Consider the following 140,115-nt stretch of genomic DNA (forward strand, 5'->3'; position numbering starts at 1 on the left):
TACAGTTACATACACAGAGTTTCACGTTTCATCAAAATATTTGGTTTAGGAGTTAAGATGGACACACATGCTCCAAACCACCCACACATATACAAAAGAGGGGAAAGAAATAGAGCAAAATAACTCAAATGTTTCATTGTGACATTTGCTTTGGGAAGTTTTTCGCTATTTATACAATGTGAAAAAGGAATAAACAGTATTTTTTCTGACTTATACACTAAATATTCTCCAGAAAGAATCCTGGTACTTTTATGGAGTTGGAGATCAGAATTTCAGAGAGAAGCTTCTCAGCTGTTTCAACCTCCTCCTCTCAGCAAGCCCTGAAGGCATCTTTCCTAGAGGGGTCCAGCTGGGGATCCAAACTCTACGTCTGGGGACCCCGAAACCTGTGAGCCAATGGGAGCAGAGTTTAGGGAGCGTAGCAGTGAGATGTGTCGCTTCTCTTTCTGCCACAGAAGTATGAAACCAAAAAGACTACTTTCACGGTTAATTCAAATCTCTCGAGAGGCCGACAGTCTGGAGGAGTAAACCTGGAAGAACACCACACGCAGGGTGTCGTGTTGAAGTGCTATCAGATGTTTTATCTTAAGGCTTTCATACGACAAACATTTGCAACTGATATTAGCATTTTAACATTAGCACGGTGTGTAAAAAAATCAAATGCTTCTAATCAGTTATGGATCTGTGAAAGATTATCTTGTTGTCTGTAAGGATTATGTGTCTGTTAATGAAGTAAACGTTGCCTTTTCATCCCACTTAATACAAAATAAAAACAGTCATTTGTGAGTTATTTTGGGGTACAATGTAAGGGAATTGTAATATAGTTTCATACCTAAACAACATAATAAATCTATAGGTGTTTCCGTCCTACTAAACGTTAAAATCTAGTGTATTTTACCGCCGTTTCTGTTCGTGAGTGCGGTCACAGTTCGGTTTGAGGAGTGGACACAAATGCAGACGAAACGGGTCTTAAGTAAATTTATTCAACAAGACAGGCTTCAAAAAACACCGGAGCAAGTGCAGGAGAAGGAATCAAAAAACCGCTATGGGAACGAACAGGGAACACACGGACTAACACGCGGTAACACACTATATCCTGGTGCAGGTGCATCGCTGAGGCCCCAAAGAAGCTCAGTGAAAAGTTGTGTGTTGCTCGGAGCGAAAAGTAGCACCGCGGGTCAAGCATTCAGTCTGATCTGAATTGAACAGGCAGTGCACAAGTAGCATAAATATTAACTTCCCCAACCTGGCTATTGCCACCGGCATGCTAAGTAGCCACCGGGTTGTACTTTTGAGTTGAGCGCAGCGTTAGCTTCCCAGCTCGTACTTTTTACCCGACAAAAAACTGCTAATGGAAGTCCCGCGCCTTCATTATGTGGGGACCCTTCTCTCGCCTCAGTGGCTCGTAGACCCGGGGTCCACAGACGTGAGGTTCACAGTTGGACCCTCTTGATCTTTCCTCCAGCAACTCCTTAGCTTCTCCTGGTTGTAAATGACTGCATGAATATGAATCAAGAGGGCTGGTTTAAAAAAAACTAAAAAAAAACCAGCATGCTCACGCGGTCTTGCTAGATTTCCTGGATAGAAGAGGTTTTAAAATGGAAGAATTGTAATGATACAAAATAAATAATGAATGCAAGTGCAAATATCTGCTTCTGTGTTGTTCAGATAGAGGCCTCATCTTTTTTTTCCCATCTGTGCAATGTGGGAAAGAAAAAGCATTCAGAAGTCGTCAGCAGAAAAAAATAAAATGAGATTTTGTGGAAAGTCACTCTGAGCTGGAGCTCTGTGTTCTCTCTTCCGTGAGAGATCAGACTATAAAAGCTCAAGGCAGCACAAGAAATCTTTAAGTTTTCACCCCACAACCTCGTACGTCTTTCACATTATAGTTCACAGCGAGCACAGTGCAACACTTGTTCTCGCTTTCTGTCACATCCAAGGCCGAGATCTCTGGTGAGACGTCGGAAGAGAGCCGACCAGTTTAGCGACTTATCAACTACACACCCGGTTTCAAGCCACGTTGCTCCAGACAACAAAACCCCGACCAGATGGGTTTAACAACGTTGGTTTATATGCAACTTGTGATGCTGGGATTCAAACAAAGTGTGTAGTAGACCGGTGAGTGAACAACTGTGCACGGCTGTTGGTTGACAAGCAAAATGAACACGACGCAGGAGGAGTTCAGTGACCAGTTTTTAGGTTCATTAAACACCAAATATCAAGAGGAGGGGAAAAAATACTTGATTTGTCATCATTACAAACATTGAGGCAGATGTGACCACGAATTGGGTTCAAATTAAACTTTGTACTGCACCTTTAACACGATCTCCAAACCACTAAAGAGCTCACAGTTTATAAGGACACATGTGGCAGTGGATGTCTTAATGAGACCACGGATTACCCCAAGATAACATTTATTACAAGAAACACTTTGACAAGGTATTTAAATACAGGACGTCCATCACATCTTAAAGGGTAAAACAAGTATATGATACAGATTCACAATTAAAAAGGGCAATTAATAACGTAAAACCATGCAAAACAAAGCTAAGCAAAGCCATAAATATAAGTGAATTAGTGACTTAAACCAAACTGGATGTGGCTCATATGTGGTGGCCCAAACTAATTGGGAACCAGGAAGTAGGCGTGGCTACTCAGCCCTACAGTAGCCCAGGAGGAACATTTCATTAGACGACTACACAGACAAATTTCTTCTTCTTTTATATATATTGGCAACGCAGTGATTTAGCCCTTCATCACTTTTTCACCCATATTCAAACTTTTACTACTTAGATTAAGAAGTTGCATCCTCAGTTTTTGGCAAAGCAAAAAGGGTATTTTCAGTAAATGCATAAAGAAAATTCCTCCACTGCAACGTGTTCAACGTGCTCTCTGCTCCTTTCTTCATCACGCTGCTTGTTCTACATCAAGAAAGGTCTTGACTTAAGACTGCTTTAACAGCGCTGGGAATGTGAATATTCTGTACTCTATCAAAAACCTGAACAGTGAGTGTGAGTTGAATTAACCTCTTGGAACACTTCTACATCAAAAGATGGCTTTGTGGAAAAATACAGAAAAATAAAGGAACATATAATGTGCAAAACTACAATGCAGTGTTTGCTGCTGGCGTTGCTCCGAGGAAACTATCGTGGCAGAGGCTAAAAAATATTGTTTAGAGTCAAAAGCACGAGAACAAATAGGCATGAATGTGTCATCAGAACCATTCATTCGCCGTAGTTGCTGTAATTGTACAACTTTTTGACATTTCAAGCAAAGCTGACGCACTGGAAGATGGTATATATCCACTAGTCCATCCATCTGCTAAATTTTGCAATGTCCCACGATTTCAAATATGAAATTTAGACAGCACAACCTGTTCATGTTCTGCATGAAAACAGAGCTACGCTAATGAAATAAATAAATGGCTACCCGGTGCATTCAAAGCTCTCTCTTGTGCAAAATCTTTTTTAAATGAGCGCGGAGCCGTCGGGGCCTCTCGCGAGTCGCTTTCATCAACATCGCGGGCCCACGCCGAGCGCGATTGGCTGGAACGACGTCGCGTAAGAAGAGATGTGCGAACACAGGTGTGGGATTTACCCGAGAATTAATCCAAACGAGGCGGCTGATCTCAGAGCCCAACTCGTGTGTAAACACAGATCCACAGAGCAGCTTGCAGGATGGCAGAAGACGCTCGCTGTGTTGTCTTCGGTCAGCGTGCTCAATTATTGAGTATTAGACGGTAAATGTTCAAAATGTGTGAAGATTTTATTCAAAAAGAAAAAAGGAAATGATGAACGCCTCACGTTAAGAGCAAGTAGTTAGCATTCATGAGCAGTATATCAACATGAAGCTAATGGTTTAACACACTGTGACTTTGTATGCAGACGCAGGTCATTATACATGTATATATAAAATATAATATGACACAGTTATAATAATGTAAAATGTGTTTTCATGGGAGATCTTTTAATTGATGATAGATAAACACTTTAGGCATATTAATAATCATTAAAAAAAAAACGTTCTAATGAAAGTGTTGCTGATGCGTGTTTTTTCTTTCAGAGAGGTTGAAATAATCATGTTATTTGTTAAGATGGCCTACATTAGGCTTTTCTCTTTGCACATGCAAACAACTCCAAACATTGGAGATTGAACGGTCCAACTGGATTGTTCTGACCCTCCCTTGATTTTCAAACGGTATTTCTTGTTTTCCCTGGGGACTTTTTTGAGGGGAGGGGGGTGTAACTGTAGTTTAATGCACCGTTAAAAAAGCTGCAGCTGGAAAAGTGAACAGGAACATTTTTTAACAGCCCCACAAAGCCCCTAAAGCCCGAACCCGGAGCTGTCTGCGACCACCTCACGCAGAAGAGGAAGCGGTCCCTCAAATCCGCAGACTCCAAAAAATGCTGAATGTCAATCATCCCCCCGTCGAGCAGATGCAGTGTCACTGACTCTCACCGGGCCTGGCAAGTATTGATTTTGAAAAAGAATCTCCCGACGGTTGAATTGTAATAAAAATAATTAAAAATTTGGACCGAGGTTTGTGAGATATGCTGGAGACCTTGAAGGCATTCAGGAGAAATGGGGAGGACAGGACTTAAGTTGTTTCCAGGAGGAGAGAAGGGGGGATCTGTCCTGGATGAACTGGACATGCATTTCCTGGAGGAGCAGCAAATCTTGAGGCAAAAGTCACCGTCCAAAAAAAAGATTAATTTCATCATAAAGCGGATATAGAGCCAGGCTGCGTCTTGGAGTTGTACAATTCGATAAAGTAGTCCCTATGTGTCTAGAAAAAAACAAGTCCTATTACTCGTCCTTGTGTGTGTGCGTGTGTGTGTGTGTGTGTGTGTGTGTGTGTGTGAGCTCGTTTAATCTGTCTCGGCCCCTCAAATTAAAGGACTGAGCAAGTGAATGAAACACGCACACACATGCACGCAACTTAATAAGAAAAAAAAAACTGTGCAAGTACGTGTGAGTCATGAAAGAAGACAACTACACAACAAGGGATGCCAGCGTTAATATTAGATCCGGGCCCTCGGGCATCGTTGTGCGTTATGAGTTCAACATTAATTGCGGCCGTTGGGAGCGTTTGTTCTTGACGTAATGACTTGTCAGAGGGAACCCTGACTCTCCATGAAGCACGAGCCGTGGAGAAGCGCGTTTTGTGACAAATATTTCAGATTTTTAACAAGACGGAGCTGATTCCCAACACTATAAAGAGCAAATATGTCCCTCTGTTACTGGTGCTTATACAGTAATTGCAGCCCCAGCAGCCTACAAGACACACCACACACACAAAAAATATTGCTTCATACAATTCTTTATTTTAAAGCTGAACGTAATATAGCTTCCTATGTGTGAGGCTTTCTATATTTTATGTAAATTGAACATATTTTAGACAATTTTAGACAAAACAAGACATCTGAAGATGACACTTTGGGATCGCAGTCATTTTTATTTCAGATATGTTACAGGCTTAAACAATGAAATGATGAATTAAAACAACAATCAGTCCAAAGATCATGTAAATAAGTTGAAGCCCCGCTGTAATTTCACATCGATGCTCAACGCACGACAAAAACTGACCTAAAATTCAACATAAACAACTTTTTGATGACAGATTTCAGTGTCACCTTTCACATTTATTGCTCCGCTTGACCGTTTGACATCCACCAACACTCTGGAACAGGCACTCACACATGCACACACACACACACACACACACACACACTCGCGCGTGCAGACACACACACACACTCAGGCACACACATGCCCCGTTGGACTTCGAAGCCTTGCGACCGTCATGTCCATCTTTTCAAACACTGTCCAGACAGGAGAAAAACCTTGGCCATCAGCTCTCCTCTCTGAACCTGTCCATCACTGTCACTCTGGATCAGCGGTGCAGAACTCATCCTTCCTCTCCCGCTGGCTGGTCCCCGCCGGACTGGACTTGCTCAGTCTAGCCCCTCATATCGCTGTCAGGAGTCCCAACTGACAGCCTGCTGCTGCAGCTGATTCCAGTTTGTTGGCTCCTGCGACGGGCCGACGCTAGCAATCTGCGCTTTGGCAGTGGGTGGCCATCTGGTGAAAGGAATAGCTTTGATAGGTACAATGATGGAGTCATTCATATGGGCATCTTAACACCCCCAAAAGCACAATCATGTGCATGAAATAGCAGCACGTTGGAATGGCAACTCCTTGACTTTGACGTGAGAATGCTCAAATCCCGCAGTTCACAGGGAGGAGGGATGTGACGGAGACATGTGTGAAGCACGCACACACGTCTCAACTGCTCGAGCAGACCGGATGTCACACCAGCCCCGCGTCTGTGCATGAGCTCAGGCCTTTTCTTTCTCTCTCTCTCTCTCTCTCGCTCTCTCTCTGTCTCTCTCTCTCTCTCTCCACACCACATGTGTGAATTCTATCGTAATGGCTGGGGTTTCCAGAGGAGTCTGGATCTTTCAAACAAACCACAACAGGCGGTAAACCCAGCTTCTCAACCTCCCACAGAGACGGGGACAGTCGGCGGAGAAGTGAGAGTGGGGATTGGAATTTAATTACAGCCTTAAAACCCTCAGAGTCCAATATGAGAGAGAGGGATGAGACATAAATCTACGGGGGTGCCTTTGTTTGTACGGTGGCTACAACAAGAAAATCATTCAAACCCCACTGCGGAGACACGAATGTCTGTCGAACAGCAGTTCAAAGTTTGACGGATGAACAACTGGGCTCTCGGAGACTGACATAGTCACTCATTCATTCCAGCTTTCTTTAATTAAAGTGTCCGTTCTTGTTCTATTGTGGAAAACTGTGCTCAAATAACAGACTGGAAGTAACAAAGACGAATATAGATTTGATTACACACCCTCGCCGGTATCGGCATATTTGACTGTATATTGGAATTATGGAAAAAATGTCAACAGCTGACCAAAAGAAAATGAGATTTTAACAGTTTTCCAGCCCAAAGGACGCGGGGGAATTTACTGATTAACCACTGAGACGGTTTACTAAACTATCTGTGTCTTGCATACATCACTTTGGGAGTTGAGATTCATGGCTAAAATCAATCTGTCTTTTTCCACATTGCTGACCATAAACGCAATTCCCCTGTGTCTAAGTGAAAGAACATGGATGTACTATTACAAGGGAACCTATGGCCTTATGATTGGATTCAAAGCTGCTTTGGCCGACACATCAAGGGAATTTTTTTCTGGGCCGCAGATTGGCCAGACTGGCGGCAGAGCGTAGAATCTGCAGAGTGAGTTAAAAGTCACAGGCCTGCTCCCAATCCATTGTATTTCAGCCAGGGTGGGGCACTGAGGATGAAAACCAGATTGGGTTGCTCCACATACTGTTCCACATTCAGCATGAAGGAGGAAAAAAAAAAGGCCCGAAGGACGGGGGTCTCTCTTTTTCTCCCTTTTCGCCTCACATTCGTAACAAAGATCCACTGAGGAAGTGTTGTTTTTTAGGGCTTGACTGGACTCTGGCTCTGATAGGTGTGACAGGGAACATTGGAGGGTTTGCGTTTTGCAGTGTGACTCGAAGAAAGACAGAAAAAACACAGTCTTGTGGCTCCTGCGAGAGGCTGACAGGAGGAGGGGGAGGGGGGAGTGGGGCACCCTCTAGCGCAGAAATCCAGATGTAGGTCACTGCCAAAAAATTCCAAACTCCTGATGTTCTGGCCAACGGGGGGAGGCTGCGAAAACCTTCTCCATGTAAATAACGTCAGCAAATCAGCCCTTACAATCCTTTTTTTTTCCATAAAGAATCTGGAGACATTTAAGCTGAGACAGCCATGAGAATACAAACCGCATGTCTTCTTCTGTTAGGGTTTCTTGAATCACCTCGGCTCTGCTAAAACAAAAATATCAGGGTGCAGTTCGACAGGGACACGTCAGGTAATGGATGTGGGGGTCTGACGTCCACAGCGCTCACGTATAGGAAAGAAGTTGGGACACTGCACGATAACTGTCAGCCATGATAGGTTTTGGCGTCAATATCATGCTAATGTACCTTTTCAAACTGACGTGGGTTTGCCCTACAAATTGCTCCAAAATATCGCTGTCATTTTCTTTGACCGGACCAACGTCTTCAGGCATCTATTTAATGGACTGATCAGAGCAATGTGCTGAACTTTCCCACTGGCCTTTCGCCTCAGGTCTCAATTCCTCTGCGTTTGAACTAAGAGGATGAGCCCGGTTCGAGAAACTGACATGCGCACAGTGGGGGAAAACGACATGGAGGCTGTGTGGCAACAAAAAAACAAAGCACATGTGAATTATTTGCGCCTCACAAAAAAACCCAGAAGAATTCTTTTCACAAAACGTTGTGAAACAGCCTGCAAAAAATTAGCGCGAGCGAAATTGAGCGTCTCGTGGGTGCACGCAGATTCCACCTGCTTTCTATTTATTTGTGTAATCGCAGCCATGCAAGTGTCATCGTTCCTTCAATTCAGCTCGAGGTTCATCCCACCATCTTCATATACATTGTTCCGACATGTGCGACCTCTTTCAACAAATGGGAGGACTTTTTTTTCTTCTTTTTCTTCTTCTTCGTTCCCCAGGAGCTGTGAGGTGTTATCCGCCAGATGTTTCACTCTCGGCCCGCTCATGGAGACGTTTTGAGGTTTTTGGAGACGCAGCTTTAATCTTGTAGCTGTGTGAGAAACATGGAAATGTTCCAAAACCGTAAGCGTGATCCACATAAATGTCTGTGTCGCACTGTGGACTTAATAGTTACTTTGGGCTGCCACCTCCTAGCTTGACATTTTCTCTCCATAAAATCACAGCAGAGCGACATCTGGACTTCATGCAGCAAACCACTGTAACACTTCAAACGTCAGGGTGGTTTTCACTACCTATCTGCAATAAAACTGCCCTGCAGAGTAATGCAATAATTCACTGGCTGGCCATCCGAGGAATAAAATGATCTCAATGAGACTGCAAACAACACGTATTTTCATTCACAAGTCATTTTCCAGTTCTATTATCAATTAATTGATAACGATTTTCAGAAAATAGGGAAAAACTATTTCCCAGAACCAAATACTGGCTTCTGCTTTCCTCTTGTGTTAGCTTTCTGTTAGCGTCTCTTCTATTATCTTTCTGTTAGCGTCTCTTCTATTAGCTTTCTGTTAGCGTCTCTTCTATTAGCTTTCTGTTAGCGTCTCTTGTGTTAACTTTCTGTTAGCATTTATTGTGTTAGCTTTCTGTTAGCGTCTCTTGTGTTAACTTTATGTTAGCGTCTCTTGTATTAGCTTTCTGTTAGCGTCTCTTGTGTTAACTTTCTGTTAGCATTTCTTGTGTTAGCTTTTTTGTTAGCATCTCTGGTGTTAACGGGTCGGTTTTGACCCTGTGTCTTAAATCAGCTGTAAAATACACTAAAAACATATAAATAAATAATTAAAAGGTTGTTGTGTTACGTGACTTATTGAGCGGTATTAGAAGACATCTCTTAAATACATTAGTTTTATTTATTGTTTCTTTTTAATATTATTAACTATAGTAACATATATGGTGTTACGGGTCAATGTCGACCCATATATATTTACTTCAAAGGCTAAAAAAACAAATGTTTCAGCAATAAAACTTTAATATAGTCATAACACAACATATAGATTTGTAAGGTCAAAAAACAACAACCAATCAAGCAAATCTTATTTTTATAACTGGGCCGAAAACAACCCTGACAACACAAAGGTCATCATTTACACCAGAGGATTTTATAATTTAATGGTTTTCATTTGTTGAAATAGAGGTTCCTGACAAAGTCAAATTGCCTTGATAATATATAATATAACATGAATAAACACATTTTATGTGGTTCTTTTATGCATTGAAAACCTAAAAAGGGTCGGTGCTGACCCGAACACAAGAGGAAGGTTGAGCCTTTTAAGTTTCTGAGCTTTTTATTTGTCGTTTGTGGTTATTCATTCTATGTTACCTTTTAAGTCTGGCTTTTAATTGAGCTTTATTTATTTAAAATCCTTCCGTTCTTTACTCGCCATAAATTGCTAATATTCTTGTCAGCGCTTTTTTCAGGGCTGTTATTATTGAATGTTTTATTATTTAGAAAGTAATTCATCGTTTGTGTGCGAGTATGGTTAAAGGGGTTTACTTTGTGAATGTGCTATATTTCATTTCTCTAAAAAATGCTATACAGTGTGATTGATGGGCGGAGGTTTTTCAGTTGGTTGCAACCTCACTGCTGCGTGCCACTAAATCTCACACACTGCTCCTTTTAAATGTCATGTTTTTCTGAGGCAAACAGTTCAAAAGTCAATTATAATTAGATTACTTACTGTCGAAATAATAGTAAATATTCATATTCAAGAAACTGGAGGAATAAATCTACATTGTTGGTGATGCATTTTCTGTTACAGCTTTGTTTTAAGATAACAAGGTTAAACAATATTCTCAAAACTATGTGAAGTAATGCATGTTTACTCCACCCAAACAAACCAAATTAAATCACACATTTTCTGACCTTTAGCGGCATCGAGACAATGGAGATACTTTTGGGAATTAAAAACTTTTCACAGCAAAGTCTGTGGATTATTTAGATAATTGGGACAGTGTTTCTGCAAAGAGATAAGTTGCTTTTAAATATTTTGAATGTTATTTATTAAAGATGTTAGAGTCACAAACAACTCTCATACTATTTATTATATTAATGTAGAGGCAGAAATCTCAAAACCTGGTGAAGATGTGGCTAGATAAAAGAAGATAACTGATTATTTGGTTGTGATTTGGGTAAACTGATCCTTTAAAGACATCATACACGTGTGATGATCATAATAAATGATTAAAAAAACCATAGTTTGTATCATCAGTCAATGTAAATACCATTTCACAGACCTCTTGAGTTAATTATGGGCAGGGAGACCTCTGGTATGTTTGCATAACTATGCGCCGTGATGAAAATACGCTGTGAACTCAGTTGTAAACAAAGAGTTGAGGCTGGTGGGACACACGTGACATGTATGTACTGTGACATGTCAGCATGACTGGTTGTATTTATCCTGTGCACAGTCTGCGACTGACCAGGCTCGCATGGCACGCCGTACCAGTCTCTAAGGTTAATTAACTATCTGGAAACTATTTTGGCCCCCGCCAAGTTTGTGTCACTTCAGGTATGTCTGCGTTTAACGTCTCCCACTCTTAAGTATAGGTGGCTGGCACGGGCTCTGAGTGCTTTTCCCGTAGTGTGGAATTATAATGACAGGATGGAAAAGGCAATAATATGGGCACAGGCTCAAAAAGGTCTCACTCACGGGTTCCCCGAAGAACGGCGTGTTTATGCCAAAGAATGTCAGGAAGAGCGTTAATGAGGAAGAGTTGTCTCTTTTGCATTAAAGTCTTAATCCAACATACTGGCACATCGAGGGAGAAGGCTGCGGTACCAAATAGGGTAGTCAAGAACTGTATTGACATCTGTTTCACAGACTATATTAAAAAAACACTTGTATTTTCTGTTTAAACAGCGACAAAACACAGATGAAGGGAGCTAACGCTAAATCAAGCTAGCCTGTGAGGTAGCCACAGCTAGCTCTTCTCTGTCGACTTACATAATTATATATATTGCTATGAACTGGGTGATGTCGTTAAGTTATTCCACATAACTAATCGAGTTTTCCACACATGTTAAATCAACGTTGGCCTCCTGTTCACTTCCATTCTCTGAGACCGAAAGGACAAAAAAACAACAACATTTGCCTCCGGCGGCGAAGGACGTTTGTGTCGTCGCGTTTGCGAGAAGTTCAATTTCAGTAAACTTTGAGTTTTGAGAATGTCGCCTCGGCAGTCTGCGTTTGTATGACCGATGCCTCAAAACCATGATCCAATTTCCAATTATTATGAAGAAAAACTAATCAAGGTAAACTCTTCGCTGAAGCGAGCGTAAATAGTTTAGCAGATGTCAGCGACAGTTTAGTTGAATTCATTTGGTTTAAATGACACATTCACGCTGGAAAAAAACATTGATACATTTATTGTCATCAACAGTAAATAATGAAAACTAAAGAAACCCATTTTGTTTGTTACCATCTGCGGTATCTCCCTTATTGAATTCTCATGAAAGATATGGCAATATTGTTTTAAGTGAAGCCTACGAAGACTTAAAATGAACACATCAACCTTTTCTGTGTCACTAATGAGCTTGAAAGCCCCCAAAAAACATTAAACCCTTTTTTTTCCTAAACTTTCCTGCTCTCTGCTTTTGAAGGACGAGTTCATACTGCAGCATGTGCTCTCCCATCAGGAGTTTCAAAACCAATTGGGGTATTATCATGTAAGGAATCTGGATATTAGTTCTCTTTTGTAAGGGAGAAATTACAAGAATAGTTATTGTAGCTTCTCTGGTCTCACAGAAGGAGAACAGACATATTAAACTGCCCTTTGGTGTCTATATTCATGCCTTGCCTTATTTGTTTGGGGCATTAGCATAATCAAATAATGCATGAAACACAGTTGTCATAATGTTACATTGCTTGTACCTGCGACGCGTTGATGTTATCTCCTCTGTTGAGACACAGTTATTGCGGCACAATTCATGGGGGGACATCAAAGCCTCCGTTCTCTATGTAAAAGGCTCTCGGCAGCTTCGTATCTGTAGCTCAGTCAATTGCCACTTCAAGACGGAGCTGGGCTTTCTGCCGCACAACAAAACGCATGAACATGCAATTTGGTCAAACTGATGTGCAGATTCTGCGAGGCCTTCGCGCACATTAATTTATCATAACTACTTTAAATGAAGATGAATGCATTTTTAAAAAAGGTTATTGTGAGAGAAGCGTGTGATTTGTCAGAATCTCTCTCTAAGTGTTTCCGTGTCGTGAAAAGGTAATTAGATATTGCACATATGATGTGAATGCGGGATGTTGATTTTTCACCTTGCTGTGAAATTATGAAATGAAATTAATTTACTATTCAGACATTTTTACGTCCAACATTACATGAAGCATTCAATAGTGTGTGTGCTCTGTGCATTCAACGTTCAGGATAATGCATGCTTTAAAGTGTACTGTAGTCATGCAGTGTGCAGTAAAAGTCCCTCAACTGAATGTTTTTGACATTCACACTAACATCCAGAAATAGCAGAGGCCACAGTGAGATTAAAATCAAGGAAACGGCATATCTTTTTTTACTTTCAGTGAAATAATTGTGTTTCTGTGTGTGTGTGTGTGTGTGTGTGTGTGTGTGTGTGTGTGTGTGTGTGTGTGTGTGTGTGTGTGTGTGTGAGACAGAGAGGGGCAGCTCATTTCTGGTGCATGGGTCAAAAAAAAGGATCATTCCCGAAGAGCTCAAATTGAAGACTATTTTTGCTTTGTTCACAGTGAGTGATTGCTGAGTGTGTGAGGCATTTGTTATGCTGTCTGCAGAGCCATAAATAATATTTTACCGTGGTGCGGATGTGTGTGTCTGTTAGCTTGACATCTGGGTTTTAATTCTTGGAGAAAAATCCCGTATCTGCATGATCCGACTAACGCAAGCCATCTGAAGAGAATACAGATGAGAGATGGGTGCCTCTATTCTCCCACAGCCTCCTCTCAACAACATTGCATGGCAGCATTCAGTGACCTTGGCTGATTAAATATTCCTCTGTGGTTTATATTCCGGAAACTCATCCTTCTGTATGTGTCTATAGTGTTGATGCACAGACCTACAAAGGTGCTGTACGGTAAAAAAAAAAAAAAAAAAGGTTTAATAGTCGAGTGGTTCATACCGCTTCTGCCGGGGCTTTTTTTAATTTTTTTTAGTGGATTGATGTGTGTGCATGATGGTGGGGATACGCGTGCGCGTGTTTGCAGATCAATACGATTTCATTGCGCGTGGCCTGCGGGATTTATTATCATCACTCATTTTAATGAGGTAGCAAGTTGATAGGACAACAAGATCACTAAGAGTAATGTTCCACCGGGAGAGTGCAAAGACCGCCACCAGATGGTTCAGCTGGGAACGACTGGAATACCAAACAGGCTTCACAAACAGAATCGTTTCCCCTTGCCAGGTTAGGTGGCATAATTTCTGCCATGTTTACAGAAATAGACTTGAAACATCCGATTTGAGAGTTTGAGCTCTTCCCCCCCCTCCATCATCATGTGGGCCAGACCGGACCCCGCTTTAATTTCATAGCAGATTGTCGGTCCTTTGAAACCTTCAGTTACCACATGGTGACACTCGAAATGGTCTCTTTAATACCTGTTATATTGTCACTAGTCCTCCAGCTGCCTCAAGGCCTCTGAGAGATTGGAAAGGAACAAAGGGAATATGAATTAAGTCCGTAACTGAGCTGGCCTCTGGCATACGAATCCTGAATTCAGCTGTGCTTTATGAGCCTTTCATCTGATTCCGGTCTGCTAATTCTCGGTTTTAATTACAACGGTGTAGCAGACAGACCTCTGCTACAAAGAGATGTTTAACATAAGGAAGCAGAGCCATCAGGAGATAAAAAAAAAAATAGTGAGATGAGCTGAGAATACCACTCCCACAATCTGGATGTATGACGGGAAAGTCGGAGTCCAACTGAATACTGAAAGATCAGACAGCACTCCTGGAATCGGAAATGTCTTGAGCAGTGTGTGAGAAGCCTGTGCGGACTCCTCAGGTCTGATTTGAAGGTATTTAACAACCTCATTCCCTGCTGAACACTGGTACTTAGAGCCAAAACTGTCTCTCATGTCCAAGGCAGAATGTTAGAGCTATTCGAAAACTGTAATAATGTGAGCGAAGTTTAAATCCAGACCCCCGTCACATCTTATTAAAGTAGACACAGGGCATAAACTGCAGGGCTGCGATGGCTAAATATTTAGAGCAGAGGCAGCGGTCGTTTTATCCGCTTGAAACACAACAACCGCAGTGGGCTGCGTTGATGCCAGAAGTGTCTCAGAAAACTATGCAGTGGGAAAGAAGAACAATACAAAAGTTATAAACCGAACTGTCACAAAAGCAGGAGATACCCATGAGGCTAATAGTTTAATTCAACAAGGCCATGCGAAAGACAAAAACAAGCAGCTGCAGAAATCAAATAGAAATTTAAGGGTAAAGATTAAACATCTTGAGATTAACCGGATAAGACTTTATCTTAGATACTTGTACACCAACTACTTAACCTGCAGCTGTGGTTGTTTGAATTGTAGAGATGCACGTGCATTATGATGCCGTAGCATTTAAGGCGACGTCATGAAGAGGAAAAACATGTCCAAGGACCCTTAGAACAGCAGAAATATTGCTCTCAATCCCTATTGCAAACCGTGCAATAGTGCATCCAAGAACTTCAAACGGATTGATGAAACATTATCAAAATGAGAGTGCAGCGCGCTCATCGCCGCTCTCGCAGACGTAGCTGCTCTGTGGAATCGACAAGCAGTGCCAGGTCGTCCGTTTGATCTTAGTCGTAATCATTACGATGCTTTTTAATTGACGCGGGGTCGGTTCCCCCCGGTGCTGCAGGTCCAGGTGAAGCATTTGATCCGCGCTCCCTGAGGTACACCGACTGTCCCTGGGAGATTCCCCTGTCTCCCTCTGTACTCGAGGGTGAAAATCAAACATCTGAGACCTCAGAGTCAGGAGATCTTTCTGTGTACCTGTGTGTGTGTTTTGCACATTGGCCCATTTGCTATAAATTGTGTACAAACATTTCTCAAAGGAGACCCCGGCTTTTTTAGATGAATCGGTTTGTTTCATTGCTTTCAAGGGAGACACTGTTTTTGAATATCAATTTGAAATTCCTTTGCAAAGATTTGAAACTCGTCTCGGAAAGAAAATATATATATTTTTTGCCGTTATTTATGAATTATTGAGTTAATGGTAACATTGTGAGGTGATACAACTGAAACCATATATTGCTTTGATGCCTACTCGAGGTTGTGCGTTCAAGCGCTGGTGGGAATTTCTGATGGAAACCAGGAAGATAAACATTTTGAAAACATAATCACACTCGGTCCTCGGTAATTCAGTCGGTTCCTGGGAGCTGTGGCTACCCACTGCTACTAAAGAGATATAATAACTCAATTACAGAGGACAAATTGCCCGAAGGAGATTGATAAATTGCAAATTTAATATTAGCTTTTTTGGTTTTACACTCATTTTTTTTGACACACCTGAGGCTCAGCATGTGCTATCAATACACCTTTTGAATTGCTGTGACACTGCCTGCCTACCTCATTCAATCAAATAGAAAGAGGAGTGTAACTTATCCTGAAATCATCACCATGGCACGCTTTTAAAATATAGTGACTCTATCAAAAGCACGTAAACAAAGGAGGTAAAAACTGACCACAAAAGAAACATCTGAGGTTTAAAGTTTTCACGCTGAGTGACTTTTGACCATCAGGGCGCAGAAGGAGTCTACGGCTCAAGGATTATACCGGCTGTCGACACATAGCAACAATACAGAGCTCACAAAAGTTAGTTTACTATTCATTCGCCTTTCAGCCATGCCTTTGTCCACCAGAAATACATATTCCTGTAGCTAAGGTGCTGGATTTTCTTTTCAAGTTTGTACCAAGTCGCTGCGATTTAATTATGTGTAATCACCGTACAATCCATTCATCAGTTTGTTTTTCTTTAACCAGCTGCTTATGCGCTCACACACAGGGGTCGAGGAGGGCAGTGAGACGCAAACTATTCAGTGGCGCTACCGTGGATGGAAAAAAAACGAAAACAATGAACTCAAAAATGTCCACGAGCTACGAGACGCAGAGTTGGGTCTTATTCAAATTCAGTCTTGAAACAAAACCGCAGCTTCAAAGCAATTTCTCTTCACTTCATTAAAACGTGAATTTGGTCGCGTAATGCATTCAGATGGTTGACATCTCGGCTTCCCGTCAGCAGTTAAAAAACCTTTTCAAAAAAACCTTTCAAGTGCATTACCGTGCAACTATTACCATAACCTTGACTAAGTGTAGAGATGACTAAACGTCCATTATGATGGATTACCTTCTGCGAGCAAGTTTCTGATGTCGATTTTCGTACCATTCAGATATGAACTGGAACCAGTAGCCGTCTGGGAGGTGGGAACAAAAAAAACCTGCATTCATCAATCTAAAAACATGTGGGCACAAGTCAAGCAGGGGGGAGTCAAAGGTCAAAGGCTGGAAGGTCTTCTGAGATGTATGGGGAGGTGTCATTGGATTTCTACACACTGCCTTTTAAAATCTATGTGAGAAAGTGGGTCAAAACTTTGACTCCGCTTTGAGCCCCGTGGTTACACCCTTTCAAGTAAAACCGAACATGAGTCATGACAAGTCGTTTGTCACGGGCGATCTTACGGAGCCTAAACCCTGCGCCGTAAATGATTACGACCAGTGTCATGTCTTATCAGCGCTGGCATTACGCAGGCTTTACAGCGCGGCGGCTCAGGTTTAATATTATCATAGGTCATTTACTGTGCTGTTTACATTGCTTTGAAGGATTTATGTCTGGCCTACTCACTGTCCAGTCTTCATGCGCGAGGGGGCTTATGTCGATCCCAGAAGTGGAAAGATTGCGGATGGAAACAGTTGAGTTGAGGGTAACACTCTTGCTGGGTTGGGGCGGGGGAAGGCGGACATTTAAAAGAGCTTACTGCTGTAGCTTTCACTCTGGCTTTGATTGTCTTTGCTTTGATCTGGTTTGGGGCGGCCATGTTGTGCAGTGTTATCCTCCCATAATCTCTGCCATCTTTGAAACACTGCAGTGGAAAAAAAAAAAAAAAAGACACTGACTGGGGGTCTCTCTGTCTCTGCACTGCCTCGGCCAATGTTTACATCCCCGCGGACAACATGAATAACCGCATCGAGGTATAAAGACTGGAGAAGAATCTTCTGAAGGAACTCCATACGCCGTACTTTCAAATAGATGATATATGTATGACTCTGGAAATGGAAGCCTGGTTTGCTTTCTGACCACACATTGCACTCAGAATCCTTGTGCACTTGTTTTGTTAATGAATCAACCTTCCACTTAATCAAATGCAACGTTACCTTCCCTTCAGCAACTTAAACAGTGCACTACAGAGAAGCTGTTTTCAAGAGGGGGGTTCTGAGCACTAGCACTAAAGCACAACTTCAAAGGGTTATTGTGCATCTATCCCAAATTAGCTGCCTGTGCAACTGTCTGGGCACTTTGAGACCATCCTCTGTTGGTAAGAATACATTATCTCGTGGTTGGGAAATTACAGGCATTTATGTTGTAGTGCAGCACTGAGCCTGCCAGCACACACAAAAAACTGACAGGAAATGTGAATATTCCCCCCCATGAAGTTGCAAAAAAAGTGGACCTGGTACAGTGAATAGAAACAAGCCCTTCTGGTTTTCAGATCAACATTCCCAGACAGACTTACTGTATGTACATATATGATACCCACTGATGCCCAGAGCTCACCCTGCTCGGAGCTGCCACAGGAAGGGGGCACCAAGCTGCAAATACAAGCATCAATACGTGCTATAAAAGAAGAAAAAAAAGGAAGTGAGGATAAGGTGTGTTCTGCATAGTTGCAGCTCATGTTTCCTCCACTTTATTTTCTTTTCTGTCTCAAGTTTTCAGCTTCTTATCAAAGCCGATACAAGATTTACTACACGCTAGTTACAAAAATCAGACTTAAGGCCTTTGCAACAGGTCACTTGAGCCTCTTGTCCAGGATCCAATGTACATATGCAACAGAAATATATTCACTGAGAGGGCTGTCATGCATGTTGACATACACTTGGAAAGCCTTCTGCAGTTTTGCACATGATTTGTATCACCTGCATGTCGTTAAACTATGAGCGCTCGCTCGCCGTACGAGCTCCAAACAAAGACGAGGCCTACATCACACTGAAATATCTGATCGGTCTGCAGATGAGGACAATGCAACACAGCCCTCGGTGCCTAATTACATAAACACATGCATGATTAAAAGTTGTTCTGAAGCTCTACGCCAGCTGTTTGAGGCAGGCTGACACAGCTGTATACATGTGTCTTCGCACACTAAATCAAATGTCCCATTGTGCTCATCTGGAGTGAATTAGACTGTGGGAGAGAGGGGGACTAAAGGCTTTGATATACAGAGAAGGAAATGGCTAATGTCCTGGAACCACATGCAACATCCTAATAGGAGCTGGTGACTGATAAGAAGGAGATAACTAGCTCATCTCTGCCTGTCTGCAAACCTGTGACCTTTCTTTCTTTAGCTCACAAACTTGAAATACTGCTGATTTTCGCACATTAAGACGTTTGCTCTTTTCTTAGTCGGCAAAGCTTTAATAAATCATATAGCAGTAAAAGTTCTCGCGGGCTGTGCCAACCCGACTCTGCACGCCACATCCCCCTAAAAAAAACTGAAAATTACAGATTTTTGTGCAGAATGAGTCAAATAATGGTCTCTGTATAATCTTAAAATGATAGAAGGACAGGCGGCCTTTGATATGTTGTTGGTTTGAATCCCAGCAAGAGGAAGGACATTTCGGGATCCAGTGACAACCAGATGCTGAAGAGCTGCAAATATCACACACCCTACTCTATAAATTTCGTTGACGTGCTGTGGAGGAAGGCACTCAAGGCCCAACCACTGGAGGAGAGTTGGTCGGTAGCCAACGGAGGAAATCTGTGGTCGTACTCGGCAGCTCCTGTGTGAATGTGAAGCAGGGCGTGTCTGAAATACAGCCTCTCGACACAATATTTCAATAGCCTGGACAAATAAAGGCTGAAAATAGATTGCAAAGTGTATGTTATAATACGCTTCACGCTGACCATCCTTGTAAACAAGTGGACCTCGATGTTTTGCTCCGGCAAAACAAAATCGTCATAATTATCATTTGTGTTGTTGAAACTAGACCAACGTGTCAGGCCGGAGAGAGAGAAAAAAACGCAGCACAGTCTGTAGCTACAGCTCCAAACAGACCGAATGTGAAATCTGGCTTTTCATTCATTCATTTAAGGGCATATATCATTCCCTTTGAAGCGCTGCCGAGCCTGTTTGCAAGGAACATAAGAAAGCCAATATGGAGAGCAGCCGGTCAGTTGGGATGAACATGACATGCTGTTTGTTTGGGAAAGAGAATAGAAAGGAAAGGGAGAAACGAGGACATGAAAGAGTGAAAGCAGATGAGCGTCACATTCAATAAGGAAAATATCTCTTCATAGCACGCATCTTCTGTGTGAAGACAAACCCTATTTGATGAGTGAAAAGCTCTTGGACAACAATGGAAACACACACACACACACACACACACAAAAAAACATATTTTTTTTTGTTAAAAACATCTGACATGCCCCAGCTCTGACGGGACATGTTGGTCACAGATGCTCACAAGAGAAAACCCTGTTTGTAAATCTTAAATCTCTAATTCGCACAGCAGACAAACCAGCAGACTTGCATTATAATTAGGGATACTGAACCGGGGAATGAAACGCTGACCACAATTAACTTAAGTGAAGAAATGAAACGCAGTCCCTGTGTCTGTGGTCAAAGCAAACACGTCACTGCACACAGAGCTTCGTCACAGATTATGTAACAGAGATCTGCTGCCCTCTTGTGTACAACTAAAGGGTTTCGACAGAACAGGAAGAGAGCGCTGGGCTTTAGACACTGAAATAAAAATCATCAGTAGTGGAGCAAGTACTGGCATCCCTTTTTTTCACCACATGAGGTAATTATGCCATTGCAAGTTAAAGTGCTGCATTGAAAAATGCCACTTAATTAGAACAAGTGTCTAGAAGTAGCAGACCTAATCTGAATCAGAAGCAGAAATGGTTTATTGAAAGGAATGTTTTCTCAAATGAGGGATTTACCTTGGTGGAAGGTGCAACATTAGACATGAGACGTTAGACGAGACCATTAACAGTCAACAACAACAACAACAACAACACAGTGCAATGTGTATTAAATGAAGTATGAGGTAACGATAAAGTGCTCAGACAACAAACAACGTTAGAGTGTTAAAGTGTATTGTTAAGTGACGTGTGAATTTAAGTTAAAAGTTAAATATCTGTAAAATCATAATATGTAAAAACTCAATTTGAATAACAACCAAATAACTAAATTAAATATAGTGCAACCTAAAGATTTGAGTTTATCAAAACGTGAGACAGTTTGGATCAAAGAAGTGTGGTTAAAGAATATATATATATATATATACATACTCGGATACTTGAATACATACATATATATATATATATATATATATATATATATATATATATATATATATATATATATCATCAGCATTTCTAAAGATTAATCTGCAACTGTTGAATTGAGTTATTTTTTAAAAGCTAAAAGGACAATTATTCTAAGATTGAAGTCTCTTAAATTTGAGGGGTTTTTTTGTTTTGTTTTTTGCTGTTTTATGTTATTGTAAATGAAATATCTTGTGTTTTTTGCTTGTTGGTTGGACCAATTCACACATCTGAGTTCACCTTGCACTCTGCATGTTTCATTTTCAGAGCCATTGACAACTATAAAATGCATTCAACGCTTTTGAAGGTTCTTTGTTTCACATTTCAAGGGCGGAAATGAGCCGTATATATGAGAGCGGCACAAATGCTGATGCACAGAGGAGATCTGTGTAAGACTGCAATCAAACAGGAAACACCAATCGTCAGACTCCTTATCAAAATATGACAGCTGGCCTGGTGAGCCGCTGAAGGAAGGAACCTCCCATCCTCCACATGCTGATGATAATTAGACACATGATATATCAGCACAGGGCTGAGCTGGGAGTCCTGCCATCGCAACCAGCGCAGCTAAACCGACACTCTACATTACCCCGTGTCCCTGAAGCTTATCCCCGTTGATCCAATCATTTCTAAACTTGCTGTTGGTCTTAACGAGGATGGGCTGATGAGACATCTGACCATCCGGGCCTGAAACAGTCCGTCACTGAGCAAAACTGCAGTGGTCAGGATTGAGATTCTTCACGGCCAAAAAAATACAGTACAGTCATGTAAAAGCATTCATTGCATTTACTTAAATAACAATTTAAATGTTCATCAAATTACTTGAAAAGTACTAACTTGGCTGAATGAATACACATTGTAGTAAATTGTAGGCTGAATACACACATGCAAACAAAATGACCCAAATTAAATGAAGTGGTTTCGTTTAGCCCCATTTGATCCCCAGACATTTTATTAAAGATTTTGAATGGTTTGCATCGACAATACTAAATACAGAATATCTCCTCAACCACGAGGGCTATTTGAATTTCAAAAAGTATAAAACACTTATAATACCATTTTAGAGGTTTATAATAGCAGTATATGTGTTACTGGTTTATTAGTTGATGATAGAAAACAGGAAAGAAAAAGAAAAACACAAAAACATCTGAAAATAAATAAAACTTACAGGATGTATTTCCTCTTTTTAATGATGCATATCATCACTTTTTTAACTTAAGGAAGCTTTTTCGCATCACTTTCGAGTCCTTCGAGTCATATTTATGGTTTATGTTCATATTTATTGGTTGAATTGTATTATAAACATGTCAAATGGACTTACATGCTCTTGCTAGTTTATTTTTTATGTCACATCAGTGGCTTTGGTATCGATTTATGGGTGTACAAAGACTAAGAAGGTACAAGAATCCTAACCTATCATTTAGAAGAATAACTTGTAGATCAAGTTTTGAAACCTTTCAACACAGAAAAAAGGAAATAATTTGTGAATGTAACATTAACTAACTATAAACAGTTAATCCCCTCCTGTTGTAACCTGTGGAGCCACAGAGTCATTGGATGACCTCATGTGGATGCCTCGTCCCTCCAGTTAATCTGTGGATGTGTTTAGGTTTTCTTTGGTTTAAATGCATTAATAGCAGAGTTTATCATTCATATGCGGTTGATTAAGTTGCAGTAATGGCAGAGTAAATGATGTATTCCTATTCAAAGTATAGGCTAAATTAATTTGCCTTTTTTAAGAGGAATTTTAATGTTTTGTTCTTATTGTTCTTCTGTTGTTAGATAGTTGAATATTTACTATATAAAGATTGGACTGGAACTCTAACATATAGGTTATTGTAATAAGGTTAATAATCCTGGAACCAGACTTTCATCAGGACAAATACGTGTTCCTTCAATCCAAATATTCTTCACTAAGTTATGCTTTTGGGAATCCGGTTTTCTTGTTATTCATTCATGTGAAGAAACCTTGGTCCCAAAATAACATTTATTTTCACAGTCAACACTTGGAATGATGAAGGTTGCGTACTTTGTTGTTTCATTTCGCCTTCACTCAGGATTTCATTTAACTTATTTCATTAGTTTTACAAAATGAACCAAAACACTGAAAATGAGGAAGCTCTTGGAGAACTGAACTGCCAAATTCACAATTTCTTCAACTGGTTTACATTTTGGTGATTCAAAAATTTCACCTTGAAAATAAAAAATAAATCTATTGCATCTCCATATTTTATATGTTCTAAAAGTTCTGCCATTCAGTTCTAATCTTTTATTTATAATACAAAAAACAATTACAGAGAGCAGTTGGTGACAAAATGAAAATCTCGCTTCTACAATACTAATTAAATAAGTATAAAGATTGTGCAAGTAAAAACCCAGTGAAAACTGTTTAATGTAAAAATATTGAAGATCTGTCTCAAATGTGAATAATTGTTTTATTTTTATAACAACTACACTATTAAAATGCACCATTTTGCTGATTATACTTCTGTGCTCTTCTGACGTTAGATCAATGCATGACTTTTAATTGTAATGTTTTACAATGTTGTATTATCAATATTACTTTTGTTAAGGATATGAGTACTACTTTTTTTGTCTGTTAAGGAAAATGTGTGATATATATTGGGCTATAATAAAATTCACTGAATTCACTCTCTACTAATTCTGGCCTACGTTGGTTCTGGAATTGTTTTAAATGAATTCTATTTAAATATATTTTACATAAATCTAAAATGTTGTCAAAGTATTTATACATGCACCTAATGAAGAGTGCCTGTTTTTTATTATTATATTATCACTTTTACTTAAGTAATTGTTTAGGACATCTTATTTGTAACTTTGGGCTATTTAAATAAAGTTGAATTAAGGTTAATTACTTTTTACTTCTAAAGTTATTTTAAAAAATGTTCTTTGTCAAGGCCTCTTGGCATCCAAACATAAACACATGAACTTGTCCCACTGTACTGCACAGAAGCAAAGCATGTGTGCAGCTAATAAAGTGTAATTGCCGAGGGATCCAATTTTATAGGAACGCTTAAAACGACATGCCTGCTAAATACTGTACATATGTTAGATCATGATGGCAGCTGTTCATTTACTTAAGCACTGTGCGTAGAGTTTTGAGGAACTTTACTTGAATATTTCCATAATTTGCCACTTCATGCTTCTACTCTACTACATTTTGGTGGCAAATAAAGTGCTTTTTGCTCCACTGCATTTATTTTATAGCTTTAGTTACCAGTGGCTTTGCAGATTTAGATTGTTAGTACCGGATATAAAAACAACTAATAGTTTAAGCTTTCCAGTAGTACATGCAGCACTTAACATTACATCCACCTTTACCAGCTGCATCATTAAAGTGAAGTGCACATTAATGCATCACTTATTATAATCCAGTAATATATATGATTCTGAAATGAACTACTGTCCCTTTTGGTACTTATAATTTATTTTTATTATTTTTGAATTCAGTACTTGTAACATGATTTTATTGTTTATAGTGTGGTTCACATGTAACACGTGATTTAAAACAGTTAAAACATAAATGTCACCATTTGATGCACTGTACCAGATTGTTGCTACAGCTAATTTGCATTAGCTAACATAAAGCAATAACATAAAACAATAGCAAACAGTAGAGGATAAAAGACAGCATACAAAATGATATGTGGTGAGAAGAAAACACAATACGAAGCTACAGTACAGCACATTAAAAGACAACTAAACACAAACCATAATAACTTAGTTCACCACGTCATACCCTTCAGTCTATAGTCTGCATCTGATAAACACCCCTGAAGATGCATTTACGGCCATTGTAAATGCCCTCCGTTTATATATGAAGAGTAAAGTCACTCAATTGTCACCCCTGAATGCAAACGCGATACTCCCCCCAAAAAAGAAAAGAAAATATAACCGAGGAGGCAAGACACGTTTTGGCATCTTGACACCGACAACACCGACTCCCTCACCGTACCGTGAACGCAGCTGAGCGTTCGGGCGGTTGGGGGGAGGAGGCGAGGAGGGGAAAAAAAGGAGGGGGAGGGGGCGAGGAGAGAAAGAGAGAAGGAGGGGAGTCCGAAACAGAAGTGACCGCTAGCTTCATGTCAGCCGACGTTACCGAACTAGCGAGAGCGGAGATCCTCACCCGGGGGGAAGAAGGAGAGGGAGACACAGAGGGAGAGCGAGGGGGGGGTCGCTTGGAAGGGACGCCGGACGGTATTTCCTGACTGAATATTCATTTTGGGGGGGGGGGGTTGTTTTTTTTAAAAAAAATTACAAACCTTTTTTTTCCCAAGGAGCTCGCGAAACAACCGTTGTAAGGGAGCGTTAGCTAGCCAGCGCCATCTCCTCCTCTTCTTCCACACACCATGGGGAACGCTGCCACCGCCAAGAAGGGCAACGAGCTGGAGAGCGGTGAGTCCACGAGATGGTGGCTTCTTGTTAACGGACAGTCTTCATTGTGTCTTTTAAGTCGTTTGACACTTCACCGACCCTCCCCGGAGTCGATAGCTAGCCTGTTTTAACACTTAAAAACTAACCGCTCGTCCTCCAGTAACGGTGGAGCCGGGGAGGGCCGTCCGTCCGTCGTGTTGTCACACCAGCAAACAACTCGCCCCTGTTTTATTTGACGGTAAATTACCACATTGTGTGTGTATGTGTGTGTGTGTAATTCATATTATTTTTGTTGCACTTAAAATACAAACTGACACAAGATGCCGAGCTAAGTTAGCTAGTAGCAAGAAGACCCCGTGGATGTTGTGGTGTTTTTTTTTTTTTTCTCAATGGGAGGAGAGGGGGTGGCGGGTAATAGTGTTAACGGTCCATTAAAGCCTGCTGCTCGATGAATTCCCCTTATCGACGAGCTCACGCGTTAAAAGGCTGTTTACATGCCAACTGGAGCACAAGAAGGATCACGCTTGATAACCAGCTAGCCTGCTAACTTAAGCTATGAGTAGGGGGATTAGCCCTCAGAAGGCCCCTGTCATTTCATTGCCTCTTGATGGTGGGAGCTGTTCAGGCCTACACACACACACACACACACACACACACACACACACACACACACACACACACACACACACACACACACAGTTAGCCATGGCGTTGTAGTCTTCCTGGAGCTTTGGGTAATGGCTGAACGTCTCTAGGCGAGCATCACTTCATCATCTCCCCTGTGTTGTCATCATTAACTTATGTGAATAACAATCAGGATGTGGGTTTAGCTGCAGCCTCGGCCAGAATAGCTAGCTGTATCAGATAGAAAACTTTGCACCGATGTTGGTCAATCTGCAGGAAATATACCACAAACCCCATGAGTAATTGTTATAAAAAGCCTGTGTGTGTTTTTAAAATGTTTTTTTAAAGGAAGGCAGTGTGGGACTGTTTCAGCCTCGGGCTTCACTGCCACATTTTTATTCTTGGCTACATAAACAAAGCCTTCCCTCTGTACAGCACCCTGACCAAATATGGTGAAGAAATGACAAATGCCCTCTTTCCATTCATAAAACTGGGCCTACTACTGTCTTCCCAGCATACACACACTAGCACTCAGACAAACACTCTTGAATTGTGGCACTTGAGCCCCTTTTCTAATCTGTGGTAGAGGTCCATCAAGGCTCACTTCTCAGATTCAGCTCGTCATTGAATGGAGCAGCTTGTCATCAGACCTCCGTCACAGGATAAGTGGCATTACAAGCTTTGAAAGGTTTGACGCAACTAGGCCTAGGCCAGGGTTACTTTGCACTTGTATACTTTGATGTATGCAGGTGATCATCATTGAGCATCCTGTGTGATAAATCACAAATGTTTCCCCTACACCTGGCTGTAAAGATAAAAGCTGCAGGTGTTTTTTTTTTCTTTTTCTTTTTGCAGAAGTCACTGCATTCATTTAATGGCCTGAAATGAGTCAACTACTTAATTTCTTGCATTTTTATAATCTTAAAAACATGCAGAGGACCGTCTGGGTTTAGTTTACATGCTTTGTTTGTTTTAAGTAGTCACTTTATGATGCAGTGAATACCTTCCTCTTAGATTTATTGACCTGTTAAGAGGGACCAGGCACAGTGAACTGTGCCAACCAGAGCTGCTCAGGCAGACAAAGATGATCAGATCAGCAATAGTTCTCATCCTGCCAAGCATTTCTTTTGAGTGTAACTACGATCCCTCGATACTGCAAACTGTTAAACCTGTTTAAGCTGACACTGTGCCCTGAGCTGCAGATTTGTCTGGAGTGTAGCTGCTCTGACTAGAAGACCTGGTTACCTGCAGTGCTGTATTTATACACTAGAGTACCTGTGTTTACTGTATATAGCTGCCATTAGCTGGGACAGTTGGAACGGCACCAAAGCAGTCTCACTCGTACAGGGAGATTAAACAGCTGCCATCATGACACATATTTTATTTCACTGTGCCCATGTATTGTGTTTCACTCTGGTGTAACAGAGCAGGCTGACATAACCAAAGCAAGTTATGCTTGTCCGGATTTTGGCACTGCTGTCGGGAAGGATTGGAAAACTCTGCCTGCTTTGGACCATTTTGTCCTTCAGGGCACAATAATATCTCCTATTTTTGAACTGTTTAAAGTATCTCTGATTGGATGGGGTGTATTAAATCTTTGTGGATTATATATTTTTTTTGGTCTGCATGTAATTAGAGCTACAACATCATGGAATGTTTGTTGCTTAATCAATTAGTCGCTTGACAGAAAATGAATAAACAACTATGATGTGATTAGTTAATTATGTAACGTTTCAACCGACATTCAATTGATTACTCCAGCATCTCAAATGTAAATATTTGCTTTAGTGTTGAGGCCGGTCAGTAAGACATCTTTCTCTTTAGTTCTGGAAAACTGATGCGTGTTGAATAATCAATAAAATAAAAGACAGAGTAATGAATAACCAAAATAGTTGTTAGTTGCACACCTACATAAAACCAACCGGATGTTTCCAGACTCGTTCCTGCTGCACTCTCTTTTTCAAAAGTGTTATCGGGTGAGAAGTTGACAGATTTAAGGTGCGGGAATAAAACATCTCATTGCAAGCGTCACAAAAGTTTAAAGCCTTGTAGAATTACGTAGGTTTCAAATGTTTTGTTCTCCGGTATGCAGCGTTATCTTGTCAATCTGACCTAATATGCACAAATGACAGTTCCTGCTACTTGGCGTTTTAGTACACCTGTTCTTCAATCGCCTCGGTAGACAGTCAGTCTCCGTTTAAATTCCTTCTGGTGAATGTCAACTCTGTTTTCATTCCTGTCGCTTTTACTCACAGCATGTCATGTTTGTTGATGTGCTATGCCTGTTGTTGTGAACATGAACTCTATATTTCTCTCTGTCTTCTCTTCATCCCATCCATGTGGGTGATTGTTACTTCAAAACCTCGGTGATCAATAGAGACTTTTGGTATGCTCATTTCTCCAAAAGATGACTGGAACGGCATCGGTCTCATTGTGAATACTTGCTAGATGTGCTTGCTTTTATTGTGTGCTTTGATAATAAGTCAGTGTTTTTGTTATCCACATTCTCTCAATCTGGATTTCCCATCCATTGGTTTGTCTTTGCTTACCTTTTTTTTTTTTGCTGTGTTTTATAGCCTTCCCCCGAACTGTATTAAGTGATGCACAAGACGCTCTAATAAACTGCCCCTGTAATTCTCACTCTTGTGTTCTCCCTCCCATCTCCCTTTTTGAATCAGGCTGCTAAATAACAGAAACAAATATACCGAGTGTCTTGACATGCATCACTAGTCTGCCTGTCCTGGATGTGGTTCTCCTGTGTTTGTGTTTTGTCTTATCGTCAGAGTAAAGTATGTGATTTGTTATCCCATTTAATGTATATCCAGATGAATTGACTTTGCCCGTGTTCTTCTCCATTGAGTTACAGTTTACTTTCCATTTCCCATAATTCTTCCTTTTTTCCCTTCTAGTACAACGTAGCATTTGGTCTTTTTGCAAGTTTAATCTAAAACCCCACGTGTTGTTCTGACAATAATACAGTTTGTTTTACCAGACAAGACCCGACTGTAACTCACTGTTCTTTTTTTGGTTTGCTTTTATAGTCAAAGAGTTTCTAGCCAAAGCCAAAGAAGATTTCTTACGGAAATGGGAAAACCCACCTCAGGTAAGAACGCTGATAAACTCAATATTCTTTTGGTGGCTGGGTCCAAAGAACAGGCTGACGCATTGTTATTTTCACAGAGCACAACGCGCCTAGACGACTTTGAGAGATTAAAGACCCTGGGCACCGGCTCATTTGGAAGAGTCATGCTGGTGAAACACAAAGAAACAGAGCAACACTTTGCCATGAAAATACTGGACAAGCAGAAGGTCAGTGGGAAGCACGTGTCCCACCTCATGGAACGCTTTTCAAATAAATAAGTGTTATTGACATAGTTAACACTTAATACAAATACCTTCATATCGCTCTGAAATGACACAACAAATAGGAGACCAAAGTTAAATAAACGAAAAACAAAAGGTGGCCTTTGCTTTCTGTGCCTGCCGCTCCGCTATCTATGTTGCTAGAGTGAGTGAGATTTGCCCAACAAGGTCATCTTTATCTCTTTTTATCTTTCAGGTGGTGAAACTCAAGCAAATAGAACACACACTAAACGAGAAGAGGATATTACAGGCTGTGAGCTTCCCCTTTCTTGTCAGACTTGATTATGCGTTTAAGGTACAGTGTGCTTTTATTTTATTTTTTATTAACTGATATTCATTTATACAGTTATGAAGCATGGTATAAGTGTTTTTTTTGTTTAACTTCTCTTAGGACAACTCCAATTTGTACATGGTGATGGAATATGTTCCAGGAGGAGAGATGTTCTCACACCTAAGACGAATCGGGAGGTTCAGGTGAGTTTTGTACGGCTCCTGTCATCAACGCATGTCATGTCTCGCTATTTAATTCACCCTTTATTTTCTTCTGTGTGTCACAACATGAGAAGTGACCGTACTTCTTTCCCTCTTCTACAGTGAACCTCATGCACGGTTTTACGCCGCCCAGATAGTGCTGACCTTTGAGTACCTCCATTCACTAGATCTCATATACAGAGATCTGAAACCCGAGAACCTGCTCATCGACCACCATGGCTATATTCAGGTGAGCAAGAACAAACCGCAAAGGATAATATGTAATGCCGCTCTGTCCTACAAGTCGACACGTTGCCCATGTATTGTGTGTATATATGCTTCTTTTTAAAGGTGACAGACTTTGGATTTGCCAAGCGGGTAAAAGGCAGGACCTGGACGTTGTGTGGGACACCGGAGTACCTGGCGCCAGAAATAATTCTCAGCAAAGTACGGAAGTTTTTTTGTGTTTTTAGATATATGTGTATATGTGTCGTAGTTTTCCAGAACGGCTACAAAAGAGTTTTAAAGCAGAGGCACAAATTTCCTTTTTAGTTATTTGCCTCACTAGACAATCAATGTAATGCAGCGAAAGACACACCTCACACTTTTTTAAGGGGTACAAATCTCACTGTTTACCAACTGAGAAAACTCACTGTACACTAGTGGTTCTCAAACTGTGGGGCGCGACCCTCTAGTGGGGCGCGGAGGTATTACAGGTGGGGCGCAAGGGGGTGGGGATTGTAGATTTTTATTTTTTTCTCTTTATAATCCTTTTTATTAATCCCACAGTGGGGAAATGTATTCTCTGCATCTAACCCATCGTTAGTAAATAAGGAGCAGTGTGCTGCTATGAAGCACCCGGGGAGCAACTAGGGCTTCAGTGTCTTGCTCAAGGACACCTCAACATGCAAACTATGGAGACCGGGGATCAAACCGACTACCTTTATTGGTTAATGATGACCACTCCCCAAGAGCGACACGAGAACTTCCAATATACTACAATTGGATTATGTCACACTTTAGTTGTATTGTATGAAGACATTGAGGTAGTATTGTCACTTGTCCCTCGTGTTTTTCATTCTGTGCATCGTAGTGAAATTGCTCCTTTACTCAATAGTAGCCAGTTGAGGGGTTTAAAAGCTCCCTCTTAAGTTTGAAAGGTGTCTTAAAAAATTAAAGTTATACATCAGTAACGAAAGTATCTCTCTCCAATCTTTTTAGGGCTATAACAAAGCTGTGGACTGGTGGGCCCTCGGAGTCCTCATCTATGAAATGGCCGCTGGTTACCCTCCTTTCTTTGCCGATCAGCCGATTCAGATCTATGAGAAGATCGTGTCTGGGAAGGTAGGCGGGTGTTTATAGTTTGGAATATGCTTGAGAATATGATAGCTGTGTGTACAAAACTCATCTTTCAACTAGGAAGGGGCATTTTCTAGGGGAAAACAATAAACGTCTTCTTCTTTCCAGGTCCGATTCCCGTCCCACTTCAGCTCCGACTTGAAGGACCTGTTGAGAAACCTGCTGCAGGTGGATCTGACTAAACGTTACGGCAACCTGAAGAACGGAGTCAACGACATCAAGGGCCACAAATGGTTCGCCACAACAGACTGGATCGCAATCTACGAGAGAAAGGCAAGACACCGCACATATTCTGGAGTCACACGATGAAAGACTGTTACTCCTGCAAAGTAAACGAGTTCATTAGATACTGATTTTATATATTTTTTTTGTCCTAGTACCCTCAGTTCTGTTGCTCCAACAGTATTATTTGAAACTATTTTCTTTCTGGAAAGTTACCTAGGGTCTGCTCATCAATCGAATGTTTGTTGTTGTTTCCACTTGGCTCTGCTGCTGGCTGGGAGCCATTTTGCAGGATGACAACGATAATGGAGTTCTTTGATTAATCAAAGTAGAATTGATTCGGGTTTGAATCTCACTGATCTGTTGATTCTGTTTCACTTCCTCATCGTGCAATCATAATACAGTTTCATAAACTTGACACTAATTCTTTCCTACTATTTATTTTATTGCCCTGGTTTAGTGTTGCCCCTCACACACACACACACACACATTCACACACATTTAAGTATGTGTCAATAATACAAATATTTATTGTAAAAAACTAGTCTGTAAAATGTTAGATGACAGTGAAAATTATTTTGAACTTATCAACAGTCAAAAATCCAGAGTTTTAATCAACTTTTATGAAATAAGATGACATGTTTCGCTATAAAATATTTATTTTAATAAAATATGTGTTTTAGACGAGATACAACATCCACATCTGTGTTGATTAAGTGATAAGATTCATTTTATTTATCTACAATTTGTATTTTTTTTACTTTTTTAATGGCCATTTACTTGTGAAATTGAGTTTTCAGGATTATTGATGGCACGCCTCGATTTCGTCGTTTAAAGACATTTTACAGTCCTGAACTTTGCGAAGGACTTTATCGGCCGGCACACAAACACATCCACGTCTAGCTAAAGACGCATCTTTCTGTATCTTTCCACCTTCATTGTCTGTCCTCTGACAGCCAAACACACAACGTGTTTGGTAAATACAGAGTTCAGGAAGACGGACTGACAACTTTGCAGAAACAAAACACTGAAGACTTTGTGTTTACTATGGCATGTCCAACTCTATTCTCAAAGAACATGAACATTACTTTGTTCTGGGTACCGACTGCACGCAGAAAGGAGGCTTTTATTGCTAATAGTTTGAGTTTAACCTGAGAGGTTCGAATGCTGTTTCATGTCGTCTGCTAAATGTAACGCAATCGCAACATAATGACGTGAATAAAAATGAGAATGTGGAAATGTAATATTACGACTTATCTGCAAAAAGTTTAACTTCATAGTGTTTTAATTTAAATAAATTAAATAGGAACGTAGAGCACACAGTCACACACTAAAAGCAGTTCTGGTGTGTGTCTGCCCCCTTTAAGCTATAATTCAGTGTATTTCATGCCAGTCAGACTATAAGAAACATTTCTGACAGGTATTTGAAGTTTTCAAGTTTGTTCTTCCTCAAAGAAATAATTACTTTTCCTTTCGCCGTGTGTCCTGTTTGATTGGCGACGCAGATAAGGATAAGCGGTTGGCATAATTGAATGGACTGGATTAAATGCATCTAAATCCTACCTATTACAAACCCCGTTGTTCTCTTGTTCGCGCAGGTGGAAGCCCCGTTCATACCAAAGTGCAGAGGCCCGGGGGACACCAGCAACTTCGACGACTACGAGGAGGAGGAAATCCGCATTTCCGTAACGGAAAAATGCGCGAAGGAGTTTGCAGAGTTTTAGGATGCGAGAACATGGATATATCAGGGAAATAAGGGGATCTTTGCATTCTTCTAAAGACTTGGGATGGAGCAGAGACCATCGTTTTTCAGATCTACTACATAGTCCCTTCATTCCATAAGGCTGAATGAGGTCGCCATGATCCTTGGGTGCCGATAACCTCTCACTGTCACGTACACCTGCGTATTAAAGCAGACACACCACTCTTTTCTTTTTTTTTCTCCTGTTTTTTGTACCCACCCACTGTTTTTTTTGTTTTTTTTTACTTTGAAGCAGTTAGTCTTGGATGTTGTTATCCCCTTTTTAAAATGTGATATTTTTCAATTCATGAGGAAAAACTGAGACTACGGCCAATAAAAGTTCACGCATTGTTTGTTTGTCGCAGTTTGACACGCACTTTGTGAGGGTCGTAGGCTCCTCCCTCTAGGCGTCAGCGTAATGATCTGTTACAAGTTCACGTCACATTGGTTAATGTCAAATTCTGGCCAGCTTTCAGAGGTAGCATTCGTCCTGATGTGCATATCTGTCAGTTTTTGAAAGACATTTTGAACACGTTGTTTTGGAAAAGCATGACCAAATATAAAAACATTGGGTGAGACAAGAAGAGAGGTTTCTTTCTTTGCTTTTTGCCTAGAGAGCCATGTCCTCAGACCCCAACAAACACACACACACACGCACACACGCACAAGCATCCATTCACTGTCTTCTTGGTATTCTGACCCGGGCACAGCAAGCAATCGCAGAAAAGGACAAACCTTGTTACTTGTAAATTGAAAATCAAGTTGTTTGTTTGATCCTCTTTGGATCCGTTAGTTACATGTAAAGTTTGTCATTCGGTATCTAACTATTCTTTTGTCGCTGTGTTTAACATTTTTAGTCATATTGTCCCTAGATTTCAGGTCTGCTTATAAAGACCCTTTGTTATGAGTCTGTGGAACAATGTGACTTCAGTAAATGCAAAAAAGAGTGACGTGAAATCCTTTAAAGGATTTTTGTTGAGTGTAATGTTAAGTTCAGAAGGTCGGCGTAAAAAGCCGCAACATTGTCAATAAAACCTTTAAAAATAAAAAAAATACATCATTTGTAATTATTAAATCAAAGATGTTTTAAAATCTTAACAAACCGGAACGCAAATCTGCATATTTACCGTATTCTCCCCGTTACCCCCCACCCCCAAAACGATTTATTTGTTTTATTCTTATCAAAGAATGTAGATTTGCAACTTATAGGTATGCATATTTGAAGGCTTGATTTCAAGGTACAGTTTTCCTCACAATACACTGGCTAAAATAAAGACTGCTCCTTTGTATCACATGTAACCTTGTTATTGTTAAACTCATTACATCATACGTATATACATTGTTTCATATATGTTTTTATTTATACACATTAGAGATGCTAATAAATTTTATTTTTAAAACTTTTGAAGCTGTGTAACTCCGTGCATTGTGAGACTTGACTATTGCGCCGTTCTGTCCTCTAGGTCTTAATTTAACCCCATGGAAGTTCAGACAAATTCATAAATGTGATAAAGACGCAGGATTTGCTGTATTTGATGCCAACACATCAAATTTATTATATTTTTCATAAGAGGAGATTCAAAAATTGAATCAAAGTGGTCGAAAATATGTTTTAATCGTACATAAAGAGTTACAAAAGTACGACAACTAACTATATTATTGGCTTTGGACCATTTCAGATAGTTTTTAATTGTATGTATACACTTACATTTATTAAACTTAATAACTACATGACGAAACGTGAAGAAGTAAAAGCTGCGTTCCCGTTTTGTAATATATAACCCAAACGTATTACATTTGGGCCTTTTCCCTCGCCGTAGTCCTTCCATTTTCGGTGTTGTCTGGGTAATGTAGTGCCGCGGAGGACACGTGGGGCGTTGCACAGTACACTGCTGTTTGTTTCGCACGAAGTTTGCGGAAACATGGCGGGCTTGGAGCTGCTGTCCGACCAGGGCTACCGCCTAGATGGAAGAAAAGCCTCCGAGCTGCGGAAGGTCCAGGCCCGCATGGGGGTGTTCGCTCAGGCGGACGGCTCCGCGTACATAGAGCAGGGCAACACGAAGGCTCTGGCCGTGGTTTACGGTCCACATGAAGTGAGTGGCGACGGGGTGGAAGGAGCTTTAGCGGGGGTTTAGCCTGTTAAACATTTAAAATAGCGGTAAAGCAGAGCAGCTTTATTTAGTACCTCGCGTGGGTAAATATATACTGTGCGTGTGTTTGCGTCCGAGGGCAACGCAAATCAGAGTAATACCAGTTTAATGTCGTTGTGTTGGACAGTCGGTTAACTCTTTCCATAATGCATTCATCCATATTCATATACAAATGGTTTATTATCGTTATTTTATAGCTACAGCATACACGCCCCTACTATCTGTATTGGTAAACTCACGTAGAAGGTAATTCAAACTTTCTGTGAAGGTGTTTAAATTAAAATATACACCTGCTGTCATTTTGAAATGTGTTTAGTAGTCCAGCTTAACACCAATGCAAATCACTACCTCAGTAATACACATGCAGTTATTAATACATCTTTGATGGTTTAAATCTAACCTGAACATTATTATCCTTGTTAATTTAGAATGTGGCTGAGTTGTTTTGGCTTGCATTGTATTTTACAGGTGTACCTAATAAAGTGGCTGCTGAGTGTTTGTCACAACATGGCAACGTATATTGTCATAATTGCTTTTAATCGTTAATTTGGGCAACACAAGTTTGAAAAATGTATAACGTGACGTACCACAATTCACCTGCATCTGATGAATGACAATATTGAATTAACCAACCCATTAGGTGCGAGGTTCACGCAGCCGGGTTCGTCACGATGGAGCTGTGATCAACTGTCAGTACAGCATGGCCACGTTCAGCACGGCGGAGAGGAAGAGGAGGCCGCACGGCGACCGCAAGTCCACTGAGATGAGCCTCCACCTCAAGCAGACGTTTGAAGCTGCGGTGATGACCCAGCTCTACCCACGCTCTCAAATAGACATCTACGTCAAGGTAGGTGTTGGAACAGTGAGAGAGGGGTGGGGGTTTGAATCCATATATATATCAATAATGATTCTAATAATTTTTTCCCAACAGATTCTGCAGTCAGACGGCGGGAACTACAGCGTGTGTGTGAATGCTGCCACCCTAGCGGTGATCGACGCCGGCATCCCAATGCGGGACTACGTGTGCGCCTGCACGGTGGGGTTTGTGGATGAGACGCCCCTCGCTGACCTTTGCTACGCGGAGGAGGGTGGAGGAGTGAGCTCGCTGGCCTTGGCGCTGCTGCCCCGGGGCGGGCAGATCGCTCTGCTGCAGATGGACGCCAGACTCCATCAGGATCACTTGCAGGCTCTCATGGAAGCCGCCATGACGGCTTGCAAAGGTGTGAGCAAGGTGCTGGATGAGGTGGTGCGACAACATCTGCAAGAAGTGTCTGTGCTCTCTGCAGAGTGATGCGTGGAGGACGGGGGACATGTAGACAGTTTTGGTTGCAGACTGGAAAAGTGTTATTGGACCGAATGGAGAGATAAGAGAATATTGGAACAAATGTTTTTTTTTATTTTATGTATTCATAGCAGTTATACCTTTTTGTATAGTATATGTGTGACGCTAAAAATAAATCTGACTGCCCTGCATCATTTGTGTGTTGCTTGCTTATTTCTTGAAGGTATTTAGAGGTTAAATCCTGAAGATGTAGAACAGAGAACCTACAAAATACAACTGCCACAAAATATATGGAGTTATTAATATTTTAGAGGCTTTTAAATGTGTGTGTACATCAGCTTTGTCTGTTAAAAGGAATACAACTGATTTTTTTAAAACCAAAAGTGGAGCATCTGTTACGAGTAATATCTTTTTTTTTCTTTCAAGAACACAGGAACCAAATGGTTAAAGTATTTGTGTTATTTTTTTTAATGATTAAATCTATTTTATTTATTCATCGTATTCAATTTGAATCGCTATTTATTGACCGGAAGTTGGTCCGCCGCAGTAATGCTTCCGCAGGAACAAGGAAATAGCAAAACATTTAGCAGCGGTTGCTCTGAACAAGCCCCTCCTTTGCTGCTGGATGTGACCGGCTGTACGCTGGAAAGAGGTCTGTCTTTACACTGATTTAATAATGGAAATATTATCCACTTAGCTGATAAACATTTTTGGAGAGAAGAAACGATGTAAACGTTTTTACAGTCACGCGAAGCCAGTCAGGTCGCTGTAACCCAATAGCAAGCAGTCTGAGCTAACCACTGCTGTCAATGTCGATGGTTGGCAGTAAAATATGTCTCAGCTGTATGGGATCACGTTTAATTACTGAGACGATTGAGATGTGAGATGCATGATTATAACACGAGTTATAACGCTATCAAATGTTGCTGTTGTCTGCTTCTATGAGCACGTATTTTAGGTGTGTAGTGAGATTGATAACGTGGTGTTACAGTGCGGGTGTTGCCTTCAGGGGTCCAGTGTGTCCAGTTATTTACGGTACGACGGACAACAACATGGGACTGCTGTCTGACCCAAACAGGAGACGGGCTCTGATCAGCCTGCTAACCCGCCTCAATGCCCCAATCTGGTGAGTCTTGTGTCTTAAATGCACTTTATAGCAACACCCAAACGTGCACACAAGCGTATAACTAATATATCTCTTTTTTTCCCCATTCTTTCCATCCTAGTGTGGTCTGCTACATGGCGGGCGTGGCCTGGTTCATGGGGTTGGCGTTCGAGCCCTTCACCCTGAGGACGTACATGTCAGAGAATGCCATGGGGTCCACCATGGTGGAGGAGCGCTTCCCTGCAGGGGAGCGGGCGCTGGCCACGGGCCGAGAGTTTGCAGCCCATAAGAAGAAAACGGGGTAAGAAACACAAGGAAGGAAGACGCAACTTAGACATAGAAGTCAGTTCAAGTCCCTGATTTGGTCATGATTGGTTTTCAATAGCATGGAGGGTCTTCACTGACTTTTTTTTTACAGTTTAAAAGTGTCCTACTGTTCCTATTATGTGTTGAATTGAGCCTTTATGTAAGTAATGATATGTGCCCTTATTCCCACCAGTCTAAAGCGAAAGTGTTGTTTCTCTGCAGGGGGATGCCGGTGGACTGGCTGGTGAAGACCATGCAGTCTCGAGGGCTGGAGGTGTTTACCCAGAGGTTCTCTCGCAGGCTACCCTTTCCTGATGAAGACAAAGAGAGATTCGTAAGTCTCTGTTTTTTTTCTTTGCTTTCAGCAAGTGACATACTTTTCATATTACCCCGTGGTTCCCCCTCTTCTCGCTCCCTCCTCTCAGATGGTAAAAGGCACGAATGTATACGGGATCCTTCGGGCCCCGAGAGCTTCCCGGACTGAAGCCCTGGTGCTGAGCGCCCCCTGCTCCCCGGGCGATAACAACAACCAGGCGGTGGGGCTGCTACTCGGCTTGGCTCAGTATTTCCGGAGTGAGTGCAGAACCCGCCACCTCCGCCTTATTTGAACGACATCGCGGTGGCTCTTGTTTTAACGACCGCTGTGTTCCTCAATAGGTCAGGTTTACTGGGCCAAAGACATCATCTTCCTCGTGAATGAGCATGATCTGATTGGCATGCAGGCCTGGCTGGAGGGCTACCACCACACCAACACGACAGGTAATCACCGGCGTTACAAAACACATACAACAAATCACCCTGAAAGTATTCAATCCTCCCTGCGTGAGACCGCTTTCCTCCGTTGACGTCTCTCCTGCGGTTGTGCGTCGAGGTATGGACTGGTCTCCGCTTCATGGCCGCGGCGGTTCCATCCAGGCCGCTCTGTCCCTGGAGCTCAGCAGTGACGTCGTCACCAGTTTGGACCTGGTCCTGGAAGGCCTCAACGGCCAGCTCCCCAACCTGGACTTAGCCAACCTCTTCTACGCCTTCTGTCAGAAGATCGGAGTCCTCTGCACCACCCAGGGCAAGGTGAAGGCTCGCGATGAGACGCTGAAGAACAGAACCTCACACACGCTTTCCGTTTTGGACGGCTTTTTACTCCCGTGCTCTCCGTGGGTGTTTTCTTACAGCTGCAGAGGAACGATTGGGACAGCGTCTCCGGCTACAGCCACGCGGTCCAGACCATGATGCTGATGGTGATGAAGCAGGCCAGCGGGCGGCCCTGGGGCGATCACGGCCTCTTCCTGCGATACCACATCGAGGCCGCCACCATCAAGGGCATCAACAGTTTCCGTCAGTACAAAACCGACGCCACCACCACCGGCAGGTCAGGACAAGTATTCAAACCTTTTATTTGTAGATCTTACCTCCATAAGCTGACACTCGTATCTCGCTTCACATGCTCCAGGCTCCTGGAAGGAATGTATCGTAAGCTGAATAACCTCCTGGAGCGCCTGCACCAGTCCTACTTCTTCTACCTCATGGCATCCCTCTCTCACTTCGTCTCCATCGGTTACTACATGCCAGCCTTCGGCCTCCTCGCCGTCATCCTGCTGCTTCGTGTATCCTTTCAGTTATTTTACTTGGTTTGATTTCATCGAATAATACGCCACAAATCACACACAGGCTCAAGTTCTCGGGGCTTTTTTATGCTCACTGTCCCAGATGCGAGAATGGAAATGGGGGAAAAAGGGTTCCCAATAATGTAAATGTTTCTTAAATGAACTCAGTGACATCATTGTCTCTTAGCTTCTAGTTAGTTTTAACTTGTCTTGTTCGGTGTTTTCTGTCTGTGACTGTGTTTTTTATGCTGCTGCCTGTGTTGGCCAGGTCTCCCTCGAAAAATAGAGTTTTAATCTCAATGGGTTTAAATAAATAAAACATGTAAATGTTACTGATGAAGTGCTTGATTGTCAGACTTGCCCTTGACCACGACACAGGCCTTAGACCTGTGGGTTCAACTCGGGACTCCGCCGCCGAGAACCGAAGACGGAGTCGTCGACGCGGAGCAGGTGAGATGACACATTTTCAACGGGGTCGGAAATTAAACGACCTGCTCCATGTCGAGTCCACTAAATCAGCACTTTTGCGTTGACTCCGCCTCCTCTCTAGATGTCCAGCAGTCCGGGCGTGCTGTCCGTGCTGACTCCTCTGGTGATCAGCCACCTCACCGGAGTAGCTCTCTACACCCTGCCCATCCATTTCCAGGCGATCGCCGTGGAGCACTTCCCGGTGTCCGAGACCGAGGCCGTGGTCCTGACGGCGATCGCCGTTTACACGGCGGGCCTGGCTTTGCCTCACAACACAAACAGGTAGCGTCCCACACCTGCGACACGTGTATACCTCTAGATTTCCAGGCTTTGTGTGTTTTCTTGCGGTATTGTGATATCTCTCTCTGGAGGGTTTTTCTTTGACTTTGAAGAATTCATATGATAAATATGACCATTCACACAAATTTCTAAAGGGACAAACTTATTATGAAGTGACATTATGGACAGAAAGTGCAACCTGGAAGTTTTATTTTATATATATATAGCTTTTTTTTTAAAGCCACATTATTCTGGACTGCTATTTTTTTACTCATATAAGATGTAGTAATGTACAGAAGCTCTTATTGATTGGCTGTATCAATGCTTTTTCTCAGATCATAACCACATAAATTAAATATGAATTCATCTGAAACCTCACCATCTACTCTAGATGCTTCACATTGTACCTTTCAGTATGAATATTGGCTCTCTGACTTCATTGTTTATCATTTCTCGACACATTTTAATAAGTCTTTTTTTTTTGCACATTCAAACACCAAAATTCCTCCTGCACAGTATTTCACGGGTTTATAAGACAGTCATAGACGACCACAGGCTCAAAAATCTTCCCCGCCCGTCATTTTAGCTCACTGTAACGTGCACAGGAAGAACAGATATCTGTTAAGAGCCCCGTCGTGATCCAGAATGCCGTTTGTTCCTCCGTTTGTTGAAGGCTCCTGACGGGTCGGGGGACGGAGCACGGCTGGAAAGTGCTGAAGCTGGTGGCGGTGCTGTACCTGGCGGTGCTGCTGGGTTGCACCGCCCTCATTAACTTCTCCCTGGGCTTCATCCTGGCTCTCACCCTGGTGCCGGTAGCCGCCTTCGTCACACCCGACGTCCCAAAGTAACCTGCACCGACTCTTGGATCTCTTTACCGCCGTGTGTTAGTTGCATAACCTCACTGCCTTCTTCTCCTCCTCCTCAGGGCTCTATCAGCCTTCGTCCTAGTCATCCTCAGCCCGGCTTGCACGCTCCTCTTTTCTGTCTTTTTCTTCCAAGAGTTGCAGGAGATGCCCGTCAGCTTCCTGGACGGTTGGATGCTCTACCTGTCGGTCATCTCTCAGGGCATCCTGGACCACGCCCTGTACGGCTCTCTGGTTTACCCGCTCGTCGCCCTGCTGGTCTATCCCTGCTGGCTGCTTTTCTGGAACATCCTCTTCTGGAAGTAGGCCAGTCGCGCTGGACGACTGGAGGCTTTCACAGGGAACAAAACCCTCTGAGGCCGTCTCATGTGCGTCTTCACCGAGGGGGTCAATGTGAATGACGGCTAAATCCACTGGAGAGACTGCAAAAGAAGATGAAGATCTATAGTTGCAGTGAATCCTTTTTTTGTGGACGTTTTGTTGGTGTTTCACTCTGAAAACAGTGCATCAGACTTGATAAAAGTGGACTGTTTTGTACTGGATGTCTCACTTACAAGTAATTATGTCGGGACGATCTTTTCACAAGTAGCTAAACACGTCATGGTTGGATTGCTTTTGTTAAAATAATGCGTTTGAATTTCTTTGTGGTCCATGAAGAGAGTGTGCTGGTTTGGTTTTTAGCGCTTGTTTTTTTTTCAGGCTGAATGATGAACAACGGCAGCCCTGATTGGTCGGTTTCTAGACATCAGTTCATCTGTTGAACAAGCCGTCACCGTATCTAATATTTTTATACTTGTTTTGATAAATTTCTTTGAATTGTTTATTTCATATTTATAAATGCCGAATAAAAAAAGGGAAAAGAATTTAAAGGGTAGCTTATTACTTACGTATGGCTTAAAAAACTGAGTTATGACATTTAATAAGATTATTTGACATTTTTCTATAAGATTATTTTTCATCATACTATACATTTACGTTTTTATGACTTATTATTTGACATTTCTCGAACCATACAATTACTTTTCAGGACTTTTTCTTAAAGTTATCTTTACGCGTATTATACAAATGGCATTGTTATGACTTGTTGCATCAAACTATATACAGCTAACTTTACCAATAATTACCAATACACAAATGTGTTGATTTTCATGATGTTTATTCGGCTGATGTACGTTTTCACAGTTTTACATACTGAAAACAGATCATTCCACTGCTGTCACAGCTCACAGGGAATTAAGTAAAACTAGAACTGAACGTTACGCACCTCGTTAAAAATAATACACTTAATACAATGTATATAAAAAATAAAAGCACTTGACAACCCTGTAAACGCAACGCCGTCTCTCTTCGCGGCCACGCCTTCTTTTTTCCCTCTTCGCGCCGCCGACAATATATTTTGTCAGATGACACACACACACACACACACAACAGGGTATTGCGCAACGCTTCAACCTCTCCTCTCACTTCACAGTCGACCGAAACTGAAAACGCAACTCTCCCTCGACTTCAGCCGCGAATGCAGGGAACTTCACCTAAAAATAAATATTAGGCCGTCTGTGACGTTTGAACACACACACACACACACACACACACCCTGTAAAATAAATAAAGAGGTCTGGTCGAATTCAGATGGATGTCGTTTCTTTGTAACCGGTCACAGCGGAAAGCTCTCGGTACTCAGTTCATGGTCTGAGCCTCGACCGGTGCAGCGCTGCGTCATGCTACAATCGCTCCAGCAGCCAGAGGACTCTCAGTGCACTCGACAGTCTTCATGGGAGTATTTTTCTTGTGTTTATGCGTGTGCGTGCGTGCGTGTGCGTGAATGAGACATGGCGACCCCCAACGAGTGACGCTGGGCAGTCAGCTGCTGCTGCTTAACCCGGCCTCTGCTCGGTCCTCCCTCCTTCCTTTCTCCTTCGTGAGAGAACATAAACACGGGGAAAGAGACGACCTTTAATGTCACGGAGAGCCGCGTTCAAAAGGTGCTGATGGGCGAGCGGCGACGCGGTCAGCATACCTGCTGGATGTGCGCGTCGGGTCGGGCTGTAGCGCAGATCTCACAGCCGGGACGGGACGGCTTGTTGATGAAAGTGCATGAGGGACACGCCCACTCTGTCTGCGAGCGGGAGGAGAGTTGAGACGGGTTGAAGGAGGAATAATTTTTTACGAGCTGGATAGATAGATAGTTGATAAAAAGGGCACCCACGATTTTGTCCCAGTTACATTTTTTGCTTTATTACCAGTAGGTATAGACTGCTAACATACCTGTGTTTTACTGGCTTTATTGGTATGATCATTCAGCTGCAGGTTCTCGATGTCCAGGACATCTTTTATATCACCTGGTCTGTCACTTCCTCCACCTGAAGTTGACAAAAACAACGTTAAAAACGAGTTTCTTTAGTTTAAATGTACTATTTACAATGAGGATCGAGCGACATTTTGAATCTGGTGTTTCTACAGCATCTCGTCTGAAACACTGAGACACACAGCGAGGAAGGACTGAACGACATTCACCTTCAAACTCAATTACAAAAAGTTTTAAAAAATAATAATAATCTAACTATAAATGAGTAATAAAACTTGTTATCTTATTTAAAATTCGGTTGCAAATCTTAATGACTGTGTGACGTCTCCAACACATCTACAGACAGTTCTGCTGGTTTCAGGATGGATTGAGGTTTGGGGGGGGGAAACAAATTTGGCTCTTTGACATCATATTAAAATGTTTAAAATCTCAAAAAGCGCAGGTAGGGGAGCCACAAGAATGAGAAACGTCCCGCTACCGTGACAAAAAGTGTCCCGTGTGTGGCGCTCACCCTGGTTGTTGTGGGTCAGCCTGGAGGGCAGCGTGCTGTACCCCCTCCAGTCCTGGGAGGTGGGGCCGTTGCCCGGCGGGAGAGGCGGAGCGAGGAGGGCGCTCTCCAGGTCCTGCTGGAACAGCTGGCGGGTGACGCGGGCTTGCCGGGCGGAGATCAGGTAGAGGTACGCCGTGTCGCCGTCCTTCTGCACCCCGTAGGAGGCCAGCGACCTCGGCTCGGTGCACAGGCACTGACCGATCACCCAGCGCTGCACGCGAGGGTGGAAACCGTACTCGAGGAACACCTGCGGCGCCGAGAGCGGCGGGAGTGAGTGAACGGAAAGCCTCACATACACATTTTGACTTAACTACATTTCCAGGGCCAAACATGTCGTGAAATCTGTTGAAATCAGATTCAAAGCATACAGTAAAGCTTAAATGACTCAAATGAATGAGAGACAATAGTTTGATTAAAAGAATAAACATGTATATAGATGCCTGGATGTATGTCTGCTTATATTTTGAGCCTCCTCCTTTGAAAATCATATCAATTATTTCAAACTCAGCGTAAATGAACGCGTGATTATAACACATTTACATGACTTTTACTGCACTTTTTAAGATTATATGTTTTTCAAGGACTTTTCCTGGCCTGGAAATAACCATTTTAAAAATTCCATGAGCGTATGAAACCTGTTAAATAATTAGTTTTGAAAGACAAAAAAAAAGAAAAGACAATTTTCTCACCTGCTGCTTGAGTGCAGCCACGGTCATGAAAGGAAAAACTTTCACGGTGACGCAACAGGACGACGACACGTCCTCCACCACCACCGACAAACTGCAACACAGACGCGGCACGATGAGTCGCTGAAGGAACTAACACATAACGCTGGGAGCGACAACTCCTCAGACAGGACAGACGCTCCTCATCGCTCACCCGATCGCTCCCTCCGCGTAGTTCTTCTCAGACAGCTGCACCGTCAGCGCCGCTTTCTGCCGAGCCAGAGCGGACGCGTGCCGCGAGGCGGCCTGGGCGTCGCCGGCGTCGATCGCCCTGGCGAGCTCCAGGCAAAGCTCCTCTGTTCAAAGCGAAAGAAACAAACGTTGAAGCGTGACGGAGAAAGAGAGAGAGAAAACACACGCGACGGGCGAACGGATGGACTCACCGGTGAGCGGCAGCGAGGCCGAGCTCCGCCGCTCCGTGGCGGCTCCCGGCGCCGCGTCGCTGAGTCTGCCGTCCGATTCACACGTGTTGATGTTCGCAACTGTGGGAGGAGAAACGAGACGGCGTGTTGCAGAAGGGCGGAGGACACGCGTGTTGGCCACACGCACACGGTATGAAGAGAAACTGGAGAGCCTTTAGTATTCGTTTAAACTGCACAAGGAAAAACCTTTTAAACAGAGAAACGTTGGTTTTCAGGTCCCACTACGATTTCCTCATTGTTTAATTAACACAAACACAATAATAAATCACCCAATTGAGTGTTTCAAAAAAAGTTTAACATGGTTTCTTTGGATTTTTATCATCTAACCTGTGTTTTTTTAATCAGGTGAACATCTTAGGTTTGACTCAACATTTTGACACTTTTACTAAAACTATAAAAAATAAAAATGACTTGAATGAGACTAAAACTAATAAGCACTGCAGGATTATAAATATAAGAAAAGTTGTTCTTCGGTGCACCGTTTTGCTCTCCAGGGCTGGTTTGAACAATTACTACATTTACATGTTTTACCGTAATAAATGATTTTTTTTAAACATCTGTCCTTCTGAACGTTCAGTTGGTCGAGAACAAAGCAGGTTAATGAAGGCTAAAGGAGCAAAACCCTCCAGCTGACCTCGGTGTGCCTCTCTCAGAGACGACATCACCACCGTGGCCCACTCCTCGGCTTCGCGGTCGCAGCGGAAGTTGAAGCGGATGCAGTCGTGCGGCGGCGCGGCCAGACGCATCTCGTGGCAGCGAGGAGATTTGACCTCGTACTGCACGGAGCGGAGGTCGAACTCTGCGATGAACTGAGAGAAAAAACACAGAGAGGAGAGGGAGGAGAGAGAGGGATGGAGAGAGAACCGTTTGTAGAGCATGAACTTCAATAGAACGACTTTTGCAAACATAAAACAAAAGAAAAAGTTGGTTAAAAGTCAATTAATCCAAATATTCGAATAGTTTGATTTAAAGTCCAGCGGTCTGTGTAAAAACGATCATTACGTCATTTCAAATTGAGTTCAATCAAACCAAAAAGTCCAAAATGTAAAAGATATTTAGTACTAGCAAATCAATAATCACATTTAAAATCTGGTACGAGCAAATGTTTGTTTGTTACTCACTGTGCATACTTATATACACTTCATATACTTTGCATTTCTGCACTTTATTATTATTATTATTATTATTATTATCATTATTATTATTATCATTATTATTATTGTTGCTGCTTAATCTCCCAAATTAATACACTCTGCTGTTTTGTTGTATACATCAAGTTGTGTCGTATACGTCGAGTTGTGTCGTATACGTCGAGTTGTGTCGTATACGTCGACTTGTGTCCTATACGTCGACTTGTGTCCTATACGTCGAGTTGTGTCCTATACGTCGAGTTGTGTCCTATACGTCGAGTTGTGTCCTATACGTCGAGTTGTGTCGTATACGTCGAGCATCTTTCATTCCAGTTATTTTGTGTCTTGCTACTGTAATAAACATCTTTCCCCTCGCGGGTGTATAAAGTATATATCTATTTATCTGTGTTTGGTATTTTTACTTTTAAAAAAATGCAGAGAAGTTTCCCCGTTTGTGGACTAATCCATAAATCAACTGATTACTCTAAAGCATTAAAAGGCAGCTTTGAGCATTTGCAATTACACATTGCCGGCCCCCCTGACGACCTTTTCCTTAAGTATCCGTATCCACCATTAAATGTGTCACGAACATGGAAGGAAATAAAGCCCAAAACGTGGGCGAAAAACTGCAATACACTTTGAGTATTAGCATGAGAAAAGGGTTTAATCCTCTGACAAACGGCAGAAAAGCAAATGAATAAACACATAATCTGCCCTCCAACGCTCACTGCGGCACCATTAGGGCATTGAAGTCTGTTGTGGGGAGAGAAAAAGCAGCGGAGAGGGATTTTCCTCCTGCCAGAGCGTCTATTTATACCCCGATATGAATGTGTGTGCGAACAGTCTGCCGGCTCAGACAGACAAGCTAAAAGAAGCTGGGATCAAAGTGAAAGTATGCAAATGAAGAAGCCTCTCGGTGTCTGGGGGATTTCTGTCTTGAGATTCTAGCGAGATGAAAAGCCCAAAAAACTGAGCACGTCAGATTTTTTCCCCCCTCTTTTTTCTTTTAGGATACCGGCAGATAATGAACTCGTCAAAACAAAAGCACAGATTTCAGAGGGAAAAAGTTTGGATTTGTCGAGACAGACGGAGTTCAACGCGAGGTCAACTTCACACACAATCGAGGCCGCCTGCTGCAGTGGGGATTGAAAAATATTAACAAGAAATCAACCCCAATACTGAAAGAGAAGAAGAACTCTTTCTTGTACTGAAACGCGTCTCAGTGGGGGGCCTCTCTACCTCAAAAAGATAGTTCACATGAGTTCGTATGAGGTACTTGTACAGAAGTTAGCGTACAACAGTCGATTGCCGTGGACGCGCGCAGCAACAAAACGGTTTTAAAACGCGCACAAAACAATATCAGTTTACGTGGTCGTTATATTTGGATTATTTTCACAGACAGAATACAGGCGTCGCTGGTTCACCGCTAGCTCGATAGCCCGTTTGAGTTTTACTTTTGTGTTTAAAAAAAAAAAAAAAAAGGGATTTGATCCTTTATTCCCATGAGCAAACGTTGAACATGTTTCATGTTCTGTGAGGTCAAAGTTATGTTTTTGTCAATGGAGTCTTGTTGGAGGCTTTGATGAGAGCAGAGATGGACGTAACGGCGTCAGAAGGAAAAGTAGAGTAGAAATATTGTTGAAAGAGCGTAACACTTTATACCAATTTCTTTTAGGTGGCTAACATACATTTTGCTGCTGACCCCATCCCCAGCAGCACATTGCTCAGCTTCCTTACGTCCCCAATAAATAAATAAATATATTAGAATTTCTTCTTTCAAAAATGATAAACTAAAAGTTCTTTTGACTAATTAACTTGTTTTATTTGTAGAAATAATGCGGGTAAATTTGCGGTCTAAAGACATTGTTGAGCTAAAAAAGAAGAGAGAAGTTCTGCACTGCAGAAAAAAAAAGAAAGATAATTTTGATAGTAATTAGTCTTTTTGTAACGTTGGAGAACATAAATGAAACATTTGTAACGGCGAGGCTGCTCATGAAGTGCAGAGTTTGAAACACGTGAACATTAACCCGGCAGGGAGGGTCTAATGGTTTAAGATTGACTTTGCAGTATTATATGGGAAACGTAGCACTTCAGTATCCTAACTGTTAATTCCTAGTAAAAAACCTTCAGGCTCTGCTGCTTCAATTGTGACCACTTAACAAAACCAATATTAATCTGCCTTTTCAAGTCCCAAACTTCATAAAAGGTACACTATTAATTGTTTAAATGCCCCTTGATCAGATACGACACGGTAGCTCTAGACGGCTATAATGTTTATCACACTACGAGCACAGCTGTTTGTATGAATGAAACATGAAGAGAAACTCATAACAATCTTCACCACCAGCTGCAAGTGCAAGGTCAGGCCTGAAGGGGGCGCCAAAGGACAAGTGTGTTAGTTTCAGATGTGCTGAAAAAGGACCTGCACATTTAAATGTTTTTTTAAAAGCTGTAAACTAAATAATATGACCGTACTTAACACATGTTAATATGAACATTTCTTTCCCCCATTTCATGATTTAAAACAAGTCAACTATTAATTTAAATCAGCCCCAATGGTGCAAGGTCAACGCTGAGAGTCGACCGTTTGGGATGATACAAAATAGTTAGAACAGCGGGGCGCTGTCAGCCAGCGGCAGAGCTTGATCAAAGACAACTTTGCCGAGGAGGAGAGCGGACAGCCGCTCCAGAGACGGAGGGGAAAGGTCACAAGTTCAGTGCCCCGATACGCAGCCGCCATGTTTGTTGATGCTGCATCAAGACTTTCATCGAGAACCTTTAATTAGGAAGGATGTTACCTACGACTGCATTCTGCATCCTTAACGTTGCGTCTACTTTACGTGTTAGGCCCATTGCCCACTTTGTTTTCTGCATTTAAAAAAATAAAAATGATGCAGTGGGTGGACTTGTCTCAGACCTGGAAGTGAAGTTACACTCAACCTTCAGTTCGGTTTTGTCGGCCTTAAAAGGGTACTTTGAGCAGCAGTTTGTCCGCAAGTTGTAAAGCAGAACATGAATGCTGATAATTTACCTCAAACTCTTAGTTAGTATGAAGCAACATCAGTAAAAACAGTGTGAGTCAAATGAACACCGAGGTGGTGGCAAAACATTCGTCAAAAGGCTTTCGGCTCTCCTCATCATCCTGACTGTGATGAAGAAGCTACAGCTGAAAAGTTATTACCACATACACCATTTTTTAAAAGTCCAACTGCAGGTCTTTTTCCATCCTTCATGGCCTTATTATCACCTGGCGAGGGTTGTTGTCCCGCTACTCTGCAGCTCATGCTTGATCAAGAGACTTTCAACAACACAAACCAGTGATTTGTGTCCTGACACTTGCATTATGTGCTTGTTGTGTCACATTTTACCAGCACAAGGCTCCACCTGTCATGTTGCGAGTCTAATAACACTGAATGTGTAGTTAGTAGTTATGGGAAGACTGAAAATGAAAGTGAAACCAAAGCAAAAAAACAATATTGGTAAAACAATTTCTACATCATGAAATGGATCCTTAGAGGGCGTGGATGGATGTATTAAATAGTGTGACTTCACAGAATCTGAATCTGTGGGGCTGTTTTTTTGTGTTGTAGTGCATCATAAAATGGCGTGTACCTATGGTATAAAATATAAATGTGAGTCAGGGAGGTGGGTCATCACATGCACGTTAAAGCTGGCAAACGAAAGCTCACACAGATACACACACACGTGCACGTGTGGACTCACTCACCACACTGCGGTTTCCGCTCGTATCTCGCAGCGCCAGTCGGAACTCTCCGGCCCGGCTCGGGTCCATGCTGAGCTGGAGGCGCAGAGCCTCGCTGCCCGCCCCGGGGAGGCACAGGGGCCGGATCCCGGAATGGCACACCGAGACCCGGACCGACATTAACACGGTGCTGCAGCACGGCGTCAGCGCAGGCCCGCCGCACGCAGCCTGTTGAGACGAGGCAGGGACCGGGGCCGGGGGAGCCCAACCGCCGGAGCTGAGTGCCATGTCGCGGACACCAGAGGCTGGGGGCGGAAGGGGGGAAGATGTCGGAAGCCCCGCGGCGGGTGTTACTGCTGCCCGCTGCTTACGTTTGGTTTACAAGGCCCCCCGGTGTCTGAGGAGAGCGCGTTTCTTCACGGGCAGGCTGTCGTTGTCTCCTAACCCCGCGAATTCTTCCATATCTACCCGACCCGAGTGGACCGGAGTGAAAGAAAAACAAAACAGGAAGTGCGGCGGTACGTCTTTTATTTATGTCCGTGGAGAAACCTTTGGCTGTGAAACATCCGGACATAACGAAGCGCCTCTCAAAAGGATATAGCATGTTCAGACGAGAACACATTTATAAATATAGTTGTTATTATTATTTTATTTACAGAAGAGCAACTGAAGAAAACGGCTGTAAAAAATAACCACTAGTATTTGTTTAAAAACAAAAGACAGAATCATTATTTTGAAATATAATGATTACTAAAATAACACATTATTGCCTGACAATGAAGGCCACCCCTAAGAAAAATAGTATGCTATTTCATTGACTTTGGACTGTCATCTACAAATAGCCACATCCTCAGTGTGATAGCAGGAAAAACACCAAAGTAAAGACAATGAGTGTCAGCTGACTCTGTAAGTCTGTAACTATCAGTAAGGTGTAAAAGATAAATCTAGTTCTGATATAGAAATGGACCTACCTAAGCAAATTTTAGAGACACTTCTTTTTTTGTACTGTACATCTCAAAGGAAAGGCCAAAATAAAATATGAATATGTCTTTTAAAAGCTTACTTATGCCCAGTATTCATTAGTCAAACTGCAAACGCTGCCGGCCAGAACCGCAACCGGTTGCACCAATTGAGCCTGTCTTCAAACCAGTTTGTGGATCTAACTGGTAATTCATTACAAACTAACTGTCATTGATTTATGTAAACAATCTGATCACCTGAGACAATGCATTACCGTTACTGAGCTAAATGTAATGAATGGAGAAGTCAATGAGAAGAGACTCGTACTTTCAGCCAATGTCACGTAGAGAAAAGTATGCTTCAAGGGCCTCAAGGTTGTCACTAAACGCCCCTCTCTGTTAATAAGGCACCAACTGCCACGTAGCTTCCATGTGTATCGTTAACTATATTTATTTTTTCCATACCTCCAGCTAGTACAGCGAGACACAGCTCACTGTTCTGACGGAGGTGCAGAAGAATCATCGAAATGTCTGCTCTGCAGGAGATCAGTCCAAATGTGAGGAACATGAAGCAGATTCAGTATGTGGTCTTATTCAAAAGAGCAAACCAGATCAAGGAAGAGCTCAGACAGGTAAGGAAAAAGAAAAGTTATTGACGTGTTTGCTATCTGGATTCTAACATTTTTTCCAACCTGTGCTTGTGCTTTGACTCCACCTGTCTCCCAGAACGTGATAAAACCATACAAAGAGTTGATAGATGTCTGCTGGGGCGACCCACACAAAGGAGGTGTGAAGCCTCTGACCTTTGTCCGACAGGTGAGTGACCTTCAAATGACTTTTCATCTGCAAACTGTATTAAACGTGCATGTTAATGCATCTTCTTTTGGCTAAAAGTCTGTCTTACTCTCCTGCGTGTCCTCGTGTTTGGCAGGTTCTTGCAGCATGTCTTTACCCTCAGCTTGTGGACAGCAACAAACTGCCAGTGGACGTCAGACAGAGGGCTCGGACGCTGCTGAAGGGATGTGAAGGAGGGAGTGTAGGTAAGAGCAGCGAGTGTGGTATTAAAATGAAAATGAGTCGGCTCACTCAAACTTTTCCACTGACTTCGGCTGGTGTCCCACCAATTTACTGTCGTGCTGTTTGTCTTGAGTGTGATAATTAAATGTTTTGAGCTTTTTCTTTGTTATAGTTTATAATATAGAGATAAACAACAATCACATAACTTCTCCAGGTTCATACACGGCTACACCGGGTATACCAGAGATAGTTCACAGAATCTCTGAATTCATAACCAGACGAGACGGCGGGACTCCATCTCACCCTGAAAACATTTACATCAGCCCCGGCTCACAGTGGGCCCTCCAGGTAACACACTCCTGATCACCGACACGCTGCAACATCCTGCACCGGCCTCTTCCTCATCTCTATTTCTTCCTGCGCTCATCAGAATGTTCTCAACATCCTGGTGGACCGCGAGGCTTCACCCAAAACAGGCGTGCTCACTCCATTGCCGTGCTACTCCACTTCCGTTATGTCCATGGTTGGACTGGGAGCAGTGGCCGTTCCCTACAGCCTCTGTGAGGAGCGGGGCTGGGAGCTGCGCGTGGAGGAGCTGCATCGGGCGCTGGAATCTGCAAAGGGAGTCTGCAAGCCCGTAGCTCTGTATGTCATCAATCCTGGGAATCCCACAAGTAGGAAAAGCCTGACATCCTCCGAGTATATCCACAGGATGCTTTAAAAAAATTATATATATACATATACAATAAAATGGAATAAAAAAAGAGAATACATCCACTTATACATACATAGATACATACACAAAGTATGAGGTTAAATGTGTGAACAATGTTGTTTTTCTCTTCACCATAATTTCAACTTGAGGTGATTTAAAGAATATGTGTCACGTGTTTTTAGGTCAGGTTCAAAGCAGGAAATCCATGCAGGAGGTGATCCGGTTCGTTTCAGAGAAGAGGCTCTTCCTCCTGGCGGATGAGGTGGACGTCTTTAAAGCATCCTCCACATGAGCGTTAACACAAATGTGTGAACAAACACTTCAATATGCTGTGTGTGTGTGTGGGTGTGTTCTCCTGCACAGGTCTATCAGGACTGTGTTTATGGGGAAAAAAGTGAGTTTGTCTCCTACAAGAAGGTTCTGGCGGAGATGGGTCCTCCTCTTTCTGACACAGTGGAGCTGGCGTCCTTCCATTCAGCATCCAAAGGCTTAATGGGAGAGTACGTCTATGGCGATGAGTAGCTGTTGCAGGGATGCAACTTCAGACAAAAAGGCCTCGAAAGTGAATTCACTACCTTTGAAACATGTCAAGATTGACGTGACAAGAAGAACTTAAAGGGACATGTTTGTCTGCATCAATCGAGATGGTTTTGGTGTGTGATTCCTTGTGTTGGAGATACCAGCTGTCTCTACAATATAATGGGACAACGTAGCACCAGGTGCTAAAAGCACACAACAAAAAAAACCTTTTGAAAAGCTCAACAAAAATGTCTCTTTCCAGAAGTCATGACCTGGTTACTGGATTTAATCCATATATCTTGTTGTGAGCAGTATCATGTCAGAGTAGTAGTTGAGTTTGAAGCTTTGAGAACAACAAGCCGAGTGTCAAAAAGTCCCATTTTATTGCAAAAAAGGCCGACATCTCTCTGGCTGATATCTCCAAAACCAGGCAACTCGCACCTAAACAATCTAGATTGATTAATATAACTACAGGTGAGTGGGAAAATCTTTTTTATTTTTGGGGTGGACTATCCCTCCCAAAGTGCCATAAAAATGGAAATTTCTCATCTTCAATGTCATGGAAGTTGGGGAAACTTCATCTGCTGCGACAGCTGGCACGATTTCACTGAGCTCTCCAGATCAACCAGTGACTGGACTCTTCTCTCTCCAGGTGTGGTCTGCGTGGGGGATACGTGGAGCTGGTGAATCTGGATCCCACCATCATGAAGTACATCTACACTTTGTTCTCAACAAGCAGTTGTGCACCCGTGTCGGGTCAGTTTGCCTTGGATCTGTTGGTGAACCCTCCACAACCCGCCGATCCCTCGTACCCACTTTACCAGAAGGTGAGACCAAAGATAAGCAGCTCAAGATCCCCAGTTTGCAGGATTGTCTAAAAAAAAAGATCAATAACACGCTATCTCCCCCCGCCCTCGGTTTGACATTTCTTTTTGTTCTCGCCTTCGACCCCTGCAGGAGACGCAGTGCATCAGGAGCACGCTGGCTCATAATGTAAAGAGAGTCTTTGAGGTGCTGAACAGTCTGCCGGGTGTCTCCTGCCAGCCACTGCAAGGAGGAGCGTACGCGTTTCCCAGAATGCACCTTCCACCCAAAGCCATTCAAAAGGCCAAGGTCACAATACTGCCTCATGGAACCAAGTGCACTCTGCAGAATCAGAGCACTATCATTACAAAAAATACATGAAATAAAAGTCCCATGTGTGAGGTAGCAATCCTAAGATATTTTACACCTGGTTGTTTCCCGGTTATTTAGGAAATGGGAATGCAACCGGATTTGTACTACTGCATGAGACTACTGGAGGAGGCCGGTGTGCTCGTCATTCCTGGTTGTGACTACGGACTAAAGGAAGGCAACCACCACATCAGGTACATCAAATAAACCAAGCGTCAGTCTTCTGAATGAGGCTTTGCTGTGCGGAGAGATACCGTAAAACTCCTTTCTTTCTGCAGATTTTGCATCATAGTCCAGAAGGACATCATGGAGGAATTACTGAGCCGCCTGACCAGCTTCCACACACAGTTTATGAAAGATTTTTCTTAAACAGGTCATTACTTGTGGAGAGTGTTTGTATCTACAGAGACTCTCTTCTCATATTCTGCCGCGTTCTGGAGGTTTCTGGGCGTCAGCAAAGCGCATTCGGGCGTAAACCAAAGAGTTATGTGCCGCCACTTCCATCCATCTGCAGCTCAATAAATCATTCAAACAATAAAAAGAGATTTGACCATTTTCCTCATGTCGGCATGTGAACATTTATTGCAATAAATATGACAATTTATAACGTGCTGTCTGTTTTAATGATTTAGCCAATGATCTGAGCGTTAAGAGTAAAATGCAACTTCTGCTTTTCAGAAAGCAGATAAACATTGAAGCGCAGTCCAAAATCCAAAGCAGTTGATTTCCTCCCACCAAACAGGAGTTTATGATTTACCTCAACGGTAGCTGAAACAGACAACAGTCCACTCTGGGTTAGTCAAGTATTGACTAATTACTCAAACTTTCTTCCTTTAAAGAAAACATAGAAATGAGACGCCGTCAACCTCTTTTCTTCGTCTGCACAAGTGCTCAGCGTGGTTAATCCACCTCGCTGTCACTGCTGTGGCTCTGAGCCAAAGGGTTCGAGTCCGTGTTGTTGAGCAGCTCCACCAACAAGGAGATGAGCTTCCCGTCTTGAGAGGAGTTGGCGATTGCGTTGCTGGGATGGCTGAGGTTGCGGTACAGCATGGTCTGAATGGAGGTGCGAAGCTCCCACAGCAGCTCCCAGGTCTCCACCGACAGCTCGCAGCGCACCATCGAGCGGCCGGGAAACGACACTTCCACTCTGTCTCCCTTCACTGGGACATGAGAGAGTTATTTATGAAAATGAACTCTGGAAAACTAAGAGGATGATCATATTCAAAAAAGGTCCAGAGTGTAGTATTTAGGGCAGATCTATTGGCAGTAATGTGACAACACTAATAAGCATGAATAATCAACTGCAGATACAAAACCACTGCGTCTTTGTGACGTTACAATGAGCAGTTTATCTACATGTGGACACGTCCTCTTCTCAGAGTCTGACAGGTTTCTACGGTAGCCCAGAACGGACAAACTGGCTCTCGATGGGGACGTTCAAGTTTTTGTGTCGGCCACTCCCCAAAACGCTCAACACGGGACAAGTTTCAGAAATTGTTTTGAACTAAATCTTTTTTTTATGAATGCACAGACCTGGAATAAATCTAATTATGCTCTACATGTGGTAAATGCGTCTCTAAGCTCTCCATAAAAGAAGTACAGAAGCATCAGTTCATTTTTCTGCCTAAACTCATTGCGCACATCTGAAATACAGGGATAAGAATGGAGATCTCATCTTTCTGAGCCATGAGCCCCAAAAAAGGGTGAAAGAAAAAAAGATTTGGAGGAAATTATAGATTAATAACCTGTGCAAGGTGTTAAAACAAAACCTATTAAACCAGAATTAAAATAAATATATATACACATATGTTCTTTTAAGACTGACACTTTTGCACGTCAAAAAGTACATCACAAACACACTGCGCTATGTTCGGAGTGTAATTTGTATTCAGAATCAGACAATGATTTGTCTCATCGTTGAGTACATTTCTTTTCTAAAGTAGTCTCTAATAAAGCTAGTTTTGCAGAGAGCAGTGCATGTCTTACCCGTCTCTGTGATGTCACAGTCGGTGAGCAGCAGCAGGGCGAGCGGATGGACTGAAGAGGAGTCTCTGACGAAGACGTTCCCGTTGGACTGGATAGCGCTGAAAAAGGTCAACCAGCGACTTGGGAGCTCTGATTTCCCCCTACAAAAAAAACAAACAAAGAAGACAATACGTTTACACACGTGGACTGAAAGGTAAAAGAAAAGAAAAAAAAGGTCATTTTTGGAGCTTTTTCAGACCTGTTCACTGAGGAGCGGTGAAGCATTACTGGCCCACTGAGTGTGCGGTAACTGATACCGTTGGGGCGAAAGCGTCCTCCTTTGGTCACGACACCTTTCTTCACCTGAAAAAAAACATCATAAATAAAGTTGTTTACCATCCATGTGATGATTGAACATCTGACGTTAACTTTGACTGGTAAAAACTAGATCTAACTTTCGAAAAATAAAACAATTTGCGAGTCAGAAACAACTTCAGCACAGAAATAGACAAACCTCCATCCCTGCAGTAAGAGCTTATAATCAGAGATTAACCTCTGATGGAGCACAGCAGTTCAGAGAGAAACCTTTAGTTCATTTGTATATTCTGACCATTAATACAAAATGTAAAACAAATAGATTATGACGTCTGATCCTTTCAAGCTGTAGCATTTAAGTGATGAAAACATTACACATAAATAATTAAAATCCAATCATGGGGAATTCTCTAGAATAAGTACTTTCATTTTTAACACATTTGATGCTTTTATTCTAGTAAAATGTTGAGTTAAGAACTTTTACTAAACGATCACATTACTACAGTAAAAGTGCAACCGAGGTTAAAAGTAAAACAATTTGGTTAATAGTCATGGAAATTGTGTTAAAAGTCAAATTCTCATGTACCTCAGAGTAGTAAAATCTAAATACACTACTAAGATGCCAGCAAAACAGACTCTCCGCGTTGCCACGTACCTGAATGAGGTTGGGATAGAGTCCAGCCAGCAGCACAGCTTTGAGCAGCTCATCCTGGTCGCTGTGCTCGTTGTAAAGAGAAGTGGACCGCTGGCACTCATTGGTTTGAGGCACTAGCTGGGCTTCCTTCAGGTTATCGCCGAACTGAGAGATGAGTCCTGCAGCGCGACGGCACGAGAACAGAGAAAGTTCGACTTGTAAAAGTAAAAGAAAGACGATTTTAAAATGCAGGTAACGAACGAGTGTGCGCGTCAAACTCACCGTTGATGAATCGAAGGCTGAACCTGGACAAAACGTGCCTGTGCAGATAATCATCCCGGTCCTCTCGGTCACCATGTTGCTGAAGTCTCCTCCAACCCAACACGGCTCTAATAAACACCAAATAGTCGCTGGAGCTGGAGCGGCCCAGAGCCTCTTTCGCCTGGAGAAACAGAAGAGAGACGACCGAATGACAACGAACTCTGATTTATTACACTTTGACGTGTTCCCTTAAACCCGTGTTGGGTCAAGAGGTAGGTGTTAGATGTTAAAACATCTCACCTTGTCTATCAGGGGTCTGTTCTGCATGCTGTTGTAAAACGGGTCTTTGGTCAGGCAGGCGGCTACGGACAGCATGGGCAGAACGCATCTGAACAGGGCGCCCAGGACCAGCACTTTACCCAGACGAGGGTCACACGACATGCAGGCGATGCGCTCTCCTAAAGGCGTCAGGGTCTCTGTCTTATCCAATACTCCTGCAGAGATAGACGTTGGCAGCATAGACGTAAATACACACACAGACACACACACACGGCTAAAATCTCACCATCCGATCCAGAAAGTCTCTCACCAATCCCTTGCAGATTTCGGACAGCAGCTCTCACAGCTTCTCGCTCTGGACTGTCCAACACTTGGGATAAGAAATCTCCAGCCTCCACGCACACAAATAAATACATATTTAATTTAAGTACGTCAGCAATACACAAAACACATGATGAATACATGAAAGCCATCGTTTCAGTACCTTGCAGTTAGGACTGTGGATTTTGGCTTGCACTACTAAACTCTCCAGCGGCGTGCGCAGGATCTCAGGGATGGGGAAGGGAGTCATGGACTCCAGCTGCTTTCGAGGAAACAGGTGGTAGGACTGTCCCGGCTGACATCGACCCGCTCTCCCTTTTCTTTGAGTGACATTCGAATGAGATACCCAAACCGTGTCCAGACAGGAGACCTGGGGGAAAAAAGAAGAAACCAAAGGAAACGGATTGGATTATTCTGAGAAAACACAACAAATGGCATAGCTTAGTTTTTGCAGCTGTGAAACGGTTTTAAAGGGAAACGTTTGACCCCTAACCTTTGTCTTTGGGTCATAATTGTGTTCTTTGTGCGTTCCCACATCCACAACATGGACGACGTCATCGATGGTGATGGAGGTCTCTGCAATGTTAGTGGCGAGGACAATCTTCCTCTGGTCCACTTGGGGGCGGCGGAACACCGCCTGCTGGTCCGATACTGATAAACTAGAGTGCACTAAAAGAAGAAAGGGGTGAATTGAATTGTAAAGTATTTTGTCTTTAAGTATATAGATTCATAAAGAGTCTTCGTAAATCTGTCTGCGGTCTCTTACGTGGCACAATTATCTGTGAGCCGGAGGAAAAGCGTTGCTTCGCTTCCAGTTTCTCTTGAACGGCCTTGATGTCCTGCCATCCGGGGAGGAAACACAACACCGCACCTGAAGCGCGACAGGATTATACGGTTATGATCAAAATGGGCTTCTTATATACACACACACGACAGACACACTTGGAGTTAACAGACATATAGATTCATTGTTGTTGCGTCTAGCTAAGTTTCGAATTGTCTCAACATGTTAAGGGACATATTTACGTCCCTCATTTCAGAATGAACAGAGTAAAAAAGTGAGTGTTATATAATGCATATTGATAGATAGATAGATATAGTTATTGGGAGGAGTATTATCGTTTGCAGGCTTTCAATGCTGCGAGGCTATTCCTTTGTGGTTGCTTCAATTTTCTCAAATATCCACTAAATAAAGAATTGAAGTTGGTCTGTCAGTTACCTGGCTCGCCATATCTGTCAATGTGCTCGATGACATCAGCAACTAAATCCACATCTGGTGTGTTGTCTTCTCTTCCTCCCTAAAAACAAGATAAAATACAAATTCATTGGACACAAGATACAAAATGACCAAACCTTAACAAACTAAAGTGGAGACATGTTACAGAATCGAGTCTCACCTGCTTCTCCGCCTCCGCTGTCTTTGGAGCCGGCTTTGGGCGTCCCATCTCCATCAGCACCTCCTCCAGGAATTTGTCCTCCACTGGGTGCATGAATCCGGGCACCTTAACGATCGTGCAGCCCCCAAAGTAGTCGGACAGCCTCTGCTTGTCCCCGGTGGCGCTCATAAGCACCACTCGCAGGTCTGGATTCTCCTTTAAGCTGGAGCGCAGCAGAGCCAGCAGCAGGTCCGTGTTGATGTCCCTCTCGTGGACCTCGTCCACCACCACGTGGCTGATTCCCTTCAGGGACGGGTTGGACTGCAGCTTCTTCAGCAGGACGCCCACTGTGAGGAAGAGTAAGGCTCCTCCGCTCTGCTCGGGCGGGCGGCTCTCCAGTCTCACCTACGCACAGGAAAGCATTACTTACTTCTCGTCCATCCACCGATGTTAACAACCTGAATAGTTGATAGCTTAACAAAGGAAGAAAGTTATACTTGTCTCAGTTATATTACACATCCTAAAGTCTTGAAGAGTGCCAGTCGCAGTGCACTTTCCTTAACTATCAAACAATTTGGTTTAATAAAATGGAAAGTCCTAAATAGAAAAAAATGTCTGCTTCTCTTTATACATGTACATACATTTAAAAAAAAAAAAAAAAGATACTTATATTTATTAAAATAATTACATTTTCCTCCCTATTTTGTTCTAATTTAAATTAACAAAATTCAATAAATATTCTATATAAAAGATAGATAGATAGATAGATAGATAGATAGATAGATAGATAGATAGATAGATAGATAGATAGATAACACTTTAATCTTTTTTGGGCTGAACAGCACACGGAACCCCTTTTTCAAAAATGTTGGTCTATTTTAAATTACTCCACATTTTAGCAAATATTTCACAATTCAAGAAAAGCTATTTGCTCAAAAATGTAAATGTACAAATGTACAATTAATTTTGTTATGAAAAAGTTTAGATATTTCTTCTTTTACCATCTCAGTGCAAACTAAAACCTTCTCCCTCTCGAGGCTATAGCCAATTGTACAATAAAATAAACACATAAAAACATGGTTATTGTCAAACTATAAACACGCATGTAAATAACAAACACAGTGAACTATGAACTTGTAAATATACCTGATATCCCACAGAGCTTTTCAGCGCTGGACCCATCTCCTCAGCGACGCGATGGGCCACGGACACGGCGCTTATCCGGCGAGGCTGTGTCACCACGACGTTGCACTTGGCCCCCTCGCCATCTCTCACACACTCCTCCAGCAGGAAGCGAGGGATCCGCGTCGTTTTGCCGCAGCCCGTCTCACCGTCGATCACGACCACCCTGGACGACCGCACCGCGGAGATCACGCGCTCGCGGTGGGCATCGACCGGGAGCTCCACTCCCAGCTGGGGGTTCGCCGCCTCCCATTTCTCCTGCAGGTGGGCGCTGAGCTGCTGGGCCTTGTCTTCAGACAGAGGTCTGTACCGCCGGCCAGTGATGGCGTCAGTCAAGTCCTCCTCGTCCTCCCCGTCCTCTCCGTCCTCCTGGTTTACCGCCTGCTGTCCTCTGGCCTCTTCTTCCTCCCAGAGCTTCTGTACTTCCGTCGCCACTGGGTACTTTTTTTTTTAATAAAAAATGAGGCGTTATTTTATGAATGCATCGCTACACGGCCAAAAGTTATGTGAACCCTCAAACGTTACAATCAAATGTGAATTAGTAACATTTATAGACAAATTCATGGGCACAGCTTCTATAAGCTTTTGGATAATCCTCCATCGTTCTCCCGGGGGGTGAAGACTGACCTGTGTGAGGTACTCCCTCATGTGTTGCTCCAGGTATTTTGGGACTTCCACGGGGAAGGGCCGTCTCTCTCGCTCGCCAGCCTCCTTCACCTGGTCTCGGTGGTACTTGGCGTGAGTCAGCGGGTTGTTGTATTCATCCAACAGCTGCAGCTCCTGGACAAGGTCAAACGATGCATGTCTTTAACTCTAAAACATTTGAGGTAAAAAGGAATATAGCCCTGTCTTCCATATATGCCCCTCACCTTCATTTTCATGCAGGCGAGAGCTGCAGCCATCCTCTCCGCCGTCAACCGGTTTCTCGCTGTGGCGTAGAACGTCATCTCCTCTGGCCAGTGCAGCGTCAGGACGCACCTTTTTAGCTTTGCTCCCGTTACTTTGAACTGAATTAGCTCCTGTAAAGACGGAGAAAAACGAGACAGTTAAGGAACACACACGAGCTAGGAGCTCAGCTGTTGTCGTTGTGCAAAGGACGAGCGCTACCGACCCTGATTTTGTTGGACGACGTGGCCACCTGGATGATCCTGGTGAGCAGAGATTTAGGTTGCGGAAACAGGGAGAGAGCTTCGATGATGGTGGTGGTGTCTTCTATGAGAGGCGTCGGCTCTTTTTGTTCACCAGCTTTCGCTTTAAAGACAAAGGCATTTTCCGTCCAGGATTCTTCCTCGTTATCATAAAGTTGCGTTTGTAGCTCCCCTATTCCCTTGCCAGCTCCTCTCTCTGGGAGCTGATTTTGTTGCCCAATGACACCCATTTCCTGTGCACAAAGAGCAAGAGGAGGGGGTGTCAATACCACTACAGACTAGTAAGACAAAATGGAAACGTGTGTCTACTTGTTTACTGTCAGCACCACGTACTCTGAGCTTGAAACAAGCAGCGGCTGCAGCGAATCGTTCCGCGTCGATCTTCTTGGAGGCAAAACCTTCCTCTTCCATCTTGCAGGGCCACAGCAGAGTGACGGTCGCTTTCTACAGACACACAAGTCACAGCACAGAGTTTAGTTATGCGACACATCAGCTGGATTGTGTCCAACAGGATTGTGTCAAGGACTTCCGCTCTGACCTTGACGCCAGCATTTTCAGTGCAGCTGTACTGGATGAGCTGCGACAGGTCCGAGACCCCCAGGGAACGGGAGATGGTGTTATTCAAGAGACCTTTAGGGTCTGGGAACTCCTTCAGCAGGTTTGAGCTCACGTTATCTAAGCGGAACAAAAAAACAAAAAAAGGTCACACACAGCAAGGTCAACGATATCCTGTTTCCGGGTCTAAACGCAGGTTCAATTCAATTCAGTTTATTTTGGATCGCCAAAAATCACAAATACAAGATTTGCCTCGGAGGGCTTTACAATCTGTACACATAACATCCCTGTCCCAAGACCTCACATCGGATTATGAAAAACTCCCCAAATAAAGACAGTAAAACCCCTTCACAGGGAAAAAGGGGAAGAAATCTGAGGGAGAGCAATAGAGGACGATCCCTCTCCCTGGATGGACAGAAGCAATAGATGTCATGTGACCAGAATGAGCAACGAAACAGGGTTGCAGCACATTACATGAATATGGCAAAAACATTCATATAATGAGCGGTAGGCATGGACCACGATCCAGATAGCCACAGTCCATCGTAGCATGCTAACTGTAGGGGGGGAAGACACAGAAATACAAGAATGAATGTCGAGTTTTACCCATGACGGGATGTCCTTGAGGTTCATCTCTGCTGCGAGCCGTCACCTGTTAGCCAGCCTAGCTAAACGGCAACTCGTATCTCACCTTGTTTAGTCTGTAAATGCGACGTCCCGATTTCCTCAAAGCGCCGTGCTTTCGTCCCGTACCTCCGCATTTCTCCGCTGCAATTTGACGCTGTTTTGCCTCCCGCGTGGACACATTTTGAGACATTACACAACGCTCTGAGCCGCACGAGTAAACCACCGGGTACCGCCATCTTTAAACTAAAATGTGTACTTCTGCGCCGAAGAAGACGCCGGCGGTCACAGCGACTCCCTCCGGTGAGGAGGTGGAACTGTTTTACTTATTAATGGATCTGCTGTAAATTGGTGTCGCAGATCCATTTAACAAAATTAACTTTGTTAATTTATTTCAATAGCACTTAATTAACAGTTTAGGTGATATATACAATGATATGGAATATCTGTACAGGGTCTTTATTGTCAAGTTCTTTCTTTTTTGAAGATCTAGTAACATATTCAAATCCCTGGATGATTAATTAAATGTATTATTAATTTGAGGGCTTCACAAAAGTAAAAAAAAAAAAGAAGATTGATTTCAAAAATAGATTTTAAGGGCCACGTTTTTCAAATCCCCCAATTATTGATATGTGGTGGTGACTCTTTATTTGTATAAGTTTTCAGAGAATAACCTAAACCCTTAAAATACAATAGCTCTTTATTAGCAAGTTGCATATATTTTAGAGATATTTGTCTTAATTCTGAGATTAATCTTTATTTTTATGACGATTTAAACGGCAAAACTCAAACCCCTTAAATTCTCCAAATCGACCTTTAACCTTTGTCCTGCCTAAAAACTTGGACACCTGGAAACATTTTGTTTTTAGTGTTTTGAGCCCTGTGAGTAAAACACTAACTCCAGTTTAGTAAAAATAATCTTAAAATTTGGATGAGCCAGCAGCTCTAAGCTTTCAATGTATGTATTCCTTTGCAATTATTGGGACGTTAGTGTACTTGTCAGCTGCTATCTAAATTCTTCACGGTTCACCCACCTGGAGATTGCGAGGAAAACTCCCAGGTGGAGTCTGGTGTCGTCTGGACTGCTGCCCATAAATAGCTCTGCATGATAAAAAAAAAACAGTTTGCAAACGAATGAGAGATGGAAGTGGTACTCGTCTTCCTGGTGGTTGTTACAGCTGGTGAGTTCACACTGAACACATGAATGCATGATGTGAATATGTAGCAATCTGACTTTGTCTGTCCCTGCGTGTGTTTCCAGTGTCTGGGTGCGGTGAACCCGTCTACCGGCCCGACACCAGCCGGGTGGTAAACGGGGAAGAGGCCCGACCCTACAGCTGGCCATGGCAGGTTTCTCTGGAGTCGTTCTTCCCCACTTGTGGAGGAACGCTTATCGCTCCTAACTGGGTCTTGACTGCTGCACACTGCATCACGTGAGGGGGCAAAACAAGTGTATTTGTGCCATTGATATCCATGATAAACAGTGTTATTTAAATACAAATAAAAGCAGGGTTCATGCACATTTTGACCAATGGATTTGCATGACTTTAAACCAAATTTCCAGGACTAAACATGTCGTGAAATCTGTGTGTAAACAGTAAAAAAGTGATAAAATGTAGTATTCAAACTAACAATGAGGATTCAAAGCATACAGTAAACCTTAAATGACACAAATGAATGAGACACAACAGTTTGATTAAAAGCATAAACATTTATAAAGATTCCATTACTTTTCCAGGTTTTCCATGACAAGCCCTCGAGAACTATGACTTTTTTTTCCAATCTAGATTCCACACGTACAGGGTTGTTCTGGCCGAGCACAACATGAACGAGGAGGAAGGACCCGAACAGTTAATTATGGTGGAAAAAATGTTCCTCCATCCCAAATGGAACGACAACTGCGCGTCTTGTGGGTAAGATCATCGCTTCTCAACATAAAAACTCCAGCGTTATTCTAGAGGAAACCACCCTGAGAGTCTGGGGAACAGCAGCTGAGTCAATACAAGTTTTCTGGAACTCTTGGTCCTCGTGATAAACCTTGTACGTCCTTTATAGATGCTTATTAAGATTATTATGTATGTAAGTGGCAACATGAACACGTTCATTGTTAGATTGTAAGACATTCATAAGTACTCAAAAGACTAAAGAATGTTAATAAAAGCTATTAAAGTTCCTTATAATTGGTTATAATAGCATCAAAAACACATGTATTGACTGTAAATTAATCAGCTTTTTGATGTTTGAAACAACACACTTTTATAGACTGAGCAGTAAAAAATGTACTGACATGTTTGATTATTTGTGTAGGAATGACATCGCGCTGCTTAAACTGGAGAGAAATGCTGTTCTCAATGACAAAGTCCAGCCGGCGTGCCTGCCTCCGCACGGCGCCGCTCTCGCCCACAACCAGCGCTGCTATGTCACGGGCTGGGGTCGCCTCTCCTGTAAGACCCGCCGCCAACCTGCGTGTAGGCCCGTTCCTCGAAAATGTCATCCCCAAACTAAAAAGGGTTTATCTCTGCAACCACTAGGGCCATTTGAATAATTTTTGTGATTAGATAAAAAGGTAAACAGAGATTGTGAGATTTTGTTCAGATGTGTAAATATCAGTTCATATGTTACTGGTTTAGAGTAAATGAAGATGACACTCTGAACAAAAAAGAAAAGGTTTCAGGTCCAACTCGAAGACAAAAGCACTTTTAGGATGATTATTTGTTTAAAATGATGCAGCTGTAAGGTCCAACTCTAACCCAAACCATCGCACAACATGTGAACATTCAACATGTGAACATTCAACATGTGAACATTCTCTGCAAAGCTTGACTGATAAAGTGAAGCAGAACAAAGTTAGAGAGGGTTTAGTACAGAGAACATTTAGGCGATGTCTCCGAAATGACTTATGGTGTTCAATACATCCAAATACAGAAGTTCTGGGCTTTTTTTTCACCATAAAATAAGCTATGATTTACAGTTTTATACTGCAATCGCTTAGTCTGATTGTTTTTTTTAAAAGGTTAACGTGTCATCTTCTCCGTGTAGCTGGCGGTCCTCGGGCGACTACGCTGCAGCAGGCCCTGCTTCCCGTGGTGGATCACACCACCTGCAGTCAAAGTGACTGGTGGGGCAGCTCAGCCAAGACCACGATGGTCTGCGCAGGAGGAGCGAGCGAGTCAGCGTGCCACGTGAGGGAACGACAGCGCATGCTTTGTCCCAAACGATACGATAACCACTTTCGGTCGCTTTTAATAACCCGCCGCCGCCATCGCCATCTTTTCCAGGGCGACTCCGGAGGCCCTCTGAACTGCGAGGGCGCAGACGGGAAGTGGTACGTGGAAGGCGTGACGAGTTTCGTGGACGGACGGGGCTGCAATACCCCGAAGAAGCCCACGGTCTTCACCCGAGTGGCCACGTTCATCCCCTGGATCAGTGAGGTGAGGGAAGCCGTGTCCATATAATGAATGTATGTGTGCTAGAAATATATTTATATATATTTAAACTGTACAAACTTAATCTTGTTCCATTTTTTTTTTTTTTTAGACCATGGCCCAAAACTGAAGAGGCTTCCAGACCAGACAATAAACTGAAAAACCTCATTTAAATATTATATTTGTTTTTTAATTCATTCAAGTATTTACAGTTTATTACAAAAATAAAGCATTCATTACATAAAATCACTTTAAGGTCTTTTCATTGGGCAGCTTTTGTCTTTCTTAACCCATTGTAAGCCAAACGTGTCCGTCATTACCACAGAAGTCTCATGACGGCGTCCAGGTGAAGAAGTCGGTTCCCAGCAGGCCTTCAGGTAAGTACTGCTGCTCCACGGGGCCGCTGAAGGCCGGGTTGTATTTGTAGCCCTTGGCGTAGCCCAGCTGCTTCATCAGCCCGGTGGGGGCGTTGCGAAGGTGCAGGGGGACGGGAGGCAGAGGGCCCTTGTGGTTCCTCAGACAAGCTTTCACGTTGCAGTAGGCCTTGTAGATATCCACAGACTTCGGCGCTCGAGCCAGATAAACTGCACACTGAGCCAGAATAACCTGTTGAGCAGGGACGGAGGTGTCTGCTTATACTTTGAGCGTCTTTCTTTTAAAAGCATATTATTTCAAACTCACTGTACATTAATGACACGAACACATGAATATAACAAATGTCTATGACTTTCATCAATTTTCGCACTTAATTATTATAATTCACTTCATGTTGGACAGGAGAGAAACGTACTTTCAATCATCTGCGTGTTTGCACAAATGGAAAGTGACATTAAAGCGGACTTTGGCTTCCTACCTCGCATTCGGGCATCCCGATGAAGTGGCAGGCTTGAAAGGCCGACACGGCCTGAGGAAGAGCGGCGGGGTCTGCCATTCCTGAGAGAGGGAGAGAGCGAGAGAGCGACTTTGGTTTGCTTTAAGAAGATACATTCTCTGGCTCAAAACAGTCTAATTTCTCTGGAAACCTTTCAGTTTATTGAGTATTTTCCATCCTGTAATACTATAGTATTAAAGTGTATGTGTATATAATGGTTAGGGGACATTTATATGAGCATTCAGTCTGTCAATATCTGAAGATATAAACCACAAACGACTTGGGAATAAAAACATATTAGATAAAGAGGAGATTCAAGATTTTCTAAGTCCAACAGCTGAGGAGTCCAGACTGTAAAACCCTGCAGCCATCATAAACTACGCTGCATATTGATAAAAAACAAATAAATGCAGCGATGGCATGATGAACGGTCTCTCACGTACCCACGTCCTCGCTGGCGAAGCGGACCAGCCTGCGAGCCACGTAGAGGGGGTCCTCGCCACCCTCCAGCATGCGGCCCAGCCAGTAGAGAGACGCATTCTCATCGGAGCCCCTCATGGACTTGTGCAACGCCGAGATACAGTTGTAATGCTCTTCACCTTTTGAGTGAAAAAAACACACACAGACGCGCATCCAGGCGATAAAGTGCTTGGCATTTGAAATGTCACTTATGAAATATTTATTCATGGAAGCATTATTTAGTGTGCAAACAATGTTTTTTTTTACCTTTGGTTAGCAACAACTATAAAATAATAATAAACTAAGTACATCTGCGCTTACCAGCTTTATCGTAGAGAATATGAGCCCTCTGAAGACCTTCCTTCACGTGCGCCTCCTTCACCACGATTTCCTGAGAACCGGCGTGTCCCGAGTGGCCGGGCCGTGTGGAGTTCATCTGAGCCTGAACGGCCAGCTGCAGACTATTGAGTCCTGCTCTCGCGTCACCGTCACAAAAGTAGGCGATGGTGTCCAGAGCCTTTTGTTCTATGAAAATCTTTGGCCTAGGAAAACAATAATATATATAAATTATATAAATAAACAGTTTATCAGATACACTGTATGAGTAACAATACTTTAAAATGTAGTATACACCATGTATGACTACAATAAACTACTCGATTTCTACTCTAATTTATATAATTGAGGTGGACAAACTTATAGAAACATCAGGTTAATTACTCGGGTCCATCTGATTGGTCTTGCTGCTCAGGATTTGCTGGTTCTTGTTCCAGGACTCTGATCCCCAGTTTGGCCACGGCTCTGTCCAGGATGGAGCCCATCGCCTCCACTGAGAGCTTCTCCAGAACCAGCACCCGGCACCTGCTCAGCAGCGCAGCGTTCACCTGGAAGGACGGATTTTCTGTGGTTGCCCCGATCAGAGTCACCGTCCCGCATTCCACGTGAGGAAGAAAGGTGTCCTACAGATACATGTTGAAAGAGGGAGTGGGAGAGATCAACACAAACATGGGAGTGGAAATAAATGACAGCCATGACCGTCTTTTAAATTACGAGATAACAAGAGTGTTGACTGAGCCTCTTTACTACCTGACAAAGATTTACTGTCAGGTAGCAAAAGACTACAATCTAAAGATTGTTTTGTTACAATGTTACAACTGAAATATGTGCTACTCATGATTCACGTTCCAAAAAGTATTAAAAACAATGAATTATCGACACACACGTTCAATTTTAGAAGCAAAAAAGTGTTTGTTGCTTCTTCGACAGATGTTTTCCAAGAATCAAACAAAGGTTTTGTATTGTTTGAGAGGGCATCAACTGAGGGAGCACACTCTGATAATGCAGTTTAGACTGTTAAGACAGAGCCAGGCTAACTGTTTCCCCTTGCTTCCAGTCTTTATGCGAAGCTAAGCACCTCCTGGTTGTAGCTTCAGACTAACGTGAGAGTGGTTTAGATTTTCTTATCCAACTCTTAGCAAGAAAGTGAGTGAGCACATATCCCAAAATGTCAAACTCTTTTTCTGAAAGTGACAAACAAATTAGTTGATTTTGAAGTTGCAGCTTTCCAAGATGAACACAGATCAGAGCACACCTTTCTGGCTCAACACTCCACCTGTTGGGATTTGTTGAAGCGGTGAATTTCATCGATGAACATAATGGTCTTCCTCTTGCACAGTCGGAGCTCGTTCTGCGCCTGCTTGATCACCTCTCGGACATCACTGGTGGACGCGCTGGTGGCCGACAGAGAGACAAACCGAGCAGTCCCTTTCTTCTTACTGGTGCTGGCGACTATGTGAGCCAGAGTGGTCTGAAAGATGACAAAACACAAAAGCAATGGGATTAAAACACAAGCAAAAACCCTTTTTATTAAAAAACCTCTACAGTGATAGGTTGCATTCAGCGGTGACAACAAACAGTTGACTGAGCTGACTGAGGAATAACTGTCTCGTTCAACACGCTGTAACAATCGAAACTACAAGTGAATCTAAAATAATTGATTAATCAATAAATCTGCAGATTAACCAATGATGGGGAAATATTTTTCCTAAAATGTAATACCTTTCCACAACCCGGTGGTCCCCAGAGGATCAGAGACGGTATTTCTTGGGAGTCCAGCAGAGACCTGAGGAGTGTTTGCTGACCCACAACTTTATTTTGACCAAAGTATTCCTCCAGGGTGTTGGGTCTCAGCATCTCCGCCAAAGGCTTGCTTGACGTCATCAGTGTCAGTGGCGATAATTCACCTGATGCCTTCAAGGACTGCCCGTTAAATCCGGAGGCTTGACTCTTGAGGTCCTCCGTGACTCCTGGTCCTGCCTCGCCCGACACATTACGTTTAACCCCCTTGTTTACGGCAGTGGCAACAGGTTGCTTACTCGGAAATAAACCGTTCCGTTCACCTGGACCTGAAACTTTGCTCTTGTTGTTGGTCTGAAACAGAGAAAACATCAAAGATGTCGGCGCACCAGCCGCAGAGGAATCGGGGGTCGGTGGTTCAGCCTCCGCGCTAATGCGAGATTTCTTCAAAGGAGGTTCGCTTTCGTCGGTTGCTTTCGACGGACCGCGGTCGGTGCCGCCTTTCAGCAGACACGCGTCGAGGTGTCCGTTGATCGTGGCTGACGAGAAGTCTTTTAAACACACGGGACATTGCACCGCGTCTGGCGCGGAGGCCATCTGGCTCGCCATGTTTATTCCCGGGAAACTTTTGACCCCATAAATCACGTGACCAAACACCGTTTTGTTTTTTGGGGTTGTTTTTTTTAACAGTCGGTAAATTGTTTTGCCTAAAGTTTATGCTCAGATGTGGCTTTTACACTTTTCAATAGCAAAATGTGAAGTTTATTCGGAGGTGTTAATAGTCGACTTCCTCTCATTCCTTCGCTTCCTGTGTGCATTCAGGTACTCACGAGGCGGTCCGACATCAGACCACTTTCTTCCCCAGCTTGTGTTTTACAGACAAACGCGAGGTTAAAGTGAACCTGTATTTGGCTTGTTTTTGTTTCGCCCTTGAGAAAAAAAAATCAAAAATCTGGCATTACAAATTACATTTGAGTTTAATAGATGTTGTAATCGCAGTCAAGGGAAGATTGTTTTTTCCCGACAAATTGAAGTACATGAACGCAGCAGATCTCCTGTTACTTTGCCTATGGAGCGTGGGAGTATGGTCTGAACCACCTCGGGGTTTATTCAGATTTTACGACACTGCAAAAGAAAAAAAACTATACCTCACTACTAATAATCTGACAGCCATAGTTACTTAATATTTTACTTATAAAACATTTGATCGTTTCATAAAATAGGATGTATCTTAGCAGATTAAAGCAATGTTTAGTATACGTAAAGTAACCACTTACTGTTAATAGTACAATGCTGCTTAATTAATGCATCAAGGATGAATTAAGAATATAATATATCTGGGCCTTTTTACATAAAGAGTACTTTTACTCTTGCTACAGTAAGTAGATTTTGAGGATAAAACGTTTGGGATTTTGCAGGACTTTCATTGTAATGGAGTATGTTTACATTGAGTCGGACATTTCCTCTTTTACTAAAGCTTACTCCAGCTACAGATTCTCTCTTCTTCTACTTCTATTTAAAGCGTTCTTCTTTTATAACTTCAAATAGCACAACCAACTTGACTAAATGTACCTACAGCGCCACCTAAAGTACCGGAGGGTGTGGTGCAGGGTATTTTCAGCTAGCAGGCATCACCGCGTTTAACCGGTGGAGAGAGAGAGAAGACAGAGGTGAGATGTGATTGGTCAAAGAGCAAAAGGAGCGCGAGTCAAGCTAGCTAGCTACAGAAAGCAAGGCCGCAGGAGTACAGACAGCAGACAGGAGCTGCTAAATGAGAACATGCGCTAATAGGGAAAACATATTATAATACATCTAGTGTATTTGTGAAAAACATTTACATTATAAAATAGATACAACTTTTAATTTTTTTTTGTTTTTAAAAGACTCTGGCGACACAGTTCCACGTGTGTGTGGACGAAAGTCCACGTGTTACGAGGGATTTCCCTCCAGGGTATCTACGAATACCTTGACTATAAATTATTTATTTATTTACCAGTTCAGTTGGTTGGTTGCTTCTTGCAGTCAATCAAAGGTCCTTGATAGCTAGCTGGCTATCAAAGCCCAGTTAGTTCACGTTAATGTGAGGTTAATTATGTTGGTCTCAACTTTAAATAGTTTCTCGAGGAATATATCTGCTCTCAAAATGTAATATTAAGTTATTGTATGTCTGGAGTTAGCTGGTGTTTTTTATGCTATCAAATACATGTTCATAAAACCCATGACTGAACCCATTTAATCGATGAACTTGCTTTCAAGCCGTTTTTATTCCTAAAAAGAAACTAAGGATAATGTTTTTGTAAGTTAGTCAGTGTTCTGATATCATACAAACTATAGAGCAAAATGTTTAATATCCTTAATTCTAAAATAATTTTACAAAAGTTGTACTGATGCCCTATACTATACAAAAAGCATAGTTAAGCTGACTATCATAGTGTGCTAAATTAATAGTATAGTATTGAATAATTGCGTTTATAATTCATATTATTTTTACATTTTATAATATATAATATTATTTAACGGGAAATAAATAAAACTGTGTGTAAGAAACAGGATCGTATCCCGCACCCAGCAGAGTGGCAGAAACAGATCAGCCATTACAGCAAGTTCATCGATTAAAATGGCTTCAGGGTTAGAGTTAGGGTTAACCCTAACTCAGCAGGTCTCCTATTACTTTGCCTATGGAGGATAAGTATGATATGGACGAGCTCAGGGTTTATTCAGGTTTTTACGATGTTTCAAAAGAAAAACTATACCTCACTACTAATTGTCTGACAGCCATAGTTACTTAATATTTTACATAAACATTTGATTGTCCTAAAAAATTGGATGCATCATTGCAGATTAAAGCAGTGTTTTGTCACAGGGGGCTTTGAGAGAGGACCCAAATGCAGATGTGTGGTGAAAGAAAGTCATTTTATTTTTTCCAGGAAACGCAGGATTCTTAAAAACAAACGGGATTCAGACAGAATGGACCAAAAGCCTCAACAGGGACAGGACTAGAACAGGCACACACGGACTCTGTGAACACACAGTGTTACGCAGTACAACTTGACAAAGGGACAGGAGACAAACAGGGTTTAAATACAACAGAAAGGTAATGAGACACAGGTGGAAACAATGAAGCAGCACAGGTGAAAACAATCAACAGAGCACAAAGTGCCAGGAACACGGACTACAAAATAAAACAGGAACCCAGAAAAATCCAAACCATGACATAACCCCCCTCCTCAATGGGCCGATCCTAGACGACCCAAAGAGAAAAGAAAAAATGTTTAACCCCAAAGGGTGGTTCGGAAGCAGCCAGAGGAGGGCCCCGAGGCACGGCACAAGCCTCGGTAGGGCGGGGCGGTCCGGAGGGCAACCTAGCTCTGGGCGCCCCGTGCAGGAGGCCGTCGACCGGCGCACCGGAGCTCCTCCATCAACCAAAATTCAGGACAGTACGGACCCAAGGGAACGAGGCACATTGCAGTTGACACGTTTCCATGTTTGAGAACTAGATCGTCAAAGGACTGCTTCTGCACCCCCATTACCATGGCCTCAGTCCAGAGGGCCGCAGTCCTGTGGCGCACAGAACAAAAAGGTACATTGGCACATGGACATCCTGGCCAACTTGTGTGCTGAGGACATCTTGTTGCTGTGTGACGCATGCTTTTTGATGGCTTCCATTGATGGCAAACTAGGCCCACAATCTGCATGTAAACATTCAATAGACAGATATGCACATAATGTGTACTAGAAAAAATAAATAAAAATCACACATTGCATATGTCATACACGCACAGCAGGGACAGACGGAAGCAGGAAGGGCAGCGGCAACCGCACAAAATGCGTTTGTTTTCGTTACATTAGTTGAGAAGGTACTTACCCAGTGAAGCAGCCATCAGTTGGTGTACAATCAGGTCTGCATACCGCCTCATCGTTGAGGGCATAGTGTTTGAATAACTGCGCCTCATATACACCTGTACAGATGTACGCCTTCTGTAAAATATTTTTTTCTGAGACCTTGTGAGCTGAAGACCTTCCATTGCAGTGTAATGCATGTTTTTGGACGTCTTCAGTTCTGCTCACAAAACTGCTCACGAAATTCCTTCGGCACTTCCATGTTTTTGGGCTTTGGTGGACGTTGGTCTCTGAGCAGGGCCAGCTAGGGGAAACTTTGGTGTATGTGGTGGGCTGTAGCAATGTTGGCCATCAACATGAACTCCGTGGACTAGGGTCCGTGGACTAGGGTCCGAGCACTTCCCGAATCGAGTAAGGCGTCTACGTCCCGTTTATTTACTGTTACGGGGCACGTGGGCAGCAAAGTGGACATGGGGGCCGCTAGCGGACTCGGCCGTGGGCATACGCTCGTCCAGCCATTCTGTCGCACTGCCATGAGATGTGGCCCAATTTGCCACAGCGATAGCCCTGGCGGGCCTCTGGGTTTAGAAATGCTCGTGGCTGCCCAGGTTGACTAACGCTCTGCTGGGTGAGTCAGAGGGAGGGTTGGCAGGACACGGGGGAGCCGGTGTTGGACGGGGGAACCGGCGGGACACAGAGAGCCGGTGACAGTTGGCTCAGATTTCTTCCCCACCTTATGATGGTGGGATGAGTGCAGGCCCACAACAACCTGAAGGTGAAAACAAATGGTTTCTGATCTAACATTAAAAAAAAAACGAGCCACTGCATGAAAGACAAAAATCCCGTGTGCAATTTGGCAACCCACCTTTACAAATTGGCCAAATGAGAGTTGGTACATGAACCTACTGAGGATCTTGTGAGCTAAAGACCTTTCATTGCAGTGTGACCCATGTTTTTGGACGTCTTTAGTTGACAGCAAACTAGGCCCACAATCTGCATGTAAACATTTAATGGACAGATATGCACATAATGAGTACTAGAAAAAATAAATAAAAATCACACATTTCAAATTGTCAGCAGACGGAAGCAGGAAGCGCAGAGGCAACCGCACAAACAATACATCAAGTCAATGTGAGATGTGAGGCTTTTGTCATCAACCAGACATCCCTGCAATACAACTACAACACTGTATGGAGCAAACAGGACGTCCTGTTATCCATTTAAAATGTGTTTGTGTGTCTAGAAGAGACATTAGTAGAGAAGGTACTTACTCTGAAGCTGCCATCAGTCGGTGGACAATGAGGTCAGCATAACTGCTCCTCTATGTACACCTGTACACCTTCTGCAAAATATTCCACACAAGCTTGATAAATTAATGCAAAAACGCTCAGTGCCTTCAGCAGCGGCCCCTCAGCTCTGACCCACATCTGCACAGAAAAATTACTTTAAATAAAAGGTAAATAGTAAATCAATACAAAAGTGAACAGGTAACCTAACTGCTTTCAGAGCTGCCTTCACATGTTCAAGTTAACGCAAGCTCATTCGTGTTTAACAACTCAGGCAATAACGTTACCCTAATGTAATGATGTCATGGCTGCTGTTGGACCGAAGGGAGGTAATGGAGGGAGGCGACATACCTGAGGTAACATTAACCCATTTGGCGCCAAACGCAGAAAGCAGCAAGCGCAGCTTCATCAACGAGAGTTTTTGTTCCCCCTAATATTACCGCACTGATTAGTTTAAGTTGGAAAACATACTTAAATACTTTAAAGTCGGTCCGCAACGTTAATCCTTTCTACAAGGCGAGGAAGCCGGGAAGGTACAGGAAGGTTGTCATAAATTAACTTTTTTTTTGGCCTTAATGGGTAATGTTATTGACTTCTTTTGGGTGATCAGCTGTCATTACATCGTTTAGGTTTCTCCAAATCTTTGCTGAAATCAAAAAGGATCACAGGGTATTTTTTCACAAATGAATTTAATTGGGACACATTAAAAAAATATTGGTTCAAAAACACAGTTTGTTCAAGTATCACAATCATTGGTACTAGTTGTGTTCCACTGCAACTTTGATCCATGCATGTTCTTGTTCTTTGTGGTTGATGGTGTTGGTGTCGCCCACGGGGGAAGCGTCAGCGTCATCCTCCTCATTTGGGTGCGATGACACGTCCGCCAGAGAAGGGAGGCTCCCACCTCGCAGGATCCCTTTGCCCTTCTGCAGAAGACTGTCCAGCCCTTCGCCCAGAGAGCCCTGCTTAAGATGCAAATACACTTTCTTTCCAGAAGAAGTGTCTGCAGGCTGGTGAATCTCAAGATCCTCGGCACTCATCCTGCAAATATGACAGACATTTTGGTTGTGATTTGTACTGGACTGTGCTGAAGCAACACCAGTCCTCAGAATCACACAACAGGAAAAAGTCAAAGTAATTGACCTCATGTCAAAGGTGGAGCCTTTGAAGGTCGGTTTGAGAGTCTCTGCCGCTGTCGACAGAGTGTACGGGATGGAGAAATGTCTCTGCTCCCAGTGCTTGTCCTTCACAATGGGAGCCAGGTTCTGGTACATATCATCTACAGCCAGCATTGACACCTACAGGGAGAGAGAACAAGCAGTCGCTGCTCATTTACAGTGTTTAGACTCGTATCGGAGAGAGAAGCCTCGAGGGGGAACCACCTGAATGTTTCTGTCAATCAGCTGGTTGGTTTCAAAGTCGTCGTCGTCCTCGCCGAATGGATTGACGATGAGCTCCCCCACCTGCAGAGCAGAGACCACATGTCATGAAATCGCTCTTTCGCGACCTTTCCTACACGCGATGTCATGTCTCACTTTGAGCCAGCCAGCGTAGAAGAAGAACTGCAGCAGGGTGAACACGGGGACGTACATGTCCAGTTGGTGGTCCTTGTATCCCTTCTCAGGGTTCAGAAATTGTCGGCCAATCACGCAGAAGGCAAAAAAAGAGTAAACCGCTAAAGTAACTACCTGCAAATATGGAAAAAAACACACATAACATTAACAGTGATCAACTGTTGTGGATGAAGTACTCAAATCTGTTACTGAAGTAGAAATATACTTAAAGTAACAAAAGTAAATGGTCACAATGGACCGTTTTAGAATAATTTATATCAGATTAAGATTATATAGTATAGTATATTGTTTGATTTGATTAAGCTAATGTTAATGACTTCATCTGTTAACTTCCCCATTGTGGATCAATGATGTTTTATCTATAATTAATTGCTTGATGTATTTTCTATTATTCATTTCAATTTGCAAAGTTAGTAGTGGATTAAAAATCATCTCAAATGTAGTGGCGTGCATGGAAATACTCAATTTACAAGTACCTTAAACTTGTACTTAAATACAGTACGTGAGTAAATTAGTTACATTACACAGCTGGGGATCAAGTCTTGTCATACATTTTGTATAAAATATGGAAAAAAAAGAAGATAAATGGAGTAAACAATGTCTTTAGTTGGTAGCTTTGTCTTTGACCGTACCTGCGTGTAGACCAGAGGGATGCTTATCCAGTCATAGTGGAACAAGAGGCTGCACTTGCCTCTGTACTTATTCAGCTCCTGTAGTTATGAATACATAGTACACCTTTATATACTTAGTTATACAAAACGTACTGGGGCTTTAAAGTCAATTTTCATATCCCTCGTTCCCGCATTGTGTGTATAAAAAGTGTAAAACAACAACAACAGAGCAACAACTCGCATCCATCAGCAGCCTCAAAGCGATGTCGTCCCTCACTCGTCCCTCCTCTCTCGCTCTGGACGCCAGGTTGGAGAACCAAGTCAGAGGCATCCAGTACTTGTTGAAATCAGAGTGCAGCGACTCAAAGTTCTTCAGCTCGTGTGCGGTCATGAATCCTGCAAAGAGGTCACACACTTTGGTTCAAAGATGTTTGTGATCAGAGGAGTTTTACAACATTTTCACACCACGTCACAAACAATCTGAAACAACATCATATTTAAATATTTTGCATATCTGAGTGAAATACTGTACTCTTTATTTAAAACTAATTATTTCTTAATTTAATTCGATTAAACAAATGTAAATCATCACGTTGTGAGGAAAGTCATCTCTTTTCAATTGTCACTAAATTATATTTTAAAATCAGCTGCTGCATCTTTTTTTTTTTTACCAGGTAACATTTCTGTGAAACCTCAAAATGAACTTAAAGTACTCGCGAATATAGTTTGAGAACTGACGTGCAGTAAATATGAACAAGTGTTCCACTTGAATACTGCAGTAAAAGTACTTCCTTCCTCTCCTACCGGCCTCCACTATGTGCTCCAGAGTCGGGAACCGCTTGTGCACCCTCGTGCTGATGGAGCGGAGGATCAGCACTGAAGATAAGTTGGCGTATCTCATGAGCGTCCGTCGCAGCAGACGGCCCCTCTCGTCGGCCCCGTGGACGTTCCCGGACACCACCATCATCAGGTTGTCGGGCAGAGGGAAGCTGGTGTACTGACCCCACCACCGGTTGAAGGCCAGGGACACGTAGAAACCTGGGACCAAACAACGGGATTTACATTAAAGCTGACATTAAAGTTGATCCAAACAGACTTACATTGAGTGCATTCAACCATGAGTACAAACTCAGAACAACAAGAATCAAGAAAGTGGAATTTATTTAATAAAGTTAAACTACAAAGTGCTTTCAGTAAGAGACATTTAAGTGCTACTACGGTGCCACTTTTCTTATTCAAGGTGTAGTTGAAAAAAAGATGGAAGATGGAGAGACTTTCTGTTGTCCTGATGTCAACGGGGAGCTCATTCCTCCATCAAACAGTCGTGACTTTGTCATGATGGTCAGATTGTGTGAGAGACAGAACCGGTTCAATCGGACTTACCCAGTACGAACAAAACTGGGATGAAGTTGGTGTTGGTGAAATGGTCACAGTAAAGAGCGATTCGCTCAAACAGATCCTGCTGCTTGGAGGTGAGGAGGAACCTGGGAGGAAATTAAAATTTTTTAAAAAAAATCCACTCGGTCATACTGGAGCAAAACAGCAGAATTAAAAGATGAAATCAGGGAATTCACCTGTAGAACAAACTGAAAAACAGGTAAACTCCACAGAACAGCAGGAAGTCTTTGTAAAGCAGCCGGTAGATGCTTCCCTTCCACCTGAACAGGAGCTTGCTGAAGCCACCAAATCGGGCATCGGCCACTTCCAGGGAGTAAGAAACCGTCATGTCCCGGTTTGTCCTGCGCTGTAACAGCTGAATATTCCTGTAAAATATCAATGTGATACATGAATCATGAAATATATTTTATTATAAGCATCTACGTGCATGAAGATGTGTCTTACCTGTGAAGGCAGGTGTATCAGCTGGCCCTGCTGTCCTGGGAAGAACCGTTCTTCCTCTGGGTCTCATTTTAAACCTCTCTGCTGTGATGTCATACATGAACATTTTAGATTTATCACCTGGGAACCTGAAACTGGAGAGATGCACACCTACAACTGCTGAGCGAGTGTGAGGTTTGTCCTCAACGTCAGGGACTTCTTTTGGTTGATTGGCTGTCATATCGGTTTATGTTTCTACATATTTGCTGTAATCGATAAGGATCAAAAGGTAAAAAGTATTGATTGTAATTCAGTTCACTTCTATGGAGTTGATAAAAGCTGATCTGTGTGTGTGTGTGTGTGTGTGTGTGTGTGTGTGTGTGTGTGTGTGTGTGTGTGTGTGTGTGTGTGCTCTCAGAGCTGACATGGGTCTGTAAATGTCCAAAATGATTCATTTCATTAATGATTACCAGCAGATTATGTTCATAAATTAATCCATAAATAGTTTTGCATACAAAAGGTCAGAAAGAAACGCTCGGGATTTAAAGCATTGTTGAGTATTTTTGCTGACTTAAACAGTCAATCAACAATAATACACATAACAATAACTAAAATAAAGATAATAATGTGTGTTTATAGTGTATACATATAAAGTTATTTGCAAACAAACAAACCCACACACACACATAAACACACACAGACGAACACGTCTACTCAAATTGAACGATGCTTTGTGTAAAAGAAGAATATAAAATAGATTATCTAGATAGTTGCAGATTTATTTTCTGTTGATTTACTTCTGCTCATTATGAATCCAGCCAGGAGCAGCTGAGCGTTACTTGTCAGCTCTCACAGGCTGCAGCAGTAGTTTAGAGCTCACAATCAAAACACTCACAGCTGGTTTTACACACAGGACTTCATGTCCAACACCAACGTGTCTTTTTATGTCGAGCTCCTCTGAGAAACAACAAACAGGAACCTGTTTCCTTCCACGCTTTTAAATCCATCCTCTTTAATATATTGTGATCAGACGTGTCATCCATTTATTGTATTTATATTTATGGTATTTCATCCTTTTGAGCGTTTGTGCTTTGTGAGTCTTGGTTATTCTCTTTAGGACTTATCTAATTCATTGTTACTCTGTTTTATATATGTTTTGGATGTGTTGTGTGCTATGTGGTGCTGCTGTATTGGTGAATACACTTCTGTAAAATATGTGTCTCCCCCAACAATATCTTGGTTAATATTTTCAAAGCAAATGGATTTATATCGTATAACAATAAATGTAACATTCAAATAAATTAGACCTTCCCTTACATGTAAGACATTTAAAATATGACAAAAAGCAAACAATAATAGCAATATAACACTTCTCAGCTTTTAAAACTTGGTGTGTTGTTATCATTATGTCATACTTTCATACATTGTTGTCCTGTCTTTCCTCATAATGGCTGATAAGAGACAGCATCCCATCCCACACGTCTCAGCCTTTTGTCATTGGCTGCTGTGTTCTGCTCGCTTGTTTGTCGTTCACATCGTTACAGCGGCCTGTTGTAAATCACAGTGTGTTTTATCCTCTGACTCTGTTTGCTCTCTCTCCCCTGACGAGGTATTTATGAGCCCATCCATCCTCCATCAGAGCCTGGACCATGTGACCGCCGTGGACTTCCTTATTCTCTCCGCTGCAGCAGACTCGTGAGCCTCACGGCGTCTGTAACTTATTGCTTTCATTACCAATAAATTAATGCCTTCATCTCAATAAAAATACTCTGTGTGATTTGTGTGGCTGTGTAGTTTCCTCCCCTGCCAGTAGATGGCGCTCTTGTGATGTGCAGTAGGGCTCTCAGCCGGTCTGTATTGGTCTCAAACAAAGACTCCCAAAGGCTCTTTTGACACAAAACAGTAAAAAAACATCTGACATATAATGTCATGTCAGTATGTTTGTTTATAATACTTATCTTTAAAACTACAGCTCTCTCTTATCGGTCACACAGACATTCACCACTCTCATGGTGTCAACACAATACATCTTTTTCACTATTTCACCTGCACGTTCATGTTTGTGCCCCCACCCTGGGTAAATCTTGACTCAACGGCTGCTCTGTGATCTTGATCTGTAGATGAAATAAACTCCCAGATTAGCATCCATAGATGCCCCAACAACCGTTTTCTGCCCAGTCATTTTCTGGCCTCGGCTACTGGCTCTACTGGCGGTGGGCTCTTGAGAACAGGACACACTGATTGTGTCGGGTAACCCAATGCGGTAATCACGACTTCCCACGGTGAGTGAAATCAGAGCTCGGAAGAAAAGTGGGATTTCAGGTAGCTAGGAGAGGAGGGGGGCATTGTGGGGCAGAAAAGATACACGAAAAATAACCTTTCCTTTCCTCTCTTGTGTTTGTTTGTCATCATCATTCAGTAATGAGGCAGAAATCTTGAGAAATTCATGTATTTTTCTTATAACAATATACATTTTGCATACAAATAAACAATCAAGATCTGCAAGTACAAACATGATGAAAATCAGTGCTTTTTTTTTTTAGCAGTGCTCGCTCTCTCGTTCTCCCAATTAGCATTGGGATGACACGCATGTCTGTTTTCCACATCTTGGATAACATCCTGCACGATGACCCTGACGTTCAGTGTTTGCCTTTTTGTGTGTCTCCAGTGTCATTATGTCATTTCGCACCACACCACAGAAATACTCATCAGCATCTCAGCTTCCTGAAGCGGCACCGCCTGCAGATCCTTAGATTTTTATACCACCTGCATTTGCATCCAACCGCCCTGATATTTTTTCCAATATGCACATTTTATTGTATGACGTAAAAAAACCTGGGACAAGCCTTTGACCCTTGCATGACAACGACAAATACATGTAGCCTTCTCAACTCAGCGTTACATTCCACACTTCACAATGAATTAACTGTGAGCGTTACGATGGGATTAGTCGTTGGTCAGCGCCTACATTTCTGGATGTGACGGAGCCGGAACATCCTGTATCCAGTATACGGCGTGAAACAAGTCAAACAGGAACGCGCGGGATGATTAAACTGAGGGGAGGTGAAGGAAAGTTCACAAAAGCTCGCTGGGATTAGAATGAGTAAGCGTTTAAAAACAAGCCCTGTTCTTTTGTTAAAGGAGTGGAAACCACGTGAAGTGAACATTAGCACATTAGCATGGAGTGCAACATTAAATGCAATAAATGTTTTTTTTCCAGAGTGAAAAAAAAGGAAAGAAGTGAGCCTCCCCTTTTCAAAACCGTCGCTGCGTTCCTCAAGTCCCACAGGAACAGCTCCGGATTAAATCACTTCCTCTTACATTGTGATACCACAGTGGTCGGGCACACACACACACACTCTGTGTGTGTCAACAGATGACCTCTTCTGTCACACACACGGTCTCTCTTTCGTGCATCCAAAAGAACAATTGGACATTTAGATGAAATACACTTTGGAGAATTAGATGAGAAGAGAAATGCAACTCGTTTGGGAGTTAACGGAGCTGGAGCCGGGGTCATCGCCAGCGTAGCTTAGCATGAAGACGGGAAGCAGGGAGAACCAGCGAGCCGCCTTCGGAGATCATTTCCATGTTCTTCACTTTCTGGTGGGACCAAAACTTTAGAGCTCATGATGGACAAGTTGTAGCCGAGTAGTTTACTCCATGATAGGAAAGTCAAGCTAGCTTTTCCCCCCGATTCCATTCTTTATGCTAAGCTAAGCTAAGGGCCTCCGTGCTACAGCTCCGCACTTAAAGCTCAGAGAAACCTCAAAACTCAAGTAACTCTATATAATTTAACCTGCAGGACTAAATAATTTAAGTAAAGTAACATCTGTATATGTTGCAGTTTAAGAGTCAGAGTTGATCAAGAGCACAAACACAGAAATCTAGATATGAACGAACTAAAACGACAAAAGTAACCTCATCACTCGCGTTGAGAAACTGAGGAAGAAAAGAGGCCTCATGAGGCTTTTAACAGACAAACGAGGTGTTCAGATCCTCCCATCTGATTCCCGTTAAGCAAACAGAAACGTATTTCCTCGAGATGAACTCTTCCTCTCACGCGGTGTCACGAGAGGCTGACGTTCTCGTACTCGCCGTGGTCCGAGTCCTCCAGCTCGATGCCCGGCACCAGGCTGTAGTATTCGGTTGACTGGGTCAGGTAAGCCTTCTCTCTGTCGGCGGAGTCTTTCATCACCTCGGTCACGCTGACCGAGTCCAGGTCGGCCTTGCCGGCCGCGTCCGGCCCCCGCGTCTCCTCCTTGGAGCCGGAACAGCGCGAGGACGCTCGCGGAAGAGACTCCGCCGAGCCCAGCTTGATCTCCACCTCTTCATAGATGTCCCTGGTGCTGCCCAGGAGGGTGGAGGTCGGGCGCAGCTGCAGCTGGTTCTTCAGGATGCCCTCGTTGCCACAGTTCGCGGCTCTATTTGACTCGGCGGTGCCGGCGCCGGCCGCCTTGGGTTTGCCGCGATGATGCTTCTGGCCGTTGCAGGCGGAGCCGGAAGCCCTCTTCTTGGAGGCGCTCGCCGGTGCTTCTTTCTTCCTCCCGCAGCACCAGCAGAGCACCAGGGCGGAGAGGATGAGGAGAGGGAGCACGATGAAGAGCGCGGTGAGGCCGGCCGGGCGGCAGGCGTCGGCGAGCGTCAAAGAGAACGCCGTCCTGCCGGCCAGGTGCCGGGGAGAGACGCAGGTCAAGTTCCCCACCAGACTGTGCGGCGTCGCGGTGCCGTTGGACTTCCTGCCTTCCTCCAGGCCTTGCAGCAGCGCGCAGGAGCAGTCCCACGGGTTTCCACCCAGCTCCAGCGTCTGCAGGCTGGGCTTCTGCAGCAGAGAGCCCGGGAGGAAGCGGAGCCGGTTCCCCCGCAGATCCAGCTTCCGGAGGCTGTCCGAGTCCTGAAGAAAACCCTCGGGGAGCTCCTTCATCAGGTTGCCGCTCAGATCCACCTCCGTCAGGTTGGGCTGGCCGGCCAGAAAGTCCCTTGGCAACGCCGCGAGTCTGTTATGACCCAAGTAAACCTTCTGCAGTGTCGACGCCCCTTTGCCACTCATGTGAACAGAAGTGATGTTGCAGAAGGAGAGGTCCAGAGTGTCTATGTTTGTCTCATTTGTAAACACGGACCAGAGCACGTGGCCGAAAGCCGAGCCGGAGTAGTTTAAGCAACAGGCGCCAGTAGGAACCTCGGAGGGGAACTGGGACAAAATGGTGGCCGCTGGGCACGGACACCCACCCACAAGTCCCATCTTCAGCAGTAAGGTGAAAATCAGCAGGGCAGCACACTGGCAAACCATCTGTGAAACAGAAGAAAAACCCAGTAAAACACAGCCTGTAGTTCATTGTGCCGTGTTGCTGCCACACAGCATCATACCTCTCTCTCTCTCACTGGAGGGGATCCTCTCTATGTAGACTCACAGTTGTAAACCAAACAACTTCTCAGAGGACTCCTGGTTGCTGTGAGGATCGTGGGAGTTGGCATGGTGACGCGGTTCACCGGGGATCAGGAGTCTAGTGTTTGGCTGTTGGAGAGGAAACAGATGCTGCCATGACGGTCACGTGACGGCTGAAAGTTGTACAAACATCACCTGAAGGTAAAGCTGGAGCCTGAAGCGGTTCAACAAGGAGGTTGTGGGGTTTTACTTTGACCTGGAAAACCTCTTGAATCTGGTGGAAGATGATCGAAAATAAATATTTGACTCCAGTTCATCTCCTTAAAGAATACACAGTTCTCAGTTTGGTTAAACTTTGTCTTTACCGTTGATGTGTCTGTGCTTCTGTATTTGTGTCTGTTGTCTGACTGCATTTATTTGTTTTTGTGTTATTTTCTTATCTCTCAGTAAAGCACCTTGAACAGCTTCAGTAAGAGATCGGGCTCGACAAAAAAACCTAAACTTGGTTAACCAACCTGCTCACCTAAAAATGTATTGATAGCATTTTAACAATGTAATAAATGGGATTATATTGTTGTTGAACTCACAAATGCAAAACAAATACTGTTTGCAATGACAGGATACCGTCAAAGTAATAAAATAAATAAAATAAAGCGTAACAGTTTGAAACTAAGAATAAATTAAATTGAAATTGTTGCTCAGTTTAAAATACAGACGGTAATAACATACTTTAATGTTCCTTCATTTTAAATTATGGACAGTTGGGACCCAAAAAAATATGTTTTTCGTCTCTCCTCTTGTGCATGTTGTTTACTATGCTGAAATAGAAAGTATGTATAGTGTAAAAATAGTGCAGCAGGTCGACGCTACAATTTAAAAGGAACAAACACGCGAGACATCAAAGCATCTTCAGCAGAAAACATAAATGGCCGTAACGAGGTCGGAGAAGGTCCCTAAAATAATGAGAAACTTCTTAATTCCACTGTAATTTCATGTCTTAGGAACTGCTCCTGTGCGTTAATCTCAGGTTTGCCTCCGCTGGGAGACCGTGACACCGCGACCTTTCGGGAAACCCTGCTGTTGGAAATGCGTAAAAATAAACAAATTGCCGGTCACTTCCTAAAACTGCTCTGCAGTCGGTGAACATAAAAAGCACACGTGTGGTCGGCGTGAGCCCGGCCTGCGTCCAGACTCCCTTCACACGCCACGATGGAGCCGCATGAGGAGTCAGAAATCACATTCAGTGACTTCTAATTCCAACAAAGCTCATCTCAAAACAGAAAAACAACTGCAGGTGGAGCAAATGGTGGAGAGGAAATTAAAATCAGCAACTATTTTGATGTGTTTTCAGGCAAAACATTCACTGTTCTTCTTCTCAAATTTGACTATTTTCTTGGGTTTCTTAGTCATTCACGCCAGGAAACTGAACAACCTTCGGATGCTGGATGACATGAAGCATTTAAATGTCTCAGCCAGAACAAACGACTAATAAACGAACGGGAGCGAATAATGAAACAAACACAGGAAGTGTGCGGCAAAGGAAAGAAGGATGATGTCATGTATCCAACATGAGTGGGAGGATGAGATATAGATGGTTGTTTATGCTGCCCAGCCTTATTTAAACACTGTATTAAATAATCTAATATGGGGTTATTCAGCCAATGCCCACTGGTGGAAAGTAAGTACATTTACTCAAATATTCAAGTATTGGAGTAGAATTTTGTCAGTAGTTTTACTATTTTATACTTCTACTCGAATACATTTCCGAGGGAAATATTGTATTTTTACTCTTCTTTTTGACATTAGTTACTTTGCAGATTTAGATTTTTCTCAGATTACTTCAAACGCTCGCGGCATCTTGTTTCATGTACTGTACGAGATATAGATATAAATAAATATGATTAAAAAAAAGTTGCTGTAACACCAGGACAAGAAGTTACGAATAGGAATGCGTCAGCTCCTCCTACACAGCGAGTACAGACACACAAAAATCCTCTCCCGTCTCCAGTGAGAAATGAATAAACGGTAAACTGAACTGTAGACATGTTTCAGCTTCCTGCACCTCGTTAGCTTCATGTAGATCCCACATTAGTCCACCAGCTGAGAATACAATATAGAAATATCATCACACTTTAAGTTGACGTCATGTTTGTGCAGTATTTGTTGACACAGAACAACACAGCATTCACTTGAAGTGTGTTTTTGTCCAATAGTCCCTCTGGTTTTAGCTCTGTTTTTGGTCTCCACCAACGCCTGAGGGAAAGATCTGGCTCTTTAGCTGCTAAACATTTGGTTTTTGGGAGATTTCTCATCAAAATTGTGAAGTTGTGGGCTTTAAAAACAAAAATAACGTGCTAAAAATCTCAATAAAGCAGCGAGGAGTTGCAGGGTTGGGTGAAATTTCCCCACATGATCCAGTATAGAAATTTAAATTTAACATTTTTTAAATAGAAACGTTCCTTGTTGTGAGGCTGTTGTGGTTTATTTCTGTTAATTATAAACCCGCAATGTGTTCATGAACCCTCCAGCAAATACAGAATGAAAGGCTCATTTGTCCCTGTTTGGTGACATGTATTCATAAAGCTATTTTAAAAACCGCGTAACATTTTAAAGGAGATTAATGCAGTTGAATGTGTGATTAAAAACAATATATATATAGATTTTTTTTCAGATAAAGTGGCTTGTGTTTGCTCTTAATCTCAAAACGTATCCTCAAATTGTAACCATGTGAACTGAGCCTCCTGTTAGTGCATCTCATATCTCGCTTGGTCATTATTTACATGGTGCTGTAAAAAAAAAAGAAGCTTTTTGTCCCGTCTGATAGCCACGGAAAGGTGTGTGTGTTTGAGCATACGGATGATAATTCGCATAGATTTTGGTCGACGTTTTGTACGCGATCAAAGTTTGGATGAAGTAAATGTTGCTCCACGCATTCTCCAGTTAAGATTACTCATCTCAGCCTGACAACAAACAGTCTAAAAGGTCAGAGACACACAGATTGTGTTGCTTTCTGCACATTTGAGACTCTAAATATTGACAGATGAGTTGATCTTTGGATCCTGACCTTCTGAGCCGCAGAACTCTTCATCCAAACCGAGGGATTACATCTCCGTTTAGGGTGTGAGGCGTTAAATCTGAAGAACATGGATGATCTCACTGTCCAACTATGTGGGTTGCTACATCCTCTCTCTGGCAGCAGAGCTTCCCTCTGAAATAACGGTCTCCATTCTCCTTTTCATCATAATCTATTCGTTTTTAGTCTCCAACCATTGGAAGTTGTGGCGTTTTAATGGCTGGTTGTCTTGTTTTTGCTTAGTTAATATCATTTAAATGTACTAATTTAAGAAATATATTCAGGATTCAATATTTTTGACAGTGTGGAGAAATATTTTTAAGCAGCATCTAACTTTACAGACCATAAACTAACAGTTCACTGAACAAAATGTAGAAAACTACAATTAATGAGACAATTTTCTGGAGTCTGGTCAAACTTTGTGAGGAGGGGTGTGGTTGCTAAAAGGAGGACTTGAACCCCTGACGTCAGTATTGTTCACTATCCGTTTGCAGCTTTGCACAAAACACACCACAACATCACCTTCATCACTTCAAGTGATATCCCAACAGCACCCTGCGTGGTTGATCAAAGCTCCTAAAATATGCACACAAAAAAACGACAACCAGACCTCAAAAACAGGAACGTGCAGTCGTTGTTGTTGAGGCGTTTACCTGCGTGCTAGGTGCACCTGTTGGGGGGAAATAAAGCGTCATAAAAACGTGTCGTCTCACCTGAAGAAGACTTTTCTGCTGCTGCTCAGACGAGACTTTAGTTTGAGGATCCAGACTGGCGGCGGCGGCGTGTTTCTGTGCGCGCTGCATCCCATCCACTGCCCCGCTGCAGCTCTCCTCCTCCGGATCCGAGGGTGTGTCTCCCTCCGCGCGGAATGTGGAAATACAGCTTCCTGGCGGTGTGTGCGTGTGTGTGTAAGTGTGCGTGTGTGCGTGTGTGTTAATGATGTTTTTCCATACACGCTGTACAGTTAAAGTGTTTATCTGAGACTGAAGATGACAGATCTGCTCCTCAGAGTTCAGCCCAAAGTTGAACCGAGCGGCTGCAGCGCAGCGCCCTCTGGTGGCGGAACCCAGCAGGTAAGAATTATATTCAGTAAAAGTACAACAGATTGAGCCTCAACATACTACACCTAGAGTACTAAAAGTAAAAGTACTCATTAGGCGGAAGAATTCCAGATTAACATTTCATATTTTCATATAATTATTGATGCATTAATGTATATATTAACATGTGTGTGTGTGTGTGTGTGTGTGAGTAATTAAGTTTAGTTGTTATTTCACTTAACTGTTGCCTAATTGGATTTTTTTTTTTTTTTAAATATACAATACATCAATATTATCTTAGAATAAATACGTTTTGTCATTTCTTCACACATTGCCTCATCGGCTGTCATTTCATGCATGACACTATAAGGACATTTTTAATTTGCATATTTTGACCTCTGTTTTGTTTTTATGTATGACCACCCGATGGCAGTATTAGCCAGTATTTATATCTCAAAACATACTATAAAACAGATTTATACACTTTTGTACACGTTTGCTACTTTTCTTTTTCGTGTATGATAGTAAACCAAATATAATATTTCATATTCTGCCACAACAGGAAACAAAAGGACGTCAACTCGGCTCTGGGAAATCATAAAGAGCATTTTCCCTCTTTTACAATCAGGAAAATAAACGGGAGATTTGATAACGGACGTAAAGCTCTAAAACGAACAAACACGTACAAACAGATTTATTTATTTAGATATAAAAGACAGCTTTTTTTACAGTCTATATACACTGTTCAATGACAATAATACGAACATGTCTGAATTGCTACAAAATCAGTGTAAACATATTTTTCTGGTTGGTCATTTTCTCAAAGTGTGATGAGACAGAAAAGAGTGCAGAGAACTTATTGTAAACAATGCACACCTCGCTCTCACTGAATACAACACTGATACAACACACATGTAAAGGAACAGACAATAATATATATATAAAAGGAGATTATGCTACTGTCTTGATTGTTGTTAAGATTACACATATTGAAACATACTTGTTGGCACCTCTCAGACAAAATCACACAGACGATACATTTTAGTGCATTTGGTTTTGGTTTTGCGTCAGTTTTAAGTCCCAGGAGTCATCCGAATCCATCCGTACCACCGACTGTATGTGTAGAATATTTATAGGCAGTTATTCAGACACTCGATGCTTATTGTGAAGGGTTCACTGCACAGGTGGAATTTGGTCTTAAAAGTAATCAAATCTGTCCAAGACACACTGTGGATTTGGCCAACATGCCTTTATTTTTACAAGGCAATATGTATTTAACGTTCCTCTTGTGTTCTGGTTGGCACTGACCTGTTTTAGGTTTTAAATGCATAGAAGAACCACATCAAATGTGTTTATTACATTGGCTTTTTGACTTTGTCATGAACATCAATTTCAACAAGATAAAATTGAAAAAAACCTGTTTTTTCACTAACTTATAAAACGCTCTGGTTGAAATGATGACCTTTGTGTTGTCAGAGTCGGTTTCGACCCAGTTATACAAATAACTTATTGATTTGGTTTATTGTTTGTTTTTTTTAATCTATATGTTGTGTTATGACTTGTTCTGCTTTTCATGTTGTGTTTGTATTAAAGTTATATTATATTATATATATAATATGACAATGAAACAATAAATAACACAAATGTATTTATGAGATGTGTTCTAATACGGCTCAGTAAAAGTCAGGTAACACAACAACGTTTTATTTATTTATATGATTCTCTTGAGGTTAATTTTACCATTTTTTTATTGAAATCGAGCAGTATCCTGACAATGAAAAGGCCCAGAGGACCACACCAAAAATATTAAAACACACAACAATGTGTTCATGTATAAGGAAGCCTAACAACGTAACCAAGAGATGAGAAATAAATTGGATAATGGATAATTGTTTTTAGTGTATTTTACAGCTGATTTAAGACATGGGTCAAAACCAACTTGTTAACACCAGAGATGCTAACAGAAAGCTAACACAAGAGATGCTAACAGAAAGCTAACACAAGAGACGCTAACAGAAAGCTAACACAAGAGATGCTAACAGAAAGCTAACACAAGAGACGCTAACAGAAAGCTAACACAAGAGACGCTAACAGAAAGCTAACACAAGAGACGCTAACAGAAAGCTAACACAAGAGACGCTAACAGAAAGCTAACACAAGAGGAAGGGTAAAACGACTGAAGCATTGCGGTCGACATTGGGCGTGATGAAGACCCGCGCAGACATTATAATTTTGCCCAAACCTGACAGTGTGCCACGGATGGTTTTGAAGACTTAGATTTGACCTTCTTTGAGAGCGTGTTCCACTTCTTGCAGCGAAGCCCTTCACAAGATCAAAATAAGCAGAACTGTGTTGTTTTGTTCTTTAGTTTCTTCTAAATCGTCGTTCCACCCAAACGGGGCGGGAACCACTTCATCATAAGATCCCATTCTGTCAAAAGCTGCTGTTTTTTGTGTGTTTTTTCCATTTCCTGGAGGCAGAATTAACCTCACTATAACATATCAGTGTCAGGGCCGGAGAGCCAGCTACCTTTCAACAACCAGCACATTAAAAGTTCATAGCTCATTCTATCCAGATCACAAAGCCTGTGGTCATCTCTGAATTTGTTTTTTAAAAGTCACCGCTATTCACATTTAGAATTGAACCAGATTTCCTCTCGGCCCCGCAGCTCAGCCTCTCGTCAATTCTGCATTTTTCTTTTCTTTATTTTTCGTACCGTTTGATAAAACTAACACTGACATATTTTCAGTCAAGAACACGAATAATTCTGCCAACTTCGGTCTTGGATTAACAATAGAAATCTGTGATTGTCTGATGCTTTTTTGTCCTCATGGAAAAACAAAGCGATTACTGATTTGTTGTGGTGTTTTCATCCGGGTCGGCCCATCATGAGTCCAGGTAGATGGAGTAGATCTGGTTGAGGCAGCGGTCGACGCCTCCCGCCTGGAAGAGGAAGCTGTCGTCTGAGCAGGGAGACATGGAGTAACCGCCGCCCGTCTGCCCCTGCAGGTCCTGCAGCAAGTCGAACCCTGAGGGTGGAAAACAAAAGAGTTATGTACATTTTGTGACAGCAAAAAAATAAATAATCCAAGAAATATTTCAGGAATTATCCTTCAATGATTGTACAAAGAACTCATCCAATTGATATCAAATCCTTAAGCAACATAGAAACTGCTTAAGAACATGCACAATGAGATTTGAAAAGATCAAGATCATTTCGTCATAGAGAAGAGGAAGACTGTTAAATATGGAGATAACAGAGCACATTTTTGGATAATGCAATAATGATGCAAATGTATGCACGTCTCCATCCACTGATGTTATGTGGATTTCAGGAGTTGCTTCATCCAGATCAGCAGCTGGTGGCGCTGATGCTCCAGCCAGGTGCCGTTAAACGACTGCAGCAGAAGAAGAAGAAGAAGAAGAAGAAGAAGAAGAAGAAGAAGAAGAAGAAGAACCGAGACGAAGAAGAACCGAGACGAAGAAGAAGAAGAAGAAGAACCGAGACGATGAAGAAGAAGAAGAACCGAGACGATGAAGAAGAAGAAGAAGAAGAAGAAGAACCGAGACGAAGAAGAAGAAGAAGAAGAACCGAGACGATGAAGAAGAAGAAGAACCGAGACGATGAAGAAGAAGAAGAAGAAGAAGAAGAAGAACCGAGACGATGAAGAAGAAGAAGAAGAAGAAGAAGAAGAAGAAGAAGAAGAAGAAGAAGAAGAAGAAGAAGAAGAAGAAGAAGAAGAAGAACCGAGACGATGAAGTCAAGAGAGCGCCAGACAATGGTCGGGGGAAGAAAAATCAAGAAAACATGATGGAAAGATTGTATTAATGTTTTATTCCTTGAGTTAACTTGAGGAATGTGAAAGTCTCCTCATCGCTCCACGCAGATCTTTCGAAGCCGTTTTTGTTTAACGCTTCACGCTTCATGCACGCCATGATTTATTCCCCATGCATGTTTCCATTGTTCTTCCTCGCATTTTGCTTTTTTTTATCAACACGCATGAGCCAAGCGTAAAGACTTTCTTTCCTTTCACTTATTGTTGTTATTTTTAAGGAGTGTGCGCAAAACCAAGTGGATAAAAAAAGCGAGAGAAGATCCGACCCGGCTCACTGTCTCACCAGCTCTGCCGTCTTACCTGTGGCGTGAGAGGCGGAGGAGGAGGCCGTGAAGTAACCGGCGGGTTCGAAGCCGCCGCCGTCGCTGACCGGTTGAACCACCTTCCCCTCGCCGTACAGACATCCTTAGAGAACCGCAGAGGAAACGTCAAAAAAAACAGAAGCACGCGCACACAAAGAAACAAACACGATTTGTCATACTGATGCGTTGAGGCCGCCGATGCCGACACATGTTGTGTGGACCTCGCACCTTGCTGCTGGGAGAACACTTGCTGGTGGTTGTACGTCTTGTGGTAGCCCTGCAGCTGGGCGTCCACGCGGTCCGACGAGGAGCTCGCCGGGCTGACGTCGGCGGACATGAACAACGACGTCGGCCCGTTTCTGTCGGCGACACAACACACCAGGTAGCTTACCGAGCTCTTCATTGTGTGGAATAACTGACTGTCATCTGTGCACATGGCAGTAAAAACATCTCGAATGTCGGATCATTTAAGTTTTCGTCGTGGATTCTGTCAAACATGAAAAGAACGACCGCCATCGCGGCCCCCGGCCCCCTGGTCATTTCTATCGTTTTGTTTCCATTCATTTGGAGCGAAGCGGGTAAACAACTCGAGGAGGAAAGTATTAGTCGTGTAATAGGGTCTTTAAATTTACACCGATCAACAAGTTTGACAGTTTTGGTTTGTGTTCACAACTGTGTTTCATTAAAAGTTTGACAGAAACATCTCCGATCGGGTCGAACCCAGAAGAAGTATTTACGCCGTTATTTCTGACAGCGCGGCGGCAGCTGTGCTATCGCGTAAATACTTAAAGCTCTTGTACAAACAGTGCAGTTTACACAAGGAAGCGTTTCCACCTCGAGGGGGGGAGGGAAGGGGGGGGTTGTGGGCGGTCTTTGTATCCATCGCGACGCTGCAAGAATGTGCTGACTGAGCACAAACACCCTGACTCAACATGGAAACGAGTGAGTCAGTGGAGCCAAGTCCACGAGAAGAAAGAGCGAATATCTCTCCAAGGAGATATGTAGCTACCCCCCCCCACACACACACCCCCCATATGGTATTTGAGACCCCCCCCCCCCCCCTCCTCTTGGCTCTCAGGCCTGAGAACCCTCCTGGATGATGTGCTGGACCGTATTGGTCCCCAGAGAGCCAAATGGCCTTGGTTTATGCTGGAAGGGTTTTAGTGGGCTTCATAAACAAGCCAGACCTTGTCAGAGATACTGATGGCTGCTGGCCCAACGCGCCATCTATATTTTCATCTGACCAGCCATAAAAAAAGGAAATGTTTGGAGATTTCTTTACATATCTATCATTTATCATCCCCAGGTCTCTTTATTACCCATTTCCCATGTCAAATGCTGTTACGTTTAATTTAACAGCCTCCGTGTTCAGTGGAGAAACACAATAAAAGCCAAAACTAATCAGAAGGACTTTTTGAAACCCCAAACTGATATAACTTACAGATGGCTGCGGCTTGCCGAGGTAATGGAGACCAGGCTTTGTATAGGATTATGTAAACAAAGTGGGCTTTGATATAGTACGACTGTTGAAATAAAAAATGTGCCGCGATGACTGCGAGCCCCAAGAATTCAACACTTCTCTGGATCCCCCCCCCTCTCCTCCCCGCCTCCTCGTCGATGGCCTCCGAACCATCGGAGCTGACCTTAACTCTAAACAACTGTTCCTCGGCTCACATTCCTGCGACGTTGCAACAACATAGCTGGGATGTCTGAGTCGTGCCGTGCGCGGCGGGCCCTGCCGGGTCGATCCCGCCGCTTTTTTTGCGGCCGGTTGTGCCCAAAACGTCTCCGATGCACGAGCTCCACAGAGAGCCTCCCCCGCTCACCCCCCCACGAGGGAGCGGCTGTCATCGCGACCTTGGGAAACTGTTTCTGTGATCATATATTACCCGCTAAACCCCCTTCGCCATTTCTCTTTCCTTTCCGAGTAACTGCAGCCAGCTGCCCTCCTTCAGATCTGGAATGAGAAGAATCCTGCTCGCAGAATTTAAGCCCGCATGTTTGTGTGCTTGTTGTATTGAATGCAACTCTTAGCCTCCTCCTCCTCTTCCTCCTTCTCCTCCTCCTTCTCCTTCATCTTCTTCCCTTCAGCACAGTTGGATCAGGAGGAGGAGGGGGACGAGTCGGTTGACTACAAGGTGCCAGCGCGTGCGCGGCTAAAACTGATCCGTTTTTCAGGTTTGGCGGAGGAAAGGTGCTGTGACACAGATTTACCGGATCACAGAGGATCATGTTGAACGTATGTAGCACAGATGGAGATTTAATGTCTTCTAAGCGCCACCAATCAAGTACTTAGAGACACGAGAGAACCCTCATTGCCTGTCGGAGATAGAGTAAATACAAAAATGTGTGGACATGTCAAAACATTTCAGTCAAACCGGCTATTTGGATCCGATGTCAGGCGGGCGCTTCTGCAAAGTAAACTTCATTACTCCTCTTTCCTTCAAATTGTATAATAGTGTTTCTGTGTCGAGAGCCATCCCGGTTAGTGTGTCTGTATCTGATGGAGACGCCGCTCCAAAAAAGAGAGAGAGAGCCCTCTAACCCTCTCCCCGGCTGCAAAACACACAAAGCGCTGCACATCACAAATACCCGCTGATGGACAAGCCTTTAGCGCGAGGGCCTCCGAATCCCTCAAGTATTAAAGATTTTTTTTTTAAAAAGTCGAAAACGGCTCGTCTCGGCCAGAGTAAACACGAGCGCCTGGCTATGAGGTCAGCGCCCGATGCCGTGGAAGCACAGATAATTTACTTTCACGTGTTTAACGTCTCCCTAAGTCATCTGGGGGAAAAACAAGTGCTCGTCTGGTATTGGCTTTGGCAGGCCGCGGCGCACTGCGGGCTCCAGCGGGATTCTATGACATCCTCGCTGTCTATAAAGAGACGTCAATGGACAGATTGTGCGGCGCGTCATGGGAGCTCTGGCTGCACGCTTCGAGGTGAGGGAGGCCGAGAGATGCGGCAAAGAGGAGAGCGCACAGACACAAACAGACACACAAACTCTCAGCCGAGCGACACACCGAAAGGGATCTTGCAGGTTGACTCACATGCGGCTTTTGTTTGGTGAACAACAACAACTTTAATTTGGTTTGTTTTATGCCTAAACAGGAAATGGTCAAGTCAAGACATGAGGGGGAAATTTATATCGTTTTTAATGAACGTTAAAGGATCCGTCACAAGAACCTTTTTATGGTTTTTTTGGCCGATTCAGCTAAAATGTAAAGTAGTTTTATTTCTACAATAAACACTGAAGGGACGATCGTAGTGGATCATAATATATATATATATATATATATATATATATATATATATATATATATATATATATATATATATATATATATATATATATTTATATTTTATATATTTATATATATATGTATTTATATATTTATATATATATATATATATGTGTATATGTGTATATATATTTGCAATTAGCTTTTTTTTTCAAATTGATTTAGATGACTTTAATTTGATATTGTTTAGTTTGAAAGCTTAACATCTTTATGCATTTGAAAAAGCACAGAACTTTTAAAACCAACAAAATAATCCTCCAACTTTCAATAATTGTAAAGGGACGTTACAATAATACAAATATTTGATACTAATACTAATATAAAACCCTTTTTGAAATGACAAAACATTTTCATACACGGTTCACTTCCTGGAAAATATTCAAAAGCATGAAGGCCAAGAGATGTTTCAGAAAGTTGAAAAAAAAGAAAACTGGATGAAAAGTTAAACTAATAATAACAAAATCAGGCTTTTTTAGAAAGTGAACTTTGTGCTCAAAATCTTTTGTCAAACAGTCAACAACCAACGCTTCTAGGTAAAAAACAACATCTGAACTCTCCCTCCAACTCCAGATTCTTACTTCATATGTGAAGCTATATATATATACATATATATATATATATATATATATATATATATATATATATATATATATATATATATATATATATATATATATATATATATCATTAAACCACAGAAATGTCATTGTGGCCCTCGTCAACACTCTTGTTTTTGGCCAGACTTGTCTTTTGTTGTTAGTGTTGTGCCAATAAAAGTTAATTTACGGGCAATCTTTCAATTGACCGATGATTCGAGGCCATGTTGTTCAGAGACTGCGGCCCCGGAGGCTCTCAGCTGTATCATTTTAGTCTCACGTCTACTTTTATACTGAGCTAGACAAAATTTGTCTCAGTTTACAGTACACATAAGTTCTGTGGCTTGCGACTACCCAATCAGTGCGACCACAAAGCCATAACTCCATCTCTGGTGATAATGTCTCTGGTTTATTCAAGAATGCGCATAAGCTCACATCAATCTCCCCGTTTCTGGGCATGTGCTGCTTCAAGGACAAGAGAGGCGGAGAGGAGTCGCATCCCGGCTGGGTTTCCGACGGCGTCCATGTGTCCGAGGCTTGACAGAGCGAAAGGCGGCGGTGGTGTCGGGAGAGGGTTAAGCGGTCTTAAAATTACTTTAGTGCGAACCAGATTTGTCAAATGAATAAAGGGTTTTTTTTGGGGGCGAACACCCGAAAAAATGCGCAGAAGAGAAGAAAACTGCGGTCAGTTTTCCACTATTTTTATCTTTCGGAGAAAAATAGCTCCGGACGAAAAACTGCCAAATGAAAGATGAAATCTCTTTCAGCTCCATTGTATCGGATTGGCAGCAGAAGTCGCTGCAGCAGATAACTCAAATCTTTGCCAGACACCAGCAGGGGTGATGTGAGGGAAAAGTGTGTGTTTTTTCTTTAGGATTTTGGATGAACTGACCATTTAAGTTTGCCTCTGGGAAGATCGTTTGCACAGTAGTATAAAGAAATCCTCTTTTAAAAGGACACAAAAGCAAGATAATTTAAAAAATGCATGACATTTTTTGCAGCTGAAGGATTTTCTCTTCACTCTACGAAGCAATAAGACAAGTGCAATAAAAACATATTTTAAAAAAAGGAAAAATAAACAGCTTCTGCTACAACAACTACTGTTGAGCTGCTCATGGGTGGTGGTAGAAAGCATTTTAAAAGCATGCTCAGACTCGTCTGAAAGCATGTCAAGTGACAGATGGTCAGTTTGAATATAAGATTGTTTTGGTTTGACCAAACGAAAAGCTCAAAGCAGGTCATTTTTTTCAATTTCTGAACCGAAAAACACAGTTTTTGGACTGAAAATGCTTCAAAACATGTCAATGATTGTGTTTATTGTGATTATTATTGCATTTTTAGAGGTGTTAGGTCTTAATCCTTCTGAAGATGTGCAGTATAACTCTGTGGCATGATGGGAAGGCACCGAACAATGCAATTAAAAAAACTCGGGGAGCGATGGAGGAGTCATTTTTTGCACAGACTCGTGACTTTTAAACATATTGATGCAGAAAATAAGTCAAATCATATTTTTTATACAGGCCAACATGGTCTGGTATTCATATCAAGGTCATATGAGAACACCTAGGGTCCCCTTACGAGGTCAAAGGGCATCGTTACCGAACAAGCGCATGTGTTTGATGTTCATTCAATGAATCAATAAATAAAAGGACTCGGGGGCTGCAACACGTTTAACTACTTGACTTGGCCGCTCTCACACTCACCCCTCTCTCATGCTCCCGGCGCCGGGTAGCGACGCTATGGGGCTGCTGGCGTCGAAGCTTCCCTCCAAGCCTCGATACCTGGAGCACGGGTCCGCCGACGGAGCGAGGAACTCAGACGTTGCCCGGTTGTGGACGGAGCTGCAGGTTGAATACACACCTGGAGGAGAGAGACACAGATGTATTGACTGGAAATGGAGATTCGTGGTTGCATCTTTTTCAGAGGGTTACTGACCGCAACGTCTGGAAACTTTAAGAAATACGTTCACACGAGCAAGTTTAGGCTACTGCTCGTTATTCTTTCACTCTCCACCCTTCTGACATGTCTTTAAAGTGATTCCTTGATCAAATAATTGTCTTTGAAAGGTCAGAAGATAGTTTAAAATGCTTCCTAACGCCACGGTGACTTGCTTGTTCTGTCCAAAATTGTAAAAAAAATACTTCACAACGATATGAAACTCTTTTAGCTGGAACTCTTTACATTGTATTTATCACAATTCAGCACTAAAAGCAGACAAAGAAGCTTTCGACAAAGCTGCGCTGGAGCAAGAAACAGAGGCCATATTTAGAAATAGCTCAGTTTTGTGTTGTGAAAAACACAATTATGACGGTAAGCAGACACACACACACACACACACACACACACACAGAGGCGAGGTGGATAAAGCCGTGACAGCGGTTTGACACGTTTCTAAAGGCCGCTCTCTCGCTCCCTGCAAAGAATCAAAGGGACCGAAAACATCGTTTTTTACGACGTCCTTCACTTAAAGCTGCAACGCAAACGCCGGCGGGGCTTTCAACACTTGGCTTGGAGTCGCGGGGCGGCTGACGACGATAGCATATGTCACCGTGCATCCAGCTCACGCGCACGGTAATGCACATACACGGGCCCACGCGTGACAGTCGGAGAGTCACATTTGGCCGTTTTCTGATAAGGAGAAAGTCCTCTTGGGACTTTTTCAAAATGAAACACTGACATGCTTGTTTCACCCTGAATAAACACAGCATGGTAGTGTTGTCGTTTGAGGCTTTTCCCCCTCAAAGTCTCCTGGTTAAAGCTGCAAGTAGTCTGAAGTAATAGACATGGACAGCTCTCCTGGACACTCTCCCCTCTCCTTTGCCAACTGAGCCTCAGTGTACCTGACAGCTTCTTGATCCCGGTTCAGCCATTGAAAGGGGGAAGAAAAAGAGTTTGGCTGGAAAAGCAGGTTGGGAGAAGCTGAGGGACGAGCGGGGGGGAGCGGGCCAACGCGCCCGCAGCCAGTGCCCGGTAATTGGACAAGGTAAACACTGGCATGATGAGCTATCATCGAAGGAATGGGGAGAGGGGAGGGAGAGGAAAAGGAGCAAATGAGGCCATGGGAGAAAAGGAAAGAGGCGGCTTAACGGCCCAGGTGTTTTGGGCAGATCACCCCTTTCTTTTGGTTTTCGCGTTAATTTCCAGAGGAGGTGAACGCAGAAATGCATTTTTTTTTTTTTGTGTTGCTACTGTCTGATGTGCGTACCTGCGTAGTCGTCCAGGCCGGGTAAAGGTGAGCCGTTTGCTTGGTGGAGATGCTGCCTCGCCAGACAATCGCTCAAAATGTCCGATTCCAGCATGGTGTGCACCTGCACCTGTCGAACAGACCAAACACACACTCATTCACACACACTGGTAGATGATGAACGTTTACGTTGGTGCGTTTAGGTTCATGTTTTCACGTTGGTGGGCATGTGCAGATGCCTGCCTGCATGCGGGGATGGGAGTAATTATGTGAAAGCTGCAGCTTGCAGTGTAGTCGTCCTCCAATTGTGTTTTCGCTGTTGGGCAACACGGCTCCCATGGAGCCAAAACGTTGAAATGATCGACTTCTCTTTTGATTATATACAGTAGAACAATTGAAAGCACAGCGAGGTTTCTGCAGGCAGTTTTTCTACTGTTCATTTTTCTTTCTTTCTTTCTTTTTTTCTCCCCAAAGAAATGATGCTTGAACCAGATGCCTCGGTTCACGTTTCGTCTTTGCGATTCCAGCTCCTCGATATCGTTGGGGCCGATCTTATTCCAAGACGCTCTAACAAAGTTAAGGCAGGACAATTTACTTTATTATCCAGCGTTAACAGAGGATCCCCCCGGGGACTTTTCCAAAACCACATTAACGGACGGCTCCGGGGAGCCGCTGAGAAGCCCCGCGAAGGACACCCAGGAACCACAAAAGAGGGCATGAATAATCTGCCAAAAATGTGTGCCCGCACCAGTGTTTATGAAGACGCAAACTTCAAGAGCTGTGACGCATCGGGCTCGGGGAAAATGTATAACCGTGAGGACTTTATGAAGTGCATGTTTAACATTTTCAAAGTCCTCTTTTCTTCTTCTTTTTTTTTTTTGGAGCCCCACAGGGTTTACTGCAGCGCAGGGCGTGTTAGCCATGTCACAACTTACAAGCACACGTGTTTCTGTTTAAAGCAAACAAGGCATGGGAATACACACAAAGCCCCAGTGTCACTGACGGTCCATAGAAAACAAACAAGGCCCAGATAACGCCGAACAATAGGCTCCCTATTCGGACTTTTCGGGGAGTGTGTGTGTGTGTAATACTTTGTTTTTCATCCTACTGAATCATAAACATACTCTCTCCTTCTCTTGTTCTGCGTCTCTTTCTCTTCAGGACGCGACCGAGAGCTCAGGAAACCTCTTCACGCTGCCCTGAACATTAAATGTAATTCTCAAAAAAGAGGGGTTATTGTGGCTATTTTCAGACACTCTTCTTCTTCTTCTTCTTCTTCACTCTTTGGAGCGATGCCGTACAGTCTACACAACGTGCACGATGTCGGGTCCTCTTCATTCTTCCTCGTGTTCACGAAAAAGTTGTATTTCTGCCCTTCCGGCTGCAAATTATCCCGTTGGAGTAGATTATTCTCCTCAAAACTCACCAAGAAGCAACTTGAGATGTGAGCTTTGTATGATTTTTGCACCGTTGTGGCATTGTGTATATTTGCTTATTGATTTTTTCCTTCTTTGTGAAGCAAAGCAGGATACATAAATCTCCATTTAAAGCTCCAAGTATTGAATATGACTCATCTCTCACTAAGTAACAGAGCTTCTGCACCAATCATATCAGAGTTTGGGAAATTGAGACTGAAGTTGATCATGTTTTATACCCATTTATCTTTTTAAATATACTGTGTATGAACAGCATGTATCTCTGAATTTCACCACATTCTCATAAATAAGCATTAATTGTGGGTTTTTCAAGTTGAATGTTATTCTTGTCGTGACAATAAGGTTTCTAAAACAGTATTTGCATCATTTTAAATCTGCACAGAAACCCAGATTATTGAAGATTAGGGTTAACCGCTCGACGGACATGGATGGTATTTTAATACAAAAATCAAAAATTTGTGCGCATTTGAGGTCAAGGAGCAAGATGGCATGTGAAAGTTATAGAGAAATAGTTTATGGGGGCTTTAAAGTAGCCGAGCGTGTAACCGCAAAGCCGCTGGTTCGAGTCCAGCCTCGTGTAGTTGTACATCATTCTGTCCAATAAAAGCTTGATAAATGCCTCTAACTTCAGAATAAAAAGAAAACAGTTTAGACAAACCCTTTTTCCTTCAAAGCCCTTGCACCACATGTAATGCAATAGAATTGAACCTAATCCGTCCTGAGACACACGGGGCGGTTTGATCGATGGCGACCAGAGGAGGACGTCAGAGCAGAGCTGCGGTCGTTACCTTGACCTCCCGCTCCTGAAGGCCTTTGCTCGAATGAGCCTTGACGTGCTTTCGCAGCGAGCTCGGGTCGGTGTAACGTTTGGTGCATCCTGGGATCTGGCAGGCGTACGGCTTCTGTGAACGCACCACGCACAAGAAGGGTTGAAGAGGAGCGAGGAAGAACGAGGAAGAAAAGAGAGAGAGAGAGAGAGAAATTACGAGGGATTAGAGAAGGCAACGTACAAAAACACACTCTGTTATATGACATGTATGTGGATACTTGGAAAAAACATGCCACCAAACAACAACCCTTGAAATACACAATATATGTGTTTTTATTTATATTCATTTCATAAGTGCTCATTTGTTTATGGTGTTTTAGGTTCATGGTTGACAAAACCAGTGCTGGAAGAAGTACTCAGATCTTTTACTGATGTAAAAGTATTCCAGTACAAGTAAAAGTCCTTCATTTAAAATCTTACTTAAAGTAAAAGTACAGAAGTATTTAAATGTGTTGTTGCCCCCTTCAGTACTGTGCTACAATAAATATAAAAATGATGATTAATGGGGAGGAAAACTAAAATATAAACATATTTTTTGGACCTTTTCTTAATCTTTTAACACCTCTTTCGGGTTTGAATAATAATTTAAATATAAGTATCTGAACAATAGAGGCGGGGCCAAACTCCTGGTGTAATCCTTCACAAGCTGTATTTCTGTAAACGTCACATGTTTGTTTTTGTAACCTGTCAAATACATACAGAGGACTTAAAGAGTGCTTCAGCTTCTTTCCGCTACTGCACAGACCGAACCCTCGATTTTACACTTTAACTTTCACTCACACAAATACAGGACTTCATAAATCAGGTCGCAGCATTCAGCGCACGATATGCTTTATGGATATGATGTCACAAAATATAACTGTTTACAAATAATAGTACAAGTTAAAATGAGTCATATTGCAGATGGTTTACAGATGTGAGGCTGTGTATCACACACACACACACACACACACACACACATTTAGGGTCAATGCATTTCCTTTAAGTGACATAACAGAGATACGCACATGTAGAGCGTGTCAACATTTTAACGACGCTCCTCGACTGAGACGTGGAGGATATTTACCGTTCGTCTGCAGGCTTTAAGAGAGGAAGAGAGGGAGGAGTTAAGAGGAACAGCTCACATATATTTCCTCCTGCTCTGCCATACGTCAACGTGTCCGTTGATCAACTAGACTTTAAATAATCGCACCTGCAATCAGTGTGAAAATAAAATGAAAGATTATCAATTGGAGTAAATTAGCATATTCACTATTGCCAAAAAAATGTGTTTCGTGAGGTCGCTGTGACCGTTGGCCGCCAAATTATGATCAGATCCAGCTGGACATTTGTGCAACATTTGAAGAAATTCGCTCAAGACGTTCCCGAGAAATCACACGGACGGGCCGGAGGTCACAGTGACCTTGACCTTTGACCTCCGTATTGTACAAACATAACACGTTATGACAAGCATAAGACATTAAAACAAACATAAGACGTTAAACCTTCGGGAACTAGCTTTGAGATGTGTTGTATTGTAAACAGAACTATTATTTAAAGAAAGTTTCTACGCATCCATGAATTTGCGCAATTTGACGTGAAAGCAGGACGTTTCTGTCAATCTCAACGTTGTACGTTTGGATGAATAAATAACGCCGTTTCCAGGAACTTTATTCATTACATTTATTTTTTTTCCACCGGTAATTAACTCTTGAAAACCTGCCAACGCTCAGAATTTTAAACAGTATTGAGTACGAAAATACAAAGAAGCATCCAGAAGTTGTTTTTTTAAATGAGAGAAAGTAGGATTTGTGAGGAATGTGAAATATTCAAAAAAAACAAACGATTAGTGTAAATCAATTAAAACATATTTCTGTGAACGGGATGAATTTAACAAACAGCTGCAAATCTTGAGCACACTTAGAGACAGAAATGAATAAATGTCAGATGTGCAACTCCTCTCCATGCGCCCGACGCTAAACGCTGCCAAGAACTGAGCGATAGCTCGCTGTTATGAAACCCTTTTCTGAACAATATTCCCTGGGAGGCGAAGAAGGATAATGAAGTGTGAAACCCCGCTGTCATTATCTGCTTGTCATCGTGGTCGTCAGCCGCTTAAAACGAGGACAATACATGTGATGAGTACGCACGTCGGTGTGCAATTGGTTGCGTAAAAATTCCAGAAATAAAAAAAACAAAAACGGCTGAAACGAAGCTTTCCCGTGTTTTGCTGCAATTCGAGATGTTCGGACTGAAAAATGCTTCAACTCACAAAAGTAGTGACGCAGCAATAGAAAACAACCAAACTCAGCGATTCATTTGTTTTGACTGGTCAAACATTTGCCGAACTGCGGAAACAATTTTGTTTGAGACGTCGTAAGATCCCCAAATTAATTCCAATACTTGTGTTTATTGTATGTATTTGTTCAGAAAAGTCTTGGGAAAAAATGTATATCTGCAAAAAAAAATCACTTTTAAAAGATATTTTAATCATAACTATGAACATCCAGCATGATGTGAGCCAGATTCCCCCAAAAAAGCCTCCTGGAGCGTCAATAAGACACCTTTTTGGAAAGATTAGCACCTAAAGAATCAGAATCTGCAACAAAAATCACAATAAAACAAAGCCTTGGCATATTATGAAGTGTCGTATGTGCCAAAAGATTGTCTGAATGGGGCATGCTGGGACTTAAAATGGGAGCGGGAGGATTTTCGAAAAAGGTTAAAAATAACATGCTTAAGCAAAATCGTGCAGAAACTGGTGATTCCACAGATTAAAAAAACTATTTTATCCAAAAATGAGCGATATTTTCAGCTCAAGCGAGCGTTAAAATGTGAGTTGAGACACGTATGCATGAGGCTGACCTCATACTGGAAACTACAATCCCAACACACCATTATTTATCACATCATAGTAACACAATACAAGATATTCGGTTGAACTTAAATAACTTGACACCGATCTTCTCTTGGCGGGGCCCGTTGGTCTATATTCGGCAATTATTTACATCCAGACAGTTCTGGGACACATCTGGAGCTCAGCGATGGCGCCAGATGTGTCTGATCCTTGATTTGTGACGCAACACGCGAAGCCGCTATTAGCCAGCGTGAAACCACAAAAAGGGAGAAAATAACTTTCTCCCCTTGTTGTAATAACACTGGAGTGCAACGTGCGGCACCATCTCAGCCGTGTAATAGGAGATCTGATTTGCTGGATTACTGCTAAGTCCTCGTCGCTTGTCAGCAGGAGTAAAAATAACTGTGGTTTACTGAATAAATCCACAGCAGGTATGTAGTTTCACGATCCCAGAGAATGTTCTGTACTGTAGGCAGACAGAGGAGTGGGGGGGGGGGGGCAGTGGCACTTTATATTAAAGTGAACCCCTAATTACAAACAAATACTTCACCATAAAGAAGTCTGTGTCTGTGGAGCCGCAGCAGACTGACGCTTTATACATTACACGGAGTACAAAATACAGCTTTCTTTTTGTCATTCAGACAGAGAGACTATTTATGTGGATGTTCCTTCAGACTTCATGGAAACATTCCTCGTCCAAACCTCTCACCTACATTACCCACAATGCAACTCAACCACTGACACTAAATCTTTAAAGTAACCGATTACTACGGCCGTCAATTACACGTATAAAGCACAACATTTGGCTCAAATACAATTATTATTTGTGCAATACTGTTACTATATATTATGCCTTACTATTGTTTTACCTTAAGCTTATTGTAATTCTGTGTGTCGACCAGCAAAATAAGCTTTTCATTGGACAGAGTGACTGCTATCTGTGCATATGACAAGACAAATATCTTGAATCTTTTGATCTTAAATGAAGTAGACGTATAAAAACACTACACAATAGAAACACAAGAGCTTAAACGTTGTGTTTAGCACACAGTTCTTGTGTAGATGTGCTTACTTTCCACCGCTGGACACGAACGGACCAAATAGGAACGAGCCACAACACTCGCATGATATTGTTTTGGCAGCCGGTGCACAAGAGGGAGCAATAACGGCAATAACGGTTTTGGATTTCGAGGAAGAAGAGTGTTTTCTGTTTTCTCTCATGTTGCATCAGTGGTGGATTTCATAACTTCTTCTGCCACATGAATCCTTCATTTATTACTCATCGCCCCCGATTCCCTGAGCCCCCTCCCCTCCATTCCCCCATCAGTGTCTTCATTTATGGCTTTTAGGTGGAGAAATCTGCTGCCTGTTTTCATTTTTTTTATTGCAAAAAGCAGCGGCCGACAAGTTGAGACGCTCAATTTAATTCCTCAAACGCTCACCTGCCGCATGTAAAGCTCTTTGATTTTCACTCGTTCGTGCTGAATCATCAGCTGTGAAGCTTCGGCCTTGAAATTAAAACAAACGCTACACCCTTTTGATTTGTGCAGATCACAAGAAATGTTTTCTTTTTCTTCAAATTCTGCTCAAATTCTGCTCGCCCCCCACGTGACCTTTGGTAATGAAGCCGTTTCTGAACTCTCGTTCGACACATCACGAAGCAAATGCACAAAGAGAAACAACTAGAAACTGTCTCCTGTGCAGTTTCCTGCTTTATTCAATCGATTTGCATTTTCTTTCTGAATTGAAAATGTCATTTAAGAGCTCCATTCATCACAGTGGACACATGTGATCTCCTTCTCTCGGCAGAAGAAAACTCTGTTCACCGGTTTCATTAATTTTAACTGCACTTGCGTGCTGGATTAAGGTGATTTCTTTTTTTAAATGTGGAGCGTAATCTTTAAAAGGCGCGTGGTGGGTGGCTGGGTGTTACTGACCGTGTCCAGATGTGTGCGCTGGTGTTTGGCCCGGTCGCTGGAGTTACTGAAGGCCTTGAGGCAGCCGGGATGCTGGCAGATGTACGGTTTCTCTCCCGTGTGGCTCCTCAGGTGGATCTTCAGGTTCTCCAGGCGGGAGAACGCCTTGGAGCAGCCCTCGAACTGACGGGGAAAACGAAAGACAAGCAGTTGGGGAGAGCGACGGGTAATATAATATAATGTAATGATAAAAAAAAAGGTTGCTGGATTGGAGTTAAAAGGTAGCTTTAACGTTTATGTTAGCTCAGGGCTAAAGAAGGCCGTCGTAGGCCCGGCAGAATAAAACCTGATGGGTCAAAATATAATTTAACATGAACACTGGGACTCAATAGAGCAACGTTTGGCACATTTTACGGTGTATTCATAACTAAGTTTGATGGATGGAGGCAAACTGCAATACAGTCTGAACTTTATTGGGCCTTTTAAGTATTTTATATTCATAAATTTATACGTATAAATCCTCGATTTGAAAACTCGCTTCAGGTAAAACAGAATTAAATTAAACTTTTATCCTCTTGTACAAATCATCTACGGATCCCGTCCGCACCTTCTAAAAAGGAGGCTGGCCTGCAACTAACACATCATAAAAATAACTTTCTCGCATCAAAGATGAGTGATGTTGAGGTCGGGTCCAACTGAAACAACGAGCAAAGTGGTGATATATCGCACTATGAATTCATACTTTTGGGTTATTGAATCATAAACTTCAAGTTATGGCCTCCTCTACCCCAAAGAAAAGCACATACACACCTACACACACTCTCACGGTTCTGGTAAAAGCATTTCTGTTGGGTCGGAGCCAGTCGAGAAGTGAATATCAGTCAGCGAGCCGCACACTGCCCTCCATTCACCGCCGCTGCAGAGCTTTACAGGAACTGTGTCACGTTCAATCTCACAGACGTCAAATTACAAATGTTTTCATTTTCTGGCAAGCGAGTCAAAGTTTAAATGGAGAAAATGAAATCTCATGTTTCGATCTGAGCCTCCTCCGACGATCACAGGAGAGATTTTTCCAACATTTTCAACACGTTCTGACTTCCTTTTAAGTAAATCAAACACATGTTTTCAATGTGCTTTCACTCATCTTCGGAGATGACAATGAGTGTCATCCACTAAAATAGACCCAAAATGACGGCTAAATAGGGTGTTTATTATGAAAGAACATGATGACAACAAGATGAATGCCCTTCAGGTGCGTTAAAGTGATTCGGTTCAGGTGTGGATTTGTTCCTGAAAGGGTTTCATATCGTGAACACCGAGTTCTGACACTGAAACTTTCATTTTTCGTCGACTAATCCGGAGGAAAATGTGGAAACGTTTTGGTCTCCCCCAATAATCATTCCAGGGGGTTTTATTAGTTCTCGCTAATGAGTCAGTAAATGTCAATCACCTCGTTTAATTTAATAAGTCTGTTTGTTAAAAAAACAAAAAAACACGACATCATGGTGAAATTAATCCAAGGCTTGAAATCGCCTCGACGAACAAAAAGGGAAAAACTAAAACAGGAATTAAAAGCCACAAAAATATATAAAAACACATGAAATATATAAAAGTTACACACGTTACGGCAACAAACTTAAAAACATTAGTTTGAGTCGTTTGAAAGGAGAAAAGATTTAATGCTCCTTCGTTCTTCCTCGTCAATTTACCCCATGGCCACGGCAGTAAAAACATTATTTCTTCAACAAAAATCAAAGAAATGCCCCCCCGCTCGTCCGAATATATACGGCTCCTAAACAGAAACAGATTATAAAGTCTTTGAGAAAGTAGAAATACTTTAAGCTCTGTCACACTTTGTTATTTCCTGTGTGTGTGTTTTTAAAGACTATGGTCTCAAAAATAATGATGTTTTCTTCATTTTTCTACAATAAAATTGGGAGATTAAAACAAAATTCTGGGAAAATCTAAGAAAGTATACAATAATCTTTAAAGAGGTTCACATTTGTATCGCAATCAGATTTATTCCTTAAATATTTTGATCATTAAGTGTATTGAGCTTAAAGGCTCACAAATACATAGTTTTCTTTCAATTTTTTGTATTTAAAGATTCAGTAATTCCCATAAACAGGTGGGCAGTGTAGTTTTTTTTAGCAAACGTGGCTCAAAATAGGAGAAAATACTGCATTTTGTTGCTTAAATAGGAAACAAATGGGTTTTATGACACGACAACTTTCTGGTGAAGGTTTGGTGAGATGTCGACATGTAACGACGAGGCTCAGGGTCGGATTTATTGAAAGGCCACGGTTTGGGGTTTCTGGGAGCTTCTTCGTCATGATGACAGCAGTGGTTACGTGTAAGAGGGACGATCTGGTCACGCTTTGCTTTTTTTTTTTTTTAAACGAGGACTTGTTAATTGGAAACAGGTGAATAAAAAAACAGCGTCCTCTCGTGTAAAAGGCCGACTTCCATCCTTCCACATCCATTCCTCCTCTACGGCGATCGGCGACAACGTCATCTGACTTCCTCCTTTTTCGCCCCCATTATAATAATCGCTGTGGGTTTTGTCGCTTGAGCGTAAACACATGTTGTTGTGGGACACGATGGATGCCGTCACCTCGTCTTCGGAGCACAATCTTGGCGGTGACTCATAATTAACTATAGTGCCCGTGTTCATGGTCATAAAGGAAACACGTCAGCAGCAAACCCTAATTTGTCACGTGTAGTTTCCGGCATGTTTTTTCTTTTTGTACCTCTGCTTTTTACTCTTGGCTTTCTCCTCGACTCATATTTACCTGAGAAAGGCCGTGGAGTTGTTGACGTGCTTTTCTTGTTTGTTTCTCGGACAACAACGCAGGTCTGTGGCGCGGAGAACCCAAAGATATCCATCATGTCTGCCTTGCTTTGAGTCTCTTAAAATGGGATTATTTAACAGTAACATCACAAGGCTCATCCTTCAAATGTAGCGACACATAAATATCACTTCATCACTATTTATTACGACTGATTATTCCTCCACGGTGGATTTAAAAAAGCGCTTGAGCAGCTCGTGTTTACGCCCGTCTGATCTGAGGCTCGCCATAACGAGCTGGTAAGTGAGGCCGAATTCATTAAAACACACTGAATACATTCATATGAGAGATTCATTTTTCCATTGCTGCACCAGGAGTGACTTAATTTACATGTTTTGGCCTCGACGCTTTATGAAAATAAAATTACGTTATCCGCGTAGTGAAGTGTGACTGACTTTTTTTTTCTCGTGTGTGCGTGTGTTGATGTTGCTTTAACTTTATTAATCTGTGTGCAGGCGACTCTCCGCAGTAACATATTTACAAGCAGATTAGGTCACTCAATGAGCTAATTCACTTGAGTAGGAAGCGTGCACCTGAGTGAGGATTTCTGAATGAATTAATAATCGGAGTCTCGGGCCGATGTCAGCGGAGGAGTCGCTGGGGGATTAACGGAGAGAGAGTTGCTCCGTCCTCTGAGGGGTTTCGGGGCTCTAACGAGCTGCAAAAGTTGTGTTTTTAGAAAAACGCTCATGAAAGACAGCGAGGAGTGCTTTAGGGGTCAAAGGCCACTGGTTTTGATGGTCCATGCAGAACCCTCACAGTCTCCATCCCCTACTGCTCTGGTTTTGTCTTCATCTTTGTGTTATCTTTGTCATTGTCCGCGTTTAAAGTCCATCACCCACAATAAAGAACATGCAAAATCAAGCTGCTCAGACACGTGGTGAGGCAAACTTCATACCATATGTTACTTAAAATTAAGATTCGTAAGGTTTCCATGTAATCAAACCCAATTATTGATAGGATTTATGGCCGGCACTGTCACGTGGAAAAGAGAAAAGCCGCAAACTCACATTTGAGAAGCTGCAGCTCGAGAATATTTATAAATGAATGAAACTTCAATATCTGTCTATTATCATATTGACTAATTTGTTCTTTGGCTATTTGTTGCAACTCTCCGGAAAACTAACAAACTATTAATGACCATGTGAGTTTGTTTTGTTGCACCGATAAATCAGTTGTTCTGCTGATACATATCTCTGCTCAAGCCCATCAACCGGGCCCGAAGGATTAAAACCTCAAAAAGGCCGGAAAGAGCTTTCTCTGAGGGGAACGCGGCTCCTACAGGAATGATTAATCAGTTTCTCACATGGCTCCTTAATAACTATACATTATTTTTGCATTTGTCAGAATAACCACATGGTAATCAGCACTTTTATGGGTTCTCGGGTGCAAACAGACACAACCTCCATTCATTCAACAAGCCATGTTTTTCCCCCCTCTGGCATGCGTGAGTAAGGGAAACCTGTCAGGAGGGGGAGGGACCCGGCGGACCATCTCTCCGTCGAAAAGACTTCCTGATCAACCGGCTGCTCAGTCTGAGAGTCCAGACGTCTCATCGAGCGGGTTAAGGCCTCTCAAACCCACTCGAGCCTCGCAACGGCCCATTTGAAGGCGGCGTAAAGTTGGACGGGACGAGATGTGTGTGTGTGTGTTTGGACTGAAAATGGTTGCAGCAGTGTTGGTGGCGCTAAACTGACAGTTAGGTTTCCTACATGTTGAGGTAAATCATAGATGAACTCCATGAATGACAACCAAAGACAAATAAGTCTTGACATTTAACTAAATGTAATCTAGTTTCTTCAGTTCTCAGTTTGGCATTTCCTGCATTTTGAATTAATACCTGAAATTAAACATTCCTTATAGAGTTTTCATTCTTTGCAAAGACATTAAACTTTTATGTGACTTTTATTGCTTCGATAAGTTCATTTCTCTTTCCTTTTCCCCCCCGTTTCTTTGTTGGATTGAGACATTTTACAGCTCGATGCAGTCCATTTCAGAAATATGTGTGATGCCACTGCCATGCTATAAATGTGCACGTGTGCTGGTGTGCAGAGCTTCTCTATTGGTCAGCTACAGTACACTCCTCAGGCTTAAGTTGCACCTCTCAAAGTGTATTATGTATTGTGAGTACGTTGCATGGGGATATTAGTATCTGTTGAACACCATTGCTTAATATTTAATGTTTCTTTCTCACACAAACATGACATTTAGACTGTGCTGAAGATTTTCTTCTTCTTTTAAGTACTGAACAAGGAGGATGAGTTCATTTTTCATGTGTGGATGACTATGTTTGTCTTCTCGTAAAAAGAACACTCACCATGCATTTATTGGGTTTCTCTCCGGAGTGGACCCTCATGTGGATGAGCAGCTTGTAGCGGGCGTTGAAGGGTTTGTGGCGCCGCACGCAGCCGGACCAGAAACAGGAGAACTCCTCCCCTTTGCGCTGGTCGATGTGCACCTTCTCGATGTGCCTCACCAGCTCCTCCTGACTGCCGTACGTGGCGCTGCAGTCGATCCAGTGACACGGCTGGTCCTGCTGGTCCGCGCCGGGGTCCTGACCCCCGGGTCCGCCGAGCCCCGGGAAATGACGCGGGGCGCCGTCCGGACCTTGGTGGACGGGCCGGCCCGCGTGGAACAGCTCGGCCTGCTGGTTGTGGACTTGGAAGGGTTCCCTCTTACACGGCGAGAAATCATCCGCGGGCTCCCGTTTGATCGAGTGGTACTCTTCCTGCATCTTCCTTTGGAGGTGAGGGGTTTTGTCGCCGCCGGGTGCGTCGGTCAGCGGCAGGGAGGAGGCGAAGAATAAAGACGGCGAGGAGGCGGGAGAGGAAAAAGAGGCGGGTGGGGAGCCGAACGGAGGAGATGTGGCACAGCTGGTGAGCATATAGGATAAAGGGAGCGAGGGCTGGGGGTAACAACTGAACCTCTGAGCGTTGTTTTTCGGATCTGCGTGCGCCGTGAAGGCAAAGTCCTCCACGGTCTTTTCCACGTGCGATCCGGCCGCCTTGCAGCTGAGCAGGGAGGTGAGGTCGCGGCCCAGCGAGGACAGGGACAGGGAAGTCCTCGGAAGACAGCACACGCCCAGACCTCCCGAGCGTATCGAGGGCTGACCGAAGCTGACCTGGGGGTCCTCGCCGTCGTCAAACACGCTGCCAAAACCCGGGAGAGTCAGCTGGACGTCTGGAGGGCCGAGGTCAGGGGGCCACATCTCGGCCCCCCTCTCTCTGACTTCCACCAAGAGATCCTTGTCGTTGACGTCGATCCTCTCGGAGCAACTTCAGGAATCCATCGGACGAAAAAAACTAAAATCGACAGCGTCTTTCAGTTCTCAAACGGTGATCAAATGAGGTTCATTCCCAGCGGTTGGCATCTTCTCTCACTCAGCGTGTCGTAATCTCCCGTCATTTGTTCCAAGCGGCTGCGTGGTCAGTCGTCATCCTTCGAGCTGCACTGCGGGAGACAGAAAACCAAACCCAAATGAGTCATCGCGCCAAAGACAAACAATCGGATAGAAAACACTTTCTGAAAACACAACACACAACAGCTCCAGAGAACCAGCGGGCGAAGAAGTAACGGGATCCTTCACTGGAGGAAATTTACCAACACAGTACCAAAGCAGCTTTGCTTGGGGTGGAATAAAACAATGTTATTTTAAATGACAATGTTTTAAAAGTTCATCGTTCAGTTCATTGACAATTCTTTGTTTGGTCTAAAAATGCCCAAACATTGTGAAAGATGGTTTCCAAAGGCCGAAGATGAGGTTCTGAAATGTTCACAACTCAAAGATATTGAGTGTACCATCCAGTGGGGAAGAGAAACCAGAAAATATCCACATTTAATTAGCTGTTATTGCTATTTATACTCCATAAAAGAGCTTAGATCGTCTTCCAGCATCTGGAGCGGGAACAAAAGGCTTTGTATTTCATTCCTCACACATCCAGCTGTACTCCCCACGAGCCTGTCAACAGTTTGATGTGTGAAATACCCATTTAAGTACCGTAAATGTACATCACGCATTCCACCACTCACTCAGGATATGTTTTATTGGGAGGTTTGTAACGCTATGACTCGGCTGGAAGAAAACCCCAAACCCCAAAACGCGTGTCACACTCCACTCGTGATTCCCCTCACTGGCATCTATCTCTGCGTTCAATCATGAACAACAAATGGCCCAAGGTGCCCAGCGGAGACGGACCCCAGATGAAGTCAAACCAAAACAAACAGCGCGTCCGACCTTCTTGTCAGCGGGCTTCAATCAAACATCTCCGAGTGCGACGCGGCATCTCGTGTATATTTGGTTTCCTTTGAGCCGCTGTGAGAGTGGAGAAGGGGTGTGGGGGTGATTCATTGCAGCAGGCATCGAGGCCACCCTCGCAGCAAACAGCCCGCCGTTGTGTGGCAGCCGATTGCCTGGAACCCGGTCCAGATGCTTGTTAACAGAGGACGAGTAATGGACCACGTCTCTGCGCTCGCTATGTCCTGCAGGACCTGGGGGGGGGGGGGGGAGCTGGAAAATAGCGTTGTTGAAACAGAAGCTCCTTCACCCCTCCGTCACATGCACAGAAGCTCCACTGTGCGAGAGTCCTCGATGTGTTTATTAAAAAATGACTCCATGCACACAGCTCTTTCTGCCATGTGCCAGATATTGACAATCTAATTTACAGCAGGTTCCCCCCCGCCACGTGCAAGCAGTCATCGGAAAGAGACTCAATGGGATTGTTGCTTTACGAGCCAGAAAGATGATGAGTAAGTTCACTTGTGTAGTTATATTAGCTGGCGAAGGAGTCACTAAGTGTAGGTCCATGCCCAAAGTTTCCTGGTATCGTCTGGTTTACAGTTTTATGACTCTTCCCGTAAATTGCTAAAGCCCCCCCCTCCTCCCCCACATCAGAGTCATGTAGCAGAGCATCCATGGGAACTGTGGTTAAATCTTAATTAGAGAGGTTGCGATGTGTCTGTGTGTCAAAGAAGCTGAACGGGATTAATGAGTCGTGTGTAGCAAGAGTGGTCGGGTTCATCTGAAACATTATAATTTATGAGTTACAAGCAATACGAGAGGTTTGAGGGCAAAACTGTGGGATTTCAGATGCAAACACAACACTAGATTCACCACAATTGAAGAATATATCTGATAATATTCTCTAACTAGAGCTTTTCTTTTTTGTTTTGCCTCAAACACGGACAAGTGTCGACATCGCAGCGGCAAATATAGCAACAACAAAAAGAGGAAATTTATTTTAGCATTGTCTGTACACAAAGAACTTTGGCGCTAATCCAGAAAGAAGAAGAGTCAGACAGTGAAACTAAGAAAAGTGTCCCAAAAAAAGCCTCAACTGAGCCAGCAAACGTTATAAAATAGCAGGCTCATCTCATGTGGTGTCTCTTAAAGACTCACTTGCTGAGGTTAGCTAAACACAGCTGTGGCGTTTTAGGACACGCAAATGTGTACTTGTCTCAACAATAAGCACTTTGGTTCTTGAATCACAAACTCTTTTGGTGCTTTTTCGTTCAAGCGAAACATGGGAAAAGGATCCTTACTGAAGTGAGAGATGTGAGTGAACAGAGTCTAAATAATCTGCAAAGGTGTTACAGAGGCGTCAGCGTGGCTTTGCAGTATCAGACTTGTTAACACGGGGTCGTGTACCTGGAGTTGCATCAATAGTGGCAAATACTTCTGTTATTATGAATCTATATTTATATGTTCATGTATTTTTACAGAGGAATCTGACCCTTGTCTCGTGCAAATATGCAGGATCTCATTCTTTGTGCAAAGCAGAGTCCGAACACTTCATCAGATGCATGTAAACGTATCAGGGAAACCATTTATTTATTTATTTTTCAACTTCTCATAACTAAGACCAAATGTATGCCAGTTCACAAGATCATTTTTACGGGTAAAACAGTGGAAAATTATTGTAAGCCTGACCACAGAACAGCCGGCCACTCCCGCTATACCCCCCTGCTTTTATAGCTGTACTAATCAATAATTTGAGACAAACAGCAAACAACAAAAACAACAACATAACAATGCCTCTGAATTGTCTTTCATCACCAAAAAAGGGGCAAATTGCACTCAGCTGCAACGCTTTGTGGGCGTGTTTGCGCTGTAATGTCATTAGTACGAAACATCTTTTGTGAATTGGGCCTTGAGGCCGGATAGCGGTGGCCAGCGATGCCCAATCCATCCTTCAGCCGTCAGTGTTTAACGTGTGTACTGTTTGTGATCAGACATGTCTTTGTGTGTATGCTAGAGTGCACGCATTTCTTTTAAAGCCGGGAGTTATTATCACATCACTGCGAATAACAGGATTACATACACATGAGGGACCAGTAACATGTGTTTGCCCCCTTTCCACATAAATCATATGAGATTTGATGTGTCTGAGAGGTAAAATAAGTTTGGTAAATCTAAAAAAAATAACATACATGGCAACAGATTCTGTAGGTGAACCCGCAGGTGAAGTATGTTTCATGTCGGGAGAATATGTTTGCAAGAGAACAAACTCTCTAAAATGTGAGCTGGCTGACCATTAAAGGAAACTAGTGGATTACGCAACTACTTTAACAACTGTCGCTTGTGTTTTTACAAACGACGCGAGGGATCGGTATCCCAGTAACACAGAAAGTTGGCCGCAGGGTGAGAGTTCACACTTCCTCTAAATGATTTCTGCCTCCCGGCGTTCATTTTCAAAATAGGTTAATCCAGTAAAACCAATTTCGTGGGCTATGAATGTGCTAATAAATCCAAATTGACTCTACTTTCTGGTCGTTGTATCCTGTATTTATGCAGAGGAAATTGAGTGAGCACCGCCGCCTGCTTTAAAGTTCAGACACTTGCACACATTCACGCGTTGGTAACTTACAGAAAGACTGCAGTTTTCTACACGTGTGCAGGTGGAGATTAAACAAGAGAGTAGTTATAGTGGAAAACAATATAAAAAGAAAAGAAACACAACCATCGACACATATTTTACTGCCAGCTTTGGACCTGAAGCTGCGCCCCAGGCCCCGTTAATCACATAATACAATACCAGGCTGAAAAGCAATGCTTTTGGCCTCTCACAGTCCTGCTGATGATCTTACTCATGCACGACTTCAGGAACATCCTTTTTTTTTTTTTTTTTAATCGCCACCCAGTTCAGTTCACCGTATCTCATCAGAAGACCCAGAGCAAACATATACATCCCACTTATGTGACACGACTCAAAAGGAAAGCTTCACAGTCAAGAAAGTAGTGCAACACACACACACACACACACACGTCATCTATTCAGATCAAACACATAGCTGAGATGGCAGCACAGCTCCGCCCGCTGTGGGACGAGCAGCTGGATGTTCAAACTAGAGGGGGTTGTATCCGTGTATCTAGTATGTTTAACATCTGAGCAAAAGTCTTTGTTGCGTCTTTGGCCGCCGTAAAGAGTTCACAGCAATACGAGCTGTCAAACAGCTTCAGCTGAGAAACCTAAACAAGGAGGATCGCGAGGTGGAGGCTCCTGAAACATTTATTTATACTGAGGGAAGAGGCCCGGCCTGAAGCCGCTGACCCGACACTGAGAGCTGCACAAAGACGCAGACTGTTAGATTAGAGGGGAACGACACCTTTTACCCCCCAAAAAAAGATGAACTGAGTACAAAGTGATTCATGCGAATGCTGAGAACCGACTCAAGAATGCAGTCTTTCAAGCTGTCGTCAGTAGCAGGCCGATAAATGACTACTGTAGTAAAATAAATGTAAAATGAAACTGTTTTCAGGAGGCCGTACGTGGAAGGTTCTCATACCTCGAAGCACACGCCGTTAAAAGAATGGTCATGTACCTCAAACCAAAGGAAATGCATTTGGAGATGACAAGTGCTATAAATATTTTAGATGTCATCCAAGAACATAAAAACAGCAATACCAAACTGTAGGATTGTGAAGTTTTAGTACCTCGTTAATCAGTGTATTTCGGACGTGAGAGACCACTGTTTTAATAAAATGGCCAAAAACAATAAAGTCTTTTGCCGATCGGGAGGAAAAGACGGGAACAGAACGGCGTTGATATAGACGGAGCGAGTCTATGGATGGACGTAGTCAACGTAATTAATGTTGAATTTTGACACAAGTCAAATGTTTGCTTCCGGTTTCCTTGTCGGCGTTGTTTTATTTTAACCAAGAAATGTTCCCAAAGTCTCAGTCGTTCAAACCTGAACTGTAACGTTATCACATCATGAAACAGATTTGATAAACAACCAAAATGTGTTAAAAGGCATACTGGCGGGTACAAACGATTGTCTTTTATTTTGAAAGACTTGCCACATACGTTGTTCACATTTCAGCTGTACAAATACAAACAACTGGCGACAGATTTAAGCGTGAAGACTGAAAGACCTGTGAGGCTCCGTTTCATGAAATAAAAAAAGGGTCCACTACATGAACAAGAAACTTCAAACCATTTCATTCCTGTTGACGTTGAGCTCTAAACAGGAGGTCAACCACCAGTAAGGTCACGTCCAGGTGTGCCAGGTGACATTAAAGTCACAGATGAGTGGCGCGCGGCTGCAGGCGGCCTCCTCCTTTCTGAACACGACGGCTCGGATTCCCGAAGCCAAGTCTATACAGGGGGAAAAAAAGGTGCTGATGGACATTTTTCCATAAGTTGCAAGAACTCCCTGCAGCGTCCAAAAGCGAGCGATCAGAAGCCGCAGCAACGCCGCGACAAAATTCAACGCCGAAGCCAAACGCCGCTAAGTCACGTCTACGTTTTGTCCAGGTGACAAAACCACTGAGGACTGTGGAAACGAGGCCTGAAAACGAAGCGAGGAATGTAAAAAACCACCGCAAGACCCCAACTGAGGAGGTGATTACTCTTCCATGCCTGCATATTGATACTCCAGCTGGAAAAGAAAGGCCCTCTCTGAACAATAAGCCGCAAATCAAGATCCAACAGAGCGACATGGCAAAGTAGCACAACGTTTACTTGGAGGACAAGGAGACAAGTCGATATTGAGACAGTCCAGCTGTCAGAATGTCACAGCCACAAATCAGTTGTGGCCCTCTGGAAAGCAATAATTATCCTGGATTATTATTTCACCAACGGTTTTCCATGGACCGCTGACGCAAGATCCAAATGCATACAGTAAATATCATTAACAGTGCTGTTAATCTCAGTCAGATATGTGGGGAAATGCTGGCAACTTACTCAATTATTTGACATTACATTTAATTTATAGGGCGATTTTTATCCAAAGCAGCTCACTTTTTATAGAAATGGCTCAGATTGTCCTGCACTCTGGATTTGAATGGGAATAAATATACTTGTGTAGCAATCTTTCTAGTCCTACGCTGATGGCAGGGGCTACGGGAGCAATTTGGGGTTGCGTTTTTTTGCTCAAAAACGCGTCCACATGGACTAGCTTAGCCGGGGATCGAACCGCCGCTCCTCTGATTGAAGGACGACCTGCTGATATGAGACCGATCGTCAGTCTCCTTCTCCTTTCCTATGGTCTGGTCACAAAGACAGAATTTTTTTGCACCAAATTCAACGTTGAAGTCAGGAGAGTTCACGTTTCAACGTTCCCATTTCACATGCACACATCCTGTAGCCGTCCCGCGACTCTGGTCAAAAGAAATCTCCTCAGTTGTCGTGATGGATGTGCTCATCTGCATCATTGATGGGTTCACACTCTCATTTACACAATCCCGCATGCGACTTTTGTTTTGTCGCCAGAAGAAGAAAGAAATCCTTGGCACTTCCCAGATTTGGAGAGGCCGTTTGGGTCAAAGTAAACTCAGTGGGAGCAGGTGAATAACACAGTCTCATGTTGCACACAATGAGAACGCGTTATTGGATCACAATTCATGCATGTCGTCTTAGCGAGGGGCTTGAGTTGCTGTTAACTTTAGACACAGTGACCCTCTCGAGGGTTTTTCTACGATGAGGCGGTTAAAACTCCAAAAAGCGCTTGTGCAAATCACATGGTATTTATTCATTGTTTATTTTTACTGGATGTTCTCTCTTCAAGTTTCAAATATCTGCTTTTTCATTTTCCTATCAGCGAGCTTCCATCAGATCCCCCGACACGGTTGAGGTGCAAGAGGGATTAAGTACTTCTCACCAGTTTTTATTTACTCAGACACTGTACTTCAGTACAGTCTACAGGTACTTTACATTATATTTCCATTTTATTCCACTTGCCCATTTCAGAGGGCAATATTGGTCCATTTTACTCTTAATTTATTTGTTTATTAGCTTTTCAATATGCTCATGATGCACACTTTCCAGAAAAGACACATGACGATCTTATAAAATATGATGCATTTCAATAAATGAATAAAAGCTATTAAAATATATAAATATAAAGTGGTTAAGACTCACTCCACCTTGACCAATGCATCAGAAATAATAGACTAACCCAAGAATAAAAACAGTATCAATTAGGAGCTATTTCCCGCATAATGACCTGTGTCATTTCTTTATTTTTTTCCCATTTAATATTTAAGCACTACGGAGCACAAGGCTGATATTTTGCATTTTCCCTGAAGGCAACAGTCGGTGTGAGTGTGTGTGTGTGTGTGTGTGTGTGTGTGTGTGTGTGTGTGTGTGTGTGTGTGTGTGTGTGTGCGCTAGTCCAGTGCAGATACAATCCAGTACCAGTTTGGGGGAAAAGACGGATGATGCAACACTTTACATCATTCATTTATTGGTCATTACTCCTTTTCAAAAGACAGAGCTCCGACAGATTAACGCGACTGGCTGTGAGCACAGCTGCTGCCGGCCCGCCTGGCTCTGGGCGTGTTTACTGCTCGGACCGCGGGCTGCAGCTGAGGTCGTATCTATGGTGGTAGACGGGCACTACTCCTATAAAACAAGGATGAGACTGGACAGCCACACAGGACATTAGGTGCTTTTCTTCAGGTATGACAGATGAGCTCAGGCATACAGTAGCTCCAGTCCAGCCGGCGTATCCGCTTACTACACACAACCCGAGCATGTAGTTTGTTTTGCATACTTTGTAAACCATTGTGTCAGAGTCATAATCATAACAACCGAAGCACAGCCCACGACTACAGCCGCAATCACAGCGACTGCAGCGGCCAACACTTCATCCCACGGCTGTATTATTATAATCACAGCAGGCGTCGGTCGGAATCAAGTTCAGGAATCGAGTTTCCAAAATATGAAACGTGTCTTTTAAGTAAGACACACTTCAGTACTTTTACACTGTTTTGTTGATACTTCTGCCCACGCAGAGGATCTAAAAAAAAACGTCCTCCCCCGCCGGTGTGTCGTAAATATAACCATGAAAGTGCAGGAAATAACCTCTTGTGTTGGAAATGTGAGTATGTTTTCATTATTTTCTCATGTCTCTCTCATCGTTTCGTCTCAGTTTTCGGCAAAAGCGTCGACGTCAACTAAAATCAGATTCCCCAACTTTAAGCCAAAAACGCGGGTGTGGATCTCTCTTCCTCTTCCTCCATCAGTGCTCACCTATAGCCCTCCGTGCTCACCTCCTGGCAGCCCGAAACGTTTACAAGCAGGTGTGGATCTGTGAGAAACTTTGACTGAACGCAGATGGCAGGAAATTCCTGAGAAATGACAGCGGTTCGGGTCCAAACCGCAAGACAGTGTGAGCAGAGCCCTTGAACCAGATAGAGCACGGCCAGCAGCAGCAGCAGCAGCAGCAGCAGCAGCAGCAGCAACAGCAACAGCAGCAGCAGCAGCAGCAGCAGCAGCAGCAGCAGCAGCAGCAGCAGCACAAGACGTCTGTTAAAGCTCTTCTGCGATGGACTGGGTCTGGTGTGGTGGGTACTAACCGACTCCAACGGTGTCTTTCAACAACACATTTTGGGTGGTATTTGGTCTGTGAAAATAGATTATGTTTTGCATCGAGGATTTTTTTTTTTTTAAGTTTGGATTTCTTTTAGCTCCATTTGGTGAAACATCTGTATTTCTGCCAATTTATCAGGCAGGACTGTATCAAGCAATACTTTCCAGCTCTTCATGCGGCACTCCTCCATATGATGTCATGGGAGTATTCATTTTATACAACCAGCAGACTGGAGTGTATAGTGAGAGGATCAGAGGAGCCAAGTGCCTAAAAGACTTTGTTTTTTCACAGATTTTTCAGATTCTTACATATATTGTTACCAAAAATGTTCTGTTAGTTTTCGTTTGCTGTGTCTTTTTAATTTTGTTTTGTTCCGCTTGTCTCTGTCTTTTGTCCTCAATGTAAAGCATCTTTGTGTACTTAAATGAACTATTGCGGTTAGCTGGATACATAGTTTACTATTCCATGTATCTAAAACAATACTAGAGCTTTTCATGACCTCTATTTGCTCTGGAAGATGAGACTTCAGATGAACTTTGAAGCAATTATGTCATTAAAGAAAGTTATTAAGAACAATCAGTCCCCCAAAAAGACAAAATAAATAGAGGACTGATAACCAGTAAGAGGAAAAGCAGTGTGCCAGCAGTGTGTCTGGGTGTTTTATTGGTATCGGCATGCAACATGTCTAACTCGCGATTATGATTATCGTAGTCAGGCTGCTGATAAATGAAGCTCATGTTACTGAAGATGTCAGACAAGCGGAGCTACTAAACGTCTTTTCCAGCGGTTTAGACTGAAAAAAAGCAGATTTTTGAAGCTATTCAACCATCTGACAAGCTGCTCTGAAGAACTTCAGCGTAACGGAGACCTAAAAAGACTGCGGGTCATAAGCAAAGATTTAAATGCTGCCACAAACACTTGTGATTGTTCAGGCAGGACAATGGATGCATTAAAAGAGGGGAGGGACCTTCTGCTCCTTGTGCCAGACCACAGCTCAAAGATAACAATAGCTTTCTAAAAAGAGGAGAGTAAACGTTTTGGATTCATATTGCACATCCATTTGGGAATCGAGGGGAAGGAATGAAGCAGAGAGAGAGAGAGTGCGGTAAGAACAAAAAACAAAAACGCTTATTAAATTCCTAAAATATGAATTATTACTGTAAACACACACTTGTTCCAGGTGAGGACTGTAACTTAACATGATGTGCTCCAGCCACAAGCGATGGCACTCTCAACCAACGACCTTCGCTCTCACATTTTTGTCCCTGTTTAACATTTCTCCCCGAGCTTCCAGCTGCGCCACTGAACCCTTTGAACGACGACTACAACTTTGAAATGTAAATTTGGTATTTCCTCCGGGAGCGGATGAAACGAGGAAGGCCGCTCGTAGGTCTGCCTGCGCGAGTTTTGCGAGGCGCCATTAATCTTGACAGATCTTTTTAACTTAACTGCTCTATTTGTTATCCTTGTATGTTGGTTTTAGGTGGCTCCCAGTAATAATATTGAAACTTTAATGCAACAAATCCCTCTACATTGTCCTCTCTTTAGAGTAAACGTCCAAACTAATTCATGCATTATGTTGCCGCTGGCTGTACATGCCGTGTAAGACATGTACTTTGAATTTGACATACTTACGTTCTCATTATATAAGACTGTTCCTCTTGGTTGTTGAGTTTATTCACCAATATGTGAACTGTAATATAGTTTGCTGCTTCTGCTCTCTGGACGTTGTCCTGCTGCAACTGTGAGCTCCCACTGAAGACCTCATGGGAAATAAACTAGTTAGCTTTATTGTGTTATCCTTTATAAAAGACGTGTGTCTTCATCTCCAAACTGTAAACTTTGAGAACAAAATAAAACAAACAAAACGAGCTACTTCATCCATTTATTCATTCAACGTGGGATGAAGAGGTTGCCTCAGTATGCAGAGGTGCATCTCTTTCCGTCGATGTTTGTTGTATTAAAATGTATTTTCACAACGTGTAATGTGTAATTTTCACCAGCTCTGCAGTGTTTGGTCTATTTTGAATCATTTTTACAGACGTGCAGCCCACAGCTTTACTGTCTCGGTTCACTGTCAGCTCTCTCATCATCAACCCAGTGTTCAGCAGCAGCTGGTCGCATGTTTACAGCAACAACAACAAAACAAAGATCTGATAAAAACCGGCTGGACACTTCCTGTCTGTACCTGTCCGGCACCAAACAGCAGACTGACACAGTTCGCTAGTGAAGAGTTGAAAGCAGAGCAAAAAAAGGAGATTTAATATTAGACATGTTGCCAAAAAACACAAATAAACCCGAGTGTTGCTTTAAAATCTGCTGGATGACTCGGGAGAATAATCACAACCAAATTATCCACATCCACTTAATCAGGTGAGACTATGAGAGTTTGTTTTTTTAAGTCACTCCAGAGCTTCGAGAGCAACATGATTTACAACACACAGATCTTTGATTGACTCACATTTGCATGAATTAACACATAAACGCTCCACAACGCTGATGTGGTGTTTCACACTTTCCACACAGTTATAATCGACCGAGGACACAGACTACCTGTTCTTCTCAACCTGCTGTTACACTTCATTCTACCAAGTTGTCCTGGATGTCGAGCATCAGAAAGATGCTCGACATCCTGAAAGTTTCCTGCTGAACCTTCATCCTCAAAACAAACGTCCTCTTCAAGTTAACGCGAGCAGTTTGTCCTGGAGAACCACGCCTCCTTAAATCTGCCATTTTTTCATCTAAATCGTACTCATGTGATGCTTGTTTTTGCATGTGGATTTGAACCCAAATTAACTTTTGATGTGTTTTGGTTTCACACTATTTTTCTGCGTAGGCTACTTTTAATTGCAGGGTTTTAACTTCTAATTTAGTCATTTAATCATATTGTGGTTTTGCTTCTTTAATTAAAAGGATCTGAACTCACCCCCCTCCAACTAATCATTTAACCGTGAAGAAGGGTTTGCCTGCGACAACATATGTATAATCAAAAGAGACCAGATAACCACAAACACGCACATCCCTACAATACATTTGTTTTCTATTCAAGTATTGTGAGACTAACCACCAGCAAGAATCTGTTTGTCATAATCATCTAGAGATAAACGACATCTATGTATTAACTTTAAACTCAACGATCCACTGGACGGTGCTGAGATGAAAAGTTCTGGGACTTGAAATAATTCACCGAATTAAACCTGACTTAAAAAGGCATTAGCCTGCAGTTAATACGCACCAGAAACAATGTTGAAACAGTTACCTCTGATACTTGCAGTGGGTCGTATTACCCTGCTGTGTCACCCTTGGGTGTTGCAAAAGAGCACGCACCTCTCAGCCAGGAATAATATTGCTGAACCAAACCAAAATGAGCTCTGCTTGTAGGGCAATCACTGTTAATGTCCGTGAAAGGTATGCAGGGACCGGGGCAGCTGAGAAAAACAAGTGACGAACCACTTCATCAGCATGAACACAGGCACCGCTGTCACAAAACAGCAGTCTGAGCCTAGCATGAGATCGGATGTGACAAATTCAGACTGCAGGCTCTTTATGCTCGCAAATATTTATGTAAGGAAAAGCAAATTTGTTTCTTGCCTGACGCTGATAAATCCCATATGATCGGAGTCTTCTTTGAACATTTTATTAAATAGATTAGGTCATCTTTGTAAACACAAGTATTAAACTGGTATTAGGGAGACCACTGTGACTTTAAATGACCTCGATTGGCCTCCAGAGGGAATTGCAGTAATGCCTTGTGTTCATCCAAACATCGCTCAAATTTTAATCAAATTTACTAAAAGTCAACAAAAGAAAATTGTCTCTTAACAGGTGTTTCCATTTTCTGGTTTTATGCAAGTAGGAAGAAAAGGGTGTAACAGGATTACATAATCAAAAGAGATCCGTTAACTTTTACCTCAGAGCTTAATTTTATTCATGTGGTGTTAATTAACGGCCATTTGGGGTTTTTGTGTGTTTTTTTTAATCATCAACACCTTTAAAGCTTATAAAATATAATGTTTGTATCTCCTTTGTTTAACCTGCACAGAAATAGAGTCTCTATTTCTAAACAGGTGCAAACGTTTTATTTTGGAGAAAGAAATACTCAGTTAACTTTCGAAAAGTAGGGACGCGCTAAACATATTTCATCATAAGCAAACGTCCTGAATTCAAAATGTTACTTAAGTAAAAGTACACCAAACATACTGAAAGTATCCAAAGTAAAATGACTCATTATGCAGAATGGCTCCTTTCCTGTCCTTCTAGTGGAGAAACCATGATAAAGTGTATTATATGGTGACCTTACAGGAGTAAAAACATGATAAAGTGTCATATTTAGTAGTAGAAACAGGATAAAGTGTCTTCTATGATGACCTTACAGTAGTAGAAAGAGGATAAAGTGCCTTATATGGTGGCCTTACAGTAGAGAAAACATGATAAATTGCCTTATATGGTGACCATCCAGTAGTTATGATGACCTTACAGTAGTAGAAACAGGATAAAGTGCCATATATGATGACCTTACAGTAGAGAAAACATGATAAAGTGTCTTATGCAGTGACCATCCAGCAGTAGAAACATGATAAACTTCCCTAAAGGTGCCCTTTAAGTTGAGAAAATGTGATGCTGTGACCTCTGGGGTGGCCTTACAACTGGAAGATGCTCTGCAGTGCCATAAGGGCTGCTCAACATGCTGGAAAGGTTCCTACCCGCTGGTGCTCCAAAGCATGCAGCTGCTGCTCTTTGTATTCGTTTCGTGCCCCTCAACCAGCCGCAGTCTGCCACTGATGACAAGTAATGTGCATAACCTCACAGCCCTCTCACCAAAGCAGTGGACTCTGTTTTGATGTTCATTTCACTTGTAATCTGATTAAACATTTTGAAATCGATGTTTACATTTTGAAAAGTCAGCATCCACTAAAATTGTTAAAAGGCTTTTGTTATGTTCTCTCCCTGGAGTGAAATCAAGCCAACCATACATTGCCAGGGCAAACAAATATTTTTCAGGGGCGAAACTAACTTGGCTGGCTGATGTCTCTCGCTCTTCTGGCGGCACCATCGCTCCGTCCCAGCACTTGAACAAACAATCTGAGCATCTACTGAAATGATCCTTGAGTATTGATCAACAACCTGACCAACCGCCCAACAAAAGCCACACTTAAAAGGCCAGTTTGAGCCTTGCGAGATGAGTATAAATCTAGTTTATCGCCCCTTTTAATTGCCACATTTATGAGACTAAATGAGGTGAATGATGACATTAACTGTGACTCAGCAATCGATGCACACACACCTCAGTGCAATGGGAGCGCTGGCAGCGGCCCGCCAGCATAAACCCTGATTCCCCAGCACAAGCTCCATGTCAGTGATACCATGAGACTAATGATTAAAACAAGCCTCCTCATCTGTTTGGCTTCCAGAAAACCAGATTTCCACCCCCTGCGCAGCATTTCTCATTCCAGCAACATTACATAAATCAGTGCACTGCAGAGGAGTGGAAAAGGAAGAGTCCCATAAGCAGAGGGGAAAAAATATCACATTTGGGTAAGAGGTCACTGGTATAAGCATATCTATTAATTGCCTTCCTCAAATCCTTGTTGCACAATCAAAACAAGTTGTTGTGTAACCCACAGAGGTACAATTAGACCCATTATTAACATTTCTTAACAGCGTGGAACTTTCGTTCTACTATTTAAAGTAGACTTTTTTCCCTCATTTATCATACACTCTTAACACGTTAGTGGTAAAGCTGTTGCAAATCCACCAAACAATGGTTCTTGTGTCAGCTGGAGTGACTCAGTGTTTACAGACAGCTGCCAACAGTTACAGTGATGCCTGCTTCTCAACTCTGCTCATCGATTTTGCATCTTAATCATTGTCAAAAGAGAATTACATTCCTTTTTCTCTAAAGAAGCAGGTTTTTGAAGTGATCTAAACATGAACAGTAAAAACACCGAATCAGCATTAAAACGTTTCGCTCCACGCTGTTTAAAAAAAATGAATCTCAAACACAGCACGTGTCCGCTGTCACGGTAAGTCTCCAGAGTCACACATTGACGACACGATGGAAGGACAGAAGGTAACATTGCTGTTCTTACCGGTTCGCGTCCAGTCATAGTTCACAGCTGGTTAGTAGGTCTTCGCCTCGCGCTGGCTGCACGCGGATTGTGCTTCCCACTGTCACTGCGCTCTGCACGGCACAGCGGAGCTGCGCGCGCACACGCACGCACGCACAGAGAAACTGCTTTTTTTGTGTGTGTGTCTCAGTGTGTGTGTCGAGGATGTGATGCAGCTGAGAGTTTCTGTGGCACTTCATAAAAACATGACTGCATGGTGATCATCCCTACTTTTCCTTTTAGCATCTTTGCTGTGAAATGTTCTCGTAATATTCCGATAGAATTATTGGTTCAAATTTCGGATCACATGTTTTTATAACAATGGTTTACAGTCCAAGTTGTAAGCACATCAAGCTAAATTTACTATTATTATAAATGACTTCGCTGTACATATCAGTTATTAACACTTAGATATTGTGCTTACATTAAGAAAAAGTAGAATTACTCTGTTACAAGTAGCATTGCATTCAAAAAGGGAAAGTACAAAAGTACTGGTATCCAAATGCAAATATAGTATCAAAAAGAATTCAGTGCAGAATATATTATATTGTCAGATTGTCGTTAAAACAAGCTTGGAAATTGAAATGTCAAATTATTTATGTTTTTATGATTTATCTGAATCTGCAAAGTGAAGTAAAGAGGACAGTATGTGTCTCGTAGTGGAGAGGAGGTATAAAGTATCAGAAAAATTGAAATACTCAACAAGTACCTTGGGAGTTGGACTTAATTACTTTCCACCACTGGCCAAAGAACATTTTCTGAGTTGCCAGATCTTGGCTGATGTTTATCGTCCTCCATTATCACCTTTGCTTCGTCTTGTTAGCTTGTTTTTGTTCTTTGTGCAAACCGTTTGACCTCTGACCTTCTGGAACACAGCTGCAGGGCATCTGGATCAAAATATGTTCAGTTACAATTCAAAATGACTCAAGAACATTTAATAACATAGATGACTGGCTAACTTTTGCTGTTGAGCTTATTAGCATTCAGTACTTGACTTTTAATAACATGTATAAGTGCAGATTGAATGCTGCATTACCTTCTTATTTGTAACACAATGTATGCAAATGTGATGTCTTAGTGAAAGGCGCTAAATTAAACTTTAGAGAGAAGTGACAGCTTCTTACTACTCTATAAAGCATTAGTTAATTATTTATTATTTATTAACAATCCCCCCCCCGCCCCCTCCCGCCACACCCACCAAAAAAAAGAAAACATTCAGGACATACAAAATTAGATTACTTAAAAATAATATAAAAATAAATGTGTCATGCTCAATTGTTGATTAAGAGCAACTTCTATTATAGTATTAGGTAATTCCCAAAACTATTGAGGACGTCACTGAGACGATGTCCCAAATGTTATTACCTCAGTGGGATAATGCAATAATAACTTCCTACAAACATTATAAAAATCCATTATGGATTATCTACAGTGACACCTGATACCTGTTTAGTGACGGAGCTCATATTGTGACATGATATGCATTCAAGGTTCAGTTAAAGGCGTGTCCATAAACATGTGTAACAAGGATTTAAAAAGGTGGTCAAAGCTTGTGTAAGTCTGATATCTTCTGGAAGTTGGTTGCTTCTCCATGTTTAGTTTGCAAACTGGGGACATTTGGCCCTTTACCTGATGACCCGAGAGCCCGAAAGCGTACATTTGGTGAAAGACAGTCGTCGATGTATTTCGGTCCCGAGCCATCGAGAGATTTATAGACAAGCAGCAGTTCTTTGAGCTCTTTTCTCTCCGACGCACTGAAAGCGACACAAGAACCTATGTGACGTGTTTTTCTCTGTTCTCGTTCGGAGAAAAGGCCGTTAAAGTAATTCAACCTGCTGGGAATGATCACATGGACCCGTTTCTGCCTGGAAAAGAATCCTATGATTCTCGCTACGTTTTTTCTAAAGTAGTAGAATCCTCACTGTGTAATCAATTTGACGTGGCTATTTCCTATGGTTTTTCCTTTGCAGAGCGCTAACTTCCACCTTCCTTCGTCTGTGCCAAAGACAATTAGCATCTTAGTTTTGTCTACATTTAGCTGGTGAGAGTCCAGACACTTCAAATCATTTGTTGTTTAATTCGCTTACACAGAGAATCTATGGGCCTGTATAGTCATTTGGTAACAGAGCGAAGGTCAATTTGGCTGTCGCGTGGACTTAACAGTGCTTTAGACAAATGCATCTGCCAAACCAATATTATATGCATTGTAATTATTATTTCCAGTGGCATCCCTATAATTGAGTACGCAGTGTGTTTGTGGTGCTTTATACATGCCCATGTTCGGGTTATTTGGCTCGCAAACTTTCCTATGGAATCTCTGTCAGCTCTGCATAATGTACACTGTGGTAGAAAATAAAAAAGAATGCTAAATATTACATCCTCGTCAAATTCACGAGGTGAAGTAAACTCCCTGTCCTCGCCCACATTTGGACCAATCACATCCACACTTGGACACACTGCGTGACAGCCTGTCAAACATCTGGCCCGTCGTCTCACTGCAAAGATTGACATACGTACACAAAAGTGGGCACAGAAACCTTTTATCTGTGTATCTTATTACACAGCGAAACTGCAAGTCAGAGTTGTATTTCTGATTCTCGAGATGATGCACAGAGCTGTAAACAAGTCCTCTGGGACGGCCCTCGAAAAACGGAACCAGATGGGAGAAAACAATTCACAAAAGAACATATTCTCCATGAAAAGTTGGGCTATTGTATCTCCTAACTAGACACAGAAAACAGCTGGTTTTGGTCTCTCTTTTTGCTTGACATCCTTTCTCTTTCTGTCGATCTGCCTCCTCAGGTGAAATAAACTCTTTCAGAAATATTAAGAGATTATTTGTTGCCAGCAGACATTTAGACTTTTAAAAGAAAAGCACAGGTGTTGCTAATAACAGTAAACAAAGGCTCAGTTTTTATTTAAGTGTCCCCGTAAACTGTGACAGTGAGCCAACATATACAACACCATGAGCCTGAAACTGAAGCAGCTAAATGAAATACAGCCTCCATTCATTTTATCATTTACACCTGTGCTTTCCCTACTGAGGCATCACACAATGTCTGCCATTAAAAAAGGCATTGGTACAGTGGGAATATTGTCCATGTATCGTTATTAAGCATTTAACTGTGAAAACCATGCTGATGGTGCAAATCAGGCGACTCCGAGAGCCATATTTTCCATGTGTGATTAATTATTTTCTTTTAAATGCATCCAATATAAACTTGAATACACTTTGACTTTATTATAGCACTGTGGTTCCAGAACTAAGTGGTAAATCTGAGGGGTCACAATGGGATTAACAAGCTGTGAAAAAAAGAAACTATATGTATTTTCCTTTGTCTGCGACTGCATTACCAACCATCGGAGTGGGAAACACAAAGAGGCCCATCTTCAATGTTTATGTTGTCAAGTTTGAAAAGGTCTTCACAGGACATGCAGTGAAAAAGGTGTCATTGTACAATACCTGTACACTAGTAGAAGTCTCCCCACCTCTGTTGATCATGTGACTCATTCATCATCAGCCCCCTGCTCACACAGCTGCTGCTTATTTACTCACAATGTATTGTGTGCATGCAGATTGTTTTACTGCTGCATTTACCAGACCGATGTTGCAAAGACTGCTAAATGTTTTACGTATGTGTCTTAAAAGAACAAAAACAGAGAGAGGTTTGTGTGAGAAGACACTCATTTGACAATACTGCCATATTTAAAGGAGCCGCACACCCATACAGGTGTTTTTAATTGTTCTGGCTGATTAGACGCCTGATGCTGGTTGAAATGTGACGCAGCTATAAATAAGATTATCCTGAAATTATGATACAAGTGTAAAATATCTAACCTTGAAACACTGTTGTGGGTGTAGCATGAGTGTGAAATCACATGTCGTCAAACCTAAATTATACCGCATTTCGAAAATACAAGAATAATAAGAATGATTATAATCTATTGGTCATAATCATTTATTCTGATGTTGAGGGGTTGTAGATCTTGTTGGGTAAATGTGGTGTTTATCTAAATATCTTCAGTATCACCATTACTTTATTTTTGTTGAAATAGCGCCACCTCCTGATTGTCTGTGGCAGTACATCAGTGATCTGTCGCTTGATGTACTTTCTTTCCAAAAGAACAATATTGAAATCTTACAAATACATTTCTTCAAACATTTTTTTAATGTTTTACAAAAATTTGCCTTTTTTAATTATTTTTATTTTTTACCAATTTACCACACGCTGTTAAAGATACGGGTTGTTTTAAGTGGTGCAGAAATTAGTCTTAATCATAGCTACAAATGTGACTAGAATGCTGTACGAAGCTCATGTTATTTAAAAAAGATATTCATGGGTTTTTCACAACAATTACATCAACAGTTTTGAAAATTGGGAATAATCTTTTTAAAATAGCTGCATTCATAATCATTTGCATTATTGTTTGTGATTGATTTGTATTCCTGCCAAAGACAATTTAAACCATGAAATAAGAAGTGTTTTGAGCATAAATTACGAGTGTTACTCATATTAAACTCAAATTAAAAATATATCTAAAAAGTTAAAAAGCTAATTTGTAAACAATCAGGGAGAATACCTTTAGCTGCGAGGGAAGTATTTTCGAAGACACCAGATGAGCACGTTTTATTCACCAGGCCACACCGGCTCAGAAAACGCAGGTGGGTGGAAACAACCTGTATTGTAGCGAAAGCTCAGCTCCCGTCGCCGCCCTCCCGGGACTGCACTGTGACACAAAACCAACTTCCCCTTGTTTCGTACTGCGCCATCGCTGGTGACGTAACTCAGCTCGATGGTTAGAAGAAAGCTCGCTACCGGCTCAAAGGGGGGGAGACTTTAGGACGACCCAAAGTAACACATTTTACCGAAAAGCAAGACATTTTACTCGTAACGGTCGTGGTGAGTATTTTGTTCCCAGACATTTTTTTTATTTTTATTTTGACTTTTTTTTCCCCCTTTTCTTTTTTTTTTTTGAGGATGTTTTTCTCAACGATGCTTTTTTTCTCCTCCTTTCTTTCTATTTTGCAAATGGACAGACGTGCTGTCGAGGTAGCTAGCTTAGCTCACTCTGACACGCTCATCACAAGCGCTGGTTATGTGTGTTTTTCTATTTTTTTTTAAACACGATGTGTTGGATGCTTCTCGGCGACGTGTTCGTCCTGTTTCACACGTTTTGTGTGTCTTTGTTTTTTTTGTCGCTTTTATTGTCAAAGACGCTTTCTCCGCCTCCTAGCTTAAAGTTAGCTCCTAAGCTAACCACGTCACAGCGTCCGCTGTTGTTTTTTTTACAGTCGCAACTTCACGCCGATCCACGATTTGATTATCGACCACACATTTATTAAGAATGTTGCAGGCTTTGTTTTTTGCAAGTGAAAGAACTGATCTGATTTGCTTTGGATTTTTTTGCTTTGTTTTTGTAATGGTTGGTGGTTTGCTAGCCGGTTTTGAGCCCCCGATGCTAACACAGTGGGCCCTGTGGTTCACACTGGACCCTAGTGGTGGCGCTGTCCGGCTCCAGGCCGGTGTGTTGTGGATGGTTTTGGGGTAAAACATTTTATCTCAAAGATTTGCTTTTCCTGGCTTTTTTTTTTCTTTTTTGTTTTGTGGAGTACATTTTTCCCATGTTTTAAACCTTTTGGTGGAAGGATGTTTTTGTCTGTCCTCGGCCTCCGTTGTGTTGCATAACGTTACAAATACACACATTAATTAAACGTTTGTTGATCTGAATGAGTATTATGGCTGTTTGTTTATCAACGCCTTCACATTCACCCTTAGGCCGCAGGTTACACACACACACATGAGCCCCGTGAGTCTTTACATTAGAGACAGACGCCAATACGTTGTGTTTACACAATAAACCCCAAATACACGGTGGTCCTATAAGATCATTCATTTATCAGAGACGTGTGCATGTTCCTTTCAAAGGCCGTCTTAATGTCTTGTACTTTCCAAGTCCCTGTTTCTAAAATGTAAATGATAAAACACTAGTATTAATATTGTGTTGATGATGGTACTTATATGTACCTTGTCATATCCACCATCTAAGTTCAATATTGACGACCATGCTTTAGATGTCAACAATACCTATCCTGTTAAATACAATTATACTGGTATATTTCGTTTAAGGAGTACAACATAAATGGGACGACCCATGTTTGGATTATTAATTGTCAAATCATTAAAGTGTTGCTTATTCTACGTCAAACCACTACAGGGGGTTGTTAAATTTGACACCTGTAATGTTTTGCCAACATGAGAAAGTTCCTTCTGTTGATTAGCATAAATTAGAATTAAATTTAGATGAAATGTATAATTTTAAGGTCTATTTACAGAAGTTGATCCTCTGCTCCTTTTTTTTTTTTAGCATCAGTTGCATAAAGCCAACACAAACTACCTTAACTGCTTTCAAAATACAGGTTTCTGTTTGGTTAGTGATATAAGTGTAATGGTCTAGTCCAGTTTAGATTTGTTTCTCTTAAACTAGGATGTGTACAGTATTGTCTCGCTTTTAGCTGCTTGTGTTTATTAGGATTAGGTTGCTTTTAAACTAGCATTAGGGCTTCGGTTGTTGTCCCAAAGAGGCCAATTGTTAATGGGATTTTTTTGTTTATTTAAGAGCTGCATCACTAAACTCTTGTATGCACTCCAGCTAGGTAAGACTTGGTGTGAAATAACCCTGCTCGGCTTGACTGAGGTGTGTTTTCTGTTACCTCAGTATATATCAGGAGGGGCGAAGGTCGACGTCAGCCCAAACTGATCCCAGCCCGCAGCGTCAAAAGTCAGACAGACGACCGCTGCAGCCCTGCACACAGACGCTATGGAGTGAGTGATGAATGTTGCAGATTTTATTACATGGTGAAGGTGAAATGGCGCTCTCTGGTGGTATTAATGAACATTACAGCTAAATTAAGTGTAACTGCTCCTGCTGACTGACCCACACACACAGCTAGAGGGAATTAGACTCGCCCTGGTGTGACACTTGAAATATAGTTTTGAAAAGCCCTAACTGCTTTCTTTTAACTTGGTTATATGGTGCCAAATTCGACATCAATGTATTATTATTGATGGTGTGTGTCTCTTCCTGTTTAGTCGTTCACCCACCGCCGCCAGCCTGATGGCCAGCAACATCACCAACAAGACCGACCCGCGTTCCCTCAACTCGCGGGTCTTCATCGGCAACCTCAACACCCTGCTGGTCACCAAAGCGGACGTTGAGGCCATCTTCTCCAAATATGGCAAGATCGTGGGCTGCTCTGTGCACAAGGGCTTCGCCTTCGTTCAGTTCGCCAACGAGCGGAACGCCCGAACCGCCGTCAACGCCGAGGACGGGAGGATGATTGTCGGCCAAGTACTCGGTAAGGATTTTAGTTTTTGAGAGATTTTTGTCAGGACTGTACTTGTATCTTAAGCAGGTCGGAGAGCGGTGCCCAACCTTCAGAGCTTGTGACTCCGTAAAAATGAAGCGCTAATATGTTAAGGTCTTCTGACATAAGTTGCATGTATATAATAGTAAGAATCGTAAGAATTACTCCTGATTTGAGGTGAGTCGTATTAAAGGCATTAGGAAGCACATTTGACAAGAACATTACACGAGAAAAGAATAAAGAAGTCTGAAGAGGGGGAGGGAAATAAATAAAAAGCTTTAACTTGTGACCCCCTCGGTGTGTTTCTGTCCTCGAGTATAGGTGGGGAACCTCTGCTATAGGCAAAATAAAACACTGTCATTACTAGTGGGAAGCTCAAAGATTTAGCCTTTTTTGTTGCCACTACCTGTGAAGTCTGTTCGGGGTTCTGCAATCGGCTTGACGGTTTTGAGGGATCTGATCTAAAGTCCTCTGCGTCGCTCTCATTGCTCTGTTTTCTCCTCAGACATCAACCTGGCCGGAGAACCCAAACCACACAGGTCAAAAACCACCAAGCGCTCAGCGGGAGACATGTACAGGTTAGTCCCCGTGATGCTGGCCGCGTTACAGCTGCTGCTGTGCATCAAGTGAGCGTGGCTTTACAAAAAAAAAGTGGCGTAAATAAATCTCAAAGCTCAGCTGACATGAGAACTTTCCACACGTTTCCTTACACGGGACTTTTCTTGTTTTTCTTCTTTAGCAGCAGTTCCTCATTCGAGCTCGAATATGACTTTCAAAGAGATTATTACGATAGGTGAGTGAGATGTTTTTTTTTCTGTATTTCCTGAATTTTTCCTGTCACATGCCGACAGTAACACAATGGTCTTTCCGTCTTTTTAAGAGCAATCTATGCATTCATCAGTTTTTACCTCACCTGCACCACACAGACTGTTGTGTTTGTTTTTGTCCTGTGTTCGCTCTCAGAATGTACTCGTACCCGTCTCGCGTCCCCGCTCCGCCTCCTCCCCCGCTGTCGCGCGCCGTGATCCCGTCGAAGCGCCCGCGGGTCAGCATGAGCGGAGGAAGCAGCCGGCGGACGAAGAGCAGCTTCTCCTCTTCCTCCAAGAGCGGTCAGAGGACTTCCTCTTCCAAAACAAGTACGATCTTCTTCATTATTAAACTTTTTTTTGGAAAAATATGTTGTTGTTTTTTTTTTTTTGCATGTCATTAATCGTCAATCACTTGGTTCTAAGTTATTGTTCACACTCAATAAGCTGCATTTGAAGACATCATTGTTAGGCAGATAGATGGTCAATATTATATCACTGTTACTGAATATCTTTCATTGAGAAAACATTACAATTAATCTTCATATTTTACCGGATCCACTTTCTGGTCGGTTGTATGTTGTATCTGTTCTCGTTTGTCTCCGTTACACCGTTGCTCACCCAGAGGTCCTTTTTATTTCCTCTCTTCAGTGAAAGTGGACGAGCTGCAGACCATCAAGCGGGAGTTGAGCCAAATCAAAAGCAAAGTGGACGGCCTGCTGGATAGCCTGGAGCGCATGGAGAAGGACCACAGCAAGAAGTCGGGTAAGGAAACGCCGTGTATGTTTCAACGGGGCGGAGTCTGACTCTGACACGTTTTAAAAGTCACGAACCGAACGCGTGAGAGCCGCGATGTCTCTGACTCTGACATCTGAATTTCTGCCAGAAGCTAAGGTTGTGAAAACGGAGCCGGGAGAGGTGACCTCACCGCCGCACACCAGCAGCAAGAAGGACGACGGGTTGAAGAGGGAACGAGAGTGCCAGGAGATGAACGACTCCGACGAGGAGGACGAAGATGACGACGACGACCTGCTGGAGGAGGACGAGGTGCCTTTTTTTTCTTTTTGCATCAAAGCTACTTGTTGATTTCCGTGTCGAATTTCATACCAAACAATTTTTTTACCAGCACATTTTTAATGTGAATTTATAATGGCACCATTATTCACCAGTGCTGGAAAACAATTATATTGCTGTAACCCTTTAAAATAATATCTTAAAACTGTTTTGTTTGACCTTGATCATTCAAGCTTAAAGACGAAAAGGTTCAGGACGTTAGTGCTGATGTGATTACTCAATCAAAAGTACATTTATATATTCAATCATTTGTCAAATATCAAGTAGAACATTTCTTAAATATAATTTACTGCATTCTTTCGATAACAAATAGCATTTGTATTAATCTTTTGGGTGTTTAATTGTCTGTCAGAGAGGCGATTTATCAACTAATGAAAAATAAATAAGAGCCACGCAGAAGTCAACCAGGCTGATTGTATCTGCAATCCTGCAGATGCATTTGCGTCTGCGTATAAGACGGCTTAAACGTAACAAGAAATTCACTAAATCCCCCGTTCGACCCCGCAGGTGAAGAGTCAAGAGAGGGAGGACGAAGAGGACGACGATGACGAGGAGGAGGAAGGCGAACACGTGGACGGCGACGACGATATCGAAAGTGTCAACGGCGACGAGGACTCGTAGACGCGGACCCTCCCCCTCCGACGCATGCAGTGCACACACACACACACACACACACACACGGCTTCCTGTAGGAACTCGGACTCCTGTTTTTTTTTTTAACACTCGTGTTGTAGAGCAAACATGCATGGTGCACACACTCTGTCCCCTGTTGTCCCTCACGCCCATTTGTTTTTGTTTCATATTATGTTGTCCAGTGTCTCCGTACCAGGAATAACTAGCTGTGGGTCTCAGTATGTGTTTTTACTGCGTCGTTGCTTTGCCCTCTCCTTTCCCTCCCATCCTCCACCCCTCCGCCAGGAGAAGCAAAAACACAAGACTGATAATGTCCTCAGAGACGACCGCTCGACGGACATGTCTTTAACGCGGGGACGAATTCAGCTACAAAAGACCAGTTTTAGGTTCAGTGTGTTTCTTTTTCTTTTTCTCATTGTTCTCTTTGTTTTGACCTTCTGTGTCTGTGTGTTGAGGTCTGTTTTTTTTATACTATTCACAACTGTAAAGTAATAAATTGCAATAAAATATTAAAATGGTAAAGCACTTTTGCTTTCACTTCCTTTTCCCTCCCAGAATGCACTGTTGTTTTTTAGGCGCGCTCCCGTGAAGTCCTTGAGGGTTTAGGGGTGTGCCGCTGTCAAATTGTCGAGTGCCCGAGCGCGCCGTGGCAGACATTTTGAGCCCTTTTATGTACTCTTTCCGTAAGAGCTGACTTTGCCTAAGGGAATTACCCACAATGCATTGCAACGTGAGCTTAAACACGCAGTTCCCAATGGAAGAATAGACTTATACAAAGACGTGGGCATTTAGCCCGATAAAATATTTTTACACTAAATTAGATTAAAAACACATGAATTAGAATGCAAGCAGGAAATATATATTACAAACATTTCATTTTGACAAGTAAATACATTTAGAATTACTTTTTATCTTGAGACATTCAAATCACTGAATAAAGTGTAAAATACTTACGTAAGTCACGCCCCTTTGTTCTGATCACTGGCGTTTCATTCCAGTGGAGATGGATCACAGATTTAACTCTTTACATTTGTTTTCTGCTTCACCAGGTTAATTGTTTATTGGTCTGAACAATTTCTTTTAAAGATTTTACTTTTCATGCTGTTATGTCTCCTCAGTTTCCCTCAATATTGATGCCAGTGTTCAATAGAAATCATAATCATTTGATTATTGTAACAATCAGAATTTCAAAACTGCAAATAATTCAGTCACTGGTAGGAATCTGTCCTGTGTATATAAGCAGAACAGTATAAACAAGCCTTTTCACAGGCTACAGAGATAATTATAGTAATTAAGTTTCCCTAAAGTAACAAGGGAACCCGAGCAGACCGGTTTTAACAAAGCCCGGTGTCATTTGAATAGAAAACAGGTTTATAAAAGATTACCTTCCATGGCAGACGGTTTATCTTGCCGTGCATGTGCCGAGCTGATTACAGTAATTTCAGGGTTTTTAAACTCTGATACATTTGCTAACCACTAAAGCATCTGCTCCATTGATTTGCAGATCTTGAAGTACAATGTCGCAAAAGCTGCAAAAATATAAAATTATAGTTCACATGGTAAAAAAACAACAGCTCCCCATGTTGTGATAAGACCTTTGCATGTTACTGTGAAATGTCAACATGTTCAGTGTTGTACAATCTGAATTTAGAGGCATGTAATGAACGAGTGGTTGTTAACGTCCCTGTTGAGGTAACCATCCATCTGCGGCGCGTCGAGACAAAACTAGCGTTGGGTCATCTGGTGTATTCTGATCTCCAGCTGGAGGTCACATTCATCCCTAAAGTTGAGACAAAGCTGACGTAAAGTTTGATTTTAGGGACATCATTTTTCCAAACGAGCATCAATTAGTTACAAACAATCTGAACTCAACATGTAGCAGCTTTCAGTAACGTTTACTTTGAGCGTGTAAAGAAAGTGACGCAGCAAACAAAGACTCTAGTTACAACTTTATTAATTTAGACAACTTCTTCATTATCCCATGAACAGATATTTTACAGTGACAGTACATTTCACATTTCAGAATAAAAAACACACATTTAGGGTTTTTCCATGAAGGAGGTTTGCGATTTGAGGTTTACTGCCAAGAAACCGCTCAAACCAAAGACTCATTTGCATTCACAGAACTAGCTTGCAGTGCCATATGGGCACATTTAGGAGGGACAGTTGATGCATGCAAAAACTGTCATAATATACATCTATATAGTCTGCAGAAAATATATATAGTCACTTAAACAAGTGATAGAGTTTCAGCTTAAAGTGTAAACAGTTAAAAAGATAGTTAAAACATGTCTGATGAAGTGCAGGGAGAACATTTTATACATTGCGCGACACTTTCCATCTTCATCGTGTACTTTCCATCTTCATCGTGTACAACTTGCAGCAACGTCCTTCTCAGGCTTTCAGCAGAACAGACAGCGTGAGGACGCTCAGGAGCAGCACAGCTGGTGAGGAGAAGGACAACAGGTGTCATGGCGGCTCATTGCAGTGACAAAAATGTTCTTTATGGGTTGCATTTACTGTGGTTTTA

The 140,115-nt window shown here is 42.5% G+C and overlaps 13 protein-coding genes across 19 annotated transcripts in view; 6 read left to right on the top strand and 7 right to left on the bottom strand.

Annotated features, from left to right (window-relative positions):
* Window positions 1–25,214: 25,214 nt before the first annotated feature.
* On the top strand, window positions 25,215–33,899 carry prkacbb (protein kinase, cAMP-dependent, catalytic, beta b). 2 transcript variants are annotated; one of them, XM_068604287.1, is made up of 12 exons: window positions 25,215–25,358; window positions 25,439–25,556; window positions 25,696–25,773; window positions 29,201–29,262; window positions 29,340–29,468; window positions 29,719–29,817; window positions 29,914–29,996; window positions 30,117–30,243; window positions 30,345–30,440; window positions 31,215–31,337; window positions 31,461–31,625; window positions 33,173–33,899. In XM_068604287.1, the coding sequence occupies exons 2-12, from the start codon at window positions 25,511–25,513 to the stop codon at window positions 33,296–33,298; spliced, it is 1,134 nt and encodes a 377-aa protein (XP_068460388.1). In that variant the 5' UTR covers window positions 25,215–25,358; window positions 25,439–25,510; the 3' UTR covers window positions 33,299–33,899. The 2 variants fall into 2 exon arrangements, with proteins under 2 accessions (XP_068460388.1, XP_068460396.1); XM_068604295.1 differs by lacking the exon at window positions 25,696–25,773.
* A 1,275-nt stretch (window positions 33,900–35,174) lies between these two features.
* Window positions 35,175–36,938, top strand: exosc4 (exosome component 4). The gene is made up of 3 exons (XM_068571306.1): window positions 35,175–35,408; window positions 36,106–36,312; window positions 36,397–36,938. The coding sequence occupies exons 1-3, from the start codon at window positions 35,238–35,240 to the stop codon at window positions 36,754–36,756; spliced, it is 738 nt and encodes a 245-aa protein (XP_068427407.1). The 5' UTR covers window positions 35,175–35,237; the 3' UTR covers window positions 36,757–36,938.
* Window positions 36,939–37,311: 373 nt separating this feature from the next.
* Window positions 37,312–42,956, top strand: gpaa1 (glycosylphosphatidylinositol anchor attachment 1). Of its 2 annotated transcripts, none has more exons than XM_068604317.1 (13): window positions 37,312–37,399; window positions 37,757–37,873; window positions 37,974–38,153; window positions 38,381–38,492; window positions 38,584–38,731; window positions 38,816–38,917; window positions 39,030–39,226; window positions 39,328–39,524; window positions 39,606–39,759; window positions 40,138–40,209; window positions 40,310–40,509; window positions 41,180–41,350; window positions 41,432–42,956. In XM_068604317.1, the coding sequence occupies exons 2-13, from the start codon at window positions 37,800–37,802 to the stop codon at window positions 41,673–41,675; spliced, it is 1,851 nt and encodes a 616-aa protein (XP_068460418.1). In that variant the 5' UTR covers window positions 37,312–37,399; window positions 37,757–37,799; the 3' UTR covers window positions 41,676–42,956. The 2 variants fall into 2 exon arrangements, with proteins under 2 accessions (XP_068460418.1, XP_068460426.1); XM_068604325.1 differs by having other exon boundaries at window positions 37,315–37,399; window positions 37,739–37,873.
* sharpin (SHANK-associated RH domain interacting protein) lies at window positions 42,509–50,715 on the bottom strand. Its single transcript, XM_068604352.1, has 9 exons — window positions 50,229–50,715; window positions 46,006–46,180; window positions 45,333–45,431; window positions 45,104–45,245; window positions 44,914–45,004; window positions 44,186–44,471; window positions 43,635–43,729; window positions 43,387–43,485; window positions 42,509–43,283 (listed from the first exon to the last, which is right to left on the bottom strand). The coding sequence occupies exons 1-9, from the start codon at window positions 50,490–50,492 to the stop codon at window positions 43,230–43,232; spliced, it is 1,305 nt and encodes a 434-aa protein (XP_068460453.1). The 5' UTR covers window positions 50,493–50,715; the 3' UTR covers window positions 42,509–43,229.
* On the top strand, window positions 50,279–55,163 carry LOC137804884 (alanine aminotransferase 2-like). The gene is made up of 12 exons (XM_068604339.1): window positions 50,279–50,722; window positions 51,635–51,795; window positions 51,890–51,979; window positions 52,095–52,203; window positions 52,395–52,528; window positions 52,611–52,854; window positions 53,078–53,157; window positions 53,259–53,395; window positions 54,067–54,241; window positions 54,372–54,527; window positions 54,669–54,781; window positions 54,866–55,163. Exons 2-12 carry the CDS (start codon window positions 51,691–51,693, stop codon window positions 54,954–54,956), a joined length of 1,434 nt encoding a protein of 477 aa, XP_068460440.1. The 5' UTR covers window positions 50,279–50,722; window positions 51,635–51,690; the 3' UTR covers window positions 54,957–55,163.
* dhx30 (DEAH (Asp-Glu-Ala-His) box helicase 30) lies at window positions 54,947–63,486 on the bottom strand. Its single transcript, XM_068604306.1, has 19 exons — window positions 63,315–63,486; window positions 62,607–62,743; window positions 62,402–62,512; window positions 62,032–62,301; window positions 61,790–61,939; window positions 61,548–61,700; window positions 60,885–61,361; window positions 59,760–60,143; window positions 59,582–59,660; window positions 59,129–59,233; window positions 58,856–59,031; window positions 58,526–58,732; window positions 58,352–58,433; window positions 58,063–58,256; window positions 57,784–57,943; window positions 57,523–57,680; window positions 56,812–56,915; window positions 56,574–56,713; window positions 54,947–55,747 (listed from the first exon to the last, which is right to left on the bottom strand). Exons 1-19 carry the CDS (start codon window positions 63,484–63,486, stop codon window positions 55,488–55,490), a joined length of 3,519 nt encoding a protein of 1,172 aa, XP_068460407.1. The 3' UTR covers window positions 54,947–55,487.
* Window positions 63,487–64,388: 902 nt separating this feature from the next.
* On the top strand, window positions 64,389–66,802 carry LOC137782015 (chymotrypsin-like elastase family member 3B). The gene is made up of 7 exons (XM_068571080.1): window positions 64,389–64,428; window positions 64,509–64,680; window positions 65,035–65,160; window positions 65,555–65,691; window positions 66,287–66,429; window positions 66,526–66,678; window positions 66,785–66,802. The coding sequence occupies exons 1-7, from the start codon at window positions 64,389–64,391 to the stop codon at window positions 66,800–66,802; spliced, it is 789 nt and encodes a 262-aa protein (XP_068427181.1).
* Window positions 66,803–66,840: 38 nt separating this feature from the next.
* wrnip1 (WRN helicase interacting protein 1) lies at window positions 66,841–71,205 on the bottom strand. Its single transcript, XM_068571079.1, has 7 exons — window positions 70,061–71,205; window positions 69,615–69,809; window positions 68,723–68,961; window positions 68,324–68,544; window positions 67,987–68,142; window positions 67,526–67,605; window positions 66,841–67,278 (listed from the first exon to the last, which is right to left on the bottom strand). Exons 1-7 carry the CDS (start codon window positions 70,685–70,687, stop codon window positions 67,003–67,005), a joined length of 1,794 nt encoding a protein of 597 aa, XP_068427180.1. The 5' UTR covers window positions 70,688–71,205; the 3' UTR covers window positions 66,841–67,002.
* Window positions 71,206–75,962: 4,757 nt separating this feature from the next.
* On the bottom strand, window positions 75,963–79,115 carry LOC137802852 (bestrophin-4-like). Its single transcript, XM_068601018.1, has 9 exons — window positions 78,964–79,115; window positions 78,773–78,873; window positions 78,194–78,427; window positions 77,631–77,785; window positions 77,411–77,488; window positions 76,740–76,892; window positions 76,587–76,667; window positions 76,348–76,502; window positions 75,963–76,245 (listed from the first exon to the last, which is right to left on the bottom strand). Exons 1-9 carry the CDS (start codon window positions 79,113–79,115, stop codon window positions 75,963–75,965), a joined length of 1,392 nt encoding a protein of 463 aa, XP_068457119.1.
* Window positions 79,116–81,698: 2,583 nt separating this feature from the next.
* On the bottom strand, window positions 81,699–88,468 carry si:ch211-106k21.5 (leucine-rich repeat-containing protein 55). 2 transcript variants are annotated; one of them, XM_068571208.1, is made up of 3 exons: window positions 88,380–88,468; window positions 84,575–84,722; window positions 81,699–84,497 (listed from the first exon to the last, which is right to left on the bottom strand). In XM_068571208.1, exon 3 carries the CDS (start codon window positions 84,495–84,497, stop codon window positions 83,277–83,279), a length of 1,221 nt encoding a protein of 406 aa, XP_068427309.1. In that variant the 5' UTR covers window positions 84,575–84,722; window positions 88,380–88,468; the 3' UTR covers window positions 81,699–83,276. The 2 variants fall into 2 exon arrangements, with proteins under 2 accessions (XP_068427309.1, XP_068427311.1); XM_068571210.1 differs by having other exon boundaries at window positions 81,699–84,722.
* A 2,492-nt stretch (window positions 88,469–90,960) lies between these two features.
* On the bottom strand, window positions 90,961–127,759 carry LOC137782004 (zinc finger protein GLIS1). The gene is made up of 9 exons (XM_068571064.1): window positions 127,689–127,759; window positions 112,106–113,238; window positions 106,961–107,122; window positions 102,145–102,260; window positions 99,944–100,056; window positions 98,442–98,598; window positions 93,073–93,203; window positions 92,843–92,947; window positions 90,961–91,735 (listed from the first exon to the last, which is right to left on the bottom strand). Exons 2-9 carry the CDS (start codon window positions 112,994–112,996, stop codon window positions 91,593–91,595), a joined length of 1,818 nt encoding a protein of 605 aa, XP_068427165.1. The 5' UTR covers window positions 112,997–113,238; window positions 127,689–127,759; the 3' UTR covers window positions 90,961–91,592.
* A 4,720-nt stretch (window positions 127,760–132,479) lies between these two features.
* Window positions 132,480–138,111, top strand: hnrnpc (heterogeneous nuclear ribonucleoprotein C). Of its 4 annotated transcripts, none has more exons than XM_068571227.1 (9): window positions 132,480–132,607; window positions 134,424–134,530; window positions 134,798–135,063; window positions 135,578–135,650; window positions 135,812–135,865; window positions 136,036–136,208; window positions 136,530–136,643; window positions 136,765–136,925; window positions 137,460–138,111. In XM_068571227.1, the coding sequence occupies exons 2-9, from the start codon at window positions 134,526–134,528 to the stop codon at window positions 137,571–137,573; spliced, it is 960 nt and encodes a 319-aa protein (XP_068427328.1). In that variant the 5' UTR covers window positions 132,480–132,607; window positions 134,424–134,525; the 3' UTR covers window positions 137,574–138,111. The 4 variants fall into 4 exon arrangements, with proteins under 4 accessions (XP_068427328.1, XP_068427330.1, XP_068427331.1 ...); XM_068571229.1 differs by having other exon boundaries at window positions 136,768–136,925; XM_068571230.1 differs by having other exon boundaries at window positions 135,815–135,865.
* Window positions 138,112–139,943: 1,832 nt separating this feature from the next.
* LOC137782282 (putative ferric-chelate reductase 1) overlaps window positions 139,944–140,115 on the bottom strand; it is a 4,278-nt gene continuing 4,106 nt past the window's right edge. Inside the window, exon 7 of the mRNA XM_068571500.1 lies at window positions 139,944–140,029. Coding sequence (XP_068427601.1) covers window positions 139,980–140,029 — 50 coding nt within the window. The 3' untranslated portion in view covers window positions 139,944–139,979. The remainder of the gene's footprint in view (window positions 140,030–140,115) is intronic.

This window comes from Clinocottus analis, unplaced genomic scaffold (genome assembly GCF_023055335.1).
Source record: "Clinocottus analis isolate CAN_PGR_092001 unplaced genomic scaffold, fCliAna1.0.p SCAF_11, whole genome shotgun sequence".
In the NCBI taxonomy this organism is placed as follows: Eukaryota; Metazoa; Chordata; class Actinopteri; order Perciformes; family Cottidae; genus Clinocottus; species Clinocottus analis.

Bases quoted from the DNA above. Each gene is read 5' to 3' on its own strand.
- prkacbb (XM_068604287.1), top strand. From the start codon at position 25,511: ATGGGGAACGCTGCCACCGCCAAGAAGGGCAACGAGCTGGAGAGCG. The intron at 25,774-29,200 runs GTAAATTACCAC...TTGCTTTTATAG, and splicing joins CGCCCCTGTTTTATTTGACG to TCAAAGAGTTTCTAGCCAAA. The intron at 29,263-29,339 runs GTAAGAACGCTG...TTATTTTCACAG, and splicing joins AATGGGAAAACCCACCTCAG to AGCACAACGCGCCTAGACGA.
- exosc4 (XM_068571306.1), top strand. From the start codon at position 35,238: ATGGCGGGCTTGGAGCTGCTGTCCGACCAGGGCTACCGCCTAGATGGA. The intron at 35,409-36,105 runs GTGAGTGGCGAC...CCAACCCATTAG, and splicing joins TGGTTTACGGTCCACATGAA to GTGCGAGGTTCACGCAGCCG. The intron at 36,313-36,396 runs GTAGGTGTTGGA...TTTTCCCAACAG, and splicing joins AAATAGACATCTACGTCAAG to ATTCTGCAGTCAGACGGCGG.
- gpaa1 (XM_068604317.1), top strand. From the start codon at position 37,800: ATGGGACTGCTGTCTGACCCAAACAGGAGACGGGCTCTGATCAGCCTG. The intron at 38,918-39,029 runs GTAATCACCGGC...TTGTGCGTCGAG, and splicing joins CCACCACACCAACACGACAG to GTATGGACTGGTCTCCGCTT. The intron at 39,760-40,137 runs GTATCCTTTCAG...ACCACGACACAG, and splicing joins CCGTCATCCTGCTGCTTCGT to GCCTTAGACCTGTGGGTTCA.
- sharpin (XM_068604352.1), bottom strand. From the start codon at position 50,492: ATGGCACTCAGCTCCGGCGGTTGGGCTCCCCCGGCCCCGGTCCCTGCC. The intron at 46,181-50,228 runs GTGAGTGAGTCC...TTTTTCTCTCAG, and splicing joins CGAGCGGAAACCGCAGTGTG to TTCATCGCAGAGTTCGACCT. The intron at 45,432-46,005 runs GTCAGCTGGAGG...CTCCTCCCACAG, and splicing joins TCTGAGAGAGGCACACCGAG to TTGCGAACATCAACACGTGT.
- LOC137804884 (XM_068604339.1), top strand. From the start codon at position 51,691: ATGTCTGCTCTGCAGGAGATCAGTCCAAATGTGAGGAACATGAAGCAG. The intron at 52,204-52,394 runs GTAAGAGCAGCG...TAACTTCTCCAG, and splicing joins ATGTGAAGGAGGGAGTGTAG to GTTCATACACGGCTACACCG. The intron at 52,855-53,077 runs GTAGGAAAAGCC...ACGTGTTTTTAG, and splicing joins CAATCCTGGGAATCCCACAA to GTCAGGTTCAAAGCAGGAAA.
- dhx30 (XM_068604306.1), bottom strand. From the start codon at position 63,486: ATGGCGGTACCCGGTGGTTTACTCGTGCGGCTCAGAGCGTTGTGTAAT. The intron at 62,744-63,314 runs GTGAGATACGAG...TGTTCCGCTTAG, and splicing joins GCATTTACAGACTAAACAAG to ATAACGTGAGCTCAAACCTG. The intron at 61,362-61,547 runs GTCAGTCTTCAC...TAAAAAAAAAAG, and splicing joins TGAGGGAGTACCTCACACAG to TACCCAGTGGCGACGGAAGT.
- LOC137782015 (XM_068571080.1), top strand. From the start codon at position 64,389: ATGGAAGTGGTACTCGTCTTCCTGGTGGTTGTTACAGCTG. The intron at 64,681-65,034 runs GTGAGGGGGCAA...TTTCCAATCTAG, and splicing joins ACTGCTGCACACTGCATCAC to ATTCCACACGTACAGGGTTG. The intron at 66,430-66,525 runs GTGAGGGAACGA...CATCTTTTCCAG, and splicing joins CGAGCGAGTCAGCGTGCCAC to GGCGACTCCGGAGGCCCTCT.
- wrnip1 (XM_068571079.1), bottom strand. From the start codon at position 70,687: ATGGCGAGCCAGATGGCCTCCGCGCCAGACGCGGTGCAATGTCCCGTG. The intron at 68,545-68,722 runs GTAATTAACCTG...TTGTTTTCCTAG, and splicing joins GACCAATCAGATGGACCCGA to GCCAAAGATTTTCATAGAAC. The intron at 67,606-67,986 runs GTACGTGAGAGA...TCCCTCTCTCAG, and splicing joins CTTCGCCAGCGAGGACGTGG to GAATGGCAGACCCCGCCGCT.
- LOC137802852 (XM_068601018.1), bottom strand. From the start codon at position 79,115: ATGACGGTTTCTTACTCCCTGGAAGTGGCCGATGCCCGATTTGGTGGC. The intron at 76,893-77,410 runs GTACGGTCAAAG...CCATATTTGCAG, and splicing joins TCCCTCTGGTCTACACGCAG to GTAGTTACTTTAGCGGTTTA. The intron at 76,246-76,347 runs GTCAATTACTTT...TCATATTTGCAG, and splicing joins GGCTCCACCTTTGACATGAG to GATGAGTGCCGAGGATCTTG.
- si:ch211-106k21.5 (XM_068571208.1), bottom strand. From the start codon at position 84,497: ATGGTTTGCCAGTGTGCTGCCCTGCTGATTTTCACCTTACTGCTGAAG.
- LOC137782004 (XM_068571064.1), bottom strand. From the start codon at position 112,996: ATGTGGCCCCCTGACCTCGGCCCTCCAGACGTCCAGCTGACTCTCCCG. The intron at 100,057-102,144 runs AACGACCGCAGC...TTGGTCTGTTCG, and splicing joins CAGGAGCGGGAGGTCAAGGT to ACAGGTGCAGGTGCACACCA. The intron at 91,736-92,842 runs GTAAGACGGCAG...TTCCACCCTCAG, and splicing joins CTCCGCCTCTCACGCCACAG to GGTTCGACTTGCTGCAGGAC.
- hnrnpc (XM_068571227.1), top strand. The intron at 135,651-135,811 runs GTTAGTCCCCGT...TTTCTTCTTTAG, and splicing joins TCAGCGGGAGACATGTACAG to CAGCAGTTCCTCATTCGAGC. The intron at 136,926-137,459 runs GTGCCTTTTTTT...TCGACCCCGCAG, and splicing joins ACCTGCTGGAGGAGGACGAG to GTGAAGAGTCAAGAGAGGGA.